Source organism: Ptychodera flava, chromosome 11 (genome assembly GCF_041260155.1).
Source record: "Ptychodera flava strain L36383 chromosome 11, AS_Pfla_20210202, whole genome shotgun sequence".
Classification (NCBI taxonomy): Eukaryota; Metazoa; Hemichordata; class Enteropneusta; family Ptychoderidae; genus Ptychodera; species Ptychodera flava.
The window spans coordinates 12,503,579-12,647,757 of record NC_091938.1 but is presented as its reverse complement, the minus strand read 5'-3'; the positions used below and the strand labels follow the sequence as shown (position 1 = coordinate 12,647,757).

Below are 144,179 nucleotides of genomic sequence, written 5' to 3'. Positions count from 1 at the left end.
ATTTCTCAAAGGTCGCTGAGGAAAGATTGCATTGAAGATTACCTCGTACAGGTCATGTTTTACTAGTTAAGTAACAAATTACGACAAAGGGAACGAGCGCAGACATTTTATTGTTCGGTTTACGAGCTATCCTAACCCGTTTACGGCCCGACTTCCTTGCGCGACAGGCGAGAGACCGTCCTGTGAAAATTCATTCAATTTTACTCGTTTAAGTGATTTTAAATTAATACGTCATTTTACGAACATTTATTATTATTGGCCTCATAAAAGTGTGAGTGATATATAAGTTGGGGTATCAAGGGCAAAAAGAGAGAAGATGATACGAGTCTTGAAAATGGTGGAAAAGTATGTTCAACTCACGCCAATGATGTTCTGTGAGACCCAATCACAGCAATGAAAACTTCTTGGCAACGAGAAATACTGCTAGCGACCCCAACCTCTGTACATTTCCTAGATGAAGCGGCTTGATTGGAATTGCCTCGGGGTCAACAACGAGACATCAGTCAAATCGAAAATTCTACCGAGTAGTCGCGTTTTCACTCCCCTCCGCGGCACCTCACCTCACTTAGTTTCACTTTCCTCCGAACGAAGAGTTCCGCCCGCCTGTTGATAAAACATCATCTGAGCCTTTCTGGTGTCTTTGTGAAATGCAAGCGCATCTGTTCTTATTAAAGTAGGGAAAGGTGGAAGGGTGACGTGAATTGAAACTCGTTCTGCGAAAGCCACGGTTTTTCTTATCGAGTTTCGCCGGGCTTTGAAACTCTCCTCGCAGGCCCGTCTCAATTCACACCTTTAAATACTTGAAATATGAGCTGAAAAATAGGAAGTGAAGAATAGGGAGAGATTTATTTCTCTAACGTGCCTGTGACGAGTTCACAAGGACTGTTCTGGATTGCTTAAGCATTCGCAAATTTGGGTCTGGAAAATCTTTCCCACGACTGCACCCCAGGGGCAAAAACACTTTTACAATTAAAGTGAATGCCTTGTTCATGTATCAATCATTGTAAAGATTATTTTTAAAATATAACGCCACGGGGGAAATGCGTCGTTTCAGTGTCCATAAAGAGAATGTGACAGTTCTTTTTTGAATGGGAAGCTGACAGTGGAGCATCTATTAACTCTCTCCTTTACAATAAATGTTGAGAACAGCACGAATAAGAAGGAGTGCTTTTGAAACAGAAACTCGCACATGGAGACTCGTTGAATTTTACCTCTGGCCTGCCAATGTTTGTAGATGGTTAGAACAAAGCATCCCATCAAATATTCAAGCTGTTAAGAAATTACATTATCGACAGTAAAATCTTACAGCCCATGGTGACACAGTTTTAGCACAGTGTTATGGTATAGAGGGGACAGTTTATACGTTTATATTTTCATAGTACTTGCTTGAATTGCTTTTGTGAGCTCATTTTGGAGCTTGTCTGAGGAAATGAAGTTCTTGCCGTATTCTTTTTGCGAAACACGACACTTTAATTTTCCCGATGGAGTTAACACGGAGTATGGCGGCCATTTTTGAATTCCATATATCGGTAAATTTTAGGCACTTCTTCCTCCAACACCAAAATATGTGGCCCTTGATTTTTTTCTTGTGCATGAAAGAGAATTTATTGTAGTTTCCTCGAGGAAAAAAATTGCTAACGTTTAAGATTTATGTTTAGAGGTGCGTATATTACCTTATTTTTATTAATTCTACAGCATCATGTAGTTGTAAGATTGAGAGAGTCTGGTTTGTGAAATGCCAGTAGTCTAGTAGACTTTAACGATTTTTTTCCGCCATTTGTTTTTTTATGAATTTTGCAAGTTCTTGTTCTACTTGCAATGAATGATGAAACAACCACTAATTTGAGTTGTCAACGTATCATCTATACGAATAAAAGGCACTGCATTTGTTTACATTTTAGTTCTAACCCGGACCAGAATTCACTTTTCAGTAATAACAATGTAGTCTGCACTTGTACAGGCTGAGCTGACCAGCTGAAAGCCGTGTATGTCAACATGTTCTTGAGTGTAAAACAAGACATCGTCGCTATACACTAAAAACAAAAATAGCATGAATATCTAATCAAAACTTTACAGCTACTGGCCCTTTCACAGGTCCTATAAAACAGACACCCGGTACCTGCCACATACCTAAAAGATAGAAAAATCGTGCCCCAGACGCTACAGGTATCGCCTCTTGATCAAACCGTTGTTTATCGCTACTAGTCACACCTTAGACATTGTAAACTTTCATTTTCCACCTCGTTTCTCAATTCGAACGCTTTGATTTACAGTTGAACTCGAACTTCTCAAGCACTCTATACATGTTATTTGATTAAAACGTGGTACAATCCTTACTTACCGTCCCCAAGGCACTTCAATTAGTACACTCAGCTGTGCAATACGGCGGAAGAATGTACAAAGGGTCATGTCTAAATTAATGGAGTTTTGATTCTAAAACCTAGCAACGTTACCTTGTATGAAAAATTTCCGCTTCGGTATTTTAGTAGCAGCCAGTGAGACGAGACGGTGCTCGGCGTTAGTTTTACACTCCCTTTCAAGAAAATGACAATGTTACTTTGCCATCTTTCGCTGGCCTACTTGTGCAGCTAGCATTAAGGTATCCAATGGAAAACTAATGTGTCAAAGTTTACTAATTTTGATACAGCCTTGCGTTAACTATCAACAACCGTTGCTGTTTGCTTTGTGCTATATTCTGGGTAAACCAAAAAAACACGTTACTTCGCAAGATTGGACCCACAGTCGACTTAGGGACCGTCTCAGATTGTCGCAGAAGTTCAAAAAGCGAAATTCATTCGTTTAGGGGGGGAGGGGGTTTGACCTCCATTCAATTAGTGAACTTCACTTTCGCACTTTTATTTTGTGATCACAAGTTTTCGTGTGTTTATTTGAAATTAAAGAAAAACTGCACACTTGTGCCAACAAATTTGTAACCGTTTCCATCTCGTTTGTGCCCCAAACATAATTTACCAATAGTAACATTGTCTCCTAAACCTTTCACTCATCAAATTCAACAAAGACAAAAGTATCATTTTTTTGAATGTGCTATTTATAAGCGTATGCTCTAACCACTTGATGTCTTTATTCTCACATGTTATGCACCTGGTCATAGTCGTTTTAAAATGATTGAACATGCATGGGCCCCCTTGTCAAAGTTTCTCGCTATTTACCGCCCCTACCAAGTACAAATTGCGTGTTAGCTGAGACAAAGAACAGATGCAAAAAGGGAAAGTAAAATAAAATGAAACTTTTATGCGGTAAAATGCCCTGTTAGTAGTCAATCTGATCGATTACTTTAATTGTAATGTGGCATGGGGAATGCGTCTTTAGTAGCTATAGCAAATGCAACATTGTACTCTCAGGCAGACATGAACATTTCGCACTTTTGAAGTTTCGTTTAGGGGAGGGGGGAGGGGGTTTTGATCAAAACGAATTAATTTCGTTTCTTGAACTTCTGCGACAATCTGAGACGGTCCCTTATGATGAGGCAATACATGAGGTCGCTTCTACTCCCCGGAGAGTTAGCCTTTGCGCACAGCAAATTTTAAAATGTCTCCACGCACTCATATATCGATAATGCAAATTTCCCATAGCAATTTTTTACCCTATAGCTGAGGTAATTTTGCCATAAACGATCGGAGCACCCCAATAATCAAACATGGCGCCAGTTTGTGAGACTGTCGTTCTTTCATTGAAACAGCGCATAACTAACTTGTCATTCATTGCAGTTATGTAGAAGCGCTGGGATATACACCAGTGCAAAAATGATTACTGTATTCACTGTTTGGTGTTTTGCTTGTTGCGAAAAGATGAACCTGACCACTGTTCGCGCTTTTTCATCAGTATTTTGTGTCGTACATAGATTTCGTAACTTCAAACACTCTCCTGACCACCATGGGAGATTCGTTAAGATTGTGCCGCTGCGAAACGACAGCTTCCAAAAAGGTAACAAAGCTTAGTAGCTATTCCGGCATTCTCAATGATTAGCGCCCCCAATCAAAATCTCGCCCCAACTGTTATCACGGCCGGTTGGGTAGAGTAAACGCCCGACGCCATAACTGTGTTGCTAATCTAAGACGATGGGCACATGCAGAAATTATAGTTGAGAAAAGACGTTTTGACTTTGTATACAGAAACGATAGACAGAGAAACGTCGATAAAGCTTCTGGTAACGACTGCAATACATCCTCATCTGCTAGCTAGCTAATTCTGCAATGGAAATAAGAAAATATGCAAATTCTGTTCCAGAAAGCCAAACCACTATCAACTTACGAGTTTATGCTTGACACTCTCCCTACGTTATATCAGTACTTGTTTGAGTCCAAGGCGAGGGCAGGACGACTGTATTAAAGACTGCATGCATTGACAGGCGCCATTGTAGGAAGCGGGGACCTTTGAATGGGAATTGCAAAAAAAAAAATAGGGTACTTATTGGAAACTTGAATATATTACGAAAGTGAAAGGAGGACTTGAATACAAATGCTGCTCATAATGGAACAATATCGAAAAAAGTCCAACAAAAGAAAGTTAAATAAAAACGTACGCAGTTGTGTATTTATTGGACACATTATACTAAAATCGGTACTTTCTCACACCCATAAACGTCAGCACAAATCCCACGAAAATTCTTTCAACCACTTGTTGCGTCAGGAGAACGTTGCTTGTGTAAGAGTTGTACGAGCACACCGTATAGTGATCTAAATTACAGTGACCATCTCGTCTAATTTTAGAATGTTTCAGAGCTTATACTTACAGTCTGCACACAATAATAAGCGGTTTTCTCCAGCAGAGGACATGAAACAAAGGTGCGAGTTATGTTGCCAGACTGATTAGTCTCCTTGTAGTCCTGACAGATCACGTAGGACCCTATTCTCTACGTGCAAACAGTAACTTCAAGTGGAACAGTATTTGCCGGCTACTTTCCAGGGCTGTTTCACCTTCTGTACATCATTTGTTCAAACTATCTTGTCTGGAATGGCAGCTAGTGTATAAGTTTCTGGAACCCATTAGTCCTACAGTCAGACCAAAGTACATGTGATCTTTTATTTCTAGTCTCCTGTATTTTCCATTCCTTCAGCCCTTTTTGCAAAACCTGGTTTTCAGTTTGGCCAGTATTTCTACAGCCATGTTTGTCATCATTATGCAAACAGGCTGTCTGTCGCAGTTTTCAAGGCACAAGAATGCATGAAATTGCTCTAAAATGTGTTAAATTTCAAAACGACAAGCAGCAAGCTGGTCGGCTGTTTTGTCCCTCTTTCCACCTACAAATATTATTTTAGAGAACTGTGCATTGAGATACCGTGCTAAATGTAATATTTGTATACAGTCATGATAAATGGCCACCATTTTTTGATCAGTTTTACCTGTTAGGTATACGAGTCTCAGGTCTGATGTTGTACGTGTGAAACGTGCAGTCCCAAACGCCCCTGCAGACTAAAGGTATAATTTAGGAAGATGAGGCTTAAATATGAGTCGGAAGGAGGTACTTGATTTTTGTTGAAGTTGTCGGATAGAGAAAACTTTCTAGATCCCCTACCAGAGGTGGTTGTGAACGGAGCCTTAGTGGATATTTCGGACCGTAGAAAATATGTCTGTCGCCTTAATATTTTGTTATGAAGATTAGATATTTTATGAAGGTTAGAGTAGCAGATATGTAGTGTGTACTTCCAAGGCACATACACTGAATGCACAGTATCTCATTCTAGTTTTCTACTTTTTTGACCCGGCCCCTACATATGATGCCATGCCAACAGAGAACGGACACATGCCTGAGCGACCCATGTGGACACAATGGATTGTGTGAAGAAGACTGCCACGCGGATGGATTCATATGCAAATGTTCATCTGGATACGTCGGTCAGCAATGTCAGAACTCAGGTAGAGTGACATTTAACAGGGGAGACTTTGCTATTATTATTTAGAGAAAGGGTGTAGCGGATAAAGTGAGAATCGGGCAGAAGACTAGACAGAAAGATTCGGCCGTATGCGGGCGCACCTGCGCTCCGCGACGCCGAGCAGCAGAAGACGACCGGACAAACAGACAGATTGACAGTCAGACAAACAAATGATAATACCGTCATCAATTTAGTGTCAAAGTTGACGTCATGACATCCAAAAGACATATAGACGGGCAGGTAGAGACAGCCGTGTTATATTCTAGTAAACAGAGAGAGATAGTAGAAGGTTCAGAGATATCATGTCGTTCAGTTGCAATGGTTGTAGATGCGTGTGAAAACACAAAATTCGTGCACTAAAGCTTATATTTTAGTGATTAAATTTGGATTATACTTTTTCCTCACTTTTTATCAAGCGTTGGCGTTTTATGGCTGTGATAGCAAAGCTACGAACGCCGTTGTTGCAGTAGAGAGTACGCTGCCCCTTTCAGGTGCGCCGTGTAGTTCGCCACAGGACCCATTCGGAATGACTGCCGGCGTTAAAATCTTCTATGAAACAGCGGTAAGTTCCGTTAGGATGCAATTAACTCAAAGCAGTCACTTGATGGCGCTCTAAGTCAGGGAAGTTGAATAACTGAAATAATTGAGATCGGTCAAATTTATCTGATGATATATGTATCACCAATGATGATATGATAACATGTCAATGTGTGTGGAGACTTTCGACTTTTATTATTGCTTGCAGACCAGATAGAGCTCGCGATTATGTGATGTGCAAAAGTAACACAAAATACTGCAAAAAAGGCTTTGTCTGGATAATGAAAAATATTTCAGGGGAAGATGGCGATTTTTTCTGTTCGCATGCCCTTCTTACAATTGTAAGGGACATTTTGTCAGATCAGGGAAAGTTGTGAACAAGCATAGAAAAAAGTGCTTGCGCAGATCACTACTCGTCATTTTTCACGACAACTTGCAGTTAAAATAAGTAAAAATATAAATCTACTCTTGATTTTTTAGAGAGGTAAGCTTTTCACAAGTTCGCGTCAGTGACATAGAGGGCGTTACAATGCTGTCAATAATCCTCATAGCTCAGCTGCTTGAGTCTTTTTAAGCGGATGAAATTAATGAGTGATGTCATTCGATGATGCGCGGTTCTAATGTCATATTAGCACGATTGGAATTGATTTGGGATAATTGGATAGATAGGTTTTAACTGCAAATGTAATCTCATCTGCTTTTCTTTTTTCACAGTACACTTTTTCGTATGGGTAGTTTGTAATATCGCAACATTAAGCTACATGGCACCCAACACTTTTGATAAATTTGAAAAAATAATATATTCAATTCTCTCAAATTAGTTCCAATCGTGTTTATTGCAGATACAGATCTGACCTGAATGAACTCTCCTCATCACCATGTTAAGACACCCTTTACTTTAGCCCGATCCCTGGTCCGGCCTCTGGGCTTTGATTTTCAGACGCCCGATCGAGCGTGCGCGCAACAGTCTATGTACACGCCAAAACACAATTGTGTATTTTTAATTGCTTTGCTGGCATGCCTTTTAAAGTATAGTGTTACCTGTTCCAACTTTGCCACAGTTACCATGGAAAGAGAAAATCTAATCAATCAAAGATTTTAAGCGGATGACCGCTTTTTAAAAACAGCGCCCTCACATGGGCATTTTGAATACGAAGGAATGCCCCTTTGACCATATATGGGCATATTTAGATTACAGGTGACTGTATACCTTTAAACATCGACCCTGTTTTCATGAAAATCGAAAGTTTGTTTTTTCTACGTAGAGTTAAATTGCGAAAGCGGCCATTTTTTAGTTCCGTAATGTGTTTCCCTAGTACCTAAATATGCATGGTGACCCCTGCTCTTTATTCTTGAGTTTGTAAAAAAATGATTTCAAGTTGCCTTTTAGCTGCGACAAGTTTGAGCCATCTTACAGAAAACAAGAAAAGTTTTGAAAATCAATCGATGTTTGGAATCATGCGTTGCATGAAAATAGCTTAGCTCGTTGATTATGAAAATAAAAACAGAAGTTGTACTCTTTTTTGAACTCAATACATGCTATGTTGTTCAAGGTATGTGGCGCTTGCCTCGAACTAACCGGTCCAGCTGGCACAACCGTGGTAACAGTATTATCTGACTGTCCCGAATGTACAACAGAAGACCTGATGATCACGGTCGAAGTCCATGAAAAAATTGGCGGCGCAGCAGTGGCTCCATACACGGTGACGTCAAAACCGGTGCCGTGCTCAAACAATCTATATATTAAGTTTAAGGTGAGGAAATCGGTAGGGTCTGGTCGGGAAGAGGGTTAGTGGGGTAGAGTAACAGTGGTATTAGGCTTGGAATGTTCGAGGCTTTCAATTCCATAGTCTGATTAAAAACATATCTTGATACAATTGTTGCATTTGTTTTCTTGCCTGGAATTATTAAGTTCAAAGTGAAAAAAGTAAACCTATTACAGCCAAACCCGGAACTATTTTTTCTGACTAAAGAGCAAACCCGACGAGCTTTGAGGATATGTGTGACACTATGCTATGCAAACTACTACAAAGCTTCACAGGCGTGTGCGGGGCCACTGGGGGCGGAGGTACGGAGCGCCCGCACACGACTGTGCTTTATTTATTTATTTATTTATTTATTTATTTATTTATTTATTTATTTATTTATTTATTTACTGGCTGGGAACAACGGGCTTTCGCCCAATTACAGTTCCAGCAAAAGAAAAAGAAACTAACAAAGAGCACAACAATGAAACAAAGACAGTAACAACACAGTTAAAAAAACAATCATTGGTAAAAAATACAGATCTAAAAAGAATAAACATTATTAAATAAAAATCTGCGAAATTGCCCATAGTTACAATTAAAAATATCAAAAGTCTCATTGTTTAAAATACTATTCAAATTTTTCATAGCTCTCTGTAAAAATGCTGAGGAATGAGCAATGACTCTTGATACATTAGGTTTAAAATGTTGTTTTGAGGCAGAGTGCGAGAGCCACAGTGAGCGCAGAGTGCGAGAAGGCACATGCAGACAGATACGCTCTAGAATTTCGGAGCTGTTATAAAAAGAGAACATACATTTGTAAAAGAAGGTGGCATCCATAAAACTCCTACGCTCTTGTAGAGATGGGATTTTGAAGAAGGTACAGAGTTGGTTGTAGTATCCAGATGAGTAGGTTATGCAGTTTTACCGCACAAGTATTTGAGAAATTTACACTGAACTCTTTCGAGACGGTGAATGAGATACAGCTGGTGTGGAGACCATACTTGACTGGCATACTCAAGCTGGCTCCGGACAAGTGTTATATACAGGGTTTTGAGGGTGTTGACATTGCTAAAATTACGTGAGTTACGTTTTATAAAACCTAGCAGCTTGAAAGCTTTTACAGTAATTGTATTAATGTGCGCAGAGTAGTTTAGATTTTGGGTGAGAAGAACACCAAGGTCTTTAACTGATGTTACTCTGCATAAATTGTCACCATTAATACTATAATCATACATAATGTGAGTTTTCTTGTTCGTAAAGGAAATAACCATACATTTTTTAAAATTCAGTTTTAGTTTCCATGTCGTGCACCATCTCTCAATGTGGTTAAGGTCTTGTGGAGAGAACTGCAGTCCGAGTTGTTAGAAATTTGCCTATACAATTTTGAGTCGTCTGCATACAATGACATGAAACTTGAAACTGAAGAACTTTACAGTCTCAATGAGCACAAACTAAAAAACCCTGTATTTTCAAAAAAATGAGTCTTGTGACCGCGCGGTGTCGTTCTGATGTTTAGCTTTACACAGGCGTCGTTGTTATGTAAGATAGATTGGCTGGGGCAGGTTGGGGCAAAGCGCGAGCCGCACGACAGAAACCCAAGCCCCACGGCCAGCTAAGGCTACAGTTATTGCAGCAAGGTGACCCCTATTTTCATTCTTGCTTTTGAAAGAGAATGGTTGAAAGTTTGCTTGGGGGAAATTTGAGACAAAATTTAAGTCTTTCATTTTCGTGGCGCGAACTACCTAATATGAATTCTGTTTTGTGAAGAATTTGGATGAGTTGTATGTTGTACACGCATGAATTCTTTATTTAGATATCTCGTCACAGATTGTAGATTCGCCCGGTATGCACTAATTTACATGAAAAATCAGTACACAATTGGCTTAATAAATTGATTTGAATGGTTCAATATTTTACAGGTCATGGGGCCTTGCTATCGTGATTTCTACGGACTGTTGGCATATCACAACCGTTATCCCATCGACTACGTCGAAATTTTGGTAGACCAGAGCTGGTACATCCTTAACCGCAAAACGGGCACACAATACAGCAATTACTTTACGCTGGCGGAGGGCGCTCCTAGCGTCGAATTTCCTGTTGACTTTCGGTTACACTCCGTGACAAACCGTACAATTTACTACACGATAGACAGTTGTGACGACACCGTAGTGTATCTGTCAGATGTTCAGTTTCCATCATGTTGATGCATTGGAGCATGCGTACATTGTCTTGCTTGCCTGTCTTCTGCATGAACTTGTCCTTTCCTCAGCTCCCTAGATTTGGGTCGCGTGATGTTCGCTCGATTTAACTTCATTCTCGATGAATTCGCGCCAAATTTCACCAAACTAGAACTCACCTTGGATGATTTAAAGCGCCAGTAGCTGCATAAAATTTGATGATTTTTCCACTATTTTTGTCTGTAATGTCAACTGTAGTTTCTTGTTCTTCTCCTCCAAGCATATTGAGATACTCAGTATTCAATTTGACAAGTCAACCGTTACATGAGTAGACTGCATTGTTATTGTTGACAGGTGAATTCTGGTCCGGACTAGAATGCAATCATAAACAACGATAGTGTTTCGCGTTTACTGTCGAGACTTCTATATTGTTTCACTCATATGACCGCTGTGATGACAGGCTAAATAGCAGTTGCTTCAACATGTTTTGGAGAGTAGAACAAAAAACTTTGTTTGACAATATACACAAAAAAGTTAAAAAAATCATAAAAAAGTTCCTGCTACTAGCCCTAAGTAGCGGTACCATCTTTTGTCGAACAATTTCCGGTGTCTTTCTCTGGCGTGTACGTCGGTTAATAACCTCCCTCGAGACGAAACATGGCACAGCACGTATGATGACTGGTTTGGTGGAGATATGAACGAACTTCTGCCGACAAGTGCAGCGACTAAGTACGGTTAAGTTAACTGCAACACATCGATGACGTCAGAGCTGTGCGAATGACAAAACACCGCGCAAAAAAAGCAAACCATGAGTCTGAAGTTTACTTATATAGGCCTATACGAGATATTGTATCAACACACCGATGACGTCAGCGCTGTGTGAATAACCAAACACAGCGCCTGCGCAAAAGTAGACTATAAGTCTAAATTTACTTTTATGGGTCTAAACAAGGTTTTGTGTGAATTGATTGCAAACGAGTTCATAGACCGATGTATCAGTTTTCGCACATAGTGTAGCAATATCAAAATGTAAACAGACGTTTTTGCACAGAAATCGCCATTACAGAGATACACGGTCACAATTTGCCAAAAGCTTACTAAGTTTAATGTAGAATGCGTCACGGGGACAGATATTTCGAGACTTCAACTTTTACAACACATTTTTGGTCTACCACTTACCTTATCACGTGAAGTAAATTAAGTTTTCGCCAGCTTATTTTTGTGAAAATCGAAATTTGTAATTTTTCCCCCATAGATTTAATACAGGGATGGCGGCCATTTTGAATTTCAAGTATGGGTAAATATTTGGTATTTTTGTTTCTCTGGTACCAAATTTTGCACGGTGACCAATGATTTTTTAATCCTGATTTCGAAAGGGGATTATTATCCTCAATGAAAATCTTGGCAAAAGTTTAAGTATGACAATTTCGAGACACGTACTGGATTACCTACTGAGATATAGAGTACACCGACATTTGAAAGAAGTTGAACACACGACACTTTATGCGTAGAACTGTATATGAATGCTTTCAAGTATGTCGACCATCAATAAACCACAGTAAGCCTCAGAAATTTTGGATATCGTTTCTGCATATTTGAAGAAACTGAACGTTTATCATAGTAGAGCATGATGGATAGAGCAATAGGATGTGTAAACGTTCAGGAAAATCGCTCTGTTGGGCCGGAAACACAACATTGGCCGTGAACGAATATAAGCGACAACAGCCGCGATCTCAGTTAAATGAGAAAAAAATTTTTTTTTTGCTGATTAGAAAATAAGTTGTTCATTCAGCTATTGTAAATAATACTTCGCGCAAAGCAGTTGTCAACGCCTAGAAATTAAAGTTTGCTTTGAAGTTCAATGAACTAAAGCGTGTGTGACACAATATTGGAGTGAAAGTCAAGTCAGCGTTATCGAAGCACAAGTATGATGCATCTTGTAGGCTTACACACAGAACAGCTGTGTTTCATAGCCCCGCAGTATAGATTTCTTGCCTAGAAAGACAATAAACTTTCTCGGTGTACAGTGCTTGTTTTACAGGGGCAGCGGTTTTAGCTTGTCTTCGAATCAAGTTTTTAGGTCATTTGAAGTTAGTAGCAAGTTCATGTTGTAGATTTACTCGCTGAAATAAGTAATTTTGTTCGGTGTTTTGATGCGGAAAACGGAACCTAGACACGATACAAAATGACGATTGCAAAGGGCAAAAGAAAAATTTTACAGTTCACGAACGTTATCCGATAATCAAAATTTGTGGGACAGTTACTATTTTAAATTTTTGATCTGTTTGAAATCACTCATACTTCACATTTTAAAAGGAATAGATCAAAACGATTCATATTTCCTCCAATGTTTCATATCTGAACTTTCCCCTGCTTTTACGAAGTAGGCCTATTTAAGATTCAGGCGACCTCTTTGAAAGTGTTGACATTTATTTCGTTTAAATTTCTAGAAAATGGATAGGCACAAAAATAATCCGACGGTGTGATTGACGGATACGTTGAACAGTGCAGCGGCAAAAGGTTGCCAAAAAGCAATTACATTTCCGAGTCTGGGAGTGTGTGAAAAGTGAAATGTCACCGCCGACTCGAGGAAAATTGAACCGTAGGGCAGGAATAATGCTTTACTGCGGAAACGCGACAGTGACAAAAAGCTTTGCACGGTAACGAGTTTAACACTCGCCCCTTTAAAGTACGACCACAGTTGCACGTTGACGTAATTCCAGTGGAAAGGCCTATCCCTTAATGACAGGGGTGCGTGTGAAAATGAACGTTCCGCGCAACCATCGTTCACGTTTCGGACAACTGCGGCCAGAGCTTGTCCGATGAAATCAGCAAGCAAAAATTAAGACTGACGCACAGTTGAATTCCAGCGATACTTCAATCGATCAAAAGATCGGCTAAGTGCAGCGAGAGTCAAGGGACAAAGGTATAGGCACCGCTAAATGCGTAGAAGTAGCGGCTGGACTGCCGCTGATTTTCTTCCTGCGCCCTCTATCGCCACGGTATTCCCCTCATTTGTTTTTTCACTGTCATACCTTTACTCCAATTGTGAGTATGACAATCGTAGACAATTTTTTTCTCTCGCTAAAGTAAATACTTGCATTAAATCATGTTAGATAACACTGAAGTTCTCTGTTATTATTTTTGCACATTATTATCGTTACACACTGACCCAAATCTTTTCAATTTTTAATATCTTTCCAGGACAATGATCGCTGACTATCGCGGCACTCGATTCCCTTTCAGCGTCGTCACAGGTACCAGGACACTCGCGTACATGCATTATCACACTCGCAAAAAACGAAAGAACGGTCATCGTTTGTTCGTCCTTGCCCTAATTACAACGTTTTAATTTGGTTAAGTTGTAAAGTTGTACTCAGCGTTGTGAATCAAAGGAAAAACTAAATGAAATGACATTTACATGATCCATTTATTTCAACATGGTGTGAAGATGCGATTAGAGTTAAACACCTATGATATATCCGATTTCCCCTTATTTTTTGTTCTCATAATACTTTCTTCAATTGTTAAACGGCGCTAAGCCAAGTAGCGAGACTGTTCGCTTCATCGCCGAAATACGTCATTCTCTTAAGCTCGTTTTCATATAGCACTTTGCCAGTGAGAAATTGTTTCGTTGATCAAAATCAAATAAACGAGAATGTCGTCTGTTACATTAAGCGAGCTTCTTTAAGATTTTACGCCTTTTCCTACCGACTGAAGTAAGGTGACTGACACTACGTTGCCAGCCTAGGTCGCGGAAGATTGATGGCAAACCACGAACCGAATGATAGAAACAGTCATTGGAGAACACGAAGACAAATTACTGCATTGCTGCGAAGATGAAATACCCGGCCAAGAGAAAATATTGACATCCGGCAATCTTTCAGTTGTCCCCTCGGCGTGCCAGTTTGCCAATGGGTGGAAGTTTACTGATGTCAAAGGTCAAGGTGCTATGGGTCAGAGCCAAACATAAATACGGTTTATAAAACCTGACATTTTGCGAAGTGAGTGCGCGGTTTTTTTTGCGAGCCATCGCTTGCACCGCTAAACGGGGTATTCTTTATTGCTCCAACAGGAAATTGTATGGACACTTTGAAGTGCTCTCATTGAGAAATGGGTCTTTATCAGCTTCTGAATTACTGACGCGTGAGACATCTTTTGGTATAACTGTTAACTTTACTATGCACGGGTCAAAAGTCAATCAAATTAAGTAATTTTGATTTGAAACACACAACAGTTCCCTGGCTGTGTGTGCCTCTCTCTCTCTTTTCATTGCGTGCATACTACATCCGTATTCTTCACTCCGAAATAGTTTGCCTTTCTGAAATTTTCGGTTTATTTTTTCCCGCTTCTTTTACTCACGTTGTCCACCAGCATATTTGTATCCTTCACATAAAACCCACCGCTTTTCTCCCTTTACAGACACTACGCTATTCAGGGACCAATGTGTCCGATCTAGGCATGTAATGTAGAAACTAATATGCGGGGAAATGTGAAGAAATGGTGACCTGGTTTTTGGCATAATCTTGTGAAACGTAATAACCACAGCTGTCGCGACAGTTCTACTGATTTGACCAAAACCCCAGCGACGGGCGTTGTCCTCTACAAGCTTATTCTGTGTCGCACCAGACCTCTTTTGAAACACGCTGGTGGAGTCAGATATCATTTTATTTTTCACCCGTAAATAAGCGACACGGTTTCAAAATATACTGCAAAGTGTCACTGGTGACGGGAAACAGCCTTCACTTATTTTGAGGACACATCGCGTGCAAAGTTGAAAACATTCTCCATCCCCGAGCACATCTTGTCCGTCACGCTTGAGCTAAGAAGCATATAGGGACATACATAAATTGGCTTTGACTATCAATATTTAGAATTGACGTCACAATATACCATTTATTATGACTTTTAATCATAGACTCCTGTCATACAAGTCAAATGATTGCACTGGGATCGAGCGTATTTCAACTATGTACAACTGTTTACATTCGACTGAACGAGAAAACGGTGGGTCGTGTTGCTCCATTAGGAATTAAAATGTTGATGAATTTTCCTTTATTTTTTGTTGTGTTTGTAGAATACAGTCTCTCCAAGAAATTATGCCAAAATGCTTAGTGTCCACTGTTTAAGTGCAGCCTCTGTGTGTGTAGCGTCCGCTGTCGAGGTTGAAAACCGAATTTTGGTCCGGACTCGAATCCACTTAATATCAACAATGCCATTGCATGCTGCACGCAATGCGTAGTGTCTGAATTTCAACATAATCCAGGGAGATTGATACGAGTGTAAACTTGTTTCGTAGAACAAATATGATAATATTGTCAAAAGTTGCAGCTTTTGTCTTCGCCACTACATAAATGCTCGGCTGTGAACCTTCAATAGTTTTAATTCGTAGTTCTGAGAATTATCAATATCGGGGATTACACCCCCTGTGTCCATGAAAATATGCAGGGTAATTCTTGTTTGCCCTGAACGATTTGCAAGTCGTCTGGCCTCGCTGTGATCTTTGTCAGGGAGTCAAAAGTCGAAAACCTTATCTTGCTGACTTCATTTCGAACATTTGTATACTGTATTCCGTAATGCCAACGGTTAGGTGTGTCATGTGTTTCTACTTAGCCAGACGATGGCACAGCTTTGCGCGGTAAATGCTGTTGCAAACTCCACATGTGCCGAGTACAGCCTTTCGTCAGTGCTGCATGCGACTCCCAGACATGTGTCCTCTTTTCTGACGGATACCGTGGCTCGCGGGGGAGTGCAAAATCCTTAAGTGACCCCAGCAACAGTGCGAAGGGTGTCCACATCATCACTTAAAAACTATCCACTGTTGATTGACCAATCAGAGTGCTCAATTCAGGGTGTTTTATTTACACGTAAAGCCCTGGTCACCAAATTCCAGAAACGAATGACAGCGCCGTAGTAAAGTACTGTCCAATCAAAAGTGAACATGTCATATTCTGTAGACATCTGGTACGTTTTAATATTCAAATTTGGTAATACAGCGGAAACCAGCTGCAACACAAAATCTGCTGTGCCCTAGGGCATTTATATAATGTGCCCTAGGCATTTATAGGATGTTCCATTACATTGGAAGGCTATTTCACAAATAAAAGTTTTAATTCATATCCTAAACATGTTACATTGACAAAGGGGACGGTTGACGTAAATACATTGAAAACGAAAATATATCAGTTAGGGGCGATAGTTTTTAAGTCGGATAAAACCCTCATACTCGGGCTCTTCTGGTATATAAAGTCCAACCCTACGATAAAATGTCTCGGCCTGCGGCCTCGACATTTTATCGTTGGGTTGGACTTTATATACCAGAAGAGCCCTCGTACTCGGGCTTTATCCTATACATCATATGCTACTGCAGGCATTTTATGATAGTAAAACATAACGCTAGTATTGCTGTATAAATTGGCAGGTTACACAACAGCTTGAAACAGAGAGAATTGCATAACCAAATAGTCGATTGTAAGAAATTGTAACTATTTGTTTGCCTTTGTAACATACAAAAAGTAAGATTTAGAGGGGAAAGCAGGAGCTGTACATAAGTACTTTAAAACATTCCTCCCCAGCCCATTAGTTTTCCTCTTCACACAAGGAAACCTCACCATTTCCCCTTTTTCCATTAACCAACTCCCCACTGCCCTCTTCTCACTACCAAAGCCCCCACTGCCCACTATCTACAACAAGTTTTTTGCCCTCCCCATTGTTAAAACCTCGCCATTCACCGAATCACGTTCTGCGTCCGTCCGTCCATGGGTCTTTACACTAGTCCCATACTGAGTGCAAGTATGATCTTTCCCGGCCTCTGACAAAAAAGTCCTCGCCCGCTTGTACGGGCAAAATACTGCCGCCCGCCTGCAAAGAAATCGATTACGAACAGTTGTTTTGTTTTGCACGAACCAGCTTGTTGGTTTCCTTTGTACTATTAACTTGAACTTCAGATGCCAAAAGAAAACAGCATTCATTCCTTAAACTGACTTATCAATGAATGCATAGAACTTTAAACAAAAATACACTTTGTGTCAGACACTTGGAATTGTCATCTTAACCATCGTCGTCATTGAAATCACCACGGCATCTACATACTGCATATGAAAGAAGATTATATGCACAGAAATGACAATGGCCACCATGGCCATTGTCCACGAATGATGTTTGTTGTTATGGTAACGATGATGATGATGATGATGATGATGATGATGATGATGATGATGATGATGATGATGATGATGATGGTGGTGGTGGTGGTGGTGGAGGAGGTGATGATGATGATGATGAAAGATTCTATTTATGACGGACGACTATCTCCCAAACTACGACTCTTTAGACACATGTCAAAGACGAAGTGTTTTCAGTACGCCACCGCTTCACCATCATTTTACTAGTATGTCGGAAAATTAAATCACCTTTACCATGTCTCGCAGTGATCAACCATAGTTGACAGATGGTATTTCTATGACAACCAGAACACAGACATGGATGACGGCGAGTGCCAAGTGTGGGGAGTAAAGTAAACAGCATCGTAAAGTTCGTTACTTTTGTCAACTAGCGGAAATGTTCAATGGGCCTTTTAAATACTGGACACGTTTCAGCTAATTTCCTTTACCTGTAAGTTATGACAGGGAAGTTGTTTTCATTGCCTCTTCGCATCGCATAACCAGAGTACCCAAAATATTTCGGCACCGGGTCTTTAAAAAAAGAATCTATAGAGCCGACGTTTTTTTATGTCGCCATCAGTCCATCAAAATGTCAAATTTTCACCATATCAGAATAAGTGACGAATGGCTCAGCTGAAGATTATTGTGAAAATGATATTGAAATGAGGGTCGGTGACGGACTCCACAGATGGAAATTCAATGATGTCCAGTTTCCGGCAAGTTTTCGACTTGACCTCTGACCTCGTGTTGCCTTTCACTGACGTCAGAGCATTCGGTCGCCCCGAAGACGGCGGCGAAACTATTTTATATTGGTGATGATGTCCGGCGGCAAAATATTCAGTCGGTGCCGATGTGCAAAACTGCATATTGCTCATTCCACATGGAAAATAATGTACTTGACATACTTTAAACCAATCACTAAACATTTCCGCAGAATGCTGGCAACTAAAGTGTCTTTCGAAGAAAACTCACTCCCGTTGGTTTAAGCGAATCCCTGGCCTGGCCATGCCAAACAACAGGGAACTGACATCCAAAGGGTCTCTTGTAAATACAATGATATTTTTACCAAAGCAGCGCGGCAGGGGTTGAAGGTTTGTTTATCGTCTAAAAACCTCTCAAAACTAGTTTTTTGACATTCTTCCAACGAAAGCACAGGAAAAATAGCATATGATCGCGCACAGAGGCAGAGCAATGCAAGACATTTCGTTAATTTCACAAAACCTTGACCTGAAACAAATTTTCTTTATCTTACCCAGGTAATTCAAATATATAGCTCAAATTTGTATTACTAAATTGTTATCTATATCTATTTGATTGTGTCGAATCTGCCCGTTAACCCCGCCCCTCTCCGTCTCCGTTTCTATCTATCTATCTATCTATCTATCTATCTATCTATCTATCTATCTATCTATCTATCTATCTATCTATCTATCTATCTATCTATCTATCTATCTATCTATCTATCTATCTATCTGCCTTCTTCTTCCCTCAATCTGTTCCTCGTATCACCCTCTATGATGCCTCTCATTTTCTCCCACTATTCATCTTTCTATATTTGCCACAACCGCCCCTCCCAATTACCACCATCTCTGTCTCTGAATAATGTCTTCCGACTGTCTCTGTCCGTCTTTGCTCTATCTGTCTCCGTATCTCTCTCTCTCTCTCTCTCTCTCTCTCTCTCGTCTCTCTCTCTCTCTCTCTCTCTCTCTCTCTCTCTCTCTCCATTCAATCTGTTTGTCTGTCTCTCCTATCCGTGTGTGTCCTCTCTCTGTTCATAATTTATTGACCAGAAAAGCAAACGATAATCTATCAGAGAACACTCTATATTCTCATCACCATCTTTCACGCAGTCACAACGTGCACGGAGAATGTTGGCATAAATTCAAGGCAGACAGTCTCCCCGATGATGGAGACTGCAACATATTTCAAATTTTGACATTTTCTTGGACTGTCTCCTCCATGAACGATGTTTGTTTTCATTTGACTCTTCTTAGCATGATGATGAACAGGGACACGCTATGTGACCTTTGACCTGATCCCCAGTCAACGGTTCTCCCTACGGATTTGTGAAATGCATTAAAAGTCATGCAGTTCCTCGATTTTTTTTCCGTGAGGAGGGATTTGCGTCCCTCGACGTTCAGAAGTCATGCCAAAATTGACGAATGCTGCACATAAAGAATGCACAATGTACGTACTCGCTGTTCAAGGAAGCATTTTCTGTCTCTAATCAATCAGTCAATCAATCAATCAATCAATCAATCAATCAATCAATCAATCAATCAATCAATCAATCAATCAATCAAAAAGAGGTAACTTCTGACAGTGTAATTTTTAACAGGGATCTTTTTCAGTCATGTAAAACAAATAATATGTTCCTCAATTGTTCCTAAAGTAAGCTGACTACAAAATATCGGTCTTGTGAACGCGTACATGGTGTACAAAATGGAATGCTGTTGTTGTCGTTGATAAATGAAAGTAGGTCCGGACCAGAATTTGTTTTCAACACTAACATTGGACATAAAGCACATACAGTGTTATACAAGCCAGTTACATCCAAGACATTGCGACGAGATTTTGGAGAGTAGAACAAGGAACCGTTTTGCAAACACAAAACAAGTGGTAAAAAGGGAGCCTTCAATAATCAGTAACAGGGGGTGGGCCGGGGAATTTGGGGGAGGGTCACTTTTTGAAAACAGTTCAAGGGGGACGGTCACATCTTATAAACCTAACTTGGGGGAGGGTCACTTTTGACAGAAGCTGATTTTATGGCCAAAACTTTGATTGTCCGTGTGATATTTCCTGAATAGGAAATCACCAACAAAATACGTACACATTATCCACAAGTTTCACAAGCAAAGATATCCTACATTAAACACCTTGAACAGTTAAAACTGATAAAGACAAGAGACAAAAACATATGCAACAGGTGGAAAAGTGTATATCAATTATCAAATGTACATAAATGCAAAGATATTGTCAGTTTTATATTGGAAAAAATTGTGCATAGTTCTCTCATAGACCACCATGTACAGTAAATCAACTTTTCAGTGAAATTCCAAAATCAAATTTCTTGCACAACCATGGACTTGTAACCACTCTAGTTTAATCAAAAACATTAATATAAATAATCAAGCGCACATACATGCACAGATTTACCTAGTTTTGTATTGGAAAAAAATTATTCATAGTTTCATCATAGACCCCCATGCATAGTGAATCAACATTTCGGTGAAATTCCAAAATCAAATTTTTTGCACACCATGGACTTGTAACCACTCTTGTCTAATCAAGAACAATAATGTAAATAATCCAGCATACATAAATGCACAGATTTATCTAATTTTGTACTGGAAAAAATTATTCCTATTTTCATCATAGACCGCCATGCATAGTGAATCGACATTTCGGTGAAATTCCAAAATCAAATTTCTTGCACAACCATGGACTTGTAACCACTCTAGTCTAATCAAGAACAATAATGTAAATAATCCAGCATACATAAATGCACAGATTTACCTATTGTTACTGTCGCCCTCTATAATTTTTTTTCTTGTGACCATGTGACATAGTTGGACCCTTTTGTTTTTCTTTTGCTTGGTGACCCATTGTCAGCTAAATTTAGTGGTCCCTATAAAGTGGATGTAAGGGAGTCGGGTGTGCCATGCTAACATACTTAAAAGGTATTATAAAAGGAGAGTGGGCCCTCCTTTCAAAAGGCAAGTTGTGCCACCGTTGTGGTTGACCAAGGTGAAAATGAAGAGAATGAAGAAAATGTAGAAATTCAATCTACAAAATTGTCGAACTCTGAGATTTTAGCTGATTTAAATGTGAAATTAGGTCATTTGTCAGTTGACAAAAATAAAGATGTCACCAAACTTATTAATGATTATCCGGGACTTTTTACTGATGAGCCCGGATGTACAGCTTTAACATTCCACGACGTTGATATCGGTGGTGCCAAACCCATAAAACAAAGTCCATACAGGGTAAATCCAACCAAATTAGCACAAATACGAGAAGAGGTCCAGTATCTGTTAGAACACAAGTTTATTGAACCAAGTGAAAGTTGCTGGAGCTCCGGCCTTATTATCTTGTACCAAAAGCAGGCAGATCTGTTAGATTCTGTGTAAATGTATGTAAAGTTAACTCTGTAACATGTACAGATTCTTATCCCAATCCACATATTGAAGATTGTGTAAATAAAATTGGGAAATCCATATATGTAACAACAATCGACCTACAGAAGGGCCATTGGCAAGTCCCTTTAACTGATTGCGCCAAAGAGATTTCAGCTTTTGTTACACCTGATGGGTTGTATCAATTTCGTGTTATGCCTTTCAGAATGAAAAACACACCTGCTACTTTCCAGCGTTTAATGAATAAGTTAATATTTGGTTTACATTTTTGCGTTGTGTATCTTGATGATCTTTTGATATACAGTATGACTTGGAAAGATCACCTTAGTCATCTATCTAAAATATTTCAGAAGCTTGATAGAGCCGGACTAGTAGTTAATCTAGAAAAAAGTGAGTTTGCAAAAGCCAAAGTTACATATCTTGGACAGATCATAGGTCAGGGTGAAGTGGCACCGCAAAAGTGCAAAGTACGGGTCATTGTGCAATTTCTCGTACCAACTTCTAAGGGAGAAGTCATGAGATTTTTGGGGATGTCTGGCTTTTACCGAAAATTTTGTGCTAACTTTAGTAGCATTGGTGCCCCACTTACAGACCTTTTGAAAAACAATGTAAATTTGTGTATTCTGCAGCATGTCAAGAAGCTTTGATAAAATCAAGCACTTTCAATCAATGAGCCAGTCCTGGTAGCACCCGACTTCAACAAACAATTCAAATTGGCCATTGATGCTAGTGATGTTGCTGTTGGTGCTGTATGTTACAAGAGGATGAATATAGTTTAGATCATCCTGTGGGCTATTCATTAAGAAAACTCAACAAACATCAGAAAATTTACTCCACCATTGAAAAGGAAGCATTGAGTCTAGTGTTGGCACTACAACACTTTGAAATCTATGTTACTAATGGAGTTGATGATATTATTGTGTACACCGACCATAATCCACTTGTCTTCTTAGACAAATTCAAAACGAGAAGTCAACGTTTATTTCGATGGAGTTTATTACTACAGCCATATCCCTTAAAATTGTGCATATATCTGGCAAAGAGAATGTTATTGCCGATACTCTGTGAAGGATTTAAAAGCAGAGTTTTGCAATATACTTGTGTCATTTTCAATCATTTTTACAGCTATGTATGAGAATGAACTTATAGTTGTAATTCTTCTTGAAAAACAAAACAAAACAAACATCACTATGGCGACATTTCTTTTTTTTGAGGGAGAAGTGTTACGACAGAAACGCCCTCTATATTTTTTTTTCTTTGTGACCATGTGACAGAGTTGGATCCTTCTGTTTTCTTTAGCTTATTTACGTGACCTGGTGATAATAAATAATGTATTTTTGTCGTATGTTTGCGTGACCATGTGTTATGAATTATTTATTTCTTTCACCGTATATAAACCTTCACTCGTGCCACGTGTGCAGGGTCGTCGGATATCCACGTCTACGGAGCGGAGCCCGGTTTGACTGGCTGTTGTCCGAGTCTACCTGCTGGTGCTGAAAACTATGACTGCGGTCTGGAAGTAACTTTGTGTGGCTGTAGACGCCTAAAGAAGTTCTAGTAACGTACCTGTGAGTACATTCCTATGATTGAAAACGTCTTAGTGGTAAGAGTTTCTTGTTACGACTTCCACGTGGATTATTGTCTGAACTTGTGCGTCAAGCTGCTGAATATTGTCTGAACTTGTGTGTCCAGCTCTGTGGCTGTTTCCCATGGACTGACGCGTCGCGGAACGGAGTGGGCACTGAGATACAGCGTGATTAAAGTGAGGAGAGAGCTCTCGTCGTTGGGTCTGTGAACATTTTGTTAATTTTCTAAAGTTTAAACAAGTTTTTTTATTCGTACCTGGTCACGCTCATAGTACAAATAATTTCAATATTGTAAATAGTTGTTTTGCTGTCACTACGTGACGCTCTGTGATTAAATAAGGATAAGACATTTTTTAACCATAATTTTGTGTATAGTTTCCTTTATTTGACCATCTTTTGTTGCGGCCAGCGGGTCTGTTTGGAGTCGTTTCACTTGTTAAAAAAGAGCATTAGACGACCACTTTCATTTTTTGCCTTGTTGACTACTCGTGGTCGTAACACTATTTTTGAATTGGAAAAAAACTATTCATAGTTTCATCATAGACACCATGGATAGTGAACCAACTTTTTAGATGAAATTCAGAAATCAATTTCTTGTACACAAATGCACATTTTACTTCCCAATTCAAGCAAAGTACATTTAAATATATTATCAAACATATATAATATACAGATATAGCATGTTTTGTGGGGGAAAATTGTGAATAATTTGCCTGATAGACTCCATGTATTATGATTTGATATTTTTGGATAAAGCACTAAATCAGCCACATCTTGCCTTTGCACAAAATATGGTGACCCTCCCTCAAATGTATGAAATACCATATCTCTTCAAAAATTCTTGCGTGATAAATTGCGACTGTCCCTCCAAAAACACCAGCCCTCTCCTCTGTAATTTGTCCCTAACATAACAATTGAACCAAGTGTTATGTAAATTAGCTGATACTGTTTTAGTTATTCCTGGGGAGAATACCGCAGTGGTTGGGGGGGGGGGGAAAGGGAAGGGTCAAGTTTTAGAATGTCGGACAAGGGGGAGGGTCACATTTTAGACAGGAGGATAGGGGGAGGGTCACATTTTACGGTACAGGTGTGCGCGAAATTCCCCGGCCCACCCCCGCTGTAATTACTGAAGGCTCCCTAAGACGGACTTGGGAAATTCCAATATTAGTTGAAATACGATGAAATGTTTCAAGTAAGCACTCGAATTGTACAAATTGAACGCATCATCTGGTTGTCAGTCGGTCATTACTCTTACACAAATGACCAACTGACGGTTTAATCTTGAAATTTGGGAAGGCCTGTGTATTAGTAGAGCTCCATTATCAATGTACACGGCCATGACACTTGAACGCAGCTGTCATGGTTCGGAATGAGGTGTCGGGAAGGGTACATCACAAACGAAGAGACGCGACGGCTAAACATAAACAAATTCTACATGAAATTTAACTCGTACGAGTTAATGCGCACACCGTGTCAATTGCTATCTCTCGAATATTTGCGCTGACTGACAGACGATAAATGTTGTTACACATTTCACTTTTCTCGGAGAGGTCGTCTGCCAACCATCGTTATCAAATATTTCAAATAATACTAATATAACTTGATCCTTTCCAAGGTATCATGTCTTTAGAGATGCAATGACAACTTTTGAGTCCAAAACTGTTTCCGACGCGACCGCGAAGATTACTAAAGAGGGATCCTGCCCTAATCGGTACTCTTGACGATGTATTGTATTGGAAAATGTTTCCGCCAATCAGAAACACTCTATCTGACAGAAATTGACATCTGAAATTGGCAACACTGCTGATGAATACAGGAGAATGCACATAAACAGACGGGAATCTGTCGTTTCGTTAACATTCTTCATCGCCAAATGACATGCGCGCGCACGAGGAAAGACACCCCGTGCCTATAGGGGGTATTTACAGCCCTATTTGCCGAGTCGAGACCACAATCTATCTTTTCTACCCAACTAATACATGCATGCTGTCCATTTTCAGATGTTAATGGCCATCGCCCAAAATAGAAAAAGAGAGACATCGAGTCGTTTAGTTGTCTGTCACCTGAATTCAGATTGATGACAAAACCTTTCCTGCCGTTTTATTTGACACGCCGGTTCATCCGGACATGACAAAGCGACATGGAGCGAGAAAGAGCAGCAATTAAAAGCCACTGCATTAAACCATTATATCGAATTCGGAGCGGCTGTCTGAAAGTCGACCAAGAAAAAAAAGAAGATCGCGTACGTTCTATCACACTATTCACAACGGGACTGGGAACTGTTGTGTCGGCTGCCCTTTGTCGCCTCTTCAATCTCCGGTTTCTATTCACGTTGGACGGTGTAATACTGCCCTGTCAATGTAATTTTCAAAACAAAACACCGTCCTCCTCCGCCATCAAGTGTCTTGAACCAAATCAACGCCGGTATGGTATCTAACATTCTTGATCTGCGCTCATGAGCCGTGAGTCGTTTCAAATGGCCGGTTTTTTGTGTACCGTAGACTTCGCAGTTTGCAAGTTTGAAAACACAAGGTCATGTCGCCGGGAGATGTGATGCCAAAGATACAAGTGACATTAACGATAAGCCGAAGCTCTGTATTTCCCTTAACTCTAAACTACCATATTATTTTTCTGCGCTCTGGTAACTTGGTACCAAAACCTGTGACAGCGTTAAATGGGTAACCTGACACGAGGCTACTAATGATGAGAAAAGCCAGTAACATTAACCTGAGTGGAGGAAAGCAAAGTACACAGAACTTACAAACAACAAGCACTGATCGCCAGTAAACTGTCCGACAGAACAGTTTACTTGGCATTGAAAGTTCGGCCCAGATATATGACAATCCGATACTACATTTATCCAATGAGGTTTACATAAAATGACCTTTGTTTGAATACAAAGAACAGAAGTAAATACCAAACATGACAATGAACGTAGAGGTCAAAATACATAAGAAAATGTGTTCCCAAGACGTTACTGCGTACGCTATGTAATAGCATTTGCTTTGATTTTGGTTCACATCGAGTTCCTTTCGTGTGAGTATCTTACCTTCTCTTCATGGAAGTACACGTTTAAATCTGATGATGCTCTCCATGAGAAAGAGACCAACATTGGTCGTAGGGTGGCAAACACCTCGAAGTTATATGTTCTAGCTCCGTTTATAAGCCTGTAGCCTTCTGATAAAAATATTCTCGTGATTGTCTTAACCACGGTCCCTCACCGTGTCTCAACAATCCAGTTTCACAGGTACTATTCGCTGCTCAACAAATTGATTATACATTCAGTCTCGACACATTATTTCGGTTAAATGGTACTTGCAGTCCTAAAAATTGCACTCTAAAATCTTTAAATCATTTGAAAAGCCGAATGCGTGCTTTGGAAGTTAAAATGGCAGGTTTGTTATCAGCTTTATCTCTGAACAAATTGATTAATTAAACACAGCCTTGGGGACAGATATTCGGAGTCTCTCTCTCAAACTTTTCTGATATACCACTTGTGGGGGTTCATTTTGAAGCTGTCGGTGTAAGAAAACTTTCCGTCGGCTTAGTTTTTACGAATTCGAAAATTTTATTTTTCTGCATAGAGTTAACACAGGGATGGCGGCCATTTTGAATTTGAAATATCGGTAAATCTTGGGTTATTTATTTTTCTTGTACCAAAATTTGCACTCTGACGCCCCGAATTTTATTGAAAGAGAATTGTTGAAAGATTCCTGGAGAAAGTTTGAAAGTTTGAGCAAAAGTTTAAGTCTTTCACTTTCGAGGCGCATACTACCTTAAATCTCATATACAGTCAATATCATCAAGAAATGATGCGAAATCCAGGGTCTGAGGATTGTCTATTTCGGGCATGTTAATCCATTGAACACAGTGACGATATCGTGACTTCATTTAGTCATACAAAATTCAGCTTTATCGTTCCTCAATGAAAGCAGGAACCCCCCTACCATATAGAGTAATTATGAGTGTCATCGTAAAAGAATTTTAAGCTGTTCCCTATCGCAGGATGCGGAACCCGTGAGGTGTGGTTCCCAGCGAGGCGAAAATCGCCTCCCCGTTGGCGCAATAACTCATAAAGTGGAGATCAGTTCTACTATTTGTGGTCTTTTTTCAGCCTCATTGCAATACATACTGGCCAGATAAAGGCTATAGTTATGCCCTCCGTAATGCGTCTCGAGATTAGGCCAAATATTTCCCTAATCTGCTCCGGCCAGATCTCTTAAAATCAATAAAAAGAAAACCTCGCCATGCCGAAAATATGGAAACAATCTCCGGCAAAATGTAAGCAGGCATCCGGTAACGCTGTCTGGCGTGTGTGTCCGTAATTATACGTTGTGATCAGATTATATTCCCTGTTTAGGCAATCCGCGGTGTATGGATAATCATGGAAAAACATTACGCGGTATTGGAATGGACGTTGCTCGGGTTCCATTCTGTCGTTCGGTATTTGATATTAGAAATTAACTTCCAGGGGGGATGTCTTGAGTAGGGTAGGTATCATAAACAAATGAGATAGACTTGTATATTATCTGGAAGGAATAATAAAAAATGGCGAGTTTGATTATAAGTTTGACATGATGTATGAAATCATTTCCCCCAGACTTTATCGCCGGAGCTAGTTTTTTTGTGTAAGAAAGTGCATTGACTTGTTTGGTTCGGGGGACGACCTCAGATGACAGGCAACGCGAAGTCGAGAGCGACAGGCACAGCGCCGGTTTTGCGGTTGCTTCAGACAATCCGTCAACATGAGTAAATTTCTGCTTCACGCTCTTCGAGTATGGATGAAAATGAATAAGTGACAAGGATTGTATTCACATCAACGCGCAATCTTTGATGCATATAGTATAGATTGGAAACTTACCGGTGTAAATCTGTTTGCTCTGAGAGCATACATGTACGTATTCTTTGTTTTAAAGTAATTTACTTTTATTTATTTTTTAAGGTAGTATGCACCTCGAAAATGAAAGACTTAAACTTTTGCTCTAACTTTCCTCAAGGAATCTTTCAATCATTCTCTTTCAAAATCAAGAATAAAAATAGGGGGTCACCATGCAAATTTTGGTACTAGAGAAACAAATTACCCAAGATTTACCGATATTAGAAATTCAAAATGGCCGCCATCCCTGTGTTAACTCTATGGAGAAAAATAAAAATTTTCGAATTTCGAAAAACTAAGCCATAGAAAAGTTTTCTTTCACCGAGAGCTTTAAAATGAACCCCCACATGTGGTATATCAGAAGAGAATTGTAAAAGTTTGAGAGTCCGAATGTCTGTCCCCGAGGTGCGTTCTACCTTAAGATTTATCAAAAGTAAACCGCAAAAGGGGGTGTAGGGCCTACATAGGATTTGGTGACCGAAACAGGTGCAAATCACCTACAATTCAGTCCCTAAACGTAGAATGAGCCCCCGGGGAAAATATTCGGACTCAAAAATTCGTCCGATACAGTGTTCTACTACTTGTACGGGCTCATTTTGAAGTTCTTGTAGTAAGTACAGTTTTCATCGTCTTAGTTTTTGTGAAAATCGAAAACTTTATTTTTCCCATAGAGTTAATACAGGGATGGCTATTTTGAATTTTATGTGTCAGTAACGGTTAGGTAATTTGTTTATGCGTTGCAAATAATAATAATAATAATAATAATAATTTATTTATAAAGCGTCAATATCCACAACAAAGTGATCAAGGACGCTGTGAGAAAATTTACATATCACAAAAAGCAATTAAAACAGTAAAAAAAAAAAACTACAATAAAACCATCTAAAACCAAAGTCTAAAAAGCAAGTTTAAAAAGGAAAGTTTTAACATTAGTTTTAAAAATTGACAGGCTAGGAGAACGCCGAATATCTAATGGAAGACTGTTCCAGAGTATGGGAGCTGCCACACTAAACGAACGATCTCCATACTTCTTTGTGCGCGATCGAACCGGACGAAGTCTGAACTGGTCAGCTGACCTCAAGTTACGACATGGAACATACAGTGATATCATATTTGAAAGATAACTGGGAGCAAGCCCGTGAATACACTTAAAAGTCAGGACTAACATCTTAAATACAATGCGCTGTGTCACCGGTAACCAATGCAACTGGTACAGAACAGGGGTGATATGAAGAGAGATTTTTGATCGAGTTACAATTCTTGCAGCCATGTTTTGAACACGTTGAATCTGAATGATTAAATTATTCGGAAGTCCATACAACAGAGAGTTACAGAAATCAATACGAGATGTGATAAAAGCATGGACAAGTGTTCTGTGGCAGACCTTGATAAATATTTACGAATACGAGCAATGCGTCGTAGATGAAAGGTTGCCGTACGGCAGATCTCTGAAACATGAGTCTCAGTGTGAGATGAGAATCAAGGATGACGCCTAGGCTTTTGGCCTGATAGCAAACAGGAATTTTAGCATCTCCAACACAAATTTCTGTGATATTTCTATCAGATGGACAATCCGAGGAGAAAATTACAAATTCTGTTTTATCATCGTTTAAAGTGAGAAAATTTGTAGACATCCAAAGTCTGACATCTGAAATGCAATTTTCAAGATTTGAAATCATTCTAATGGCATTATCCCTGGTGAAAGACATATACAATGTTGAATCATCAGCATAAAAACTATAAAGACATCCATGACTAGCGACTAATTTACCGAGCGGAGAGGTATAAACATTGAAAAGAATTGGACCTAACACTGATCCCTGAGGTACCCCGGTATCAAGTGGATGAAATGATGATTGAGTGGAATTTATAAGAACACACTGACTTCGATTTGAAAGATATGACTCAAACCACTTAAGTGCATAACCAGAAAGACCAAATTGGTCTCTTAAACGATCTAATAGAATAGTGTGGTTGACAGTATCAAATGCAGCAGAAAGGTCAGTAAGACCAAGAATACATCACACTTATCATCGAGGGCAAGCAAATATCATTTGTTACATTTAAAAGAGCTGTTTCAGTACTATGTCCTGGCTTGTAGGCAGATTGCATTGGTTCATCTAATGAATGGCTGACAATATAGGTATTTAATCTGTCAGCAACAATACGTTCAAGAATCTTCGATAAAAACGACAAATTTGAAACAGGCCGAAAATTTTTGAGAATTTCCTGATTTAGAGATGGTTTTTTGAGTAGTGGTTTAACAACGGCTAACTTAAATACATCAGGTACAGAACCAGACTGCAAAGAGTCGTTGAAAATCTGAGTAAGATGTGGTAAAAGAGCATTTACAATAACAGGGTTCTTAACATTCTTTGTTGGAATTGGGTCTAAGCAACATTATGTTGATGGTGAAGAACCGATAATGCTAGATATTTCATCAGCAGTTGTGGGTTTAAAAACATCGAGTTTAGACTCAACACTCGCTACAGTGGTAGGCTTTGAAAGTTTATAATCATACCATCTTGCTTTTACAGACTGTTCTGGCAAGCTATTTGTGATTTTTCTTTTTGAAATGTCGAGCAAAATATCAAGTAGTTGCTTAAAAACCAGCAACAAATTTTGTCGTATCAGTGACGTGTTTATTTGCAAAGTATATTGGACGTCGCCATACTGTTCGCATATCGGTAGGTATGCAGTTTGATGATGCAGCCAAGATGGCGTATCATTACCATGTATTTCTGATGGGTGACGACAAATTCTGGCGATTTTCTCTAACAGTTTTATCAGTGAGCCTGACAAAAGGTATAATTTGCCGACCATTCTTTCAACATGCTCAGTTTGACTGCCCTTTATAAATGCAACCTTGACAAAGACATGGACTGTAATCCATTTTTGTCAGACAACGGCCATGATATATGATAAAGTGAATATTTCAAGACAGATATGTATACTGGTCCGACAATAATACCGTCACATCGTAGATTTTAAAGATAAAAAAACGACGCAGAAGTATATCACGGAAAATTAACAATCAATCTCCACTAGAAATTTGAGGAATATTGTCGGCTGCGTGAAAGTCTTTCCGCGGCGCTGTGCCCCTGAGATGTCGAGGAATGATTAAGATTAATTTAAGATGTCTGGGTGTCAGTTTAAAGCCTACGTATTAGGAGAAGCGGTTGCTTTCAATAAACCCGATGAAAGATGCCATTCTAAGGGCGGGTAGTGTCGAAAGTCGACGCGGGGCAATTATCAGAATATTTCCCGCAGATGGAAGAAACATCTTCGGGAGCAACGGCTTTGCGCACATGCAACAGTGGCTCTCCGGCGTGTATATTTAAAGTATTCCGGCTATGTTGATGGTGGTGGCGGGGGCCATCAAGTCGCTTGGTGTGCATTGCACTTGACCAGTAAAATTCAAGGTCAGTTTGAAATACCAGTTACATGACGTTAGTGTTGGTTGCGAAACCGTCAAGAGAAACAGGGCACATTTGTTTCCGAAAATTCATCTGTTTTTTTCCGTCCCCTTCACAGTTGAATTCGTCTTCTGCGCATCTTTGTACACGTGTGCCCTTTCGCGATATCACCATCGACGCAAAGAAAACATTATCAACATCGGTTCCTGTCGTCTTTTTGTGCCAAAAAAAGCCGTCAAACTCCATTAAGAGGATCTATTTCTTCCTCGTCACGGCGCAGAATTGACAATTGTTTGCATAATCTTCACGACAGGACTCTGGGCTTTATCACTCAACGTTCAGGAAATTTTAACACGCGCCCTGACATTGACAAAATAATTCCACATAATCTGACAGTATCAATTTCAAAGACAATGTGAGTGTATGTCATCACGCATTTGAAGTCGTGGAGGTTTTTTTTGGAAACCAAGGTTAAACTTGTCTCGAAGTTTCTCACAATCTCGGCGTCTATCGTGAACGCAAAAGTGATGTGGACTGTATATGGAATTGCCAAATTGCTACACTGTGACGTCACAACTTGGCCAATGACTACGCTACTGCTTGCAGAGAGTCAGCCATTTGTTCCGAATTAATCATACGACTTAAACAATTGATTTACTAGATTTGAAACCTGGATAAATAGTATTGTGTATAGGATACTCGACTGAACTCATATCAATAATAATACTGCGATCCATTTCGTATAAAACTGACTAGTTTTACTTCATAATCGGTGACCATCCTCATATGTTTTACTCCACTATTTTTTCCAAGAAATGTTGTAATTATCGATATTGATTTCTATCAATAGAATTTGTGCGAATAATGTTTATACGTGTGTTGTTGATTTTGATGTCTAATGTTTCAATTTGGAGGATTGTGTTTTGAAGTCGCCCTTGTTTATTTGGTGCCATGTAAACAACATCAATACAGAGACATTTCGGATGTTTACAATTCACAGTACGACAACATTTTTCTCTTTTCGTGCTGATTACACGATCTTCTCTTTGTATTGCCTGAGAAGGTACACCGAGACGTTGAACTGTGTTCTCTTCGGAGTTTTCCGTCGTCTGTAATGCGCAAGCGCGGAAGAAAAACGAGTTCGGTGATTGCCCTCGTCACACTTGATTTTATAAGGTAGTACACGTCTCGAAATTGAAAGAACAAGGTTTTGCTTAAACTTGTCGTGAGGGAATTTTAAGCCATTCTCTGTCGAAAATCAGAATAGAAATGAAGGGTTGTAATGCAAAATTTGGTTCTAGAGAAACAAGTTACCAAATATTAACCGACAATTTAAATTCAAAATGGCCGCCACCGTTGTGTTAAATCCACGAGGGAAAATTAAATATGTGATTTTCTCAACTGTATGAGTGTTAAAACTAAAGTTGCTCCGTGAGATTCAAAATGAGCCCTTGCAATTTGTGGTAGACCAAAAAAAGTTGTAAAAGTTTGTGAGTCCGAATGACTGTCGTCGAGGCGCATTCGACCTTTAAATGTTGGATGTGCTTTCAGACTTCTTTTTATGTTGACCTAGTTGGATTACAGGTTGTGCTATTGACTCGAAATGTAAGACTGTCCGAGTTCCCGCTTACCTCTACAAAAAAATCACCAATCATTGATAAACAAGATGGGACACCTGTCATTGCCTCGATCTCAGACGATGACATAAGTGATTTCATAAGTCTCTTGACCCTGGAACAAACTGCCCGAGCCTGGTCTCCGACAGGACCCTTGCGTAACAAGTTTCCCGGTAACGCAGTCATCTTCTAATTTGATCAGCAAATGTTTTGTAACGCTCCAACGATCAAATTTGAGCTGCAGCTCGTAGTTTCTGGAAGACCGCCATGGACCAATTTCATAGAACAAATAAGTACACATCTTATGTATCGCTGAGCATTGCGATGCCTCGGTTACCATGGTAACCGCTTTTGCGCTCAGGCTTTTTCGTCTAAGCTAGATTTTTCACGCGCGTATTAAAGTTTCTGCGATTGGCTTGCGGCCAGATCGCGTTGCACATATTTCCTCATCGCGTCTTCGAACACTTCGAGACTCATATTTCGTCTTGTTTCCTTCCGCAGTTTTTGTCGTTCTTGTATAACGTGCTTTGTAATCGTTGTTTTGCTTTTTTTTCCATTGAATTTTGCCCCCCGTTATTCATCGGGTTCTATAGTGCGTAGTACCGGTCAGCCTGATGGATATCTGGGAGCACTCATTGTCTGTGTTCGACAGGACAATGCAATTCACAGTCCGTTGGGCAAAAAATCTACGAACAAGTTCGAATTGCATCTTAAAGTACGCTTTCAAATAGATTGTCTATCACAAGTAGGATTTCTTCCACTCCGGTACCTTTCTGTATTTTCCTTAGAACTGATATTGAAAGGCAGGGGGCTGATAAAAGAAAGCAGTGTTTCTTAAACAAGGCGCTTTTTTCTTTCCATACAATTTAGTTGGTCTCTATAGCGAACATGAATATTAAAGAGGTGGGGTTTCATGTCGCACGCCTGACTTCTTCACTATGTTTGAAACAGGACAACGAAAGAATACAATCGATGATACAATCAGTTGGCCCTCCAAATGTAAATGAGGCGCTATTTCACTGATGGTCTAAAAAAAGAGACGGATGACGTCTTTCGGGTCTGTGTAGAAAGGGTCACTGACGAACTGTGAACGGTCTGTATTTCTTGTACAGAAAAGCTCTGAAACTTTTCTCAGTGCAACGATGTAAGATTGTAGTGTTTTCGTTCATGTGTACTTGTGTGTGTGCGTGTGCGTCAGCACAAACCCTTGAGGAGAACTCTTAGGGTCTATGGTGTGAGTGAATGAAGACGTTTTCGTTAAAACTTTACATAGGTTTGAACTTTTCCGTTAGGTTAGGACCAAGCCATCCGCTGAAACACGGAAAAAGGCACGTTCAGTCGTGCACAAGCCCAGACGACTCAGACTCCACGCCCTGAGGCAGACTAACAGCGGAGCTTCTCTCACAAGCTTGTTATGGTTGTCCATGCGGAGGCTTTGTAACATTAAACTTAGAGTTTTCCGTCCTCCGAGCGTTTAAGAAAACCACTGCGAAAAACTACCAAAATATTTGTTCACGCCCTGGAGTGTATTTGCCAGGCTTTCTGTGGTGTAGCCAAACTCACGTGCACTAGTTGGAAGGTTGCACAGGTCATTGCAATTGTTTGCCCAGCTCTCGCCACCGTGTTTGGTCGATGAGCCGAACTTGGTATAATAATCCGGATTCGGACAACCCTCCCCTAACCTCTCGAATGAGGCAGGTACACTCAGCGGGTGTGAAGATCACAGGATATTCCTGAACCATTATGAAACCACGATAATCGAAAGTCTAATGGCTAGAGATTTAAGAGAGATGATATCAATTGCGAACAAATACGTAAAAACAGTTGTATTTTCGCTTTTTTGTCAGTCAATCCCTGGACACCTGCAAAGCATGATAGAATACCTGACGCATCTATGGACACGACTGTCGCCAACAAAAAGTTCTTCCCTGGGGACGATGTTGACACATCAAAACAGGAATGTGTTCTCTTTTCGTTGTTTATTTACTTCTGTTTTTTCATTTTGACTTGTTAATATTGGCTATTTTGTACGCTTCGTGGTTCACGTCTACCGTTTATGTGTGCGATATTATATCCAAAATAGATCGGAAGATTGGACCTTCTATACACGCCCACAAAAAGTGGTACGTTTAGCTAAACCACAGTCTCTTTGGGGGAGAGACTGTGGTTTGGCATAAATGTGAGGTTCCAATGTTGTGGCACGCGGTTCTGTACGTCGACTTTGTTCTGAAGTCAAGTCAAGTTTCTCGACTGTACGCTGACCAAATAAATTGCAATTTCTTCAGTGTCCCCAATCAGTTTAGGCTAGCCTGGCTCCACCTTTCCACCCCCCCCCCCCCCCCCCGTATCCTGAAGTTTGTGTGGATGTTGAAACATCGCTGTTGTCAACTGTCAGTCTTCGCAATGTGAAGTATAGACTTTTCAGAAAACATTTCTTTGGGTGAATTTCTTCTCCACAAATGCTGATATACCCCCAATTAGTTATGTAGATATTCCCAAGAGGGTTGCATATCGAACCGATTACGCAAACTAACCGTGGTAGCTCTGAATTCTAATCTCCCCCGCGATAAACCCTCTCCAACGTGAATGAATGTCAGGACTGTCACGTGGTTTCCCTATCAACGTATCAAAACACAGGGCACGTATCGGGCAAAGTTTATCTTGGCCTTGTCTGCTGCAGGCTTTCTCAGTCCACGGTTTGGAATCGTATCGCGCCAGTCATACACAGCCGTGTCAGCTATACGTCAAGTTCTGACCCCGCTTTCTCGAGTAACTTAAACTTCTCGTTCTGGTCTGGAATCTCAGTCAGTCGATATCGTCCTATACCCAAGCACTCGTCGGGGCACTTTTTCTACACGGCTAATCTCTGCCGAGACGATCGAAGAGTCAGTGTATCTGCAGCTACACGAGCAATCGTGTTGCAGCTATCGCACAACAAGGTCTTAAGTCTCACTATAAGCGTCTGGCAAGATTACACCATCTCCCGCAAGCTTGTTCAGCCAAGCCGATTGGGACTCTGTTATACCTAACCAGCTACTCGCGTTCCTTCTCGCTGATTGGTTCTACTGGCGAGATTTTCATCAGCATTTTATAATTTCTATTTCATCCTGTCCGTTTAAAGACGTGACAACTGCATGAAAAAACAATTCTTTGACAGCGATTGCGTTCTGTACTGCGATGTCCGATAGACTATGAGATCCTCCCTAGCGCTTGGAACCGTCTTGTCTCGGAGTATGCTGTTCACAGGAAGAACATACGGACCGTTTCTATCTATGAGCCTTGGCGCTCTGCTACTTCTTAGCTTTTGTTTGACGACCTACGGGCAAATAGGTAAGGATATTTCCAGCCTTCAGTCCTTCACGTTTTACCTTTAATCCCTGTCTGCTGGCGTGCTCTTATGCTGAACGCGGTTGAATGGAGCTTTATATGCTCACCAACCTACATTCGGGACATGTTTTTAATTTTGCAGTGAACTATGATAACATTTCATTAGAAGACACGGAGGGGGTTCAGATATGCTCTGTCGGGAGTTGGCGCGATAATTATTTACTGTTTAGATACAGATAACCATACGGCTTTACACAGTGTGGAATCAAGCCGGCTAATAGTAACAACCCGTGCGTGCTGAAGCCTGCTTTTGCCGCCATACAGAAGTTAAGCAAACCGCTATAGACCGTTTGCAAATCGTAATTGTTGCTAATTCCCTTATTTATGTTGCAGATACGCATTCACGGGGCTTAGGGTTTGTGTGAATGGGTTTTGCTCCGACCAAATGAATGCTAGGTTCCGTTCGTTTGTCCGTTAATCGGTCTCAAATCCCCTTTCTAGTATTATATTTAGAGTCGCCCGCGTACAGTATTACACCGTCTGTCGCCTCCCGCCACTCTTGCTTGAAATGAGATTTGCACTACATGCGCCTGATTTGCGGCCAGACGACAGCAGACGCACAGACATGTTGTCGGTTTTGCTCACCCGTTATACTTTCCACAGAGCAGTGCGTCTCTGATGGAAGCCGATAGCGGACCTTTCCACATAATGCCCACGTTACTAATCCCATTGAAATCTCGCAGGGCAAGTTTATACTAAGTTTGACAAGCCTGTTCAGTTTGTTTTAGCAAGGCGTGTAACATGCGAACTCGCGTCTGTATATATACACACATGCATCATTCGGTGTGATGTCTGGAGCTCGATATTTCAAGTCGCTGTCCCGACCTTCCCCAAATTGGCCGATAAAGCTCAAATTTCGGCGTTCAAGCAAACAAACCGTGGCAAAAGTTTCTCACAGGAATCACACATATACATCCATTCCGCTGACGTATACTTTACACGAATAATCGTCATTAGATGGATTTCGGCTGGTGACGACTAATGTAATTGACCACGGCGGTTCAAACGTTCGTTTTCTATAATAAAGCAAAAAAAAATCGTCGGGGTCGCTCTCTGGTGTTTATTTTATACTATTAATTACGTCCATTTTATTATTGTAGGGGAAAGTTGGGAGAAGTACATGGACGTTGTTGTTTCACTTTTGTTCCCACTGGTCATCGCATGTTGGCGATTATTCCTGGCCGAGAGACAACAACACTGTCGTCTGGGATGACACTCGGCCATAAATCTCCTATTCCCGTAGCAGGTGAAAGGGGAAGGAGAGGCCGTACGCGCGCCATGAAGCTTCCCGATCAGGGATCCCGAATCGAAATCCGGTCGCAAGGCATCCACGGTGTGGGAAGGGGAGAGACTGAGCAATATGGCACCCCCATGCACCTCACTTGCCATTCTCATGTTCTTGAAAGACTTTCTGGCTCGGTTCCATCACTGAAATCTCAAGCCTAGAAGCGCTGTACTCCAACGGCCGCAAAACCTGTTGAGCTCTAATGATTGGCGCAACTCAAAGTTGAGAGACTCTCTTCTCACACGCCAAGTTCCAAACGATTAAACATTCCTCATTGAATTAATTCTCCGCTTCAGCAGGTATACTAAGTCGAGCGGGATTATTTTACGCAAAATTGGATTTCGCTAAATCAAATCATCAACAGCCGAGTTTAATAGAAATCCGAGATCATGACATTATTCGCCTTTGATTTTCAACCCGTTGGAAGAAAATTTGAATATTGTGTTCTTGAATAGGCAATCGAAATGTCCATATTAGATTCGCCTCGTCGAGCACATTAAAGAAAGTAATGTGTTAATGGCGTTCTCCCTGCTTTTTCTCACCACTCTACAACTCACACGCGAGAGATTCGATTTGTTGTGTAATTTTTGAGTGATAAGGGTCAAGCCTATGGACCCTGAGGGTGAGGGAAAACGCGATTCGACAACTGCATGAATATTTAGGCGCAGCGTTGCAGACGAGGGGGTGTTCTCGTGCAATCATTCGTCATTCATGGCCATAGGACGACACCTGCATTTACTCAACTGATGTAACAGTGACTTCCAGATTAAACCGTCGGCAATCCGGATAGCAAAACAGTTAAAACATTTTGATGGTTTCGGACTGTTATTAATCAGGAAAATGAATACAATGAGTCATGAATCTTTCACGAGATCCTCACCGGAAACCCACCCGAGTTGGTCCCGAAGCCAATTCTCTGTGTCCTACAACACTAACATCCGCTACTACAAAACATGTTTGTTGAAGGTTATCCTTTAAACACAACAGAAAAAAACCAACAGCATATTATCTATTTAAGTCATTAATTAGGCCACTTCCTGATAACAGCGGCTGTTCCTGTACATCTTACGTTGTGAATCGACGTCCGACAGTAAATCTACATAATTGCATTATGCCGGGAAAATTATTCGTTCTCAAATTAGATTGCGAAAAATGAATTACACTATGCATCCTGCGATACAACAGACCTCTGACACCCTTTAAAAGAAACGGTAACTTGTATGTTTGATATTTCACAGCTTTTTTGCAAACTTGCAATTCTCAATTCCTTGCACGGTTCACTAAAGCCGGAGAAAAAGCGCCATACTTAAAGTCCAGGCAAACAGAATTTGGTCTCCCCTCATAACCCTGCGGGTTACAGATCAGCATATAAATCAAAATGGCTAGATGTACAACAATGTAAAACATCGAGTACGCAAACGATAAATCCTGTGAAAGTCGTAAATTTGGAACAAAATATCTGTAATCACCTCTGGTATGATGTTTTCCCGTACGTAGACATGATCATGTCCCAATGACTGCTACGAGAGAACGTCTGCCACCAGCCTTCATGTGTTTTGTCGTACGAATATGAACAATATCATTTGGCGTTTTAAATTGCGTGCATTTTGGTCGCTGCGAGACTTGAAAACTTTACCTTTTCACGATCACATTTTGGTGGCTACCTCCCTACAGTGTCCTATCAGCGAGGTTGGGCTTCTTCAGCTGGGAGGCGGCGATGAGAAGTGTTAAACACCTTTATGCCCTTATGCATATGTATACCTACTTGTGTTTTTATGAACTTTACAAGTGTCTACGATAAGCACAGGTCATTGAAAAATGCCCTTGTTGCAAAGTAATATGTATACCTATTTTGGCATTTTCTGCGAGAAAGCTATTCTTTTCGCACTGACATAACCAACTGCGGGGTGGTACTGGCTGTGGGTGAATTGCTTTGAATTCATCTTGTGTAACGAAGTCGCAGTGGAGCGTAGCGAAGATCCCTGAAAGGCGTGGCGATCTTGAGCTTAATTAATGAACATTGACTATGATTATTTGGAGACAGTCCTTCACAGACATACACGTCACACATACACATCCATTCATTAATCCATCAATCCTTCCATCCATCCATCCATCCATCCATCCATCCATCCATCCATCCATACATACATACATACATACATACATACATACATACATACGTACATACATACGTACATACATACGTACATACATACGTACATACATACGTACATACATACATACATACATACATGTACATGTGAGCATACATGCATACTGACACACAAATACATACATATATATACATACTATATATATATATTTATATATATTTATATATATAAATATATATGTATGTATATATATATATATATATGTGTGTGTGTGTGTGTGTGTGTGTGTGTGTACATATAGGCCCTATATATATATATTATATATAACGAAATAGTACAAAATACGAAAATACGTCAAATGATTTTATGTGATAAACATCACACGAACACACACACACATATACGTATTATTTATTTATTTAGTTGTTTATTTATTTATTTATTTATTTATTTATTTATTTATTTATTTATTTATTTATTTATTTATTTATTTATTAAATGCTCTTGTGAAAATTCCACTGCTTGCTGTTTCTGAGAATGTAATACGCTTGTCGTTTTGATGCTAAATAATACGGTATTACTGAATGAGTTTCTTCTCAGTCGTTCCTCAGTTTCTAATGAGTAAGTCAAGCAGAAATAGCTCTCTTGCATGGAGGTTAGGGTGCAGATACCAACAGGCAAATCAATATGACCGTCATTAGTTCAGGAATGCCCAGTCCCACCGAAGTCGCGCGGCAGAAGGTTTTGAGAGACCGTATATCGGAATGCTGAAATGTTGCCCTTTGACCTCCAGACTTTATGCTCCCAAAGTAGTGTGCGTCAGAGATTCAATATACAGAAAAAGCGAATTGTGCATGTAAAATATGCAAATCAAAAAAGAGGGGTCGTAATTCCCTCAGCGGGGATTGTCGGGCGTGAACTCTCCCACACATAATGTAGGTCTAAGTGATTTATTTCCGAACAAGAATTTGAAATGATTTTCCCACCGCAAATCGATGTGAACAGGACAGCGGTGACTTGGCTTTCAGCGCACGGACCGCCTTGGAGAGAAGCCATGCTATAAATTCACGCCGGTAAAGAGCAGTGACTATCTATCGCTATAAGCGCGACGCATTTAATAACTTTGATTTAATGCCGGCAGAGATGTGTGTTCCAAGAATTATTATAGTGGGGGATTCACTGCGGATGAGCGGCATGTCATGAAACACGCCAGCACAGATCCCCTTTCAAGCCACGTCTCAGGTCTTCGTTATTTTATTACTTACGCGTATTAAGTGTCCCCAAGCTTGGACGTAATTACCCCATGAACGTAATAAAGAAACACGGCATGTTTCCTAGTTCAGCTAGGCACCTCTGAATTCAATTAACCGCCGACAAGCTTTCTCATCTTCCAGCTAGTTTCGAACTGCGAAGTGATTATTTCACGGCATTGTGCGTTCCTCTGGGGAGAAAGCTTCGGACTTGCCTACAGATGTAGTGAATTGTGATTTCACCATCTTTTGTTTTTTGGTTTTTTGTCTTTTTTATTTGTTTGGGTTTTTTGAAAATTGAAATTTTATTTTTACCAACGGTGTAAAGACAGAGAATGGCGTTCTTTTCGGTTTTTCAAATAATACTAAATATGACGGAAAGTGCCATACTGAAATACAAACTTTTCATGGCGATTTACGACAAAAATGTCAAGTTTACGCCATGTAAAATCTTTCATTTCTTGGCGCCCAGTGCCCAAACAGAAGACATCATCACTTACCCGACGATATTTTTAAAGATTAAAACAACCTGGCCACAAGGAATGTGCCCGCGTGTACTTTTACTCGACTTGACTGTTTACCGAAGAATATGTGTACACGGTGTCAGAGACACTGGCGAAATAAGTAAGTTGTTTATTTAACCGTGTGTGTAAGTCCCTTTCAAAGTGCTGTTCAAATATATAAACAGTCGAGAAGCATACCAAAACTGAGAGTGTTCATATAGCAACTGTACCGTTCTACTTCTCGGTATTTCACGCACACTGGGATAACTTTTTTCCGAAGATGACGATATTTTGACGTCACAATCCTACTTGTACATGTGCAAGACCGCACAAAACAGGAGCTACTTCGCTCGTGTAAGTTACGATGTGACAATAACATATTGGGAGGCGATATTTAACTTTTTCAATATTTTTACTGTTGTAAAGAACAGTTTAACGCGAGCAAGGGTTTGTTATGAGTTCAAACGGAATAGAAATATTCAAAAGGCTTGAGTATTTCAATACTTTTGTGGTTATTTTAGTAACTTCACCGAATTTAGGCTGTTTACCGTGGCAGCGGTCTCGGTCGGTCGAAGCAGTGCCAACTTTCGACTCTGCGGGAGACAAGGTTCCATCGTCTGCTCATGGATGGAACGTTCTCCTTGCACTACCCGCACCAAAAAAGCTCCACTCGGACAGCCTTGGCACCGTAACATGCTTGCTTTTATGGAGTATAGCACGTAACGGTCGGTCACGAAGAGCTAGTGGTCGTTTTTGCGTCAAATAGTCTCAAAACCGTTGTTTGAACCTTTGAAATTCTGATGGTCAAGCCCGTTTAGTGAGAAAGTCTGGGGTTTAGGATGAGTGCTCGTTCTGCTGCTGATGTATATCAATCGGCGCATGAGCCTTCATTGATGCTCCTCAGTTCAGCACCTACTTTGTTATGAGAAGTTGAAAGTGTGATAGAACCCTCGATTTCCTGCATTGTTATGTAAATGATACTTACCTGAACACAATGGCACTCTCTGTTGTAGCTCGGCATCGTGCATCTTAACCCTTCAGTGCTGTGTGCAAGCCTTCCCTTTCCTGTGATGTAATCTTCTACAAATAAAGTTTCATTTATTTGCTAGAACCCCTCCCCCTCCCAACCTATACTTCATCGCCTCCTTCAGTAAAAGCTTCCCCGTTGCATAAGTGGTCAAATATTACCATCGTCGCATATGCGGATTACGTATGAACACAAGAGTAAGGTCAAGTCAATAGCCTGACGGTTTTCTACAAAACCCAAGAAGGAAATAAACCTAGAGGCCTGCTTGGAACACCAGCCGATGCCGGCTAATATGATGTTGTACCTGCCCTTGATGCTCTCCCTTGTGGATAAGTTTCCCGTAGAGAAATCAGTGTCCTTTTTGTGTGAACTTCAACGTTTGAACCGTTAATTCAGTCTATACAAAGTGACTCCGAGTCCCAGTGTACACACATTTGCGATTATATTTGCTCAGGGCAGAATGACCCGACAAAAGTACCAACTGGCGGCACTTTTATGTGCACTGATTTTTTCTGTTTACCTGCGGATTGCCGACGCGGGTAAACATAACGGCGACGCGTTAAAAATTCGTTGCATTTCGGAAAGTGTAGAGCCCCAGACATCGATTGACTGCCGTTCACTATAGCGTGTTCCCTGCTCTGCCGTACGACTCTAAAATATTTTGCGAATTTTTTACCGTTATATGCGTCGATTTCGCATTGCGCAAATCGCTACAGGACCCCTCTTCTTTGTTGTTTTGACTCGCTAAATCGTTCACACCCCGTATGACCTAAGCTTCTCTCTCAATCCCCCAGTCCGCAGCAGTTATACACACAAGATAACCAAGTTATTTGTGTCTGTGAAGAAAATGACATCCGCTGCTAAACGCATTGTTAGCGCGTTATTCCCGTAAGAGGATCGACTACCGATAAATCCGTAGGTATACAAAGAACACAGGAAATCGAACTAACGAACTGGAAACCAAACGATTGCGACTTTGCCATAGACTATTTTAAGTTTACAACTAAGCAAATAATTTGTTGCACAGCGTTAAACTACTGAGTGATTATACCCGCTTCAGAAAATTCTACCCGAGGTGTTTAATCGCTGTTTGTCGACGCCTTCAACTTTGACAACTTGCCCGGATTGACGTAGTATTGCACAAAACGTATCCGTGTATGCAGGTGAATTTATGAGTCGTGACCACACCTTCCAATGTCATTGCTCTGTCCCTAATCACAGTCCCACAGTGGATAGAGGGACTGTGCCCTAATATAGCTCAGTTGGTTCATCCGTAACAGTCAGGTAGGTATAAAAAGCCACACCAGTGCGCAAAGTTTGCGTTTAGGTTGAAGGAAGTCATCTTGTGCAGTTATGGCTGTCGATAAAGGGACACTTGCAGTGTTCTGTGACCTCGAGGTCAATTAACCCCTCGGAGAAATTCGCACGCTATTCGGCATCAAGCTATTTCCCAGGGTTCTGTGTTTTTGCACCCATTGAGTGTACACAAAGTTACTGCAGTGTATCTTCCCAGGCCATCAGTGATCGCCGACGGCTATACGATCTTCCAACGCCACAAATTTCCGATTTATTCACGCCAAAACTGAGAATGTACACTTACGTAAACCCTTTAAACAGTTGCAAAGTCGAGCCTCCAAATCCCTGTGTCGGCGCCTTTGAAGTGGTTAGCGAATCCTAGTTTATTTTGGCAGCCCTCTAAGAAGCGATGAATGCGTATACGTCTTATTAGAAAGTCGGATGCATTTTATCGCAAAAGTGATCGCACCATTTGAAAGCCACGAATATCATCTACGAATTGGGCTTCTGTAGAGGGTTTCCACCTGGCGGCGCGCTCGTTTGTACTGGTTTAATCACGGAAAGTAGCGAAACATTGTCCGTGGTTTAATTAGCGGTCAGCCAAACAACGCCGTTGTATTTTCCACCAAAGATTCTTCATTAGTTCAAAAAAGGGGACCATTAAGTCGAGATTAGCATTACAAAGTGCTATTACAGGGATATTTGAATTTCCGGCACCGCACTAATGAGATCGTGGGAATTTCGAGGGACCGAAGCTTCTGTGGCATTGTACGGCGTGTCTTGCCGACTTATTGCTTAATTAAGTTGCCCCTTGGGAATTAAGCGTGCTTGACATTTGCAAACGTTTGCGTCGGAGGGAGAGAAACATTTTAACAAAATGTACACTCTTAAGGGGACGATAGCTAAACCTGTTTACAATATTTTCATTATTCACAAAGTATGATGATGACCTAAGTATGAGCCTCGCCTTGCCTACACAACACAATGCGTGCTTGCGAACTTCAGTCCTGAGACTGAAATTCGGTTTTCAACGGTGAACTATAACAATGTACTTCATGCGCATACATATTCTGTTTCATGGTTAGCTAACTGGGCATTCAGACGTGAATTATTGAGTAGAGTAAGAAACTCTATCTTTACAGAAAGAATAGAAAGAATAGAGCAAATTGTTCATACCTTACAAACAGCCAATGTGTCAGTGACAGTGTTAGGATACTGTTGCGAGAAAATGGCTTTAGACAAAAATATTGAAGGTGGCAAAATATTACACAGTCAGTCACGTTTTTGATTGCCTGGCCAGATTTTATACACGTTTTTCAGAAAGGCATCGTGTATATATTTACTGTTCATGCTGACTCTGTAAATGTAAGGGGCGATCATTAGTGCTTCGGAGGGAGGAAAAATGGAGAAAACAAACCGCGAAGCTATGGAAATTTACCAAAAAAAATTCGCCTTTAGCTCGAGCGAAAAAAGATGTTGATTTTTAGGAGGCTCGTGAAAAAACGGGCTAAAACGTCATTTTTTTCCATTAAAAGAAAATAATTGCATGTCCGTTTTCTGACCACCCCTCCCGGGATCCAATGGCCCACCCCTTGCGTAACATCTAACACCGTTATTTGAACGGACTTGCCGGCTCGGAGAACATTACATCTTGTTATTCCGAGTGGGCTTAGTTTCTGCATTTAATTCGATACCCTTAGATTGTTTTCGCAGAACACATTTCCGCGAAGCAAATATGCTGATATGCCAAACCGTGAAAGACAAGTCTGTGAGTTCAATCGCATGAGACGCGCACTGCAAACACAAGCCGATCCTAAGAAAACTTCTCAGAAAGAACACTAATTGCAGTGAAAACACAACGGAAAAGGCGTCGGACAGGTGACAAATCCCCCTGGCAATTCAGGCGTGGAATTTTACATCGTGCGCGACCACGGCGATATTCGTAGAGCGGGCGACCATCCGATTGCTTGCGGTGCGTGAACAGGATCCCCACCGAGAAGGGAAGGCGACTGGGTATGCTCATAAGCTCCGTAGTTTGTTATTGTGACGGTCAGAGGGGATCAAAACAGCAAATCCATTATGATTATATTATTCAAAACAAAGAGAGAAACTCGACTAATGATCCATAAAACCTAGCCACGCGTTCATCATAAGTATAATACCAACTAAACCAACCGTGGTCGATGATGATTTTACCGCCTTCCTAAGCTGTAATAAACTATTACAGAGTTTGAGATAGTCCAAGATTTAGTTAACGGGCATCTTTCTTGTTATATTGGTCCAATAATATCAGTAAACGAACGTCTTTCTTGTTATAACGGTCCCAGACGTTATATCGATCCCAGATACTAGTAGACGGACGTATTTCTTGTTATATTGGTCCAATAATATCAGTAAACGGACATCTTTCTTGTTACATTGGTCCAATATTAGTAAACGGGCGTCTTTCTTGTCATATTTGCCTCCGTAAAAGGACGTCTTCCTTGTTGTATTGGTCCCAGATATTACTTAACGGATGTCTTGCTTGTTGTATTGGTCCTATGCACTAGTGAAAGGGCGTTTTTCTTGTGATATGAAAAAGACACGTACGCCATTTTTGTTAAATCTGTTTTATTTAAGCAGACAGTTATGATGTTAGGGACATCTGGAAACATAGCGAAATAATGCTAGGGGGTCGGAATACACTTATCCAGCCCTGTCTACGACAGTGAGAAAGAACTGCGGTACCGGTAGTTATCAACTCGTCATCACATCTGGCATCGACAATACTTTAGTTCAAGGTTGATTTTAATGTGTCTGTTTTTTTCCGTCATCAAGAACGACTCTGTCATGTTTGAGACGCAGTCAACACAACAGGTCCTTTCGCTGTTTTGCTCTCGCCTCTCCCCAATTTACAAACTAGAATACATACATACACACATACATACACACATACACACATACATACATACACACACATACACACATACATACATACACACACATACACACATACATACATACATACATACATACATACATACATACATACATACATACATACATACATACATACATACATACATACATACATACATACATACATACATACATACATACATACATACATACATACATACATACATACATACATACATACATACTACATACATACATACATACATACATACATACGGCTGATTTTTGCGGCATGCATTTTTCGAAAGACATTCGAAATCGGTGAGTTAGAGGCGACGATTCTAGACATCAATCCCCGGGATAGCATGCATACTCCAATCGAACACAGGTGTACCTTAGACCAATAGACAGTTCAAACTGCGAATAACAAACTCTAAACTTTTCAGATAAATGTCTTCTAAATGTCGTTAACTTTAGCCAAATTCTCATGTAACAAGTCATCGTTGATGACACAGTCCCGCTTGTAATGGGTACTTTGATTACAGGTCCTCAGAGAGGATAGAGTCCTCTTCATTAGGTCTGTGATAAAAATACTTTTGAATAAATTCGCTTGATACATGTCTGAGTTGTAGTTCAGGACATGTTAAAATCGTAATAAAATGGCCACACGGTGGCCATATTGGATCGTATCACAAAACAAATCAATGTGCATATGTATGACATAGGTCAATGTCCTTGTAGCAAATTTCATTAAAATTGGTTGAGATATGCCTGAGTTATGGCTTGTACATGAAAAAATCATAACAAAATGGCCGCACAGCAGCCATATTGGATCGTATCACAAAACAAATTAATGTGCATATGTATGACATTGGTCAATTTCCTTGTACCAACTTTGAATAAATTCGCTTGATACATGTCTGAGTTATGGTTCTGGACATGAAAAAACGTAATAAAATGGCCACACGGCGGCCATATTGGATCGTATCACAAAACAAATCAATGTGCATGTGCATGACATAGGTCAATGTCCTTGTACCAACTTTGTATAAAATCGGTTGAGATATGCCTGAGTTATGGCTCTGTACATGAAAAAATCGTAACAAAATGGCCGCACAGCGGCCATTTTGATTGTATCACAAAAAAATTGACGTGCATATCTATGACATTGGTCAATGTCCTTGTACCAACTTTGAATAAAATGAGTTGAAACATGCCTGAGTTATGGCTCTGTACATGAAAAAATCGTAACAAAATGGCCGCACGGCGGCCATTTTGGATTGTATCACAAAAAAATTGACGTGCATATCTATGACATTGGTCAATGTCCTTGTACCAACTTTGAATAAAATGAGTTGAAACATGCCTGAGTTATGGCTCTGTACATGAAAAAATCGTAATAAAATGGCTGCCTGGCAGCCATATTGGATCGTATCACAAAACAAATCGACGTGCATCTGTATGACATATGAAGTAATCCTTGTACCAAGATTGAATGAAATCGCTCAAGGCATCTCTGAGATATCTGCGTGAACGGACGGACGGACGGACGCGCACGCACGGACGCACGCACACACGCACGCACGGACATGACCAAACCTATAAGTCCCCCCGGACGGTGTCCGTGGGGACTAAAAATTATTATCTGCAAATAGGTCAAAAGTGCTTATCTGGGGTCAAATTTTGTGCCAGAGTTTAAAAAATAAAACAGAGGTCACAGGTTCACCTTTTATCAACATTTCCTTGGTCAAAAGTCTACATGAGGCGACAAAGGGGTCAAACCGCTGTGGATATGTCTGCGACCTTTCTGTGGCGCTGCAGTGCCAGGCCTGGGGAACAATCCAAGTCTCCTAGGCCATCATCGTACACAAATTGATATACGTCTAGACTGGAACATAGCCATAACTGTACAGAAATTATCGCAATTCATCTTTCAGATGGCTTGGACGCTTTACAATTTACTTGCTATTGCTTTTATTAAACTTAATAGGTTTAATTGAATCTGCAACAATTATCAATGACTTCTGGTATGTCCGAGAAGAGGTAGCCGTCAGTAAAATAGACATATGCAAATCAGGCATTGTTTATCTATTGTACACTGACACTCACAGATCCGAATAAAAAGTACCGTAATTATGCTCCTTGAGGACAGATATTTTGACTCCCAAACTTTTAAGATATTTTTCGGTATACAACTTGTTGGAGCTCATTTCGAAGCTTATGAAGTAGGTAAAGTTCTTACCAGCTTATTTTTGTAAAAATTGTATTTTTGCCCATAGAATGACACAGAGATGGCGGCCATTTTTGATTTTAAGAATCGTTTAATACATTTTTAATGTCTTTACTCTGGTACCTAAATTTGATCCCCTGAATTTCGTTCTTGATAACTAAAGGGAATGGTTTAACTTTTCGTTACTGAAATTTTGAGCAGTAGTTTAAGTCTTTCGACATAGAGGCGCGTATCGCCTTAATACGCAAACCAAAATTTACATAGAGCGTATGTGAGTACTGCTGTAAATGGTGTTTTCATGGCGCTGCCAATCTCGGCACAGTTTGAAGTTACCTATAATTGTAAGTTGAAAACTCAAGTGAACTGTCAGCAAAAGTCATTGGAAAACATCTCAGCCGTCTAAACGGATACCTATTTTACACTTTTATTCGATGTAAAACTTTGAAAAGGCCGTTACTAAAGCTTAAGATACTCCACGTCATGGAAATACTCAGGCCCGGTCTTGGTTGCATACTTTGCAATCGGGAAATTTTAGCTCCGAAAAGAATATGTCAAATTTAAATGTTTTGATGTTTGATTCAACGTGAGAGGTAGATATTTACGTTTTCGACGAGGTATCTTTAAAAATTGAATGTATTGTCAGTCTTCAAATGGTCGTAATGTTAATCAAGAAAAAAAAACACTATAGAGTTATCGTTATCGGGTGTTCTGGGCACTGCAAGACAGCTAGCAAGCTGTCGTTTACCGTAACGCTGCCGTTACAAGGTAAGCGATTTTACGACGATAAAGTGTTGCGACAATACGTTTTCGTGGGCCGTGCTTTCCTTCAAGGGAAATGCAGGAAGATACAGTGGTGCACAAAGTTCTCCATTAAATGTTCAGAAAATCGCCACCGTAAAACACCTGCACATTCTTCATGTACGAGGAAAGCAGCTTCAGAGAACTTGAATAGTTCGACCGCCTTCAGATCCTATTTGTCTGAGGCTCCATGATGCTGCCAAGAGCACTGTGGTGAAAGGGACTTTAACCAGGCTGGGCTACTGCCTTCTCTCAAAACAGTGGCTTTTGTTCAAAGGTCGTCACATTACATTTTTTTTACTTTTTACTCTAACACATACTGACAACCTATTCGAATTAGGCACCGCTTTCTTCGGTAAACTAACGATGTTCTGACTGTGCCTGAATCTCGGCAGTGTTCTCCTTACTGCGATCACGACGAAAATAATACTTCCCTACATACATAAAGCTCGCTTGCATAAATCATAGAAGGAGCCAGTTTGTTGCGACAGTTGAAATAAAATTATCCACTTCAAGACTTGCTTATTTGTTTACACTCTTGCGTGCGTACTCATTTGCCGCCAACTGCCGATAAAAGCAGTTATTGTGATAAAAGAACTGATGTGCAACTGTTTGCTTTGGTGTGCCTCCGGTTAATTGTCTTTTGCAATGAATTGAATAATTTTGCTGTGCAAAAATATCAACTCTCCCTTGAATGTCCAATATACAAATGACCTTAAAAGGCCAGTAATGTTAACTTTTGATAATGTTTTCATAATTTTTATATTGCATATCAATCGTACATTCTTATTTTACTCCCTAGAGAATCTTGAAACAACCACTACTTAGCATGTCAACTTAGCGTTTATATGTGTGAAGTGCATTGTTATTGTCTATATTTGAGTTCTAGTCCGGACCAGAAGTCAGTTTTGAACAATAACAACGCAGTTTACACACGGACGGGCTGAGGTAACGAGCTGAACACTGTTGTATATCAACATGTTATGTGGAGTAGAAAAAGGAATTATGGTTCACATTCAAAAAATGGCGAAAAAAATTATCAAAAGTTAGCATTACTGGCCCTACAATCACCGGGTCATTACCAAAATTGGCGACGCTATACCGTAATATTATTTCCACGATTAGCCAATCACCGATCGGATACGTCATCGGTCATGGCGGTTGGCAACAAATGACCGGCAGTCAAGTTTCATGCGCGCATAGAAGAGATTCGGATGGCAAGAATTTTAGCATGGAAGGTTAACGTTGTCGCAAACAAAATACAATGAATATGTGATAAGAGTTTATGTCGTTCATGAGAGGCACCGATTCTTATAAAAAAAACTCAGAAATAGGGATGGGAGGGCAAATTCAGGATGGCCGCCACTCCACTTTTACGTGTATCGCGACAAAGAAAGTGAACATCCCGATTTCCGTTTGGTTTGCCAAAACCCTTACCATGATCAGTTCACGGGGGCTAGAGATGGAAATCAGAGAACTGTCGGTGTCCAGAAAAACTACACCCTAGTATAGTTTCGTCCTGCTGCTGAACCTGTAAAATGTAAAATTAAACAATTCGCAACTTTCTGCAAGATTTGTAAATGGTATTGTAATACCAGAGTTGTATGTTCATGACTCCGTACTTGTACAGTACAAAGTTTCGTGCGGTATCTTTTATACTAGTATTGTCTCAATTTAAAATGATCCTTTTGTGAGTTGTTAATGTCGTCATTTTATGTACCCTCTAACGGCATCATATATAATCCTTCCCTCTTTTACGGTTCTGAGTTTCCTTCAAGCGAGCCGACAAGCTGGGTTGATCCACTGCATACGGAATGTAACTGTTTCGGTAGTGAGTGAAATGTGACCTCTTTATTTGACTTGATCTTGAGTAAATCTGTCGTTCGCGTGCGTCATTTCGTGGTTTCTATAGAAGTGACCTATTTTTCCAAGTGGTTGGGACAGAATATCTTGCAACTCCTGGATTTGTCTTTCTTTGCCACTTGTTTTGCATAAACAAACTGTGCTGGGGTCTGTCTGCAAAATTTCCTTTCACTAAAATTGGAGGTCATGTATTGAGATTTTCTAAATATTGTTGGAACTTGTGGTAAAATCTGCCACGTAGCCGAGCATCGCCTCGTCCAATCATAGGTAATCAAACTACTAACGCCTGTCAACTGTTCCCGCTCACTTGAAGCTGATAAATTCGTATTTAGGCTTAGGCGATGATATGTTCTAGTAGGGTTTTTATCGTCATAATCAACTGAAATTGGTTACAATGGCGTCACCACAATGCTCTGTTCTGACATCTGGATGTCCGACACCAATTTGACGCTCAAATGGCGAATGTTTAACACGAATGATGTGAGATAGGAACCGTTATCGAATTTGGCACGATAACCTAGAAATCGCCGATGCACCTTAATAAAAAAGCCGCCATTAATTATCCCGGGTGTGTTGATATCTCTCGACTGAGAATTCTTATGCGTGCGTAACCTCTGACCCTAGTTAAATTCAACAGCAGCATGTAGTGAGCGACCCGCAGCAAGTTTAGTAGTAAAGTGCTAATACTATACTACGCCCATTTTACGCTTTATTTCATTTCCACCAACTTAGAAGCAAGTTATAGTTTTTACCCAATAGCTGTATATGAAAGTTTCCACAAATGCTGCCCACGTTTAAGGTAGGACGCCCCTCGGGGACAAATATTCCCATTCTCAAACTTTCACAATTCTTTTCTGATATACCACTTGCGGGGATTAATTTTAAAGCTCTTGGTGTAAGAAAACTTTTAACCGGCTCAGTTTCTCGAAATTCGAAAATTGTATTTTTCTCCATAGAGTTAACATAGGGATGGCGGCCATTTTGAATTTAAAATAACGGTTTATTTAAAAATCTTGAGTTATTTGTTTCTCCAGTACCAACATTTGCACTGTGACCCCCGATTTTTATCCTTAATTTTGAAAGTGAATGGTTGAAAGATTCCTTAAGGAAAGTTTTGGCAAAAAGTTTAAGTCTCTCACTTTCAAGGCGCATACTACCTTAAATACACCCAAATTTTTATTTTACACCACTGGGAAGTCGTTATATGTTTGTAAAACCAATTTAATCAATGAAAGTTTTGGATGGGTCTATTTCGTCGTTTATTACTGGTACACCACACTATGTTTTGATGTCAGGTTTTTTCTTCATTCGCATATTCATGTTATTGGGGAAATAGGTGTCATGTTGCGCGACAGTTTGTCAAATGATGCTTTGTTTTGAGCGGTGAAAGTAGGTTTGGACAACTGTGGTTCTGTTGGTGTTACTTCAGAGCGCAGACACTGCACTGCACTTTTGCTCTGGCAGTTCGACGCACTTTCTCGCTACTGTTTTATGTGAGTAACCCTGTCTGTTTTAAATCAGTCTCATTTTCTGCGATGTTTTTACTTTCAAACGCCTCCGATGGAAGTTACCAGACAAATTTCTGGCAGTTAAGGGCGTTCGATAGTCGGCAAGTCAATAGGTGTTTTTTGAGTTTTCTCACAAGATACGCACTGTATCTGCAAAGCAATCCACTGCTTGACTCTTGTAACATATACAAATTTAACCAGGGCACAAATGGGAAACAAACGTATCGTTGAAAATTATAACGGTTTCATTTGCTCTATCCCTAACCTTAACTTTTGACAAGATCGCCATCTTTTCAAATTATTTCGGTTACCATTTTTGTTTCACGTTAAAAGTTATTCATGTTTCTCTGCTTACTGAAACATGACGAATTATTAATCATTAGAACTATCCTCACACTTTGCGGGTACAAGCACTTCTCGCCAGCCAGAGCTTCTTTCTGCTCCATGACCCTACGCAAAAATCTAGTATCTGTCGTTGCCGTAAAGAGGCCGGCGGTTTACGACGATGATACAACCAGTGATCAGAACAGCATGAATAGTCACTCACAAGGAACAAAAAATTACGGAAATGGTCCGAAAAGAAAGCGATCTTCGGCTCTTACAACCTAGGTTAAAAGTGATTCCTGCCAAACCATGTCCGCTTCCAATATTATCTTCTCCGTCTTCTATGTGCACGTGGGTTGTTAGGTTTTTGGCATGTTCAACTCGAAATTGACCGTCTGTAACTGGACTCAATTTCTAACAACCTGCTACTTCTCTGTTGTCCTGTAAAACTTGAACAGTCAAAGTGCATTGCCCTTGCATCAGTGCGCTTGTACGAAGCAGCTCTTACAACAAACGGATTTTTAGACCGACGTCATGTCTTTTGTCGTTTGAATAGTTCAACTTTATGGAAAAAAACACGTTTCCGAACAGTTTCTGTATATACTAGCAAGTTCATGCAGTCCTCTGATCCGATTTGTTGGTTTATTTTGCATCATGACATTTGTGTTCCCGTTACCGCAAAACCGATATATCCTCGCTGTCTTATACGTCTTAAGAATATTTCATAATCATAAATATTTGAGAATGAAAAAATATCAGCTCAGGAAAAGCTACAAATAGCGGTGACCTCTAACATGAATGGTGCATGGTGTTCTTGTATCAATGACGTCGTACCATCTCATTTCCACAAATGAAATATGGAAAGAAAAAAAAAACATTGCGAAAGATTTAGGCTTTTAACTCTTGATATGAACAACAAACAACATAAGTGGAAATTTCGGGGCATACGAAGTGAATGAGTTTTAGCGGCGGCAAATGGCCAGTAAACGGCAAGAATCCAACATGAAAATTCAGTAATTCTTGATAGGATTCGAACTCACAACGTACGTAGACACCTATCGCTTTGAATAAAAGCGAAGACATATCACTTGGCGGAAAAAAACGAGACGACATTCACATAGGGTTTGAAAAGATCAAAATATATCCCCGGGATGCGTCACTTGACAAGTTGCCAGGCAAAACATAACACTCCAACTAAATATAGTTCCAAACAAACGACAAATTTCAATCTTCTCTGAGAATCTGGTTTTAGAACGCATGTAAATCAAACAGTTCACTGCAACCCAGCCGTGCAGTCGTAACCTTTTGTCCTCACATACAAGACCAATCTCCCGGGAATCTATTAGCATGTAACAGTTTTATGTTAAGTATCATACCAGCAGTTGTGAAATGTACACTCGGATTGAACACAGAAGTGTAACATTTTACACTTGTTGAATCATAGACCCTATGGTTGAATATACAATCTATTGTGATATTGTATCTACGTTACGTCAGGGCCCGGACTAAACTAACAAGAGAGGGGTGCTTTTCAAAGACTGGGTGCATGAAAGATAATGATCCTCCCCTGATTGCTTGCACAAAAAATGCCGACCCTCTCTTCTCCTTGATGGAAATCAAGTGAACCTCCCCATGTCAAATAACTTGCATTTTATTAGGGAGCCTCGTACAGTCTTACCACATTCGAAACAGAAATGCAGTTTGTTATATATTATATATATATATATATATATATATATATATAATATATATATATATATATATATATATATATATATATATATATATATATATATATATATATAACACATATACTATGTATTTATTTTTCTGTAACACAAAGGGCCGGTGGCCTAGAGTGAGAACAATAAAATCTTATTAAAACATATATGAGTCATTCCACAGTAAAGTGCAACCACTTTGTGACAATAAGGTCAAAAATTAATTTATTAATCTGAATCTAAAAGTTGAGTGGGTGGACAGTACTACAGGTGTGTCATCTAAAATATTTTTTTTAAGATAAATAATTTCTTTGTTTAAGAAGGAGGGCAAATTGTCGCGGCAACAGTAACGCGTGTAACATGGACATACATGACATTGTATAGTATTTGATCACATGTATCCCATTATCATCCCTGTGCCAAGTTTGAAAGAAACCCATTAGTCTACAAGAACTAGAAACACACTTCAGAAGATGTTTTAATCTTAAATATTATCAGAAGAGGAGGGTATCTGATGCACGTTATGGCAACTGGCAACGTATGTAACATATACAGACACTGGATTGGCTTTATACACAAATTGTGTGTGTTCCATTCTGAATAAATGTACTTGATTGATTTTTATATGTATATGTCATGACGAAGTTAAATACTCAGAATTATGATGTGAATTGTTATAAATTGGCTCTGTGGATAACCATATAGACAACAGAGGGAAGACCCCTGTATTGTCTATGGGATAACGTATGTAACATTGGACAGACATCATCAGTTCTGTCCAATTCGTTCATAAACGATATGGGCATCTAAGGTGCATCAATAGTTGTAAAGAAAGCTTTCAGTAACTTTCTGATACAGATAGAATTGTCACACTAAAAAACAAATTAACATTATTCTATCCAGTATTTAATTAAACTACAATTACTTCCACGCGTGTAACACTGGTAACGCGTGTAACAAAGAGGACAGACATCCTGCCATTCAGGTGCTCTCAGTAATGGTGGCCATTGGTTTATATTCAATTGCGCCATAAAACATGAACTTTAGGGCACCCTCAAATGACAAAATTTCAGCAATGTATACCAAAAGAATTTTTTTTAAATCTTGATTTTGGAAATGAGTTAACACGTGTAACATGTGGACACACGCCTTCCAGAAATATTTTTAACTGCAAGAGAACCCAAGCTTCAATAAAGACAGAATAAAAAATGTTACATAGTGGAAGATTTCATTGTTAGTCAAATGTATGAGTGGTTTGTTGCAGCTTACAGCCTTCACTATATTTATTGTTCTCATATTATCAATTCGCATAGAGTTGGACAGACATTGTTACACGCGTTAGCAATATTTTTGGGCATAATATTTGGCCCTTTCCCTAGTGCTTTTTTTCTAAGAATAAATTTAGTTCGTAATTGCTTATAATACATTACTACTTTGCATTTGAAATCAATTCAAATGGTATAAATATTGTAAATATCCCTTCCTAATGTTACAGGGGTACAAAATGTCACAAAATGGTGAGCAAATAGAGGCCATATTTACAAAGATAAAAATCTATAATTTTTGTTGAGCTGGACATACAGCTTTAATATTATTTTTTATATATGTTCATATGTAGTACTTACTAAAAATAATATCATTCTGTGTGAATGCTGTTATCATTGAAAAAGCTAGAGCTCCAAAATTGGGAATGTCAAATGTTGCGCTTTACTGTGGAAAGACTCATATATATATATATATATATATATATATATATATATATATATATATATATATATATATATATATATATATATATATATATATATATATATATATATATATATATATATATATATATATATATAAACAATGCTCTCAGTTGGTTTCACAATGTCGCCACCAAAACAAATACTATCTACCTAACTTTAACACCACCTACAAATAGAATGGTACGTCCCAAACATATAAATGAGAGTGTAAAGCTAAGAATCCTTTCACTTCTGTCTGAAGATTGTAGGATGCATGAACTTAAGTTACAGATATTATTACTTTATACTTGAAGTAATTTGTGTTATTTTATAGATAGATAGATAGATAGATAGATAGATAGATAGATAGATAGATAGATAGATAGATAGATAGATAGATAGATAGATAGATAGATAGATAGATAGACACACATAATGTGTTGACAAGCCAACTGATGGACACCTTAGTACTGTATAGTGGAGAAAAAGAGCTGCTAGTTTGCAATAACAAAATGCTGAAAATCATCAAAACATACAGCTTCTGCTAATTAAACCAAGAAAACTGAGTAAAGTACCAAAATGTGATATTTTAGACCTCATGATCATGTAATAAACTCTTCGTCGGTTCGACTTGCAATGTGCTTTCCACTGCATGTACTATCAACGCGCTTCAACATTGAGAGACTATGTGATAAGCTCATCGAATTGTGAAAACCTCGTTCAACTATCTCGACCAATGACACACGACGACCAACAGTGTCATTTGTCCTACGAGGAGATCAAAATTAGCTTGGCTCCACGCGTTAATTTGACGCCAATAAGTGAGATAACCGGACAAATAAACTGAACGACGAAGAGTATTTGCACTTGTCAGCGGTGTATTTGTTTTTTCTCGAACTAAGAGGATCTTTCGTGCCAATGTCAATACAACGTTCCCCAGACATGGTTTCTGATACGCCTGGATAGCATTGCAGACTGTGAGAACGCAGATCCCAAGGATTCCAGCGTGAGAAAACCAAGAACAACATCTTTTTGTACCGTGGTGGAAGACGGACCATTAACTGTCTGTGTACCGTCATATTCAATCAACGCTCGGATGATGAGACAGGAAACTACCGTAGTGCAACTATACGTCGGAGATGTATCCGACAAATTTTCTTGTACATTACATCATATCCCGTGATAACAAGTTGTGCCTAGCAGACTTTGTCTATCTATTTAGACAGGCTTTAACTCAGATGTTCCCAAAGCTTTCAGTCAGATATCCTCAAATCGCAAACACTCTTCCAAACTTTTTACTAGAACACTATTTGTAGGCGTAAAAAACGTGCACTTTCTGATTAGGGAAATGGAATTCCCCGGATGTATGCTCATCAAGGACTCGAAGTGCATTGTGAACGCCTCACTCAATTGAAACTTATGAAAGTCTTTCCCATTATTCGTGTCCTTGTTGTAAAATGCCGTATTTTGTTCTGCTCCAAAAATCATGTTGAAATGCCCAGTGTTTTGAAGTGTTAAACACACCGTGCATTCACATTAATGCCATGTTCATCGCTATCCTTGATAAATGAAAGTCCGGACTATAATTCATTTGTTCATAGAAGCGTCGAATATTGCGCACAGCGCGTTTTCTTTGATCAATGTTTCATGCTATTTTCCCTATCTCTTTTAACTTCTGATGTGTTTGATTATCGAAGGGAGTCTTTCCCCATTGAAGTTCTCTCTCGCAAAATGTCCACCTCAAAGTTGCGGCGATTGTACTCGAAGTTGGTTCAGTTGGCCACAGTCCCTCCCTCCCTTCACACACGTGAGTGAAAGGAATGTGAATTATTGGCATCGTGTCTCGTTGACTGTGATCTCTTCTCAGGGTGAAGGCCGTCACTTAGTGCTACTCGACGACACAGCGTCAGCTTACAAAGCAAATAGATGATAAAAACCCGTCATCGGGGCCATTTATCGCGGACACTACTAAGTGTCATGACCAGTCCAATTCAACGTGGGAAAGCTTCGTTCTTGTTTTGTAATCTTTGGTGCCCGGCGTTTCGCAGCTACATCACTCGTCACCTAATTGATAATGTAGTGAAACGTACATACAAGGCCCCTGCGTCTGATTATGCTGAGTTTGAGGTCAAAGGCCACTGACACTCAACCGTGTTTCCATGGGCACTGAACAGTTGGGTAGATGTTAGTATCTTTCCGATATTTTACGTCAATCACTCCAGATTGGCCAACTTTACCCAATTTCAGCGTAAACGTGCCCCACAAAAGACCAAAAAACTGTGTCGCGTAACTTCGATTCGATAGTTTGGGTAGCACGCGGACAACAAAGACAAATTTATGGCATTCCAGCTAGGAGATGACATTACTTAGCCAGTTTGTAGAGTTAATGTGTCAAGCTCTTCGAAGCATGGAAATTCTTGCAAATGATCATCCGGTGTCGCTAATATCCGAAGAATTCACCCAGTACATCGATACATTTACATATTTTCCCCCCAAAGCCTGCAACAAGGTGATGAAATTGTTTACAGCTAGTTGTCAGCGAGAGTGTTTATTATCAACATAAATTGAAGCGCCATATTTACGTTCGAATTTTTTTCCTCGATTGAAATTTCTCCGAAGGCGCCGTCTCCGTTTTCTCTGGCAACATCATGTGGCGGACATGTGAGCTCGCAGCGGTCGCCTCGTTGCTGGTTGACCGGATGGGAGCGAAAACACATTTCCAAAGGGTCGGGGATCGGGGTGATCGCACTTTGTCACCAGCTCAGGTTATAATTTCACGAACCAGCGAACAGTGAGTAATACTAAACACGGTTTTGACAATTCCCCTACTGTTTCTACGTACGACCGCTATTAGAAGTGAGTTGTTAAAAATTCACGAAGAGATAATAGTTTTGATCAGATCAAAAAACACAAAATTTACGCTTTACCCCGTGGTTTTCCTAACGTTAGCAAAAAAGTATGATTTCGAAAATCGTATTTTCACACACTTACAAATTTGTAATGCTCTAGCCTCGTTACAGTCTAAATTTGTTACATTTACACGCGAACTTTATCCTGCTTTATACTGATTAGCCATTTATAAAAACTTAACACCCGTATAGACAAGGCAATGCTGCCCACAGGGTTAGGGCTTGTTTGTGTCGTCCATTTCATGTCAAAATGAATTTTGGTACGGACTTGTAAATGTCTTCTCTTGTCTGGCTTGCGTTGGGCGAACCTTCTATCCACAAGGCCTGGTGGGATCTATCGAAATGATCTATACACCCTGATATACTTGTAGAACACCCATTTCCCTGACTACCCTCCGCAATCGCGTCCTACTGTTGGATGTCAATCCATGGTGAAACTTTTTCAAAAGCTGTCATACCCGTGGCGCAATGAGACTGCTCAGTCGAGAACATATCATAATGTGTCATAGCTATCAAAAGTGGGTTCTTTTCGTCGACTGAAAAATGCCAAGTGAAAATTTTTCTCTCGGTATGTCTTTTTAAATGCTCAACTTTTACCGAAAATATTCACTTACGTACCATTCTTTCTACCGAATAAAAATTAAACCAAAGCAATGGTTGGAATTCGCGACATTACTCGATGGTCGGTCGAAGAAAATGGTGTTACTTGTTGACCATGTTTGGTTTCTCTTTGTATCGACAGCGAAACAAACACAACCCTCTAACATCTTACACCCCCAACAAATATCTAATTATCTTTGTTTGGTTTGAGTGAATAGTGTTTTCTCTCGCGTTTAACTTCGTTACAAGATAGCCCGGGGCGCTAGGCAGCTTTAGATGGCAGACGTTGGTATCAGTAGTGCGGGTCAGAGCCGCAGCCCGAGAGTGTTTAACGTTCGGCCTAACAACAGTTACCGAATCCGTCAGAGGTCGGTAACGTGCCACCCAAGTTCAAGGTACGCTATTTTCAACAATCCAACAAAGGGTGCAAGGTATTTTCTTAATCTTGCCCCTTAAAGGACAATCTTCATCGTCATAAATATTGTCACCTTCTTTTGATTATAATGCTTGCTCTCTCTCCATTGCCATGCGATCGACAAACTGGCAGACGACATTGTAGATACAACTGGCGCCTTTTTGTATTATAATAAAAATAACACTCAATATTATCGCTTAATATTTTATCGATGTAATATTTACGGGCAAGTTGTAAGTAAGGTTCAGCTGAATAAATTTTAAGTAAAATTTCGTGAACAATTCCCGCCAAAATTGTAGTCTGCACATTGGAAGTTGTACACTTTTAAACATGTCTTCACTCTTCACATCACACTTAAAAGTTCCCATGCAATGTTCTCCTTTCAGTGACTTGAAAATACTAGAATTACCCATTTGACTTAGTTTTCGTTTTCAAATGTTACACGCCTTGACGACATGAAGTAGGGCAAGGTTGTGCCGGTCACGGTCAGAGAAAATGTTCGTCATTCTGACATGCGCAGTTACGAAGAAAACTGTCGGATGCCGACGAGCCCTTCCTCGGAAAGCATGTCATATTCAGTAAGTTAGACCAGAAACAGTCACGTTCATCATTGCGGATAACGAACTCCAAGATCGGTTTTTCACCCGGTGAAAGAAATGACGACAGTGACTAATGGTTGCCAATAATGGATGGTGATAGATCTCGCTCTAGTGTTTTTACATCTGCAGATTTCGAAGTACAGCCCAATTGCTCTAAATTTCTAGTCGGATTTTGGATGGCGTCACGTTATGTCTTGTCATATACCTTCGTAATCGCCCCTATCTTTTCACACGCATCACCTGCGATTTCGTACAATCCTTTTTCAGTCTGCTTCTAAGCTTAAAGACAGACCGAACATTCTTTGGTCGGCAAATTGACTGGCACCTGTCGTGGCCAGAAATCTGATGGTCCGAATTTATGAGGCTTTTGTACGCTTAAATGCGTCCAAGGACGAGGACAATGGTTTAAAATGCCAAACATTTGTCGGGGTCGCTCTTTATTTCTGACCAAACAACACGGAGATAATCCTGTTTGTTTTTCGTGTGTTCCGGCTGACATTAATTTGTCTCCTCTTGTCTGTCCGTGGTCTTGAAACGTGCGAAACTATACGTTCCTTTCCTTTGCGGAGTTTCGCACAGTTCAGTCCGGCTATCAGGCTTGGGAGAAGTCACCATTGCTTTGCGTTGCGTCGACGTGAAAAGTTTTGAGCATGCTAAGTTTTTGTAATCTTGTTATGTAATTATCGCGGTAGTATGTGCCTGTAAGACTAAAATTTTTGCTCAAGCTTTCCTCAGCGAAACCTTCAATCATTCTCTAACAGCAGCAATAATAAAAATCAGGGGTCACCGTGCAAAGTTTGGTACTAGAGAAACAAATTACCCAAGATTTATCGATATTTCAAATTCAAAATGGCCGCCATCCCTGTTCTAATCCTATGGGGAAAATTTCGAAAAACTAGGACGGGTCGATTTTTTTCCTGCTGTAAGGGCTTTACAATGAGTCCCAACAAGTGGTAGATCAGAAAAGAATTGTAAAAATTTGAGAGTCCGCTTATCCACCCCCAAGCGCATTCTTCCATTGTGCAATACATGTAATTGCTCAATACGTAATAATAAGGCTAAACAAATAGACTCAGAATGCCACATACATACCGCGTAAACTCCCATTATCAATCGGCAATCCTGATTTCGGACTTTGCCTGACTTAAACGTGCTATGTTAAATCAACCGGAACTATTAGATCGTACAACCAACATTTTCCGTTTGCAAGATGTCCCTACAAGGAATCGAAAATAGGTTTGGCAATAAAACATAACTGCACCATTTGATTTTTATTGCATGCGTTTTGCACATTGCAGCCGGACGCATGAAATAAATGAGCCGGCACACGCACGTCAACACATAAAAATAACGGGTTGGCTTTTCATAACTTTCAGGTGTGGTCAGGGGTAGAGTTTATGCCATGTTTTATTTAAGAAGAAAGGAAGTTTTTAGACATTTTATTAGATTTTTGATAGATTAATATTTTATGAATATTATTCTGATAAGATCGACATTTATTTTTTCCAATGTGGTGTGGCCATTTCAATATATTTGGTCACTACTATGTTTTACGCTGACCCACCGCTTCATGTTCAAATGAGAGCAGCGCCTTCAAGTACCATGATATGCGCGAGTGTTGATAACTTAATTTTTGGAGGCGCAGAGCTTTGCCTACTAACGACTGAAATGGCAGCAAACAGTGATCTCCGGGCGAGAGTTAAAGCATATCTCACGCTACAAGGGTCGATCAGGAAAGAAGTCCAGTAATTTCGATTATGTAATTTAACGAGAGTGATGAAAACACCGCTTGGATGGAACTCAGGGATTGTCAAGGATTCCATAATCAAAGGAAACGACATTCTTAGTCGAAGATATCGGCAGTTGTCATTCCGGGAGGAGATTTTTGCTTCTGTTTTTCAAATTCCTTCATTAAGACGGTGGGGATCAATATAGCTAGGTGCAATGTGCTATTAATGTCTAGTGTTTTGGAAAGGAAAGAACTTTCTTTCAAGCCGAAGATATTTGTAAACTAGAAAGTGCCGCTGTTTAAAGCTAGTCATCCAGTAAGAATCGTATTTTTTGCGATCAGTATAATAAGTTAGTCTTTAGGTAGAATGCATTCCGAAGACAGATATTTTGACTCTAAATTTTTACAACGTTCTTTCAGTCTAATGCTTGTACGGATTTATTTTAAAGCTCTTGGAGTAAGCTTAAATATAGTTTTGCCATCTTATCTTTGTGAAAATCGAAAATTTTCTTTTTCCCGTAGAGTTAACAAGGTTTGGCGGCCATTTTGAATTTCAAATAACTGTAAAATGTTTGGTAATTTGTTTCCCTGGTACTAACATTTGCACGGTGACTCCTGATTAAGCTTATTTTTCTTACTTTTGAAAAATAATGGTTAAAATTTCATCCAGGAAAGTTTGGACCTCAGAGTCTTCCATTTGGAGGTGAATATTATCCATTTGTATTTTTTTCAAATCATGTGACGATATCAACGCAGGCCTGAATGGTCACATTCCAGTCTGAGCTGATTTAGTCCCCACGGACACCGTCCGGGGGGACTTATAGGTTTGGTCATGTCCGTGCGTCCGTCCGTGCGTCCGTCCGTGCGTGTGTCCGTCCGTCCGTGCGTCCGTCCGTTCACGCAGATATCTCAGAGACACCTGGAGCGATTTCGTTCAAACTTGGTACAAGGATAGTACCCTACCTCATACAGATGCACGTCGATTTGTTTCACAATGCGATCAAATTTGGCCGTGTTAGAGGACTTTTTAATTTTCACCTCCATAGACTCCCATGTATAAGGCAGTCAGTCCATAGACTCCCATGTATAAGGCGGTCCATAGACTCCCATGTATAAGGCGGTCCATAGACTCCCATGTATAAGGAAGTCCATAGACTCCCATGTATAAGGCAGTCCATAGACTCCCATGTATAAGGCAGTCCATAGACTCCCATGTATAAGGCGGTCTATAGACTCCCATGTATAAGGCGGTCTATAGACTCCCATGTATAAGGCAGTCCATAGACTCCCATGTATAAGGAAGTCCATAGACTCCCATGTATAAGGCAGTCCATAGACTCCCATGTATAAGGCGGTCCATAGACTCCCATGTATAAGGCAGTCCATAGACTCCCATGTATAAGGCAGTCCATAGACTCCCATGTATAAGGCAGTCCATAGACTCCCATGTATAAGGCAGTCCATAGACTCCCATGTATAAGGCAGTCTATAGACTCCCATGTATAAGGCAGTCCATAGACTCCCATGTATAAGGAAGTCCATATAGACTCCCATGTATAAGGCAGTCCATAGACTCCCATGTATAAGGCAGTCCATAGACTCCCATGTATAAGGCCAAGAAAAATAAAAATTTAGTTTCTCATAGTATTCATATTGCAAAAAGGATGCAGTGACACAGTTTTTAGTCCCCACAGATAAAGTCCAGGGGCTCATAGATTGGGTCATGTCAGTCCGTGAGTCCATCCATGTGAGTCCATCCGTTCACGCAGATATCTTAGACACTTTGACAAATGTCACGTGACCTTGGTGACCTTTGACCTCAAATATACATATTTGTCCATAACTCAGTAATCACTAATGCTACACCCTTCATATTTGGTATGATGGGACAGCTTATGACGCCACATATTGTTCCTCATTAATTATGTGCATATCTAATTTTGAGCGAGCCAATAGAGCCAGAGGTCTGATTTTTGGTTTGTAGGGATAACTTAGCAATACAATTTTTTGACAAAATGTCACGTGACCTCAATGACCCTTGACCTCAAATATACATATTTGTGCATAACTCAGTAACCACAAGTGCTACACTCTTCATATTTGGTATGAAGGGACACCTTATGACGCCACATATTGTACCTCATTAATTATGCGCATATCTAATTTTGAGCGAGCCGATAGAGCTAGAGGTCTGATTTTTGGTATATATGGATAACTTAGCAATACAATTTTTTTGACAAAATGTCACGTGACCTTGGTGACCTTTGACCTCAAATATACATATTTGTCCATAACTCAGTAACCGCAAGTGCTAGACCCTTCATATTTGGTATGATGGGACAGCTTATGACGCCACATATTGTACCTCATTAATTATGCGCATATCTAACTTTGAGCGAGCCAATAGAGCTAGAGGTCTGATTTTTGGTATGTAGGGATAACTTAGCAATACAATTTTTTTGACAACATGTCATGTGACCTTGGTGACCTCAAATATACATATTTGTCCATAACTCAGGAACCATTAATGCTACACCCTTCATATTTGGTATGATGGGACACCTTATGACGCCACATATTGTACCTCATTAATTATGTGCATATCTAATTTTGAGCAAGCCAATAGAGGTAAATGTACGATTTTTAGTATATAGGGATAGACTATAGGATAGAAATTTTTTGACAAAATGTCATGTGACCTCTATAACCTTTTACCTACAATACACGATAATGTCAATAAATAAGTAACCACAAGTGCTATGTCCTTTATATTGAGTAGGATGGAAGAACTTATGACAACACATGCTTAACCTCGTTAATTATGCCCATATATAATTGTGGCCAAGCCAATAGAGCTGGAGGTCTGAATTTTGGCATATATGGATTAATTAGCAATACAATGTTTTTTTTTTTTCAAAATGTCACGTGACCTTGATGACCTTTGACCTTCAATATGCATATATATGCATATCTCAGTAACCACAAGTTCTTTACGCTTGATTTTGATAGGATAATAGACCTTAAGATGTCACATCTTGTACCTCATTTATTATGCACATATGTATTTCTTGGCTGGCCAATACAACTAGAGGTCTGATCTTTTTCCTGATTTAGAACCATAACTTATACATGCCTCTTGTTTCAAATGGGAACAATGACATAGACCTATGTGTCCATAGATCTGAACATATACACTCCAGTGATACTTCTTAATGACCTCATTTCCCTGCCCCATCAAGACTAATACTCCTATTACAAGTGGGGACTATGTCATTGACAATGACTTGTCCTAGAAGAAAAACGATGCGTCATTCCTGTGTGTCAAGATTCAGCCTGATTCTTAATCTTTGTAGAAATGTTTGTGACGTCACAATTTCAAGTTGGTGACAGTACAGAGGTAATGAGCGCATTTTCCTGTATCAGTGACATGCCGACATTCTTTGCATGGCATGGTTTCTCGTACAAGTTGATACATTGACATTCAATGTGGCTCAATGCGTCATTCGCCGAACTCTTTTCGTCTGCTGTAAACGCTCTTCCTGGCGTTCCTGTGGCCAACTTTACAACTTGACACTTTTTTACAGCGCTCTTCCAAGGCGGTCATGAACCGTATACATCAAATCTCATATTGCGACAGGCGTAATTGCTGTCCGGTGTCGACAAGCATAATAAAGCTGCATTCGCAGAGATCCAGTTTCCTTGGATGATATCGTCTATTTTAAGCTCTTTCCTCTGGCATGTGCGAAATATAGACCCGGCTATATGGAAGGAGGTACCAGGCCCGATATTCATATTCGACCACACAGAGTTTTTCAATATTCCGCCTTCGTCCTTATACCTGACCGCAAAGACATTCCTGACAGTAAACGGGATGCGGTCTTTCGGTCAAGGCGACTGTTACAAACCTTCTGAAATACATGTGACGTTGAAATATTTACAACAAGACTTTCAGAAAAATCACCTTCATAAAAGATATCTTCCATTCTCACATAATTCGACAACATGGTTAAACATTAAAGAGCCAGTACCTGCAACTTTTGATATGACTTTTTTCATGTTTTGTTTTGTCTGTCAATTGCATATTCTTGTTCTACTCCCAAATGCCTGAAACACCTAGGCTATTTATTTTGTCACCATAGTGCCTTTACGTGTAGAATGCACTATTATTGTTTACATTAAAAATTTCTGTCGGACCAGAAATCACTTGTCAACAATAACATTACTGTGTTCACAAACACCGGCGGATTTGACACCCTGAATACCGCGTATCTTAGTCGAAATTTAAAACTAGAAATGGTTAAAACAAACAAACATACGGGTACTTGTCTTTCAATTGGGCATGTCTGACCGAAGCAAAGATTCCGAGTCCTTCCTATCCAGAACATTTTCATTCAGTAGATATCTGTAACGTGAACACTCGAGGAATTTCGGTTGTTTTCTGGGTCATCTTTACACGCTTACGGAATGTCGTCAGGCGTTGATCTGAGCCGGGTATTTTGAATGACATCGACGCGTTTAAATACATTATTTCCGGGGTCATGCCCACGTTTGACCTCTTTCTTGTGTAATTTCACGAAGAACATTTCGCGAATCGTCGGAATTAGCATGCCCATAACCTAAATATAACCGCATAGCAGCAATACCCGTCGACATTTTTTGCATAGAAAATTGCTCACCGAGAGCAGTCCTGTACTATTTTTTCTGAGCATACAAGTCCAAACGCTGACGAAACAACCCGAACGATGATCCGAAATGTGTTATCGGCTGAGTTTCATGAAGGGCCAGATCACCTCCATTAAATATGTGTCATCGTTCTAGTTGGGGAATCTCGAATGTAATTCAAACATCAACATCGGCGAGAAACATCGACCCTCCGCCGGGATGGAATTTCGTGTGTGGTACCATGAATCCCTGCGCAACTATGCACCACTCGTTTGAAGAGTTGCCGACGTCACTGTTGGCCTTGGTCAGGCTGCGACTTCACACAGACAGGGGAGACAAGGGCGCATCGAGGTACAAATAGCTAGTCAAAATAAAGCTCTGTAAATCAATCGTTCACGTAAAACATTCCGGCTCAAAATAATATCTTCTGCATAACTTTTCCGTTTCCATTTCAATAACGTGTAACATAGGTACACGTGGTGCTCATGTCTGGTGGGGATCAGGGGAGGTCGGCCTCGATGCCTAGATTTTCGTAAATATTGTTGAGAACTGGGATTTTTTAAATTAAAAGAATGCGCCACCTTGTGTTATGGAAATAAAGAAATAAAGAAAAACGAGCTTGTTTTAAGGGCACCATCCTTCAAAAGCCTGGAGAGTACATTCACCACATACAACACTGGTGTGACTTCACGCCTATCGCTCACAAGTTGTTGGCGCGAAAATCGCAAAATATCACACAAAATGTATTAATGCTCAGTGTTTTTGGCCCATTTGAAAACGTAGCTCTCACGGTCGGCATGTGTCATGGCTTGTGTCCGTCTGCGTGTGAATTGTGTCCTTGTGTGTCACCGGTTGAATTTCGTTCCAGTCATAACTGCTTTTGTCAGTTAAAGTCAATGTTATTTGGTATCTCTCAATACAGATCTAAATTTATTACGTTTTTGGCGCTACGCCTTGCAGTATTACAAGTAATTTGCATAAAGAGTGATTTTGGCTCTCACTCTGTATCTCAAGCATTACGCAGCAAAATTATATTTGACTTTTGAATTATTATAACAACCTCTAAACTTTACCATGGAATGAATCTGTTTTATGTGCATGCGTGTTGATTAATACCGTAGCTTTGATGTTTCACAAGTGTTTTGTAATGAAGCCATTTGAAAACTGGCTGCACCCAATTTAATCAATCAATATAAAGTCCGATTGATAGGTCATACTTATATAGACTCTTTTACATGTGTCATGAATTTTTGTAATTAGGAATGGGATGTTGATTTTCCTTCAGCAATATCGTCACTATAATGAGGTTAGGTTATGCTGAACATTTAATGTGTACGTCATAAGGATAATACGGTCATTTGCATATTTATTTAATATTTTCATTCGGCCATATTTCACGATAGATTCCTCTGAATTTTACAAGAATTCAAAATAACGATACAATCGTAACGTTTAGGTTTAGCTGAGTTGAGAGTTGTGACTTCTTTTGAACTTTGATAAATGTATATATTATTTAGGCACTAAACCAACCTAGCGACGGGTATACCACGAGATTTTGACAAGCTCACGATATATATGCACCATCGATAGCGAGTGCACATATGAAGTAAACTGATCGAAACCGTGTGGTATACCAGTTGCATGCTGAGGTGGTATATAGCCACTATATCATAAAAGTATATTAAAATTCTGGCGTGAAACGTCAAAAAACAGATTTTCACTGAGAGTTCGCGGGTGTTTCGACTGTGCTATATCGCAAATATAGCACGGTTATTTTCACGTCTCGACCAATCAGATGGCTGCATTTGCGCAACCAATCATGCACTTGTATGATATGATACTACAAGTGAACTGTATAGAATTGTCACTTTGAAAGCCTTGGTGGCGCCGTATTGTGCCCTTTTCCCTTTCGCAGGATATGATTCAATTTCTCTCTCACTGACTCTAATTACACCTTCTTTATTGCTATAAGCTGTGTCCTGATGATGCACCCATCACTCTATTGTCGTACAAAACATGCATATGTAAGGTCGAATTGCCATATGAAGTGCATCTTTATCAATGCACACAGGAACACCGCCGGTGTTGAGGATAGACTGTGACCTGCAGAACTGATAGGGTGTTTGTTATTAATAGTTTCCCGGAACAATATAAAACTCTCGTGCAACGGTCGGTGGATGAAAAGCAGGGTCAGTCTGCGATTGGTTACCTGCTTTACATGTAAAATATGCAACAAGCAGATGCACGCCTCTCAACTCTAGAATCATGACATGTGTGCAGATATTAAACCATCGGGGCTAAATGAATCATTTTAGTCATTGACTTGTACATTTTACTCACACAGGATTCTTAATGTAGTGTGCGCTTCGAAAGTGAAAGTTTTGCTCAAATTTTCCTCATGGAAACGTTCAACATTCTCAATTCAAGAATAAATATCGAGGGAGGGGTCATCTTGCAAATTTTGGGACTAGAGTTTTACCTTTTTGCTTGAAATTATAGTGTCAGTCACGTGACTTGGTCAAAATCTCAAGCTTTGCGCACTCTCCTTTTACAGACTAAGCAATGTATTGTTAGTAACTTTCAAGTCATTCGATCAGAACCTCCTAAAATCCCTTGCTACTCTGAAATGGTAAAAGTCACTGACCAATGGCTTCAACAGTGTTAATATAAATTTATTTAATGACTTGTATTAATGTATTGATATGTTACAGATCCGTGTTCTGAAAACGCACATCGCGTTCTGGACAACGCCTTCCGCAGCACAACGTTTCGGGCGAAAGACACGTCCACGCCGTACTTTTGCGACAGAGATTTAAATCGCGGATGGTATCGCTTTAAACTCTTCGGCAAAAATGCCGAAATGCCGACGGAGTGTCAAGAGGTAAGCGTTAAAGTGAAAATCGTGTTTGGTTTATTCGTCCGGGTTTATTTTCTCCAAGATGACAGACATACTTTGTACCTAGGGGCAAGGATCGATGTCCGGTCATCTTGAATCAGTACACCCTGAATAACATGCCCTCATCACTCAATTAATAAGAACACGCACATACGTAAAGCGTCTGTCTTTCCTCTGTTTGGAATATATTTCGACGGATTATTGCAAAATTTGTTGTTCTGCTCATAAGCACGGTTACTGTAGAATAGCCGTGTCATAAGTTTGTGAAACACGATAATGTTGCAATTTGAAGGCGATACTCATATAATATCGCGTACTTTCCTCCATAGACCCTCGAGAAAAACTCGAGGGTCTATGGTTCCTCTTAACTTTTAGTCGTACTTAAGGTAGTATGTGCCTCGAAAGTGAAGTACTTAACAAATTTTCCTCGAAGAATCTTTCAACCATTCTCTTTCAAAATAAGAATAACAGTCGGGGGCCACCATGCAAATTTGGGTACTAGAGAAACAGCTTACCTAAGATTTACCGAGATTTGAAATTCAAAATGGCCGCCATCCCTATGTTAACACTATGGAGAAAAATAACATTTTTCCATTCGCAAAAAACGAAGATAGTTCAAGTTTTTCTTCCTCCAAGGGCTTCAAAATGAGCCCCCACAACTGGCAGATCAGAAAAGAATTGGAAAAGTTTGATAGTCCAAATATCTTATCCCGAAGTGCATTCTACCTTAATACACAAAATACTATACTATAAATAATTTTATTCCAACACTCACAAAACTGTAAAGAGGGGCACAGTGGCAGATCAAACCAGTCTTGCAATGTTGAAATTATCCCGACTATTTACTTAAGGGCTTACACTTTTGATCGTTCACTCAAGTTAGAAAGAACAGTGTAACATTTGGGTCAAGGCGGCCCAAAATGATCATTTCTTTTAAGGTGTTTCAGACAAATATTGATAAAAGCCGGTAACCTTATATCCATCACACAGTTTGTGGCTGGCCCTACTTCCCGCCCTGAGTGAACGCACGAACACTTTAGAAAGGTTTCCCAAGTCAACGCACTGTAAACTAACTCCGGAAAAATACAAACTAGTTCCAAACAAACGGGATAGTCAGTAGCTTTGCCTACACGTAACTAATGCAGCTAAACATGATGAAGCATACCAGAAGTGCATGTAAAGAGATGACGTCAGGTTTGCGAACTTTGACCATCTTGTTTCGTTGTTTCCGAAAGAAACTGACACGAAATTTCCATGTCACGTCAATTAGCATCGCCGTAACAACATTTCGGCCCTGAAAGTGTAAATGTATGTTGTAATTTACGATGGGTCACGTGCAAATTGGTTTGCGAGTCAATTTCACGTCATTTCTCTCCTATTTCTAAATTGATAATTTATAAAACAAACTTCGAGTCGTTTTCGTCTCGATCTTTTATGCAGAATCGTCACCAATGCAGCGAATGTTCTAAGATCGTTATTCTTGGTTTCATATTTTGTTGTTGTTTTGTTTTGATTTGGTTTACAGAGCAAGAACTGCGGTGCTCTCTTGCCTTTCTGGCTAAATTTGAACAACCAAGAGTCGCCGGCTGTCGGAGAAACGAAACGGTTCCAAGGATGCGGCGCGTTCCGAGGAAGACACCAGCCTAAAACACCAGAAAGCTGTTGCATGGTTCCAGTTGAGCTGCAAGTCAAGAACTGTGGGGACTTCAAAGTGTATTTCCTACAGCCGTTGCTGAGTTGCTCCATGTCATACTGCGCAGAAGGTACCATTTTGTTTTCTAACTTTTGTTGTTTTTCCGCCCTCAAGGAATTAAGTCGGTATCTCTGATCTTATGCAACGATGTCACCACTAGGGAGACATTTGTTACAATTTCGTTCTTTGCCATTTATCCGCACATAGTTTATTCAATTCACTTCAAAATTTGTAAAATAGTAATGAACTGTGCATGTGACCAAATATGGCTGCCAGGCGGCCATTTTGTACTATTTTCATCATGTTTCAGACAATGATTCATGTATCAACCAATTTCGTTCAAAGTTGGTACACGGACAATATGCAATGACATACATATTCACGTCAATTTGTTTAGCAACAATATCCAATATGGTTACTTTGCGGTCACTTCTGTAAATTTTTGAATTTTGGAGTTAATGCTCAAACATACTTCCGTCAAATCATTTCAAACTTGTCATAAGAAACATAAGCTTTGTCGTACATACACTGACATGAAATTGATGTTGGATATGACCCAATATAGCATGAAAAATTCATCACAAAGATAGCCTTAATGATTTCATTAAGTTGACACAACGAAAAACAACATGATTTGCATATGCCTGTCAATTTTTTTCTTCATCCTATATGGCAGCCATTGTGTTACAATGTTTTCCGCCGTTTTCTGCAGTGCTGAGACGCGCTTCTCCTGGTTTGCTCCAACCTTTGCACAAGGACATTAAACTATAACACACATAGACACATTGATTTCAGAGACAATGTAATCAAACATGGTTGCAAGATCCCCATTTTCTTACAAAGGCTTTGCTAATGCTGTTAGCATCCCACCGAAGCAATTACCTTGGAATGTGTCAAGAAAGACATTTTGTGCGTATTTGGTGCAGGGACAATATACTATGACATTCACTCTTGGTATTCACGTCGTTTTGTTTTGCAATGAGATTCAATGTGGCTGTTCCATGATCATTTTGTCACACTCTTTCAAGTCTTGAGCACTGTGCCCCAGCTCAACAAGTTTCTTTCAAAATATGCATGTGGCAATATACTAGGGTAGTTTCAGGCAGGTAAATGACCAAGTGGTACATCGTCCTGCCCAAAAGGAAGCATATTCCGTTATTATCTTAACATATACACAGGCTCCAAAGTTAAGGCCCGTCACGCATCATGAGAATAGGCCAGTTACTCCACCATAACTCAATATGAAATCATTCCCATCTATCAAACTGCTTCAACTAGTTCTAATCAGTTTCTTTCTGTTTAGCTGTAGGTATAGATTTTCTTTCACGGCGATCAGGGCCAATGTGCCTAAGGGAATAAGAGTTATATGTGTGCGTTGTATTGTCACTACCGAGTGACGTCTTAGATACTGTCTGATCGATCCGTTCACTGATACCATCAAAAGACAATCACTTTCTGAAAACCCTTCAACATTGATGTTTCAGGACCCTTCAACACCATATTTTCATCTTTTTTATTGCCATAACAGGATTTCACCAAAAGTTGACAAGAAAAGACGACTGACCTGAATCGTCTTTTTAACATTATGATTTTAAAGGATCAGGTTTATGTATAGTTAACACAAAATGAACATCTTACGGTACTACGCGCCTCGCAATTAAAAGAAAAAAATGTGCTCAAACTTTCCTCCAGGAAACTTCAAAATCAAGAATGGAGGGGGCGACCTTGCAAAATTTGAAACTACATAAGCAAATTATCCGATATTTACAAGCACTCGAAATTCAAAATGGCCGCCAAAAATAAAATTTCATTTTTCAGAAAAATAGCCGGGAAAAGCTTCAGTTACTCCGGAGGCTTTAAAATGATTCCCCAAATGTGATTGACTCAAACGGTTTTGTAAAAGTTTAACGATCCAAACATGTCCCAAGGCGCCTGTTACCTTCAAGGAAAGATCAACTCTATACCCTGAACTTTTCGTACATAAGCAACAGATATCGCTCTATGCTAGAAATGTTCCACCATTGTAAAAAGCCTGCAGACAGGTCATTCACCATTATCGACGCTCAATTTTCATCATTCTTCTCCACATGACGATTTGTCACTGGAGAAAAGAAAAAATGTCGCTGAAAGGGCTAGTTCGGTCACCTTTTGCCCGGCTTGGTTTCCCTTCCAGCGAACCTTGACTCTAAATTACGTCTGACAAAACCCGGGGTGGCGTGCTTCGCGACGTCTCAATATACGGACGATCCCGACCCCTGGGACTAGTTAGACATGTAATTCTCTCCGCCGCCTACAGCTTGACAATCGTAGAAAGAAAATCGTCTGCCACCTATGTCGAAATGTGCCATCCGAAACCGCGGCTAATCCAATCACAGAAGAATTATTGCAAAGCAGATGACAAACTGATTTTGCGATAACCGCCATACGTGCACGCAAAACAGATTCTTCAACTGGCGGTGGCAGCCCTTTTTCTCGGTAATTTGTTTTCGGAATTGCAAGATCTCACTCGATAGTTTAACATACACCGAGGATGAACGTATCACCATAAATATATCTTCTTGTCAGTCCAGCTGTAATATATCTGCCATGTTTGTACGGGAAGTTCACAGAAGTCTTGTTAAGTATTTGTTTTGTTCCTTAAAACGCCGATTTTACCATTTTTGATTGGTTTGTTTATTTTACATCTCCGCCAGAGACCTTGGCCCCTCTCGCACGTTTGAGAACCCTTCCTTTAAAACCGCGCGCCTCAGTCTTTAGGAGTGAAAAGCTGGATGAATTTCCCATGCAGCATTTGAAAAATAGAATGCAGACTTTGCCCCAAATCCGCGCAAAGGTTTAACATCGCATAAACCTGCACACCGGAATATCATGTGACACGTACGTTGGTGTTTTCTGGTTCCACCAAAACAAGAAAAATCGTTCACATCTAGCCAACTTAAAGAGTTATTCTCAGGTCTTTTAGTTGAAACTATATTTTTAATGTTTTAGATATAGACATACTCCTACAGTGTATAAATCGTCTATTTTGCCAAAGACAGTGTTATCCTGTTAAAATACCGGTATTCCTTTAGATTTCTTTAAGAGCCCTGTCCGGGGAAAGAGTTGGTGAAACTATGTGACATGATTCCAATACGTTTATGGACGTGTTTGTCAAGTTCAACGGCCCCAGTTTATTGCCAGTCATAACATTTGCGGTTCATCTCAGACCCTAAAAAAATGTTTGTTTGCTTCCGCACGACAAGGTTTCCCCCTGTGATTCGGTTCCGGGTCAACAAGAACATGCATCGGTCAAAGACTTCGACCAAGTAAATGTCGGCCCGACCTTCAAAACGTTTTAAGGTAGTATTCGCTTCGAAACTAAAAGACTTAAACATTTGCTCAAACTTTCCCCCGGCAACGTGAAACCAGTCTCCTCTGAAATCAAGACTAAATATTGGGGGTTACCGTGCAACTTTATTAATAGAGGTACAAATTACCTAAAATTTACCGATAATTGAAGTTCAAAATGGTCGCCATCCCTGTGTTTGCCGAGAAAAATAAAGTTTTCGATGTTCGAAAGACTAAGACGATGAAACTTCTTCCTACCCACAGGGCTTTAAAATCAGCTCCCATAAGTGGTGGACCATAAAAGTAATGGAAACAATTTGAGCGTCCGAATATATGTCCCGAGACACGCTCTGTAACGCGTATCATGAAGCACCGATCGCTGGTACATACGCTGCTTATTCGGATGAATAACAAATAAATCGCCGTATAAATGGCCAATATTCTCGCTAGAGTCATTCCAATTAGCTCATTCTCACCGCATTGTTCTCAGAGATCGACGTGGTTTAGTCAACATATGGTGAGAATTACCCACCCCTAAAATTAACAATATCGTCCTCGGTATAAGTACAAACATGTGTGCCGAACTTTTTACTGTCTTCCTCCCATTTTATCATACTTCTATTTGGGGGGCACCACAAATTTAATTGTGACAATGGTAACTATTACTCGTATATTGTCACTTTGCACCAACATCATTCTAGATATCAGCTTATTGTCTAAAATACTGATCCTACCGGTGCCACTCGGAAACTGAAGATTAGGCGATTAGAGAAACAAAATCGTAATACAGTCAGTATTTTCATTCAATACAAATGATATGTTTCGTAGGTCGAAAATGGAACTTATAACACCATTGTCAACGCTTTCAACAATGCTCGTGCCGTGTCTCACTCGTGTCTGATAAAACCTTGGTTGAAGCTCACACCTGATAAATTCACTTTAACCGAATGCGGTCCCTGGTAATTTTCGTCTGTAGCTCATTTCACTACCCAGAGTTGAGCTTCATTGAAACGATTTTTGCATGCCATTTGTTTCAATGGTTAGTGTCCAAAGCACTGTTGACATTATTTTCACTTGTTAATGATGGCAATATTTGATTTTTGATAACAAACTTTAGAAGAGTAGTACATGTATATGATAGGGTCATTAGAATTACAAAACGTTGCGTATGAGATGACGACTGAACTGGAAAACTGATTGACAACTGTGGCAAGTCTTCTTACAAAAGAAACGATACCGATGACGACGGCGGCTATGATCATAATGTTGACAGTGGTGACGGTGGCCTTGATGATGATGATGATGATGATGATGATGATGATGATGATGATGATGATGATGATGATGATGATGATGATGATGATGATGATGGTGGTGGTGATGGTGGTGGTGGTGGTGGTGGTGGTGGTGGTGGTGGTGGTGATATTTGCGATGGAGATTTTGTTTGTTGCAGTAGTTGTTTGTCAGCCAGACTTCAGCCTCGTCCTCAATTACCCTCCCCCCCCCCACTACCACCACTGCCATGCTGCGATTGAAAAACGCCCCATTATCGGGAATCAACGTCTCGTGATTCTTAGAAATCTGAAGTATGTTTTGTCTTCCTCGTACATGTTAACACTTTCACGACCTCCCCTTTGCTTCCTTAAAACACAAAACTTCGAACATGTCGACTTAGAGAACATTACTTTGATCAGTTGACCCACGGTCTCAATTTGTTTTAACGTTTAATCGTGTTAATTAATCGTGTCCATGTTCTGTTCTTTTTTCGCAGAGGTTAAGACACCGTGCAAGCCAAACGAATTCTCGGTGGATGGATTTCAACCATGCCGCGGTAAGTAATGAGCGGGAATTTAAAAAAAAGTTTAATACTTCAAATTTCCCAAGCGGAAACATTCTGACGTAATGCTTATAAGCATGGAAACACGAACAGACTCCCAGCGGGCCATGAATATGTGGATCGCCAGAAAAACAGAGATGCAGTGAGTGCACCCTTCGACTCTCATTCCACACTCGTTTTATCCCAACAAAACCTGACGCTCTTCTTAAAGTATATATAATCTGTTGAGCGCGATATACGGAGCAGATTCGTGTCAGATTAATTTATCACCCTAATCCAAACTAATGGCGGATTCGTCTTGCAGCGTCTTGCCTTGTAGACAAAAATTTGATATTTGTGTATGTGTGATCCCATAGGTGTTTATTTCTTATTAACTTTTTCCAAGCCCCAGAGACCGAAGTTCGATGGCCCACGAGTGATGTATAGATCAACAGGGGCAGTATTTTGCCTCCTTTAGGACAGTACAAAACAATTTATTACCGCTATAATGTCACATTGTTGTAGAACAAGCAGAAAAAAGTGTCGCTTTGACATAATTGATCGTACCCCCCAGGACGGTAACAGTCATATCGCGAGAGTTGTAGACTTTATTTTATGTCGATTTATTCGGACTGCGACTCAAAAATCATGTCAGTTGGGATGGCTGGAAAACATCGAGGTCATTACAGATTATAACGCCCTCATCATGGTATCTGACACCACTTTATTTTCTTCATTTTTGTGACGGCAGTCCAGTACAGAGAAAGTTTTCTTGTAAGCCATAAGCTTACAAGGAACAAAAGTTGCCTCCATCCTCCATGAAATACAGAAAACAAACACTGTTTATAGCGTTTTACATGCTCTTCCTGCCTTTTCGCTCAAACGGCCCAAAGTCAAAGCATTCTTACCATCCCCATTTCAAGTTAAGTCCAACGCAAAATGCTTCAATAACGCTATCGACTGACTATGAGCGCTTTTATAAAATGATTTAGACGCTGATGAATTTTTACATTCAGTTAGACGTTTATGTAGTCGGGGAATGCAGTGAGGCGGTAGATGAGTGAAAATATATAAAAATTGATCGGTATTCACTCTGAATTACATGCGTCGTCAAAATCCTTCTAGATCAGTTCGACAACAGCTGGATGCGCTTCTTCGTTCAGACGAAAACAATCCGAGTGGTTGGTATGCGATATTCGCCCACATCCTTCCGGGCATACCACCTCCGCTGCCTTGTAGTAGTACAAAAGTACATGTATGTTTGCAATCACGCGTAAATCGCGGGCAAAACGTGTTGTTTTGATATCATGTGACACGACATCGGAGAAATCACTGCTCAGACATTTTTCACCCATCGGATACATGTATAACAAGCTCTGTATCTTCCCCTGAACCGGAGAACGCGTTTCCAAGGGAGCCAACAGCCATTCAAAATATAAATATACAGTCGGAGTCCTTCTCAAAAATATGTTCTTGTGCCACACACGGAGAATAATGCCACAAGAAAGGAAATACGAAACATTTTAATTACTAGTTTTAAGTAATATTTTCGGTAACTAAAGTTCCACGCATAGCTGCAATTTTCCGATACATGTATATATCTGTGCGTTTACATACATACATTCATACATACATACATACATACATACATACATACATACATACATACATACATACATACATACATACATACATACATACCATCTACTTACAGCGTACATACATACATGTGATAGTGTGCACACATGTGTATGTACACGCACATACACAGAGTAATAGTCAATTCGAAATAGAATATACAACGCAAAATTTAACGCCGTTCTCTTAAATCGCGATCTGTCGCCGCTGGCAGAGAAATTTTCTTCTCCTTAACTGACATGTAATGGTTTACATCATCCTGCCATATAATTGGTACTCGGCCTGTCGGACGATTGATGCAATGAATAACTTACGATATAAATGTGACTTGTGTGAGTCAGTTCGCAATATGCTGATCGTGAATATTGATATTTCCTTTATATTTTGTCTCTAGTTGGCGCTCCCAATCCAGTAAACGACGTTGCCATAACACCGACAGTTGTGAACAATAAAGTTTACATGGAGGCCACGTTCACGCCACCGGCCACAAACCTGAGTTTAGACATGGGATATATTTCCACTTGGCTGAAGGTAAGAAATGCAAAGAAATGAAAGGCGGGAGATTTCACGTACAATTCAAATTGCAAGCCAACATTGGTGGTCACAATAATGTATACTTTTATAAACATTTCCGTTATTTGGCTAGAAATTCATGACAGGGCTCTCTGTGTACAAATCTAATCAAGGCATATATTGATAATTGCATCCGTCATTTCCCATCGCATGGAGATAATGATCGTTTTCGTCACGCCGTCATCAGATTCAATGTACGTTTTTGTCCATTGTGTGGCTGGCCTTCTATCGTTGTTGCTCATGCGAACAAAAGTCCACTTTGCACAGAGTTACATGCACATTGCTTCAAAGCGTATATTGGATCGATAGCAGGGCCCACATGACAGCGATGGGTGTATGCTGAAGGGTGACATTCTAATGCGCATGCCCACCTGCAAACCAAAATTTGATTCAGCAAAATGTCCACCTGGTCCAGCAGTCCAAACACTTACATTAATCCATTCATTCGAATTTAACAATACGCCTTTGAGATTATCATCCAAGTGTAACAGAAAGATCATACACACATCTTCGACAACTTACCTAAATTACTGTTGTTAAAAAATGTTCCATAAAGGATGAGAGCGTTTTGATGATATCGGAAAAAAACTTGTACTTGCTCTATATACTAACATATACTCAACCACCGTCCCTGGTGGGTGGAGGGACTGTGACTCAACTAATCTTCAAAGCGCGATGATTAGTATTCATTTATGCAAATCGTATTGATAGGTATCGTTTGGTTATGCAAATCAGAAAACTTCTCGTTTTCAAAGCGAGAATGTTCACGTACCTGGGATTGCGCTGTGAAGTCTGATGCGTCGCTGGTACATTATTCCCTGTATCCAACCTCTATCAATATCAAGAATGTTTCAAATGTGTGCCTTTACTCAACACATGTACACTTGCCAGCCACTGTCCAGCTGTCGGATGGAGTCACGTTTTGTCCGGTCAATCAACCAAATCTGTAATATTAATGTACTGTAATTCTGTAATTCTGTTTTGATTACTAGCTTGGTGACCATGGCAGCAGAACAGAGCTCGTCGCCATGGATACAACAGAGCCGCGCTCATGGATAGAAATTAAAGATAACTCACTGATTGGAGAGTCGGTAAGGTCGTCCTTGGTGTCACTTTTCCCACATCATTCTATGTCAATCTTTGCTCACTTTTTTTGTAATGGCGGATCTAGGTTGAGGAAACAAAACATAGTAACGTTTATTATTTGTAAGTTTTTTTTTCTGTCGCTCAACATTCGAGTACTGCAATTGACGATTTTTTTTCTTCGCTGTGTTCTTTTCAGTCGTATTAATTCGCCTTTTTATATTTTTTGAGGCAATCCGTATTATGCATACTGTAGCATATTATCCCCTTTGTCATGAAAGGCAGAATTTTCGTCCTACATCTGGGTGTAACCTGACAACTTTGCCGATACAACATGGTGGCGCGTTTGTCTACTTTCATCAAAATTGAGATAACCAGAACGTTTGTATGTTTTATGTACAGCCAGGGCAGTGAGAAATACTACTTCGACCGGCAGGCATTCCTAGCGCTAAATACCTACGCCCATGAAACAAATACAAAGCTAAGAAGAGAGAATTCTTGCAATTGATCATTTTAGTTGTTACTTCTATGCGTTGGTACCTACTCAGAACACTCAATCTGACGAGGCGCAATCGTCTGGTGGCAGCACTGGGAGTCAGGGCGTGAATCAAAACTCCATCGGTTTTAACTTTTGATATACTTACAGTATTTTCGTTCTCTCTGTGAAACAACAATCTCTTGTACTACTTAAATATCATGTTGAAATTGCTCTGTTCAGCGTTTCAACGACAACCATGTATTTGTAATGTTATCGTTGACAACTGAAGTTAAGTCAGGACTAGAATTCATTAGTCAACTGTGGGATTACATATTGTGCAAAAATCTCTGCTTCGTTGACAGTTCTGATACGTTGCATTTGGACGTGTTTTAGATAGAAGGACAAAAACGTACTGGTTTGTTGAACAAAACTAATGAAAATATTTAAAAACAACTTACAGTCATTGTCTCTTTAAGGTAGAAAGCATTTCAGGGACAGATATTCGAACTCTTAATATTTTACACTTCCTTTCTGATCTACCACTTGTGGGAGCTCATTTTACAACTCTTGCAGAGAGAAACGTTTTCAACGTCTTAGTTTTCTAAATCGAAAATTTTATTTTCCCCCATAGATATACACAGGGGGGCAACCATTTTTAATTTCACATATCGGTAAATGGGAGCTAATTTTTTCTCTAGTACCAAATTATGCAAAGTGACCCCTGGTTTTTATTCTTGATTTGGTAAAAGACTAGTTGAAAATTTTGCTTGAGGAAAATTTGAGCAAAAATTTAAGGTCTTTCACTTTCGAGGCTCGAACTATCTTAAAAGCCCGACCTGTCCAAACAAGTCGAACTTGATGAGAATTTACATAATCGCGTGATTCTATCGTTCATTTCAGGTCATATGTGAAGTGCAAGCTTACTTCATCGAGAGCAGACACTTCAAGAGCGACCCCGTGGCGTCGGAGCCATTCTTCGCCGGGATAAATGTTCGTATGGCCTCAAAATGGGGGAAGTTTATCATCGGGAATGTCAAATATCAATTTTATGTGAAACTCGACAAAACTTTACGCAATGAGCAAAATTCCGAGTTCTTTCTATATATCTTTGCTTATATATCTTGTCAAAGAAAACGTTGTTATTTGAGGTGTAGTAACATGAGATCAAATTTCTACCCTATCTAAACTATTTACAATAGTCCACTTCGCTCTCTGTGAAGAGCTTAACAGTTCAACTAAATGTTTACAGTGCTTCGTTCGCTCTCACTTCTTCCAGACAAATTTGAAAAATCATAACAAGTTTACATTTCAAATTCTTGACCTAAGAAGATCATGCTATGACTGTCAGGGTCAACAGCAGAAATTCAAACAATTAACGATTTTAGACATGAGATTTGGCAGTTCGATCTTGCTGTTAGAAACTGGTCAAAAGCTACGATTTTCGTGTGAATTCGACAATTTATTGTTCTGTCTGTGTTATTTACATGATGTCATGTGTTTGAATGATACAGGTGGTACCGTCATCTCTCAATCTGGCCGAAGATGGCTCTTTTCACATGGTAACGCTACAGACGTCCCTGCCAATAGTTTGCAGGGAGTCGGAGCCTTGCGGCGTCACTGTGAATTTGAAAACGGTAGATGTTGGTGAGTAGGACACTTTGATTAGGTGATTTTAGTGTGGAAGATTTCTGGAAAGATGTCGTCATGAATATGAGGGCGATCCTGAACGTCTAGTACACATAGGCTAATTTATACGGTAACTCCACGAACCATCTATTGTGTCTACGTGAACTCCATGGGACCGACTTGCAGCGATTTTGAAGCTGTTATCCAATTGGTTGGCAGAATCTTACCGTTATAATTGAATGACAAATAAACACCCTAAGTTGCTGTGAATAGTGACAATCGACCAATCACATATAACCTAGCAAACACCCTGCAAGTCAGCCGACTCCATGTCCCGAAAAATCGTCAGCCTTTGTAACTTTTGACAGCGATTTTTCGATCTGTATAGGTAACTATTAATGTTCAGGTGGCCCACACGGCAGAGTGGTATTGTTGTAAAGCATATTTACAAGGTTCCAGAATTTACTCTACAACATATTAATCCATACACATTGTACGCTCGCATCAAGTTTATATATCATTGAAAAGGCGCATTTACAATGCCATGAGAACATTAAAGTAAATTCATCTTTGCAGTCATAGAATACTAAAAAGATGGTATATGTTGCAACCAGTGTACTTTCAGCATTGTTCATAAACTCGCAACTAAAGTTGTCGAGTATTTCATTGATTTGCTTTCAACTTGTTCAAAGCTTTGCAAGTCGCAGCGAGCTCAGAACCTGATGATAGGGGTGTCTCTAGGGAAGGTAGATGAAGTAACGTGTTTGTGCCTCTCCTCTTTATTTAGACGGTAAACGCCTCGGAGACGACATCGTTCTGTCTCGGTGCTCGGTTCGATTCACGCCGCAGCCGTGCAACAGACTTCACTGCGGCATTGAGACAGTCCTGGTGACGGCCGTGACCGATTTCACCGAAGATGGAGACCGAAACGTTGCCATAGTGACGGAGAAGATACGGACCAGTGACCCAATTTGGAATGGCTATGACCCATCAGACATTGATGTAAGTCAACACTCCCAGGACCTTCAGAACTTTCTTTCTGTTTGCAGTGAAAAATCACTCTTCTCTCCCTAGAGTCTTATCGGCAGAATTAACTTCTTATGTGTTTGCAAGGTGTATCCTTCTGCAAGGAAGGAAAACGCTCTTTTGTCTGCCCAGGAAGAAGCGCCCGTCCCGAATAGGAAAAGAAAGTCTACTGTAAAGGAAAACTTAATTTAAGGTAGAATGCGCCTTGGGGACAAATATTCAGACTCTCAAACTTTTACAATTCTTTTCTGATCTACCACTTGTAGGGGTTCATTTTAAAGCTCTCGGTGTAAAAAAACTTTTTACCGGGTTAGTTTTTCGAAATTCGAAAATTTTATTTTTCTGTGGAGTTAATACAGGGGTGGCAACCATTTTGAATTTCAAATATCGGTAAATCTTTGGTTATTTGTTTCTCAAGTACCGAAATTTGCATGGTGATCCCCGATTTTTATTCTTGATTTTGAAAGAGAATGGTTGGAAGATACCTTGAGGAAAGTTTGAGCAAAAGTTTAAGTCTCTCAATTTCGAGGCGCATACTACCTTAAATCTTTTCACTGTTGCTTGTCTTCATCATTTATTCGCAGGTGACGGTAGAAGACAGGCCCACGGCGCAATGTTACTCCTTCACCGATCCGCACTTCATCACTTTCGACGGCAGGTAAACAAAGTTCGCTGACCCCCACGCTCCCAATGACGTAAATGGTAATAACACGGCTTCCCGTGATAGACTTAGCGAATCACGTTTTTTTCACTTTAATCCACACACCAGCAATAAATCATCGAGCGACTTTTGATATTGTGGAGCATTCATTTGACCCCCATGGCAGTGGCCAGCAGACGTCAGACCCTTGGCACATTTCAATCAAATGAATTGCTCTTACTATACAAAGTCCAATGGGCCTTCTAATATGGCCATTAGTCAACGTCCGCAGGAGCGCATTGTCTCTAATCACTCGATTACCTATTGACTGACTGATTGATTGCTAGTGACTCCGGTGATTCAATGTGGAGGTCCGTCGCTTTAGTTCGGCCACTTGACACACTACCTTGGCAAAGTGATGAATTGATAGCTGCCTTGCAAAGGAAAAACCTCAAACTTTCTCTCATACTTTGTTCCACAAAACCTTGATCCATCCGGAGCAAAGTAATAATGGTCGCCGACTACTTGCTTCCGATTCAGACTACCAATCGTTCCCTCTTGGGAAAAGAGAACTCGTAAACGTGAAGGTTCACAAAAGACCTCGATAGCGAAGAAACTAGACTAGTTGTAAAGAGAGGATTCAATGAAGAGGGCCTCAAATCAAGCTTAAAAGTTGAAAATATTAAAGAGCCTCGTTCGTCATCTGCGCATGTCCCCGTTTTTCTGTTTGTAAACCATTGTTTTACCCGCATGCCATCTACTCGAAGCCAGTGTGACGTCAAGTTTAATTTCGACCACGGCAAGCTCCAAGTCACCCAGCTTACATTTTATGAAATTGTCAGGCAATTGCAGCCATAGAGCCGTAAAAACTTTGCGTCCAAAAGCAAACACAAGACGCATGTTTACTGATCACCCGCTTTGACTCAGTCGATTTTTCGCAAACATTAAACGTTTGAATAGTTAATCTTCATTGAAAATATATGACAATACACTTATCGAGACAATATCAAACTTTGTGAACAAAATATTGCGATCAACACCACACTATGCAATCATTATATCTCGCGCGTGCGCAAATGACGACCAACGCCCTTGAAGACATAGATTTTGTACTACAGATTGTAACGGTCTATCATTAACCACATCCTAACTAGTGTTCTTTGCCAGTGCAATTTGAACCGTAGATTTTTTCCAAGGAAGATATTCTCAATATTGTTATCATTTCTGTTTTTCAGAAAGTATGATTACTATAAAACAGGAACTTTCTTACTTTATAAGAGTACGATCAGAGACTTTGAGGTATGTTATTTTTCGTTCTTTCGCTATGTTTTCTCTGTAGTACAATGACATAATTATTTGCATTTCTTGGTGTGCATCGTTACCAAGTATCGTAGTCAATGCGGCCCTCAAACTTCTACTTACCTTACTCAGGTCCACAACAAGCTTTGGCCGTGTGGAGGCACGTCGAATCCGATTTCTTGCAACTGTGGCTTCGTCGCCAGAGAGAATAACGACATCATATCCGTCGACATGTGCGAGGGGAATTTCCTGGAAACATCGGCCAATATCAACACTCGAGGACTGTTTCCTTTGTCACCGGGCGTCAGGATCAAAGAGAGTAGAGACGGCAAGAAGATAACGGTAGGAAAGAGGAATACATCGTGCAGGGACATTGATTTTTATCCAGCTATCATTTTTGCCCGGGGAGCCTTCAGTAATTACGAGAAGAAGCGGGGCAGTGCCCGCCATGACGATCCTCAAAAACATGACCATCCTTCTGTCCGCCTTTTCTAAAATGTGTCATTTTCCGTTTTTATTAACCTTTGAGTGCAGTAATTTTTCCCACCCGAATTTCAGTGCAACATTTTACCATTTTTTTTTTGAATTTTTCAGTAATATTTTTATTAATTTTGGATCAAATGGACATCACATTTCATTGGCTACAGTTTTTCACAAAAGTTTTGGCAAAAATCGGAACATTTTGTAAAGGTGACAAAAATTGACTCTGGCGCTCAAAGGGCTCAGCTGTCAAAGTTTACCCTCGCCTCTAAAACAGATACAAATGATGCCCTGTGTTGACACTTGTTCTAAATACTTGAAAGAGCCGAATTAGTATATTCAACCTCTCCCCTCTCGAGTACAGTTCTACCAAATACTCGAAGAGTTTTGAAGTATGGACCGCGCGACATGCGCTCTATGAACATAGCGATATTTTAATGAACCCTCGTCATCTTTTGATTTGCATACGTTAACAACACTAAATCAATAAAATTTATGTGAATGAATACTGTTGTGTGAGGCGCTTCACGTAGTTGATGGTCAGAATTTGTAACTCAAAACAAACGCGAAAGATTGCCAAATTTCGAATTTATTCAAAATCAAAATTGAATTTTAGTGTCACTGACATTGCTTTGCAGGAGGGGTTAAAAACTGCCCAACGCTTCCCAAAAGTTAGGCACCGCTGGGATTCGAACCCAGGATCTCCTGTTTACTAGACAGGCGCTTTAACCAACTAAGCCACGGCGCCGGATAATTATCCCACAAAAGTGGAGCAATAAAACTTCTTGTTAACAATTTACCCTTCATGTGTTTACACATTTTCAGATCGACTTTCCATCCGGAGCGTTCGTCCGTGCGGACGTGGCGGACTGGGGAATGAGTATCACCATTCAAGCGCCCTCAGTCGACTTCAACCATACGATAGGGCTCTGCGGACTGTTCGACGGAGATCCAAGCAACGATTTCCACGACAGGGACATGAACATCCTCAGTATTCCGCTGAAGCAAGGACAACACAACGAATTTGTTGAACAATGGAGGTACGAGTATTTTGGCCGAAGTTGTCTCTCGCAGTACAGTGCGTAAACAACTTTGCGAAATAGATAATGATCATGTAAACTTTCAATTTTCGTCTAGTTTCTTCGATTCATACTACGTTAACTTTTACGTTGAGCGAAAGTAATTTATTGAAAACTTAAAGCCCCAATAGCTGCGAATTTTTTGCTTTATTTTCATTATTTTAATTTAAAACCAAAGTTAGTTTGTGTAAATGTGCTAACTGAAGGACATGTATAGAAGTATCACTGCTCGCTGATTCGGACCATACCTACGCGTTTTAATAGGTTAAACAATAAACGGGTGGCGCACTCACAAAATGGCGCCCCAACGGAAAAGTACAAAAAATGCAGTATTTCCTGCACATACGCATCGTCATCATAAAAGAAACAAGCATGATTCCATTGACTTGAATGCACGGCACATGATGGCCAACATTTTGTTATTGTAATCTTTAGTCTATCACATGAATAGTTTTTGAAAAATGATGGTAGGAAATCTAAAATGGTGTTAATACGTTTGAATTTCGTTGCCACTTTCGACATTTATGAAAATATTATACACTTTTCAGTCTTTAATGGTCTTATTCAAAGAAAACTCTTGGAAAACGGGAATATTTTGAGTTCGGTATATTACACATTCGCAGCTGTTAGGGCTTTAAGTACGGAGCCTTTTTAATAAAAGACATTGAAATTTTGGTTAACGCGGTTGGAGTGTCTAATTAAATCGCACGGATGCATCGATGTCCTGTTTATTTACTACGATGTCGATGTGATCTAAATTTTCATACCATGGTATATCATTACAGAGAAAATATTAGGCATTTTTAACGTTACTTTTTTTCTTGTCATGTTCAGATTAGACGACGGTGGACTGTTCAATACATCGCCCGATTTGAAGATCTACCGCCCAACTGTGCAGTTTTGCAAGTGCGGGGAGCAGGCAAGGGTGGCGCCCTACAACAATACGGTGAGATCAATCGACGAATCTCTCATCGACCGAGAGTGCGGCCAGTTAAGCAATATCAGAAGAACCGAAGTCATTCCATCCATCGACATGACGTCAAAGTATGCAAATAATATTTTCAGCTTCAGGAAAAAAAAGAGCAACAGGGAGCTGAGGTTTCGGGAGAGACCAGAGATCGTCGAGAGAAACGAGTATTACCTGCCGGAGCACCCAGAATTGTTACCGCCGGCCGTGTTCGATATTGATAGCACCAGTTATGATATTCCATACCGCTCAGATTACGTATATCGCGTGACTGATACGATAGAACGAGATTTCGCGCCTGTCGAAGTCAAGTGGCCCACCCCGACAGGGATAACGGAACAGCAGGCCAAAATACTTTGCGAAGAGTTCCTGTACAACACAACGACGGCGGGCGTGTGCAGCGGTATCCTCAAACAAACGCTGGGCGACGCCATCGAGATGTGCATGACGGACGTGCAGGTGACCGACGATCTGTTCTGGGTTGAACAGTCGGAGTCCCTCGTTGAAAACCAGTGCGAATCCGCCATCGTGCGAGACGCGTCTCTATGGCAACAAGACGAGGCGGGAAATACTGCTGTCCGGAACATCATGGACAGTTTGATTTGTCCCAACGACTGCAGTGGTCGAGGTTTATGCACACCGGTCGGCTGCGACTGCGATAAAGGCTATCATCCGCCGGACTGTTCAAAGAAATGTGGGTAACAAAGCTTATTCCTTTTGGGAAATTTGCTATAGGCCTACATCAAAGGGACAAACTATCAATATTTGCGCATTTTCGATAATTTTATCCGGTAGCCTGCTTCTGAAATTGTTTATCAACACAAACTTTAAAGACCTCAGTAACTGAACAACTCGAGTAAAATCAGAAATCAGAAATCTCATTACACAAGTAAAATCACATTTTGTGTTTTCACAGTAGTAGAGAAGAAATCAAACGTTGCAGCTAGCACCTCTCTCTGAGTTTTAAAGGCAAAATCATGTCGAAAGGGATACCTTTTTAATCATAGACATTGATACCAATGAACCTGTGGACAGTTTGAATAAATTTGAATGTGGATTATGTGAATAGCTTAGATTTTCCTCTAACATTGTCCCTTCAGCCGTTTACGCACTTTCACACCATCTCAGTAACTTAACATATTGAATTCTCATATAGCGTTACGTTTTCTCCCGCCTGTCTTTAGCACAGGCGCCAAAGATTGTGAATTTAGAGAACAATGGTCTGTGTGACACACGTTTCCAGAACTGCAGCAAGATCCGTGTCTTCGGAAGGCGATTCAAGAATAGGCCCAACTTTGCGTGCATTGTAACGCCGGTTTCGGTGAGTAGTCTGTCAGAGGTAGAGCGGCTGCAGCAAACGGCACGACGCGACGCGTCACCTGAGTGGCTGCGAAGTTTTCACGCATGCGTAGAACTTGCAATGATTTGCCCAATTTCAAAAATACGCACATTCAACTTCGAACGTCAAAATGTGTCGATATCCAGCTTTTTGTTGTCCTATCGTCTTTTCATCCTTTGTGTGGAAAATAAATCTAATCTGGTCTGCGGGGTATATAAAAAAAATTCTTTGCTCAGTCTAAAAGGTACATAGTGCTTATTTGCTGGTGCTCATAATATGGTCGCAAAGTGAAAGGGTTCGCTCACGTTATAATTGCTCTTAAGAGACCTTGGTTTACTACTGAAACTTTTGATAATTCCAACAGTTTTTCTTCTTTCAACGTTGAAATGCGAAGTATTTCTCTTACAAACACAGTGCATTACTTGCTACATGCAATGTTATTGTTGATACGTAAAGTCCAGCACGAACTGAAATTGAACTGTCAGCAATGACATTGGAAATTATGCAAGAACAGCCGAGTTTCGGGATTAAAACGAGCAACTATTCTCAAACAGAAGAAACATAAAGGAAAATAGGTCAAGTGCTACAGTAAAAGGGGCTCTCAGAAGAATAAATTCTTTGGCCTTGGTTTCGTGGAAAACTCTTGAAAAGTTTCCGAGGAGAGGGCGTTCCATGCATAATTTAGTGCCGATCCAAAATTATCATTCTCATTAAAACATGATATTTCACTTTCAGCCTTTGCGACAGTATTTTGGGGAGGGGGATTTGCTTTGTCGAATTACTGTTAGTGTTTTAGCTACAACTTACAAGAAGACTGGTACAAGTTAAGTTAGCTCCCCCCTCAACTGTATATGGTTAGGCAACACTTTTCTGTCACGTGGAATTCATACCGACATTTATCACTTCAATCTGCTGCCTACAAATTTCAATGTCATTCATTATACCTTCACGTTTGACAAGGCACTTCGTTTCCCACCAGTTTTCATCTCTAAAAGGTAATTTTCAAATGTGTATTGTTTTATTTTAGCTGACGAATGAGCTAGAGCTTACCACAGCGCCGCCATCGGTGAGACCAGCAGTGTTTATCAACAAGCGAACAGTTCTCTGCGAGTTACCGCCAATTCCAGTTTCACCGTCCAGCTTGGGCAAAGACCCGGAAGACGGACTCTTCCGGTGGGAAGTTCAGGTAGAAGCAGTTTGACACCATAGCGTTAACATCTAATACATGCGTAGGTTTAATCTGTTGCAATGCATAGTTGTAAGAAGTACCGTACTACTCAAAATAGATTTATGCAAATGTCCAGGATTGGTTCCTCGAAGAAGTTCAACCGGGCATCGAAGAAATCACTTCCAGTATTAGATCCTTGACAATGCATTTGTGAATTATATACTGAAAGAACGCCCTCTGGATCTAGAGCTAACATAACTGTTGTTGACAAATGAATCCACGTCCGAACAGAATCCACCGATCAAAAATAATGCACAGCACACTCAAGTTTTCAGGGACGCCGGCTCTACTGGTTTCACTAAACTGAGATAGCGTAATCAGCATGCTGAAAGAAACACTGCATAACTTATCAAGTTGCACATGCTCTCCATACGTACACAATATTATCAGTATTGGTTTATTTCAGGTCTCCTTCGACGGTTTTAAACCCAGCAACAAGGCGGTGTTAACAGTTTATGATTCGCTGTGTCAAGAGTGCGATTGGACTGGAACATGCAAATTTAAGGTAATCATACACAGGCTAACATTTTATCGACGCGTTTGTCTTCGCGATGTCAAGCAAAGATCGACCAATTTAGGATGTCAATGGTAGGTTTAGGGAAAATCAATAGTAGGCATGCGTTATCGAGGGAGAGAAATACTGTCAATTTGTTTCCTTACATGAATGACATTTGCAGAATATTGGAGCCTCCCTTCATTTGGACAAAAGGTGCCTTGGATGGGCTACAAATTACTCCATAATATTATGCTCGAACTAGGCATACGCATGGTGAGCATTGCGCGTGCGCACATATACAGATCCACTACGTCAAATGTTATGATATGTGGTGATGTACTATCTTTAAACATGAAATAAATAACTTAAGTAGCAACTACGATCCAAGAATTCCTTATTTTATTCAAAATTGTTAGCCATAGCGTTTTGCTGGACTAGTACTGTCCCGAATCCGCCAGCCATAGATATGTATTGTGCAAACATCATTTGACAACAATACTTTTACAAAGGGGCATATAGACTAATACATTTCTTGACGTGTTACACGTATTGTTCTGTGTGTACCTATGTAATTCACTCCTTGCAAACCTTCGTTTTCCATTATTGATATTTTGAGCGGTTGAAACAGTTCGCTTTTTGTTTAATCTCCTAAGGAATATGCCTCTCGTTTACTCGTTTCTCCTTAAGGGTCAGTTTTCGTACATTTTTATTATAAGTTAATCATTTCTGTGTGGAAGATATCCTTCGAGAAGTTCGCAGGAATGTACAGCTGGTATTTTTCAGTCGTTTTTCGGTACTTTTTTAGCTCCGCTGTCAGCGACGCGGAGCTTATCAAATAGGCTGATTCTCCGTCGTCGTCCGTCGTCGTCGTCCGTCGTCGTCGTCCGTCGTCTGTCAACAATTGCCTTCTTCTCTGAAACCGCAAGTCCGATTGCTTTGAAATTTGATATGCAGTTCACTTGGGGTGACCTCACTTAAGTTTGTTCAAATCATGGTGAAATTTGCATATTTGTATTTTTGGGGCATTTTTTGTGTTTTGGTAAAAAAATCTTCTTCTCTCAAACCGCTTGTCTGATTGCTTTGAAATTTGATATGCAGTTTACTTAGGGTGACTTCAGTCAGATTTGTTCAAATCATGGTGAAATTTACATATTTGTATTTTTAAGGCAATTTTTGTCATTTTTGGTAAAAAAAATGTTTAAAAATCTTCTTTTTTAAAACTACCGGTCAGATAGCTTGATATTTGGTACATATGTCCCTAGGGATGATCTATTTCAGATTTGTTCAAATTGTGCAGAAATATGTAAATTTGCATTTTTAAGGCAATTTTTGCCATTTTTGGTCAAAAAATGTATTTCTCAAAAAGTACTGGTCTGATTGTTTTGAAATTTGTATACAGGTTTCTATAAATGAACTAAGTAATATATATTGAATTTCTGATGAAATCTGTAATTTTGTGTTTTTGGGGCAATTTTTGCCATTTTTGGTCAAAAAACGTGTATTTCCAAAACTACTCATCTGATAGCTTTGAAACTTGGTATACAGGTTCCTACAGATGAACTAAATGATATTTTTTGAAATTATGATGAAATCTGCAATTTTGTATTTTCGGGGCAATTTTTTCCAGTTTTGGTCAAAAAATGTGTTTATCAAAAGTACTTGTCTGATAGCTTTGAAATTTGGTATACAGGTTTCTATAGATGAACTAAGTAATATATATTGAATTTCTGAAGAAATCTGTAATTTTGTATTTTTGGGGCAATTTTTGCCATTTTTGGTCAAAAAATGTGTATTTCCAAAACTACTCATCTGATAGCTTTGAAATTTGGTATACAGGTTTCTACAGATGAGCTAAGTAATATATATTGAATTTCTGATGAAATCTGTAATTTTGTATTTTGGGGCAATTTTTACCATTTTTTGTCAAAAAATGTGTATTTCCAAAACTTCTCATCTGATAGCTTTGAAATTTGGTATACAGGTTTCTATAGATGAACTAAATGATATTTATTGAAATAATGGTGAAATCTGTAATTTTGAATTTTTGGGGTAATTTTTCCCATTTTTGGTCAAAAAATGTGTTTCTCAAAAAGTACTGGTGTAACAGCTTTGAAATTTGGTATACAGGTTTCTATAGTTGAACTAAATTTGATCTTTTGTAATTGTGATGAAATCTGCAATTTTTATTTTTGGGGGCAATCGTTGCCATTTTTGGTCAGAAAATTTTATTCTCACAAATCTACTCATCAGACAGCTTTGGTTGACATGTTCTTAGGGATGATCCAATGTGATATATTCAAAGTATGATCAAATCTTCAATGTGTATTTTTGCAGCTTATTTTAGCCACTTTTCTCTGGCCACTGCATTGAGCTATCAAAGATTTTCCACCTTCTTCTTCAACATGTGTCAAAAATAGTTATTCTCTACATAAACACAGCGGAGCTATATCGGCCGCTAGGTCGCTTTTTTATACGTACCGATCAGCTATTGGTGTGCAGTTCTATTTACTAGACAAAGATGAACTGCCGTGTTTGAATATTCAACTCGCGCTCAGTTGTTTCTCTGTTCGTCGCGTTTCAGGACGGCACGTGTTTGATTGAAGGCAGCTGCTACCAAAGCGGGGCTAGATCGCCGACTAACCCTTCCTGCCGGCAATGCATTCCAGAGGCCGACCGCTTGTCCTGGTCTATCGCCAAAGGTTGGTAAGTTTTGAGTTCAGTAAACACCGCGCACATCTCAAAGCTGGTCACAAAGGCGGGAAATAAGTGATTATTTTTCCGAGGGAATAAAGCGCGCAAACATTTTGAAGTGTATTTCTTGTTTTGAAACGATGAACCGCATTGAAAGCGTGCCGCGCGGGAAAGGTCGCGTTGAAAACAAGTTTTCGTATGTTGGGCATGACCTACCACAACCGCAAAAATGTCGACAAACCCGCGAGATAGGCAGATCACAAGCACAATTTCTCTCTTGGGACCCATTAGAGCTTCGGTAGAGCGTCACTGCACGGCTCATTATTGCTCCAAAATTCAGAAAAAACTCTCTTCTTGTTGTGTACAGGATGATATATGGCTGTCGTTATTTAAAAAATCCATCAGCTGCAAGCTTTGATGATTTCTTAGCATGTTTGTAAAATACAGTTTGTTGCTGCACTCCAAAAATTGTCTTGAAATGCTGAGTGTTCAGAGTGTCAACATGTACAAGCCCTTGTTTGCGTAATGCCCAACCGTCTGAATTTTAGTCCAGACCAGAATTCCTTCGTCAACAATGACGTTGTCTATTCTATATAATAATTGGGTTTTTACAAACTGTAGGTAGAAGAGGACTAAAATGTACCTGTATTTATAGGAAAGAAGAAATGAAAATATCATCAAAAGTCACAGCTATCGTCCCCTTGAAAAAATATTCTGAAATTTTGATCCTCAACACTCTTGCGAGATTTACCAGTGCTACTATCTTTCCCAAAGGGTTAACCATTAGATTTTAGCAGGGGTGGTCATGTATAGAAAATGATTTGCGGACAAGACTTATTGAAAAAATGTCGCTTTTGACAAAAATATTCACACCGTTTAGCTGAAAAGGGCGTGGATGTCTTTTTGGAAGGTATGGAGGTTCTACAATCTCAAAATTCTACGAACTTGAAAAACGAATGCATTTTTCCTTCTGATCACCCCTTCGTATATCTAATGGTTCGCCCTTGTTAAATATTTTGTTGAATCTGTCCGAAGACGACACTTTTGTTCTTCGTTCCAATCGTTTCAAGTCACCAATATTTATTCGGATCGTGACCTTGAAACCATTATTAATCATACCATGATTAGCAGCCGAGTCATGACAAGGTCAGAGAGATAATGAGAGAACGCACCTTTCACTTCGATTACACTTGCAGACAACTTGGCGCCCCTCTTTGGAAACCCCGGCTCTGCCAAAGATATGTGGACGTTCGTCGGCCAGGAATTCAGCTATCAAGTGCCCGCCTTGGACCCAGACGGAGCGTCCGTCACCTTTACACTGATAAACGACGAGGTCGGTATGGATTTGACTCCATCGGGACTTCTGACGTGGACAGCCGACACCCCGGGTGAGCGGAACGTCGCAGTGAAGATAACCGACGAATGTGGCCAATATATCAACGTCAATCTGGAGGTAAATAAATATTTTTCAGTAATACCCAGAGATTTATAATTGCCGCTGTGAGTGTACGATCAGGTTGTACACAATAATATAGAAACTTGACAGTGTGTAAAGAGTCTGCTACAACAGAAATTACTCAGCTTGTCTTTTTGACTGACATACGCTACAGCGTCCACGAAAACACTCTTTCCACAGCTCCAGATAGTTTACCTAAACATGCACTGATATTATTTCGTTTTAATGCATCCTTCTGTCGTGGTTCTTGTAAAGTCTTACTGCAATTTCCCGATACTTGGGGAAAATATCTAGATTTAGGAGTTTAATAAACCGGTTTGATCATAGACCCTCGAGGGTCTAAGTTTTGATGGAACACTAGTGTAAGTTTTGAGCGAGCGACAGGGAGGGGCGCGTACGCGGTCTGTTGCAGTAAATATCACCCTAAAGGTTACATCTGATTGGTAGATTGTCATTATTTACAGCAACTTAGGGAGTCTGGAACTGTGACGTTTGTGATTGTGAAGCTGATTGGCTGTTTGGAAATTATTCTATAACGTCAATGAGTTTCAGCTAAACAATTCGTTAAAAGGAAAATTTCATCAATTTCAAGTAAATTTGTCAAAAGATTTTCTACCAGAAAAAAGACGAGATGCATGCATTAGCTTCTGTCGTAAACTATCTATGTAATACTGCAACTTGATGTAAAATGCCCGCTTCTTCTGGTTGCTGCATCTGTCGCGCCATCAACGATGTCTGCGTTCATATTTTATTCAGTAATATCCGTAACTTTTGATTGTGTTCATTATTTTTGATCCAGAAAACAAGAACATTTTCTTGTTGATCCCCATGGAATTCATTGAATCACACATTTTATTTAGTAGTTTTGCCAACATAAAGCATCGTGAGATGTTGATGAACAAGTTTAGTCTGGATTTCATGAAACATTCAGTTGTAAACGATATTATTGACATTATCTATAGTCATACAGACGGTGTATTTTTGCATGACATTTAGCGTAGAACAAGAAAAAACGGAAACTGCAAAAGTACATCTAATGGAACTTCAACGAAGGAACGTTACCTTCTAACTGAAATTTCATCGTCCATTTTTGTTTGTTTGGTCGCTTGTTTACTCCACGCTGTGTTTCCTCGGGTTGCAGATTTCTGCTCAGTCGTGTGACTGTGAAAATGGCGGCACTTGTACGACCATCAGCGATTCGTCTGAAGGTAGCGGGGGTTACTTTTGCACGTGTGCGGAAGGTTACGATGGTGATAAGTGTGAGGATCTGACGGTCGATAACTGCGCATCTTATCCTTGTGCCCATGGTTCCTGCGTGAATTTTCTAGGTGGTTTCGAATGCGTTTGCCCAGCTGGATATTCAGGTAGGCTAAAACCATTATTTTCACCTTTTAAGTGAGGAAATGTCTACGTTTTATCTTCAATATCTAATATTCTTACCTCATAAGCTGTACATATTTAATAATGCAAATAGAAACACCTTTTTGGCGCCAAATCACTTCAGTGACGATAAGCTTGTGCCACTAGAAACTTTAGGTAGCTCGCGTCTCGAAATTGAAAGTCTTAAACTTTTGCTAAAACTTTCTTCAGGGGAACTTCCAACTATCCTCTTGCAAAATCAAGAATAAATATCAGGGGTTACTGTACGTATTTTGGTACTATGGAAACAAATTACCCGCTGTTTATATTGTAGATGGCCAGTGCCATCCGTGGGGGAAAATTAAATTTCAATTTTAACAAAAGCAAGCCGGGAAAAACTTTACTTTCTCCATGCTCTTCAAAATGAGCCCTACAAACGGCAGACCAAAAAAGCATTGTTGAAGTTTGAGAGTCCGAATATCTGTGCCCCGAGGTGCATCCAACCTTAAATGATATGTCCCTCGTTTGTAAATTGGTATTTGTTGGATCTAACAAACTTTTGCGTTACATACCCTTGCAATTTTCAAAACAGCATCACTTCTCCATTTTGCCAACTGTTGCAAATCGGCGACTTCCATTTTAAAGTACTTTGTGCTGCTTACACCCACAGGAACACTTTGCGAGAAGCGAGAGCTAACATCGTGTGACCCGAACCCTTGCTATCCAGGAGTAGATTGTTTGGACGACGATGGCGTCATTTCCTGTGGTCCGTGTCCGATGGGCAAAACCGGAGACGGCGTGGATTGTGCGGGTCAGAATCTCATATCGTCTCACAAAAATTGTCTTTTTGTGTTCCTTTTTTTCCTTTTGTTTTTAACGGAGTTTTATTATAGTGGTACCACATTTCCAAAGTATGGCGTCTTTTGTCTGGTATATTACAGATATGTGCGATAGACCATGTCCGAAGCACTTCTACTGTGCCGATCCAGGAGTTTGCAAATGTATAGAAGGATATGCAGGCTTCGGATGTCACATTGGTAAGATATTTTTAGCACATATATTGCAGTCTGGTGTTAAGCTGCGTACATATTCATGTTTTTGTGTGTAATAAACAAAATTAATATGTGTTCAAATAGGTTTACGATTTCGTTTTCATTCACCAGTTTCTTTCCAAAAGTTCAATAGGATATTCATGGTGTGTACTTATCCAGCGTTGGACTCATTGTTATGAACGCCTTGTCATTTTGTATGTGCGGTTTATTGTTTCAGCCCTCTGCCGCCCAGATTGTGAGAATAATGGCCGTTGTGTCAAGCCGAATGTTTGTCAGTGTGCAAACGGATATTCTGGTGAACGCTGCGAAACAGGTAGGCATCCTGTGTTACCGTCTAATTTGAAAAAAATAAAACCTTTCGTATATGTCAGAAATACCTGTCGATAAAATCGTAAATTTACAAATGTTTTTCCTTTGCTACAGCGCACTGCACGCCGCCATGTCAAAATGGCGCGAAATGTGTCGCCAGAAATGTGTGCTCGTGCAAGTATGGTTATCTTGGTCCACGATGCGAAACCAGTAAGTTGTTCATCTCTTTTGTAGTAGTTTGTTAACCCCTCCATCGGTAAAAATCCCTCTCAGCATAAAAGAAAGGATTCAGTAGTAAATATTAAAGTGAAAAATATACCCAAAGGGATACAATCGTCGGAACTGCGCTCAAAGGTCGTATGGGAGCCACATGACCACTGTAAACACTGTGTCCAAGGTACGATAGTGATTGACGAAAGTTAAAACATGTCTGGCATAATCTGCATCGTATAATTTAAATGTTGCAGCTATGAAGTGCATCTAGATATCGTGCACGAAATACATTGTTTATAAACAAGAAACTCGCACAAGCGCAGTTCCAATGACTGTTTCCCTTTAACGTTATATTTTAGTACACCTTAAGTAAGATTTGACACAATTTAGTAGGCTATTACACTGTCTTGAATTTCGCTGCCATTCGAATGTCTTATGCAAATTAGTAGCCTAATTCATATCATGTGAAATTGATGATTTTGCGTTTTGGAATCTTCTGCAACAAAACTTTTTGCCCTTGTTTGTGTATGTGAGCAACACATTTATCTTACTCTGCTGACCGATGAACTTCGAACTTTCATTTTTTTAGTGACCTGTAACAAACATTGCGAAAACGGCGGCATCTGTTCGTCTCCAGATGTCTGCGATTGTAGACCCGGTTGGAATGGACCGACATGTGGTACCGGTAAGATGCTCTGAAAGCTTTAGACGCATAGGATAAATGTGACGTGCAAACACTGCAGCCCCATAAACGTGAAATTATCAGCCGCTAAAGCAATTAAATTGAGGACATTTTCATTAATTATGTTTATATATGAAACAAATACAGTTTCCATTCTTCTCCCAGCAGTGTGTTTAGATACAAAAGTATTAGCCCTGCTAATATTCATCATGTACGATATACAATGAATACTTGTAATAGTCCGGAGTAAAATGTAATCTTCATCAAAAACATTGGACACTACACATGGGATGTATACAGAAGTTGACCAGTTATAACAGGATTTAGAACAAGATAATGTGTTTTACAGGCAGAACAAGAATGCCGGAAAATATATCAAAAGTGACAGATCCTGGGTTAAATGAGCGTGGCTTCCCTTTTCGTTCACAGTGCAATACATGTACGTGGTTTAGTAGTAAAACAACAGCGCCATAACAACCCCACTGTATTTGACAGTATATCTGACCTTTACACTCACAGAGTATAAGGTGAAATGAATGACTCAAGCACCTAAGTTGTATGTGCTCTTTTGTTTCATATTCATTTTCAGCGATATGTTCACCCTTTTGTCAAAATGGCGGTATCTGTATCCGGCCGGGTGAATGCCTTTGCCCTCGAGGGTTCTACGGTCTGAGATGTGAAATGGGTAAGATGTTATTATGACTCTTAAAAATTTCCTGGTGATTGAAAAGAGATTAAATTTCTACAAAACAGTCGTCCATCTGATATCATAAAAATATCACAACTTCCGGTAATGACTCCTTAGCTTCCGAAATGTTAGAATATAAATCTTCCAAGGGAAGTAAAGTAGAAAATAATGAATGCAAAAGGCACAGCGGCATGAACATGAAATCGGTAAAAGTCTAGTGTAATAATAACAAAACATATTAAGTATGAAGTAATACATACATACATACATACATACATACATACATACATACATACATACATACATACATACATATACACATATACATATTGTCATTTAACGATTGCAAATGACCAACAAACGACTGTCTATCCATTGTCAGCTACCTGTACACCACCATGTGAGAATGGTGGTTCTTGTTCGAGGATGAACATGTGTACGTGTCCAGAAGGTTATTATGGACTTCGCTGCGAACAAGGTGGGTTTCTAATGATTTCAGTTGCAGCGTAGTTGAAATTGTGAAATTTGTTCACCCATGCCAGTCACCGCCTACGAAAAATGTCACTCGTACTTGAGTTTTTGTTTTCAATATTTTTTGTGCAAGCACAAGCTTGTTTTCACAGACATGTAATTAGTCGAGTAGCTTGCAATCGTCTTCTGAAATCCAGTAATATACTTTGAGACGCACTCTGCGGTATTTCCATTTCAGATGACGTCAAATTCGAATTCGATCACCTTATGATTTTTAAAATTCATTTCGAAGTTACTTCTGAAGAATGTTGAAAAAGGAAACCACGCCCCTCAAGACACTGCTTTTCAATCTCTACTGTCTGTACAAACGTCTGTGCGTACATGAGAGTGAGAAACGATATTACTTGACTGTTGCTGTTTCGGTGGAATCAACTTACAGAAGAATATCCTCGAGCGAGAACACATCATTTCCTCTGTGAACAGGATCAATGACAGCTTTATGATTTTTCAACAGTTCGCTGTGAACCACGATGTCAGAATGGAGGCAAATGTGTGAGACCGAACGAATGCTCTTGTGTTTCCGGCTACAGAGGATCATCGTGTCATAAAGGTTGGTTAACATTTCAAGAGATTGCAAACTTACAAAAAAAAATGCTCGATGACATGTTTGTCTACATGAAAATGAATTTCATGGTTTTTTTTGTAGAACAAAAACCGAACTTTACCACAATAACTAATTAGAATTTATTATGCACTTTCGGCCCCCGTCTCTCTCTCTCTCTCTCTCTCTCTCTCTCTCTCTCTCTCTCTCTCTCTCTCTCTCTCTCTCATAAATATAAGTTACCACCACAGTGAAAATTCAAGTGTTTAAGAATGTTACTCATTGTAGCGTCTGTGAACAATGAAAATTGCCCAGACTGATGCTCACGTACAACGTTTTCAAAAAAGCGGGTTGATTGGTTGCAATAGTGCATGGGATAAGCAGACGTGCTACAAAATCCGATTGAGATAAAATGTTTGAGATAAAAATGTTTTAAACAGATGTTTACATTCTCATTATTTTGCTCCAGCCATATGCGTGTCAGGGTGTCGGAACGGCGGGGTGTGTGTCCAACCAAACGTCTGCGAATGCCCTTCGGGGTATACGGGATTGAATTGTCAAACACGTAAGTTTCAGGCGACTGTTTCCCCGGTCACGCACGGCATAATAAGGAGACGTTAGTCCCGCCACTGAAGACGAGACTTGGAGATTCTCTGATTCGGTGTCATGGCAACAGCTGTGTCTTCATCGTCTTCTTCATCACCATCTCATCGCCATCCATATCAGCGTCATCACCATCATTCATCAATAAATCGATATAGTGATCGATATTTGTTCACCCAACATAAACATTAATCGCGTGGAATGTTATGATCATATCATAAGATATTTTGAATTGTCATTTTACCTCATCATCATCATTATCATCATCATCGTCATCATCATGTCCCTACCGACAGCTATCAGGAATACCATGGAATGCATTATTGAAGAATGTGTAATGTTTCTAATGCATTAAAGAATTGCATGTTGTTTTTTATGTCGGGGTCAACGCTCTTAACACAGTGGCGGAAGGCTTTGTGAATTCAAGTTTTTATCGATAATACACAAATATGGGCAAATATATAAAACGTTTAGCAGTTCGATTCTACCATGTGAACTCGCTTGTTGCATGCAGTATAAATGTTATTTAGAATCGAAAAAATTGTCAATATGTTTTAAAAATTCGTGTTTTTTCCCATTGGAGAGAAGTCGTGTCTCTTGAGCTGTGTTGTAATTTCATTATACATTTTTATGAATAAATAAATTTGCATGTTGTAAAATTTTAAAATGTTCTTATCTAAATACTTGAACGATTTCTCTGAGATGAACCGCATGAGGGCGTACTTTCGGTTTGTTGCCCTGTTTTTGCGTTTTGGGGCATGTTACGTCAGAAATTATTGCAATACACCCAGCTGGTGGTTTGGACGTTTGGAGGTTTACTTGAAATCGCAAATATCAGTGACTTCCAGCCTGTCCGAGTCTGACAGTCGTCATAAAAAAAAACTTCTTCAAAGCAGACCATGCATACAATGTGCGCAAATTTTATACTTACGCTCACAGCTAAGAATAAAAATGTGAGATCAGGTGCAAGTTCAAAAAGTAACGCAAACCCTTTGAATCTCCCGCCGCCGAGTAACTTATCGACTTTTGAACTCCATACAGTCAAAATGGCCGACATTGGTATCAGAAGCCCATCCATCCTTTTATTGGTATTTATGCTCTTACTGTGCCATAGACGAAAGAGTATTAGATTTCCAGCTAGACTTAAATGGCGCAGATAGTTGTGTATTTGTAGTACACCTGGATAAAAAAATTGAAATTTGGCATGAACTTTCGAATACACTCTCTTTCATCAGAAGCATCAATTGTAGATGAGGCAGGTTGTATTCGAGAGTTGTTCTATAAGAAAACAGGACGAAATTAATCTGACGCCGCAATCAACTAAGGCTATCATGTAGTGTATTTAAGGCATATGACGGCGACGATTTCAAACTCGCCATTGTTAAACACCGTCAATCATACCACGGATTATAACGGTTTATGTCGGCCCGGGGCAAAAGAAAGCTGTTCACACATGATTTGCGTCCAGTTTTAAATTTTATATCGACTGAAACCCCTCCCCTCAGGCTGGACATAAATTGGGCCGCATCGGGCCAATGCAGCATATTAATATTTGTTTTCTAGCGACTTTAAAACCAGGACAGACTAACAGAGACCACGCAAATTTTGTAGTGTGAACACAGCAACTTTGGGTGTGAGAGCCATGCTGCAGGTATGATTTCAAGGCGCCTGCCAGTCTCCGTCCAGCCAGAAGTCACCGATAATTATTGCAATATTGAAATTAATTTTCGGCAGTTTCAAGTAAATTTAAACGTCCCAACTGTTTAAAAAAGGCGAATTTGGATAATTTCTGTAGTAAATGTTCTTTCTATGTGTCTATACAGCGATCTGTTCACAACGGTGCATGTACGGTGGCAGATGTGTTGGACCCAACGTATGCCAATGTCGACGTGGTTACTCCGGTGCGTCTTGCAGAAGGAGATCGGTAAGTTTGTAAGAATGACGTGCATTCAAAATCGTAAGTTCAGCTGCTACATACGGATTCAGAGAAGAGCCACAAAATTTAGACAAGGGACGTAATGGGCTTATAGACTAAGTTTATTTTGATGTGTTAATTACCATATACATTTTACAATTTGCTTTACACAGGATGGTTTCACACTTTTCTTGTACAGTTAAACATTTACATATATTAGACGCGCTCATATTATGGCAGAGTAAAGTTAAAGGGATAACAGTCCTATGAACTGTGCTCAAAAGGTCGTATGGGACCCATGTAAACTTTGTATCCAAGATAAGACGCTGCTTGATGAAAGTTAAAACATGTCTGTCATAATCTGCATCGTATAATTTAAACATTGCAGCTATGATGATGAGGTGCATCTAGATATCTTGTACGAAATACATTGTTTGTAAACAAGAAACTCGCACAGGCGCAGTTCCGACGACCGTTTCCCTTTAAATCGGTATACCTGAAATTTAAATACTTCTGAACAGTAAAATTGGCGTATTAGCGACGTTGCTTCACAAATGTAAGTAGCACTGTGCAATTTTGACGGCGCACTTTTTTTGCATGGCTCCGATTTTATTGGCTATGAATACGAGTGACGGAAATTCTATGACCTTGGGGAGTGGCCTTCAAAATAGAAGTATACACTTGTGCATGTAGCGATTTCTGAATTGTTACTTACAAAGATAGAAATTGATGTGTGCGTTTTTGACGATGGTTTATTTATCGATATTCTCATTTATCTGCTTGTTTATATTTTCCAGGCGTATGCAAGATGACGAGACGGTGCACTTTGAACACTGCCCATAAAATGAAAGATCTGCTTCAGAGTCGCAAGCCAGGAGTAGTGGCTCTCCAGAAATTAATAAAACACCCAATATTAAGACACTATTAATATGCAGCTGAATGTGTTAACGTACAAATTAGTGATACTCCTCCAGGAGGTAGGGTCAAGTTCAAAAGCACAGACTAATCGAATCTCGCCCACAAGAGTTCCAATGCAAGGCGGATCAAGCATGCGCATACAGTTGCCGGGCGTCACAAACGAACGTACCTACCAGTCATAAGACGAGCTGTTCAGCTGTTACTGCTTTGAAAAAAAAATCAGAGAAAATAGACTTGAAGTTATGGAATAATATCCCGTACATGAATAATTGATACATACTCTTGTGGTGTCTTAGAAAACCCGTTCGATATTTCGGAGACTGCATTACAATGCACTTGGTATTATGGGCTCAAACTTCCTGTATCACCACTGTCCGTATCAGGATGAATTACCAAGGCGCTTTATTTCTTTTCCATTCCTATAATATAACAAAATTTTATACCACAAGAAGATTTTGAAGAAAGTGAAAGCTGGAATCCAAGAACTGTCAAATATATGCGGGATATTGAATAACCAATAATTAAAACACTTCTGTGTAGTAATTGTTGAATATTCTGGAGGATTTACAAAGGACCAATTAAATCGGTGTCATTAACATAACATGGAACGTACTGTGAGCAATCCAAATTCCTCGTATCGGGGCCATTGTACGATGACGTACCTCACTCTCTCTTTCTACCTCATCACTTAAGTTGACCCAGACACAAAGAATTTGACCCAACCTCCTGAGTTAGGAAACCCACCCCCTATAACCCCTGTATATATTTCTCAGTCATATATCACCTATGATGAGCTATTGTTTTGTAAGTGAGAACGGACGCTAGAGGCCTAAGGACTCCCAAGGTAGCCAAGTTGAAATCTACTACATCATGTTAATTTCTGTCGATGAAGACGACTTCTTGACTGTTTATATCGTATCTACGCCATAGATCATGCAACCATTACGGGTAGCGAAATGTACATTTAGAGTTTAACATGTGATGTTTTAACAGTTTTTTTTATTTAATTTTTTTTCCTGAAAAAAAAACCTATACGAAGTTATAGCAATAGGTAATAAACACAATATTTTGTCTTTTGTCAATGATTTTGTCTGTTACATTTCGTGTAGATTTCCCGGGTTTTTTCTCTGAAACTTTCTGAAAAGGGGCTTTTGCGTAAATCCATTTAATATTGTCGAGGACGATCGGCAATGTTTTAGTCCGTGGGTTACATATGCAACAGAAGTCTGTTATCTTGATATGAGTGACGTAACTCAAGTTACTTCTTTGTCATAAGTTAATAACTAATATCTGTGGTATTTGCCAGTATTTTCTTGTCTAGACTCTTCAAAATATTAGTGACGAGAGGAAACACACTTCATTTTTTTCAGAAGTTGACAAAAAGGTGACTGACCTCCTGAAGTGCAGATGAAAATGTCAATAATTTATTTCAAATGATTCATGATCGATATGAATCGATATCTATCAATTGATATGATCAGTTCGTAAAATCTCGATCGCGAGACTTTTGAATTCCATCTTTTTCAATAAAATTTTATAAGCTTCTATGATCTTCTTCATATTTATTGCTGAACTTTTCAACTTCGAGCCTTTCGCACACGAGCAGTCCAGAACCACTGGAGAGCGCCCTCAACATGTTAAGAAGGACCTTGAACGTTTTAAAGTAGTGTCAGCGCTTGGGGGACCATGGCTTTGACATGGCGCCAAAAGAAACAATCACTTGCTCCTTCCCGTTGGAATTGATTTTGGGCACGATACTTCAATGAGGTGCACTGAAACTGCTATCGACGAGAGCATTGGTCATCTCTCATCTCTTTCAGAGACTGTAGCCTGGGTTGATTGCAAGATTTTGCCATTTTAAAATCCCTTTTAAACCGTGTTTTGTACACCGAGATGGAGCGGGTATGAATCATTAGATTTTTGGAGAAGGGGCTTCATCAAAAAGGGGAGAAAATGCGCAAACTCAGCCCATTCTGAAAGAAATATATCGATATTGAGACACGAAAACTTTGCGTGTCTTCACTCCAACATTACCCCCTCTGTCCTCGTGAGATGTAATGGAGCAACCCGTAACCAAATTGTCAACGTGTCGTAAAATGAGAGCGTGCTCAGATGCGAGATAGTCGGCTCCTCACAACATTAACATAGTACATACCTGTTAGGTCTCTCCAAACACCGAAGACTTCCGTTGGTTCAGCGTCCAGAGTAACGTGTACGTTGCTACTCAAAATGTACACGAACATGCGACAACCTTATATATAATTTATGAGTCGCGAAATTTGGGTTACACTGAGAACAAAAGTATTAATACCGAACAGAATGTTTCAAAACGTAATCCATCCTTCAAGGTTTCCCAAATATCCCTGATTTACTCTAGGAATTCCTCAGTATGACCAAGAATATTTCAATACTGTGACACAAGACAGACAATTTGAATAGATGCGTTCATCATCATTTATAGTCATTGTGATCTTGCCATTAGATCAGTATTTTTCATCCAATCCCTGTACAATAACGATTATTTTGAAATAAATGAAAACATTGTGACTTTTATGTACATATATTATTATTTCGTCATAATAAACATCTTCCACATGTTTGCTTACACCTCATAAAGTGTCGACATTCGTTATTTTGGCCTCAAAAAGTTTCAAGCATAAAAACAAAAGTATGTGAGAAGAAGGATCTATGAGGGCGACTGCACTGAATAGCGTGGTGTGCCTGGCCAATGAGCTACAACGATAGGGCGTTGTTTACACAGGAAGGCAATTATTTGTGTTTGTCTGACTCGCATTCGCTTTCAAGCGAAACATTAAAAACTAAAATTATCCTTTACCAAACCACATGGAAATTATCTTTTGACCCCCCCCCCCTACGGTTGTGGTGATTGGTCGCATTTTTCACAAGTCACCGGGAACACACTCAGATGGAAGAAACATTTTAATTTGCATGACGTCATTTAAACAACGGGCTGGTTGAACTTTCCCTCAATGCCACGGGATATACCCATGAGTGAAGATGTTTAATGTTTGCCGTCGACGCTCACCAGAAACATAGTTTTGCGACAACACCAGCATGCTTTTGTGAAATTTCACATCGGGTTTGTGTATATTCCGACTAAACATTCGGTAATCAGTCGAGAAAAAGGATAATAAATTTATCATTTTTACAACAATACTATGGCATACTCTACTTTTTCCATACTGATATCACGCTCGGACCTTTTTGTATGGAAAACGGGACAGATAGTTGCAGTCATATTGTTTCGAGAGGTCAGAATTACCACAAAATTTCGCAGCAATTTTGTGTCACATTTTTGTTGCATGCAGGGGACAAAAATGACCTGAGAAACAAACAAAGAATTAATAAAGAAACCGAAAATATTTATGTAGAAGATCTTATAATGTTTGCCTATAACTGTCTATGATTCATACCGGACTACTACTTTCAACACGTATAATATGCTCCGATACCGCCAATAATAGGAAAAAACAAAAGTCGAATTGGTTCACACATAAGACAGAGACTCGTTGCGTCTTTTCAATCTTCGTTTATTAGGTTTTCAGCAAGGTCTATTAAACATCAAAGGATTGAATATTTCCATGGGGGTTGTCAGGGCAACAGGAAGGTTTTTCTAAGCAATAAATAAAACAAATCACAATAAATCTAAATGCGTTAAAAAGTAGAACTTGGTGCCGATAATGTCCTCGTATTTCATAAGCTTCGATATTGTTTGAAGTGAACAACTTTTCTTTGACAAGTAATTCAGAAGAATCGAAATGCGCTTTGAAAATATTTTTTTTAAAGTGTTGCAACCGCTCAGTTAATATTATTTCTGGTATCACATGGTTTAGGTAATTCTCTTGTGGTGAGGTTCATCAACGACATAAAACATTTCACACGCTGACGTTTGTCAAAAACAGCTCAAAATTTCCAGTTTAAATGTTCGAAGTAAGGCTAATCGGCCTGCGTACTACTAGGATGATTAAATCAAAGATTGGACAGCACCTTTGAATTCGATTTCAGTGGCTCGCATAGAGGTGCCGTCGTATGACCTGTGACGTCACATTTCCCAAATGCTTCATCCAATAGTCTCGTTTGTTACTTTCGTCAATAAAACGAGAAGTTTTGTTTCGACGTAATCCCGCCAAGCTCTCATATTACACTGCCTGGTATACAGTCCTACTTGGTTTCGCTCAGCGAGAAGAGGCCAGGAAACAAGAACTTGTCGGCAAAAATGGCGCAAAGGTAGGCGAGGTTCATTGAATTCCAGCACTTTGATGGCTTTGTCACTTATGTCTTCGTTTCTTGATTTGACACGCTCTCCCGCCGTATCGAGGTGAGCACTTGCATCGGTTGGGGGCGCTGCATCTGCCGCCGTTGAGGCATGGACGGGAACATTTCGCTGGAGAAAAGCAGATGGATTGATGAAAATTGAGAACTGAATTGTGTGCTCTCAACCAGGTCTTGTTCCGGGCGGCCTATCAAAGATTAGAAATCTTAAAAAATAAGTTTTTCTCTCTTCTTAGATTTAACTGCAATTTTCCATCGAATCGAGACGAAGTGACAAATTGTCCTTTTCTTTACCCTGCCAAAAACACTGCAAAATTGAGCATATGGTGCCAACAAACGGGCAAGTTGCCACACGGGTGAAGTTGACAGAGTGCAAACTAGGAGACTTAAGAAGAGCTTGTCTTTTGTTGATGAAATGATATACTCTCTCTCTCTCTCTCTCTCTCTCTCTCTCTCTCTCTCTCTCTCTCTCTCTCTCTCTCTCTCTCTCTCTCTCTCTCTCTCTCTCTCTCTCTCTGGTTGTTTTGTTTGATCACTGATCTTATATTTTATCAACAAAGACTTGTTTTTATTTTGTAGTGAGGTGCAATTCTTCAAATATTTTGGGGAAAGAAATACATCGTATAAACGGCATCAAATAATTCTTTCAGTGGTGTCCAGTTTTACTCCCGTCACGCGTCACTCCACTCGCTCTGAGTTCAAAATGCTACGCACCTTTATGGCAAGCGCCTCCGCTCCATTGATTGGTACACAGACAGACACTCGGTGATATACACACTCCTCCGTTCCTACATCCCTGGGGACAAAACGCTGGAACAAAATCAGATATGTATGATGTATCAAGGCATAATGACTTCACAAAATTATGCATAATTCAATTGTCGAAGCGTCAACGCCGGTGTTTCTACAATACGTGACCCACATCGGCACTTTTAAACGCCACGCCCAATGGTCACCTACAGCTCTTGCAGTAGTACAGTAGCTCGAGGTTTTGTCATGGGGTCGAGGGTTGGTTTGCCGTCCAACCCACGACCCCAGGCAAAATCCTCGAGCTACTTACTGTACTGCAGCAACTGCAGCATAGACTACACACAAAGCGATTTACCACAACCCACGTTCAGTAAGTGCCCTCATCGATGTCAGCTTTCTTTTTGCGTTGTAGGTACGTCAACCCATTCCCTTTGAAGACGAACGAAAAGGTTTGGTTACCTCTCAAACTTTAGTATTAAAATCATGTAATATTTATAACATTAGACAACATTACATATATTGCCATTCATTCTACACGTGCACATCCTCTGACTCTGTGGAGAGAGAACAACTTGTTTTGGTGTCTACAAAAAAAAAACTGAGATGCTGACAGCAACGTTTTCCTTTTGGAGTTACGTTTCTACGCTTTTATATTTCTTGAAACTGGTATTTTGTAGTCGTCTGTGAGTTTTGTCTCATTTTTGGTTCAGAGGCTCGTTAAGGTCACCGAGTTCCACGCCGAATGTCCGCTTAAAGCTGTGACGTCACTTACTGCACAAGAATGTCCCCTCATCGCTCGGGTCAATAAACACGAGCTGGGAAAAGTTTTCTTTTCCAAATTCTCACATTTTATGCTGCATGGACCAGGAAGGCAGATCAATGACTGGCTGCCCCTAGGGTATTCGCGAGCGCAGTGCTAAAACGGTACGGAATGTCGACGATAGCCCACTCTGTGACCCGGGACGTCATAACAACCGGTCGCATGCGCAGAGGGGATTCTGGGGATGGGACCGCTGTTTACGTACTACAAGGTCCCGTGGAAGGGGAAAACATCAACATTTAATGGTACGGGCATGAATGACAGATGTCAAAACAAACATTGCTATGGCGTGCGGCGTCATGGGTCACCGCTACTAACATCAAAATTGGTGAATTTTGACTTTGTAAGGCGTGGGTATAATAAAGGCTACTAAGATCTACCTGCTTTACAATCGATAACTTTCCCGTTGAAAATAAAAGCCCAGACAAAATTCACTCACGACAAATTTCAATAACGTGCGTCTTTTCTTCGGTATGTCATCGTTATTGTTAACGATCGGTGCGCTGACACTATGTGACACAATTTGGAGAGAGATAGAGAGAGAGAGAGAGAGAGAGAGAGAGAGAGAGAGAGAGAGAGAGAGAGAGAGAGAGAGAGAGAGAGAGAGAGAGAGAGAGAGAGAGAGAGAGAGAGACAGAGACAGAGACAGAGAGAGACAGAGACAGACAGACAGACAGACAGACAGACAGACACAGAGAGACAGACAGACAGAGACAGACAGACAGAGACAGACAGACAGACAGGCAGACAGACAGATAGACAGACAGACAGACACAGAGAGACAGAGAGACAGAGACAGAGAGACAGACAGACAGACAGACAGACAGACAGACAGACAGACAGACAGACAGACTCAAAAAGCACGAAAACATTCATGCCAGCATAATACTCACCATTCTGGCATCGTGGACCATGGAAACCACTCGGGCATATACACTTAAATCGGCCATGAACACTGACACATCTCCCTCCATTCATACAGGATAGCGTACAGACGGCTGTAAAGAAATCGATAAAAGTGGCAAACCTGTTTGCTATCTATGCAAAAGCTGTGCTTATTGAGAGCATAAATATGTTGGACTTTCACACATCTATCATTTTATTTCCTCAAACGAGAAGGTTGATCTATCACAATAATGGTTAACTGTCAAAATGTCTATGAATGAGTTATGTAAATTGTATACTGTGCATGTGTTTTAAAGTCAACGTTATATAGAAGGGTCATCATTGATAATACTTCTCATCGGTTAATCAGATATTTTAAATCGAACCATATCAGAAAAAATATTTTACTGTCATTTCTCCTTCTGTAGTTACTGAATCAATACATCTGTCTGATTTGCTGTTTTTTCTGACCCCACGGTCTATCCTGCTATCCACCCATCTACCTGTTTATTTCCAAATCTGATTCGTGTATCTCATTTCTGTGAAAGAAACGGCCTGTGAAACACTGGTAGCCTCATCCTACCGAAAGAGAGACGCTCTTTTATCAAAGCGGCGAGACAAAACTGACTTACACCGTGAGGAGTTTGCGGTGTGTTGTGGCCCTACCGCTGCTGAACTGCATAACCTATGGTAGTACTCGGTGGAATTCAAAACTTAACATCCGTGTACAGTTCGCATTCCCAGAAACATACCACCGCACTTCTGGTGGCACGCAACAAACACTCGCCATTTCTCTTTGCTAATTTATCACTAAGAGATTCACGCCTGACTGTATGTGGTTTTCTTTCCTGAACAAATGCCCAACACGTTCGAGTAAATATTTACACTTTCCGTCCTCTCATTTGTCAAAATACAGCAATTTTCTGGTGCGCCACCATGCCATCTGCCAGGGGCATAGAGCACCCCATTCTTTCGAGATTTCCCGACAGCTGTTGCGAGATGTGCCTCCTGTAATGACACCGGTTCGCAATCATGTACTATTAATTGATTTCAAGTGGCTTTTCAAGTCCGTGAAAGATTTTTTTGTTTGGACTACACTCGGAAGGAATATATCTTTCCGAGAGATGCTCAAGACATTTGTCTGCAACGTGTACGGAGAGCTTCTCAGCGTAAAGACATCGATCAAGGCGTTGTAACATTGCCCAGCGGAATTTACAAGATTCTGTAGTTCTCTAGAATTGGGAGATCGGAGCGTTACCAGAGCATTTCAAACAAATATTAAACAGTCCAACCAACAGCCAATCGACTCTTTTGATGTCAAACATTTGTGAGGAAAAACGTAAGTGCTAGACTACACTCACATCAAACATAACCGTGGTGAATAACACAAAATGTTGTCGCAGATAGAGATGCTTGCACGTCCGGTGACAAACAAGGGATTTCTACAACTCGCAAACTTTGCTGTGCTCTGCGGGAAGTTACGCTTAAGCTCCACCAGTGAAACTCCCTTGCCTTGCTGAAGAGGGGAGTTAAATCCTTGTCTGTCATTTCCCCATAAACTTTCTCCCTAACTACGTTATTATCGTGTCAAACTTTCGCAGCGGGATTGCTTTCTTCACAGAGAAGGTCTTCTGATGATTGAGAAACAATGATTTGGGTGTTGTTTTCTTCCAGTAGAGCGCGCTTAATCGCTTAAGTTAATTATTTAGAACGTAAATAATTATTTCAATGTTCACGGTTATCAGTGAGCTGTTTGGAAGCCCAAGCATCAACAGAGCGTCAAATTTTTCAGGAATGTTTGTGGTTTTTCGGTTTGAAATTAACGTTTGTTATCATCATATGAAGTGTTTTTTCGACTTTGTTATTGTTAATATTGGTTGCAGATAGTGACTTTTGTTTCCACAAGTGTGATGCAGATTGAGTAACTGACAATTATGGGTTTGGGATCTATATCCTAACCCTTTTCAGACTCACGGCACAATAACGGCGATCTTTAAGATTTTATGCCCTCGTCAGATGAAGCCTGGGTTAACATAGACTTGCAAAGCTTCTGTAAAACGGTAAATTAGGAGGGTGACAGAATTACATGTGCACGCAGTCAGTATTTTATATCGGTATTTACTTTGGCAGTATTTATAAAAACGTTACCTTCTGCCCATGTGACCACTCGTTAGCCCTTTGACTTTTCCAGCGCACAAATCTTTGGTTCTGCCCGGAATATAACTTTTTTTTCAAAACTCGGACGGTTACATCAAATGTTTTCTCATTTGAAATGTATTGGGATGATGTTCTCTTAGAGGATACGCCTTTGCTTTTTTCTTTCTGGAGAATACATTTAAAAGTTCACCATAAACATTCTTAGACCTCGAATGGTCTTTGCGTGACTGCGCGAAGTTGTTGCCAAGCCATCTGTGGCTATTCTTAGCTGGAACTAGGCTTTCCGCCAATATTCATCAACAAGAAAGAGACATACCAGCCGATTCACCCTTTCGTACAGGCGGACAAGATTTGGCTTATGTTCAAGCAAAAGCACTTAGGTTTTCCTGAGAGTTGGGAGTTAAGATTGAGTCACCGATTCCATTGACATCGGTTTATAACAGATTCCAACCTAAAGAAGTCAACAGATGCATTGCGTTGACAGTATTGAATCCCATCTGCGTGTCTGAAACTGACATCTTTCACTCTATTACTTTTTTGTCCCACTTTTGTCTACTTTTAAGAAAGGGAGATATTTGCCCCTAAGATAGGTGTTTTTCTGCATGAATATCTGGCTTATTTTAGGGAGCTAATCGTGTTGTAAATTGTCATGGTCGGCATGTTTTACAAGATTTTTCAACAATAACCAATTGAAACGCAGGATCCTCACTTAACACCCCATGGCATGTTCCCGAGTACTTTTATACATATGCTGGTGGTGTATTTCGCAAGGAGAGCCAACTACCTGTCGAAACTAGAAGGAAAATATTCCCAATCGACCAGCGTCTTTTCGTTGCAAATACAAAACTTTTTAAGGTAGATCGCGCCTCGGGGACAGATATTTGGACTTTCTAACTTTTACAATTCTTTCCTAATATATCACTTGTGGGGTTCATTCTAAAGCTCTTGATGTAAGAAAACTTTTTACTGGCTTTGTTTTCCGAAATTCGAAAATTTAATTTTTATCTATAGGGTTAACACAGGGATGGCGGCCATTCTGAATTTTGAATATCGGTAAATCTTGGGTCATTTGTTTCTCTAGTACCAAAATTTGCCCTGTGACCCCCGATTTTTATTCTTTATTCTTGATTTTGAAAGTGAGTGTTTGAGAGAATCGTTTAGGAAAGTCTGAGCAAAAGTTTAAGTCTTTCATTTTCGAGGCGCATACCACCTTAATGCGTCTAGAGAGAAAAATAACGCTCAGATAATATGCCTTGGTTACTTGTTGTGAGAGATAATACAATAAAAGCAGACATTCCAATGCTGACGTATACAGCATTCTGAAATTTGCCATTCTCTTTCATCCCAAGAAGATTCACAGAAGACGGATAAGCATCGGAATCGCTGAATAAGAATTGGCAAATCAGATTTATCCATAATCCTTAACCAAGACAAACTGGATATTTGCGAAATGGATCAGCTTAGTGGCCAGGAGATGTTTCCCACGTTTACATTCCGATAGTGGTGATGACGTAAGTGGATACTCACCCAACTGGCAGTATTTTCCCGCGTACGACTTTGGACAAACGCACAGATTCGGCCGTTTGCATTTTCCTCCGTTTAGGCATGGCGGTGAACATGAAGCTAAAAGAAACATAACAAAAGCACGACAAGTCTGTAAAAGCACGTCAAATGTGAAAAAATGGACACACACACTGACGTCGACACAAGGCATACCAGACGTACGCGCCAATCGATGCGAGCGTCAGGGATCGAGAAATGGGCCTTTAAACAGATAAATTTCATGATTATATTATCACAAAAAATGAAAGAAGATACCTTACAAGAACAGCCCATGCTGTCTTGAGTCTTGTTAGGCAACTGTTTAAAACAGACAATAGCTGTAACTTATGATTGTATTTTCCTTGCTTTTGTCACATGAAACACATGTACACCGCACTGTTCACAACATGTGATGTTTTTGGGCAAGGTCAAAACTACATTTTCCATAAATGGAACCAAAAAAGTGAAAAAAAAATATAACAAATGTTATACCTATTGAGCTTTGATATTAAACTTGTTGTTTGTATCTTATTGCTGTTTATTTTTAAGTTGTTTGGAGACTAAATAGATAATTGGACACCATAATGAAGAAAATTGAGCGAAATTGTATATCTAATTTAATGGAGATCGAACGAGTCACATGTCACTCAGTTTGATTGACTGATTTACATATCAAATCCATATCTTTCTTGAACAGTCCACCCGTTGGAAAACCATCCCGATAAATTTCCGTATTGTCCATCTAATTTAAATTTTGATGACATTGGTATCCTCTTGCTGAAGCCTGGTGTCAACTCTCATTTATCTATTCTCGTAAAAGTTACCATACCCCAAGGAGAGCTTTCATAGGTTCCCGGATCCTGCAGAGCGGTGACGTATGCAACGTGAGACTTCAAACGAGATTTTCTTTCGAGCTCCAAAATAAAATTCCACGGGCGAAATATATATAAATACTAACATGGGGGTAATCCTAGCAACATACTCGGATCAACTGTGTATTTGTATGCCAGTTGTATCGTCTGTTTTACATCTGGCACTACCGTTGTGGAATTGTATGAAAATGTGTGAGCATGTGTCTTCAATGAAGAAATATTGTAAACTCTTGTTCGTTATGACAGAGTCCAAGAAAGAGATTTAATTTGGAAATTTAACTCATGCTCCCATATGTCGTTCAAGACTTAATCTTATGCCGAAATATTAAAAGGTTAATAGATTTATTTTTGCTGGTCGGTTGGTGGATATTATAGAAAATTGGACACACATCGTAGGGGTGACGCACCCTCAGCCGGATAGAGCACCCATGAGGGGTCGTGAGACTTCGGTTACGAAACGACCCAGCACCTTGTTTAGCAGAGTCTTTAACCCTAGCGAGCTTAAACATTTCAGTTAGGAAGAAATGTTTGGCGTAGTTTATTCCCAGATGCTAAACATGAAGATCTTATGCGTAGCTTGCCAACGACATATTTCATATCATCCGGGACACTCGCAAAATAAACATGTTGAGATTTTGAGATAGTGCATGATCTCTGCTGCGGGCTGGGTTTGCTTTTTAATACGATACATGGCCATCCATCCGTTTTTATGATACCTACTGAATTTATGATGGCTAATCTGCAAACCTGGGCATGAATCTCTCTCTCTCTCTCTCTCTCTCTCTCTCTCTCTCTCTCTCTCTCTCTCTCTCTCTCTCTCTCTCTCTCTCTCTCTCTCTTGCAAACATCTAGTACGAAAAGCAACAAGGTAACAGAACGGCATTCGTAACGTAATACAATAGCACGTTTCAAATACGCATACACTTCTTTGGCGCAAAAGTTGTTCACCCAGCCCAACTATTTACTAATTATAAAATGGCACATTCAGAAGAAAACATGTTAATATGGTAACTTACAGTGTTCGCATCTGTTTCCATAGCGACCGGCAACACAAAAACACTTATTTTCGCCGATGCATATCCCACCGTGTAAATCGCACTGAGGTTCACAGACTGCCTTCGGATCGAAGATCAACGGCGACGGTACTCGCACCTTTCCGACAACTTGAGCGCTCACGGACAGTTTGGATGTAAGAACTAGCAAAAGCACGGAATTGGCTATCCAGACATCTCCATGGAAGCAGAATGTTCTAGATAGTTGCATTTTGACTGTGAAAAAAGGTAAAGTCGATAAACACTGCGGAGGACTATGTGCGCAGCTTCACTGAAGCCGACAGACCCGACCGCCACGCTTTGCGGAGTCAGTATGCGAATACGTCAACTGAACGGCGGTCCATCCCGCCAGGCTTGGGAAGTTTTAGGCGATACCATTATGGACCGTGGGATATTTTTTAGAACTCGGGGCGTACTTGTAACGGCAAAACGAAGTCGAGATCTAGCTGTATTTTGCACTTTGAGTTCCAAACAACAGTGACTAACACTTTCGCATCCCTTTGTTTTGATGTTTGCTTTTCTGATTCAGAGAATACTGAAAAAAGGAAGTTTGAATACAGGAAAGGATTAGGATTCTACGTAAGTATCACGCATGTTCTCGTAAACAGAAAGACAACATCCTGGCGGGAATGTAAAATTAAAAAAAATAATAACAGATGAGTAATACTTGTATGTTATCTTGATACTGTTTATCGAGTGTGACTTTTTTCGTGAAAACAATATGCCACATATCAACAAACGTTAGTCATGCGGCGAGCTTACACAAGCAGCTTTCTATGCAGAAATCACGTCTTACTTAGATACATTTTAGCTACTTGATGACGTCATAGAGCTATCTTAAGCGGTAGCTGCACCCGGCGAGAAGCACATACGACCAAAGACTAAATAAGTTACATTGTGCAGTATTTACAATAGGTTGACTGTCAAAAAGTATTTCCAGGCAGGCGTCAAAGGGTTTATACTAATAGGTATCATAACGGTTGAATTTTTTTTTTACAATTTTTGCTTTGTACAACAGGTTTTATTTTTCTCCCAGAATTCTGTTGAAATACCAGTAAGCTTATAAGCCTCAAAGCGGACTGTGAGCGGCAATATGGAAGTTATCGATGACAAATGAAATCCAATTCTTTCTGAAATTAAGTTTATTACTAAAGCAGTGGACATTACAAGCGCGGCTGTGTTTTTAAAGGAACACAAGGTGTTTCGACGTGTTTTGGCTGCAGAACAAGAAACTGTACAGACAACAACGGAAAATAAACCAGAATTTGGCAGCTGATGGAGCTTTTTTTCATGAAGTCAGCTTTTGAACTACATCCTTACATATCACACCCGTACAAGCGTACCCGTCATGTCGACATGCCACACGGGTATGGACGTGAAACTATTGCCAGAAGCTAGAATAGAAAGACATTAAAAGTAAGAAAAAGTTGCAGCCTTGTGTCCTTTTTATATATCAGGCTAAGTTTACATCATTACGTCATTAGTTTGTGATACGGAGGAGAAAATGACGTCATCATCAAAACATCTTGTTTATGAAAAACTCTATGAACACACTTCCTTTCACATGTACGCACACTTGAAGAAGCTCCCTCTTGTGTTTGCTTCGGCAAAAAATATGCTATTGCGCTCTTTGTAAACAAAATGTGTGAAGTACCATGTCAATCGGTTCATGTATCAAGCGTGAAAAGATAAAACTATTCACCGGTGTTTTCCAATGGGGCGATAACCAAAGTGTGTTTATGGAGTGACGATGTGTTTGGAGACTGTTACGATGTAAAACTGATTCTTTGAGTAGTTACTTCAGGGTACCTCGGTCACCACCGTGGATACATGGAGTTGCCTGTATGCCTTCAGTTTAAAAGGGAAAAAACGGTAAACATCTATTGTATCTATTACCGAATACTTTAGCCTTTTCCCTTGTGCAAATTTTATCCGGTAATGAAAAACTCGCTTTCGTTAACCCTTGGCCGACAAATGTGAATGAAAAGCCTGTACACGCTCCAAGGACTCACAGACTTTTCACTTTGAAACGGACACGGTTAAGTAATTTTCATCCCACAACTGAATTCTATCCGACTGACGAAAACCGGGAGCGTTTTTTTACGACGTAAACGACCGCTGAAACAGTTTTCTTTGAATGGTTTACGGCTTGGTGAGCGTGTAAGGGACCAAATGTCTCCGATAAACGATGATCCCATCACGCACTCCGGGAACGCGCTCTCTTGAACCGTACCACACATCGAGATTAGGAAACCGCGGGTCAGCGGGAGGTCAATTTCTCCCATTTGCGGTGAAATTGGCCCAAAATCGCGATAAGCTGATGGTCCATTTGTTCTGTTATTAGCGTAAAAGGCAATTTGCCGTGCAACATCTAATACAACACACTTACATTATTTGTGCACTCCCTCTGAAAATAATCCACTGGTCACGTGATCGCAGCCGTACAAGAGCCAATCAACACTCGATGTCAACACTTCCAAAAGCTGGACAAGAGAGTTTATTTTAACGTAAAAAACGACCTCCTACTCTACACTGTCAATGGTCTTGGAGTATTTTCAAAGTAAATAAAGAGTTATTTCTTTGGCGTTGGCGAACTGGAATATCGAGAATATTTGTAAAATGGGTTGCGTTCTTTAGGGGACAATCTGCAACTGTTGATTATCGTGGGTTCGCTATTTCTTGTTTACAAAACAAGAAAATGTTCTTGTTTTCTCTAAAGTATGTTGAAGTTCAAGTGCGCTATTTTATGATTTTTAGTGAATTTTAGTCCTGGCTCAAAGTCGACTATCAATAATAACATCATTAGGCATTTCAGATAAACCCGCTAAGTTGATTGGTTGAATTCTCAACATGATATGTGGAGTAGCATAAGCAAATCGTGTCTTTGAAACAGGAGGAATGAAAATAATCGAAAATATATAAAAATTCTGCAGCTAGCGAAGCTTTTAGACAACACCTAATCCGACACAGGACCGAAATACATAGTATGATATTATATCTCAATATCTATATCTATTTTTTTATCTCAGTTGGATCAAGTGTGACCAAGGGTTGAAAACAAATGGTGAGTCAAGATGTCTATATTTCTTATTACATTACTATGGAACCAGAGTAATATTGACCTCTATGTCAAAGTAATCGGAACTGATGTAATCACAATTCGGTTTGATTGCCACCATCACGTTGAATTATGCTGTCATTGAGATGACCTTTGACCTTAACCCCTGCCCCAAGAAAACAAACAAATCCCATACAATATTCCCGTGATAATTGATAACACTGTACGTGGTCATATTAAATAAAAACACACGAGCTATCAATCCCAGTACAAAAATGTACATTTATCCAATTCAAGTATTTTGAATAATAGATGACATAATATGATCAGCATGTCTCGGCTCGAAATTGAAAAACTTGCCAGTGCATCCATGATGGCAACGGGACATCATTTTAATTCCAAGCACACTAAAATGCGAAAATAAAAACAGACGATTCTTTTCTGCGTTGTCCCTGTCAAATGTCTCGGCGATGAAGGAAACGAATTTATGAAGTTTTGACGACAATTAAGAAGGTAATCGGAAGTTCGCAGACCACACGGTTCCCTCTTGGCCAATAAAATGTATGTAAGGATATATCCAATGTCAAAGTTGTTCTTATTGGTAACTGATTTACACTTTATGTTTCTAACCAAGTCAGAGAGTACCATGACCTTACAGTGGAGAACGACAACAGCAATAAACCTGCCGTTAAGTTTTACGGTCTGCTAAATGGGAACAGCCGTCATGACTTCAAAGCGGGTATATCATAAAAAGTTCACCGTCAAATCGGACGAAGACATGCCCCGATACAATGGTCCTCTGTTTGCGATTAACTGAATCCGAATCTCCAACAAAAGGTTGTTGTTGGCGTTAGGCCAGTAAAACAAAGATGAGAAAAACTTACACTGTATTACGGACGTAATGAATACAAACTTTGTCTTTAGCTTTTCCGAACGGCGTAATTTTCTCTTCTGTTACTGAAGGAAGTCATTTATATTTACCATCTTCCTGTCAAATGAATCTTTCTGTACCATTCTCTTCATTTCAACATTTTCCCCGTCAACCCATCGACACCACGGTGATTGTGGAAGCCATGCGTCTTGAGAACAACAAAATATAAGAATAATTCATAAAAAGTCATCGAAGAGTAGGGTCGAGATCAAAGAGGAGGAGTCTCAGTCGTACTGATCTTTGGAGACGGCGGCATGCACCCTTGAGAAAGTTTTTTATTTATTTAATTATTTATTCATTCATTCTTTCGTGTTTTCGGTGATGGATCAAGCCTTATCTAGCTCACATACTTAAAAACTTTTACAACACTTTTCTGGTTTGTTGCATGTGTAGATTCAATTTGTTTTTGTGAAAAATGAAAATTGGTTTTCCCAATAGGGTTTACTCAGTCATAGTGACCATTTGAATGGGGTAGTTCGAAATTTTCAGTTTTGAGGCTTTTACTCATCCAGTTTGTATACTGAACTCGAAATAAAAATATAGTAAAAAACTTAGGTGAAAACACACTTGAACCGAACCTGTTTCTCGTTTTATTCAGAATATTAAAGGCATTAGGAACAATGTTTTTTTTTTCAAAAAGTCTATATATTTTTGTCAATTCGGCACTTTCGGTTAATCTGGGGATGTAGTACTTGCGCAAGATATATGCAGGATACATTATCTTTATTGTAAGGAATGTTTTCGGTTCAGAACAGCGCCACCAAGGGAGAGGTTTAGATTGGAGTACAGCACCGACGAACAAACAAACAAGCGTGTTGTCCGCCGAAGTGTTGACAGAAAACGGTACGTGTTAGAAATGATCACGATTTTGCTAGCTAAGATCTACCTTTTCGTGGAAATATGCGTTTATTGTATATTTTGTAGTCCTTGACTACAGACCTATGTCCTGGATAAACGCAAGATCCCCTTTACGCCCTAATTTTGAAGGTTTCCATCAGCAGACCTAACTTCCAGTCCACTGTGACTGATGACGGTGTGGAATCAAAACAAAGTACATGTAATGTTTTCGTCATGCATGCTGGTTGGTTTGGTTGGTTGGGGAGTGCCCAGTTCCCATCAGAATATAATCAAGGAAGAACTTGTTAGTGAGTCGGTACCGACTATAAATATGTTCCTGGACAGCTATGTACACGCAACAATCCACAGGTGCTTTGATCGTCGCTTCATGGAGCCCCTGTGAAGCAACTAGAAATGTGTTGCATCACAAGGACTTCCCGAAGTGACGATCGAAGCGCTTGTGGAACACTCTGCAGAGCCTACCTATTCAATAACGCTCTCTGTGGTAGCATGTCATAGGGGGTTTGATACAGTGACAGTGATGTTTGGTGACGGAAATATTTCATCTTCAATGAATTTTAAGATTCTTGTGTTTTCAGCATTTCAAAGTCAGTATGACATGTAAAAGCTGTTACTTTTTGAATGCCTTTTGAAGTGTGCATGCTAGATCAGCCTAATCATGACTTGCTCGGTTTACATCATAATGTTGAAAAAATCCTCCCTGTTAACCCTGAATGATTCATTCCCACATATTATTAAGGTGCTGTACCAATGTTGTGTCAATCATACTACAACGGAAATACACACATTTCATGTTCAAAGCCATGCTTCACAACTATATTTCTCTCATTCTGACTTTCTTTGTCATGGGATATTGTAGGATCTGAAAAAATGGCAGACTTATCAATGAAAACAGCAGCAACGGCAGGAACAACTGTCAACCCAAGCATGGCAATTTCCGCAGTCAGGACAAGTGCAAGCAGCAGTGGTAGCAGCAGTCATGTCCTTTCACCAGCAGGTATTGTAATTCTCACACACATCTTATAAAACCACCAATGATTGGGAAATTATGTGAAAAACAAAAATATTCAGATGCTGTGTGTGTCAGATACTAAACTCTGTTGGTCTACTGCTAGGTTAAAGATTACAAGTTAGACCAATATGCTTCTGGCAGAAAACCTTGGAATGAACATATACCATGTACACGATGTGAGCTGTACATGTATTTAACTTGGTACAAGTTATGGCGGAGGGCAAATTAGGGCCCTGTAAAAATCCATCAGATATAGATGTAGTGCAACTTTGAGTATTTTTAAACATGTAAGATGCCTCACATTTTCTTAGAAAATCATGTGTATTTGTAAGTTGTTCAAGTTCCCTATGAGGCTACTAGTGTTTTTGTTAAGGAAAGTACCACCTGCAGTATATATTACCGGGGTTTGTCAGTCATGCAACCAGGGTCCTCTCTGTTATTATCAATGCAATCATATTAGGGAGAACAGAAGTGATGCCAGAGTTCCTAAACCAATTGCCGCATTGGCATGTGTACCAAAACATTAGCAAAAGACATTGGTTTTGCTATTTCACAAGTAAAAATTTGTCTTGTAAACTTGTGATACCTGTATGTTATCATAACATTTCAGGTACAAGTACATCACACAAACCTAAACTGCCACCACCGATAAGACCACCTCCAAGCAGACCTGGTGGTGTCGATGTCACCCCGAGGAGGAGCTCATCGAGGTCAATAAAGAGGAAGAAATTTGACGATGAGTTGGTTGAAAGCAGTCTCATAAAGTCTAACAGAGGCAGGTTACCCGTGCCACCAACGGAAGGAATTGGACAAACTGAAACTCAACAACCGGAAAAGAAAAAGGTTAAAATTTGAAATAATTTGACAGTATAACCTATTCACGTCTAGTTTCATGTGAATGGGTACACACTCATCATAGATAATTATGGGTTTAGGATAAGGTTTAAACACAGATTCACAGAAATATCTGTTAGCTCAGAGACATACCGGTATCAACTGACAAATTTAACAACATGATACTTTTGAACAGTGAACGCTTTGATCTAATTCAGTTGTTTTATGGCAAATAAATTTCCCAAAATCCAAAGATTTGAAAGTGCCTTCTAGAATTGTGGGACTGAATACTGTGGTATTGAGACAAATTCCTTTGGGGTTTTGTTCCAATTGGACACAACATAATCTCATTACTAAGTCAGTAAGTAGTAAGAGTAGACAAGGCAAGTATCTGTGGCAGGATAGGGAAAGTTGAAACACACAAGGGGAAATATGTCATCTTACAAAATCATGCATTTTCTACCAAAATAATGCATTAGATGCAAGCATAAGAGAGTCGTAAATAGTTTTGCTAACATTGTCTGTAAACTCCACTATATTTTTTTCATCGTTTCTATTTTCTTTTGATTTGTACCACACAGCCATCTTCAAAGTCGTCATCATCGTCATCTGCAAAGAGAGCAAAGAAGCAAAAGGTTCATAGTTTAAGTTACTAGATAAACTTTGTCTTTTCAAAGAGACACAAAATATGCCATCATGTGATTGCACTTTTATAGGAAGATATGATCTGATGATAATAACTTATTCTGCTTTTATGTATAAATGATGCCATAATAGTGATATTCATACCATGAGAAAGAACAGCTATTTCAAAATAGTGGTATTTTAATTATATGAATATGAAAAAATCAGAAAATGTCTTTGATGTGTCATATTTCAATGTCATGGTAGGGCTGTGAAACGTACATCTCATTAATTATGTCTTTCTGTATTCACTTGACAGCTACCCCCTGCCATCAAAGATCTTGGAAGATGGAAGCCACAAGATGATCTGGCTTTGATAACAGCTGTACAACAGGTCAGTTGCCGTGAGACTAGAAACACTGTTCCATAAAATACAGGCAGAATTCCTCACAAGAGAAAAGAAACTAACTGCTTAGAATCAAATTCCTTGAGAAAAGTGTCCATTGTGTGTCGATAAATCTAAATGCACATATGGGAATATGGAATAATGAACTAGCAGCACAAAATATGCTCATAGGTAAAATGTAGAAATGGTAAAATCTGCCAGTCGAATAGCTTCCTCTACTGCATGTACAGGTCAAGTTATCTTAACAGCCATGTTTTGTGTATTTATTATCAGAAGTTTTCAATGCAGTTTTATACAAGAATTCATCACATTGTTTCACATTTCGAAATTCTATTTGATGTTTTCAGTGAAGCCTGTATTCAGTAATTTCTACTTTAACATCATACTAAGTGAACTCTTGCACAACTTACAAAAAGATGGACTATAATATAATTAAACTGGAATTGATTTATGAGTGTACCAATTTTTAAGAGGTGATGTGTTATTTTTCCTGCTTGACAGACCAATGATTTGAAGGCGGTTCACACTGGGGTCAAATTTAGCTGTAGATTTACACTGAATGAAATTGAGGAGAGATGGTACGCATTGCTGTATGATCCTGCAATATCCAAGTAAGTCTATACTCTTTCTATTATGTAAAATTACCGTGTTACTAATATAGTGTCATGGAAGGTTTCCATAAATTGTGGTATTGCCACTTGACAATCTTTCTCACATACCCATTGCTTCTCAGGCGTATACTTAACCCTTTCACCACCATGGTATGGCCCAAACCCATTGTTATCAATGGTAAGTGTGGACCTGTTTACAGGGAACTGGAGGTGAACAGGTTAAAGGTAGAATGTGCCTCAGGGACAGATATTTAGATTCTCAAACTTTTACAGTATGTATGTTTATGGTCTACCAATCTTTTGGGCTCATGTTGAAGCACATGCAGTAAATAAAGTTTCACTGGCTTATTTTTGTGAAAATTGAACATTTTGTTTGTCCCTATAGAGTTAACACAGGGAGGCGGCCATTTTGAATTTCAAGTGTCTGTAAATATTGGTACAGTAATTTGTTTTTCTAGAATCAATTTTTGGGTGGTGACCCTGGATTTTTAACTCTCGATTTCAAAAGGGAATTGTGTAATGTTTCCTTCAGGAAAGTTTGGACAGAAGTTAAAGTCTTAATTCCGGGGTACGAATACCTCAAGTGCAAAGGTTTAATAGCATGCATGCAACAGCCCTGGGTGATCTCGTTGGGTAGATTCACTTTGCAGAATCATTACTTCGTTTAAAATCTTAAAACCTGGTCATGTTCATCTCCTGACTTTTGCTTGATTCACAGAATTGGACAACAGGCGATGAAAAATCTCCATCCGGATGTCAAACAGTCAGTGCTGAACAAGGCATTATTCAGTAAAGAAGAAGAAACTCTAATAGGAACAGTTTCATCTGTAAGTCCATCATTTGTGAGGTTTGTCAGTAGGTGTTGCACAGCAGTGTCATACACCTACCTGACTCTCTCTTTCTGTTGTTTGTCTGTGAACAATTCTCCGTTGCAAACTTCAATTTAAAAACATTGCTAAAGGACAAGTACCAGTAGGTTGAGGTACTCAGTGTATTTATATTATAATCAGAATGGAATTATAATTGTGGAATAATGTCTGTAATATTTACCTAAACAAGTCTTTCTATTGTAGTTTTTAAACCATATGCCCCCAACGTACATGATTGAACCTTTGTGTCAGGACTTTGTAGTCAAGAGAGAACTTCATGCTGTTTCAAGTTATTTCATAGGTCTCATAGGTTTTCGCTGGAGGATTTTGATCAGCTGTGTGACAGGGAAGCAGTGTAATATTCACAAAGACAAGGTTACTTAAAGCATCCACTTTCAGTTGACAGAAAAACTCCAAAGATTTCAAAGTCTGTGTTGCAAACCATGCGTTTTCCTCAATAAATATTATAAGTATTACACCCAAAAAAACCTGACCTGGCCAGCATTATCTCTTTAGTGCATTGACGCTAATGCAGAGCGCCCCCACAGTTATAGGTACAACATTTAAGAAGGTGGGTCTAATATCAGCCTGCATACTGGCAGATATTGCATTACACATAATGGGAGTCTAGTTTTGCAATAAACTTGCTGATACATGACTAACATAAATTTTTGTTTTCTTTCTTCTTCAGACCAGTCAACCAAATCAAGACACGTTTCAAGAACTTTTAAACAAACATCCGACAGTATTCCATCCCAGTAGGACAGACAAATCCCTCTTCAGCCATTGGTTGCTCATGAAGCAGTATCACCTGTTACCTGACCAATCAGGTGAGCTCATCTCAGTGGCATCGAATGCTGGCACACCAGAGTGCAGCCACGTGTGCTGCGAAAGTCAGTCAAGTTTGTCCTTTTACCATATGCAACACACAATTCTTGGAATGATGGTGACGCCAGCAGCTGTTCCAGCCTTTTGCTAATGTTCTTTTGAAGGGACAGCAGATGGAAGTGTACAAGATTATGTAACAATTACAATCATTCTACAACATCTGGTGTAAAACAATGGAATGTAATCAAAGTGTGACAAACATGATTCGTTAATCACCTCGAAGAACCAAGATGACACAATGTTTGAAATGTTTATAGTAATGATGATCTTTAAAAAATTATAATTTATGTAAATAAAGCATTCATTACCAAGTTATTTCAAACAATGTAATCTGACTCCACTAATCAGAGAAAGAAGTAACAAGTAACACAGAAAGGGGCTTAATTCTAATTTATTGAAAATTTACAATTTCATTTTCATGTATGTTTTTGTTGTCAAATGCTACTTGAATTCTCTTTTGAACTGCTTTCTGTAAGTTATTTTGTCTAATATGTACAAACTCTTGCATACGTCTTTGTAAATGCTAGTTTCTTGGTGAATTTCTGAACGCTTTTAAGGGACAGAAAGTAACTTTCAAATTTAATTTTCCCCAAACAGTGCAACCAATGCCGAGAGGCGATCATGTTTTGAACTTCTCTGACACAGAAGATATGATTGATGATAGTCAATTACAGTAAGTATCATCTTGAACTTGAGCTCTCTTTTGCAGTCTTGTATTTATTTGATTTGACATACAGAAAGTGTGAAAACATGAATTACTTCTTGAAATGAAAATCTGCATAGAAGTCAGATAGAAGTGAGATGCATACAGAAATTTTAGTTGACTGAATGACATAAAAGACATTTTGACTTCACTAATGTCAGTAAATTATTATGAATATCGTTTTGTCGTAACTTCTGTTGTACAGTATCATCCAAATGTATCTATCAAAAAGTTTTGAAATATCTTTTATTGCAGAGATCCACGAGATGAAGTTATAGAACATGGTGAGTTACGATATGAATGCTTAAGGATATCAAGAACATTTTCATTTGTATTCTGCTGTGATTTTCCGTAATTGAAAATCTATGTTGAGAAGATCCCTTTTTAAACTATCCAAACCAATATTGAGTTACAGTTCTTATGTATCCGTTTCAACTGTTTTAGACCCATTGCTGTGCATCGCCGCATTTCACAGGAAAGTGTATTGAGTTCATAGATTGTACATCACTTTTTACTGTAAAGTAAATTCTTCTTTTGATAATCTTTTTAACAGAATTATCAGTGGCTGACAGAAGACAAAAAAGGGAAATCAGGCATTTGGAAAATGAAATTCCCAAATGGCAGGTTTTAGTTGACAGTGTTACAGGTATGTGAATTTTTTTTTTTTCCAATATCATTTTGTGTTGACCATACCAGGTTGAAGTGAAAACTGTGTAAAACTTTGTTTCTCTCTGTCCCTGTCACAGGCATTAGTCCGCCAGACTTTGACAGCCAGACACTAGCAGTACTCAGAGGCAGGCTTGTCAGATATCTGATGAGATCAAGAGAGGTGAGTTGAGACGCAGTGAAACAAGACAAGTGTAGATTATAGGATTTGAATAGTTTAGATGTAGAGTAACAACAATGACCTTTCAGATTTATATCAACATGTACCTAGGAGAACTCCAGCTTTGGGCACACACAAACAATATTTTGGCCACATATGCCTTATTGTGATAATCAGTTCTTGTCTGAGAGTACCTGTCAGGATGAATTAGTAAAAGACATGCTCTCAAAGATAATGTTAAATTGGCAAGATTGGATAACACTGAGCCCAAACTGAGCAGTTTTACAAATGAACATAATCCTAGGGGGGCCTCTTTCTTCACAAAGCCATGAGAGGGCCCCCTAAGAAGGCCCAATTGTTTTCACATCTTGGAATTAGTCCTGTGTTCTTTAAGTTTGCTGTGGAATTTTACTACAGCCGTAAAATTGGTCCAGTACCTTTCAGTCTCACCCTGTCTTCAATGAGCACCTGTCCTGTCATTGTGTTCAAACTTGATTTGCATATTCAACGGTAGTTTGGAGCTACTAATAAAACCGTAAATTGTGATGTATAAAAAATGTCCTTCATTTCTACCAGACGACAAGCTGTTCCCTCACAAGCCTGTTCTGTCTGAACCTGGTGAAAGAGTTGAATTGATAAAATTAAAGTAGTTTTGACCGTATGCACAAAAAGAAAAAAACATATGTTACTATCAATAATTATGTAGGAGTTATATCCACAAGATATTATGATATCTGTGTGTCATGTGCTAATTCTGATTGTATGAGAACTCAATGCTGGCTGTGGTAAAATGGTAATATACCATTCCTAAGAGAAGCCCCTCAACTTGCAGAAACTGACAATTCCAGTAGCAGAGAGTGTGTTTCCATGATAGGAAAAATCAGCATTAAACCAATTAAATGATTAAATACATGGAGGTAAAAGATATGCGAAAGTTTTGCATTCAAAACTCCCGTATTAGAATATTACCATACCAGCATTGTCGCTTTTTGTCATCTGCTTCACCTCTACAACACTAACTGCGTACATTGTGCTACATATCACCCTTGTTTTCAATACTCAGTCCCTGTTGGCTCGTGTATATGTTGGGCATTGTATCATATCGTGATGCATGTTGCATATATTCTGAACAGCGCCTAATTCACTTGATGTTATGACCTTCTAAGGTCTTGCTTAATGATACACAATTCAGAAGCTTCAGGTCACAGCTTGTTATATCAGCCTAAAGAAAGGGTTGGGTTTTGAATTGATTGAATTAAATAATGCTGATATGTCACATAAAGGATGGATTAATTGAAATGTGAAGAGTGGTGAAGTCATGTTGTGTGTTGTATTGAACGTCTGAATCTCATCAAATTGTTTGATTTTTTAACCCTTTGAGTGGTGTAATTTTTCCCTCCAAAATTTTTGTGCAACATTTTACCAATTTTATGAATTTTTCTGTAATTAGTTCGACAAGTTTGGATCAAATGAACATAACTTTTCATTGGCTATACAGTTTTAGTCAAAAAATTGAGAAACTCTGAAAAAAATTTAAAGGGGACAAAAATTGACTTTGGAACTTCAAGGGTTAACAGGATGATGTTTCAACAGATGTTTGCCTAGAATACCTTATACAGTCAAAATGAAATCAACAAGTCATATTATTAATTGAAAAATAACGAAATCTGTTCGGAAGATCAATATTGCAAAATGTCATCAGTGGATGAATCAATAGAGTGGTCAGTTAAGATTGCAGATTAATGGGCACAGTCAGCATTTTATATTAATCCCAGGTAATCTAGGGAGTTTTGGTGTTTGGGCTAGAGATGTAGTAAATAGCCAGAGGCCCCCTAGGAAACTCTTTTCGCTTCAATTCAAAGGTTTAGGGCCTGTAATCCTCTTCCCAACCACTGATTGTAGCAATTATGGTATGCCATTCGACTTGGTACACACAGCTACGTAGTCTAAATAACACATTCTTGTCAATAGTATCAGCCTGTACTGCCTGATACAAACCTATGGACAATATAATCTCAAGACACCGTGTATCTTTGCTGAGGGGTCTGCCAACCAATAAGAGCTAAAAGTTTAAATCTATTACAGATGTATCAACATGTAAGAGCCAATACAATTGGTTGCTTACCTTAATTGCCTGACAGTCTAGTCATGGTCCATGTGAAATATTCTACTTGCTACTTGCTAGAAACATTGACGTGGTTCAGTGTTCAGAAGAATATGTGACAAGTTTGAAATTTGCTGGCAAAGACACCCCACTGAGTTGTTTCTCTGTCAATTGCATGTAAACTTACCTTTGTTTGGTTCATCCCTAATGTACTCAATTGTATGGTGGTTAAATAATATCATTTATCTGCATTGTATTGTCATCAAGTATAAATAACAGTTTTGATCAAACTTTTTGTAGGCATTCCATGGTAGTTATTCAACAATAAGTTGAGTATGCTGGAATATTAATCATCTGCCAACAGAAATCAAATGTTATTTGTGTTTATAGGAGACTGTGCCTTTGAGGCAGATACTGTACTCGTCCAAGTATAAGCCCCTGCTAGTGTATAAGCCCCCCTACCGATTTCAGGGGATTATGTAGAGATTTTGAGAGCTGCATTGATTTTCTCATCAACTTTCAGATCACCTTAGGAAGGGCGACAAAAGACAACAACATTGACGTTGACCTGTCACTAGAGGGACCGGCGTGGAAAATCTCACGCAGGCAAGGGGTGATAAAACTTCGCAACAACGGTGACTTCTTCATCGCCAACGAGGGAAAGAGGCCGATTTACATCGACGGCAAGCCGGTGTCCAAGGGAGAGAAAGCAAAATTAAACAACAATTCTGTAGTTGAGGTGAGAATGTTCCGTCCGATATACATTGCTGAAACACATCAACTTGTGACATTATTATGTAGTCTGGCAGCCATTGACGTATACATGTAAGGGTTACTGAGATAGCTTTTTGCCAGTGTGTTTGTTTGCATAAATACAAATATGCATTTATACAAACAATGTGTGCTCACATATATGTTGACTTTATGCATATGTGTACAGCCACATGTCAATATAGATATATATGTGTGTGCACAGATGCATATCAATACTCCTGCTGTGAAAATTGTGAAAACTTGTCACTCATTCCATAGGCTGTATTGGTGTAGTTGCAAAGAAAAGGGCAACTGAAACATGTCGTACCTGCTTCATACTCAGACATCCATGTGTACACACACTAGCAGCCAAGAATATGAGCATATTTCCTGAATGATGTATTGCCGCACCCATAGAACACTGGGTCCGTTTTCCTCACGGTAATAATCACTGCTGTCTGAGGAAGTCTTTTATGATGACTAAATTACAAACATACCCCATAGGAGAGTGTTGAATTGCAATGTGGCTCACATGGATCCACTGTTTTCAGGCCTTACTGATGTATTGAACAAATTATGTGTTGCTATATATATGCTAAAGGCTGTTTGTTGTATACACACAATGTTATTTATTTATTTAGTTAGTTAATTCTTATCTCAATATTTTTAGGTCTTTTTCAAGGTAAAGATCATTGGTAATTGAAGTTAGACCACTGGAATTGTTTAGTTTAATATACATCGTCACAGAGATGATTATTCTCAGAGCATTTTCAAAATTTTATATCTTGACATGAAGAGAAGGAAGGGGACATGTTCTATTTGTTCAATAAAGCGTGTATATTTATGGTTACATGACTTTAGAAATTGATTATAAAGACCAGGATCCTAACAGGATCCTTTGATCCTACTCTTTCTATCTACATGGAACAGTAGAACATGGGTTTGTAATACCCTACTGACAAAGTCTTAGCATGTTTGCTTTTGTTTCCACATTTATATAATGTTTTGAGCTCATATTTGGTATGTATATAAATACCAAAAAGAGCTTATATGGTGAGTCAGGTGGCGTCTATATTTCTGTGCGTATGTGTGTATGTATGTATGTATGTATGTGTGGATGTATGTCCGTCACACACAAAAGCTCCCAAACCACTGCACCTACCATCTCAGTATTTGGTGTACAGGTAGACCCAGGGGTTGAGATGTGATGTTGTTTAAATGAAAATATCAGTGTCAAAAATATGCAAATGAGGTAAGAAAAAGGGGAAATCCTGTAAATGTGCAGGAGTGGTGGTATAAACTGAAACAGCCCAATCTGAGTCAGAGCTTCTATGATCCCTAACCTATTTGTATGCAGTGTACCTATAGTATTATGTGTAGGAGTGGTGGCAGTTACTGAAACAGATTATGAGTCATTTCCTGTCATTGTTCATGAACTGTTACATATTAGCAGACATGCTCAAACTAAGAGGGACTGTGTTGAAACATTCCTCTGCTATGCATGTTGCTAAAGTTGACCTCCAGTACCTAAAGTTTCAGACCTTATTTACTTTTGTCATTCTTGTTTTTCTGGTTTAAATATTTCTTGAATTGACCGATTCAAACCAAATATGAGCACACTGTCCTTGACAGTATTTTTTTTGTAATCTTAGATGATCTAAATTAATATCATATTATTTTTTACAGATCACAGGTCTCCGATTCATCTTTCTGATCAACCAAGACCTGATTGGTATCATCAGAACTGAGGCTGCCAAGATGGGAGTGCAGTAGCCCTGTCCACCTACCCCCAACCCCCTACAATTGACTTTGGAACAACCCACTTCTGTGATGCTTGCAGTACTACCATTGTATTGCAGGGGTGGCTGACAACATCTTGAGGGACTACTTTTGTATGCTCTGTATATGCTCATAGCAACACAGATGCTGATCAAGAAAATGCTGCTTACCTCCAGGATGGAAGATGTCACATCCAATGATAAGGCCTTGTGTGAACTGTATGGCAGAGTAATTTTCTGCCATCCCTCTCCATGTCGCCCACAATACATCTCCCTGACAGTTTTTGTCTGTGTTCATTATCCTCTATGTGTTCCGTCTGAACTACAAATTTCACAATATCTGTGCAAAGTGCTGTAATAAACCCTTTCACCCCCAGTTCCCTGTATACAGGTCCAACTTTACCATAGAAAACAATGGATTTGGGACAAACCATGGTGGTGAAAGGGTTAAACCTTTTACTTTCTCAGTAACAGTGTTTGCCATCCAGGAGCAACAACTTTCTGAATTAAGCCTCTCACCCCTATATATTTGTGTTTGTGTCCAAACACAGCACCGCCAAACAGTAGGGTGATACCAATGATATGCGATTCGAAGGGTACACGCAGAGCAAGGCATGTGAAGAGACACAGTATACACATAAACTTGTGTTCTGTAACGTGAACTTGAATGCTCACTTTTGCATGTGTCTGCAGTGAATAAATATGAGAAATAAACCTGTCTTTTTAGTCAGGGGTCATGGCAACAACCCAAGTGAAGATTACATGTTTTGATGTGAATAAAACATGAGATTTTATCATTAAATATGTTTGAAGTTTCAAAGATCAATGAAAGAAACACCAAGGTACATATGGAGAGTTTGATCTGAGTTAATTTTCAAGTGTGAAGTTGCTTTGCAGTTTTCTGTTTAAAGATGGACCTGCCCCCCAAAAAGGAGAATCTACGTGTAACCCGAAATATTAAGTTCCTCACAGTGTTTCCAATGTACCTGACTTGACTAGACGCAGAAATTAACACCCATGTGTTCTGTTTATAATGAGAGACTTAAAGATTTGCTGTAACTTTCCTCAAAGAATATTTCAATCATTCTCTTTCAAAATCAAGAATAAAAAATCGGGGGTCACCGTGCAAATTTTGGAACTAGAGAAACGATTTACTGAAGATTTACCGACATCTGAAATTCAAAATGGCCGCCATGCCTGTTTTAACTCTGTAGAGAAAGAGTGAAATTCTCGATTTGCAAAAAACTAAGCCATTGAAAAGTTTTCTTACACCAAGAGCTTTAAAATGAAGCCCCACAAGTGGTAGATCAAAAAAGAATTGAAAAAGTTTGAGAGTCCAAATATCTGTCCCAGAAGCGCAATCTACCTTAAAGGGAAGTTTAGACAGTATCTAATGTGTTCCAGAACACACAGACCTGAAATCTTCATGCTGAAATCTTCATGTCATGCGTGGGCGCTGCAACTTCTGGCGAATTTGGGTACTATGAATAGCCGTACACACTCTCTTACTCATAAGAACAGTGGAAACACTCTTAATATTTAAAATACTATTTTTACCACCAGATGGAAATATAACATAATAAATTTGCTATTATGAACAAGAAAAAAGATCGAGTGATTGTGTGCAAAAGTGAGTACTCATATTCATAGTACCAACATTCGTCATCATTCGCGTTCCAAGGGTAAATTTCTCGAAAATTGTGATTACCTAACAGCTGTCACCAAAGGGTCAGCAAGTGACACACATCATGTCAGCCATCCACATAGGTAAACGGAGTACTGTGTGCCAATTGATAAAGTACATTGGGCATGAGATTGGTGTTTATTAACCTTTTGGTGGTATAGGTAACAAAGAGTCAATTGGGAATTCAATGTAAGAAACCACGCAAAGATGTTATAATTCTGATCACATTCTGTGAGCTGGATGTTCCCTTTTCATGACAACGCCAGTGCACTCCCCACTATCTCAAATAAATATTTGAATATCTGAACAATTACTAATGTGAGAGCCAGAGATTTGGGACAATGGCTGTAAGTTCAGAAGTTATTTGAGCATGATACTTCATAAAAGCCCGGCATAAAAGACTGCGACATTGTTCAAGATACAATTAATTTTGACAATCTTTTGTGATTTATAAAATGCTTAAATTGCATCATATAAAATAATGGCTGGAAGAGAATTTATCCGTACAGAACAAATGAACCTGGAATAATTTTTTGCACTTGCCAGAAATATATGCTAATTAAGCAAAAACTGTAGACGTTAGCATAATAAATGGTTGCGTTGCATCATAATGTCCCCACATATTTTTGATAACTCATTTTTAGAGCAAGGTCAAATTGCAGGGCTCACTACTTCACTCGTAATCCCTTGAGACAATAGACACATGGTTAAGTCTGTTTGGGGATCAACTTGTTCATTGTAGTCACAGGCTACCCAGACAGTATTAATAAGCTTATTATTGAGTTTTTCTCACTGTTTCTCTATCAGTCCCTCTCCTTTTCTTCATCACAGTCCCTCTATGGATATAGGGACTGCGTCTTCATGCTCTGACTGATCGGAGTAAATAAAATAAACGGTTATATAATCTAACCCAGCCTCTTAATTCTCTATTCATTTTACACCCATTGCAAGGACGTTTATCTCTCATATACACATCTTGTAATTAATTAGTCAACACAACTAATTATGCTAATCCGTGGACTTATCAATGGTTGGTCAACATTGGAAAGATAAAGATGTAAATGAAAATTTACAATTTTAGTAACCTTTCCTTATCTTTCGCGATGTTGACCAACCCGTAAAATCCCTGATAAGTCCACGGATTAGCATAATTAGTCGTGTTGACAAATTAATTACAACATGTGTGTATGAGAGATATACGTCCTTGTAATGAAGTGTAAAATAAATAAAGAGTCACAGAGGCTAGGTTAGGTTATATAACCATTTATTTTATTTACTCCGATCAGTCAGAGAATGAAGAAAAGGAGAGTAAATGATAGAGAAAACAGTGAGAAAAACTCAATAATAAGCTTATTAATACTGTCTGGGTAGCCTGTGCTGTGGTGTGGCACCAAGCTTCTATTATATTAATAAATCGCCACCCTCCCCCTCCCTCCAACCCCCATGCAGACTGAAAGAGGGCAAATGTGTGGATTGTTCCTTCAGATTGCAAACGAAATCGTCCGCAGCGCTCCGACAGGTCATCTTGAACGTCACTCCCAGAGACTTAATAGCTCTAGCGATTCCCTAGGGTATATGGCAGAAAATGGAGGTGTTTAATTTTAATGGTTCTTTCTCCGAAAAGTTGTTAACAGTTTATGTTTGAATGAATGGGAAAGTCAAGGGGCAGGGAGGATGTACCAGACGTATTTTCGTGCTATATAACCAAGGTGTAAAAGTGTAAAAGTAAAAAAAATTTGTATATTTACAGTTGCAGCCCATCTATGCACAGGTAGACAGCTGTTGAATTAGCCGTGCAAGTGTGGTGAAAATGTGCAACTTGACATGATAAACCGCAGCTGGGATTTTTAGTTGATTCCTTCGACATGAAATTCAAATGCATATTACAAGGTAGTTTCCGGGATATTTGCCTAACTTTGCATTAAGTGCTGTCTAGAAAACTTCACAAATATTTGCCTTATCCATGCTGAGAATTTTTGAGTTCCTAGTGAAAAATTTAGAGTTTTTCATTTAATAAGTCGTAGGTGGAATATTTATACAGCTTCATGTTTCTCTCCCATGGGACAATCGAAACACGCCATACGCGAGGACCCCTACCAACCAAAATAATAGTGAAACTGCGAAGTACCTGATGTTTTCTCACTCGTCCATGAATAATTTTTTCCCTGTTGACTCTCTAAAGGTCGTTACACTTCATTTATATAGCCACAGAATTACTATTTTTGTGTGTTGTGCAACGTCAACAAATAAAATATTCATACTGAGTCAGACATGTTAACTACTGTGTACGTATGATATATAGTGCGTTAAGCATAACCTCGTTGTAAGGTATGCCAATAGTCTAGTATTTGCGGTTTGAAGTATAGAAATGCCTTCGTGTCAGGTATAGGGCTGAACCACTTTACATGGGGGAGGTTGAGGGACATTGTCCTTAAAGGTATACAGTCACCTGTAATCTAAATATGCCCATATATGGTCAAAGGGGCGTTCCTAGGTATTCAAAATGCCGATGTGAGGGCGCTGTTTTTAAAAAGTGGCCACCCGCTTAAAATCTGTGATTGGTTAGATTTTCTCTTTCCATGGTAACTGTGGCAAATCGGAACAGGTGACAGTATACCTTTAAGTAAAACTTTTTCCCCGTTATATATCAATATACACACATTGACTGGCCATGAGGGCAACAGCATACGTCTGTTTCCCGAGGGACTGTGAGTCACCCCCAAAAACAGACTGTTTCCCGAGGCCGTAAGCCGAGGGAAACAGTCTGTTTTTGGGGATGACTCACAGGCCCGAGGGGTTAAAGACGTATGCTGTCGCCTGCATGGCCAGTCAATATGTGTTTTATAACACACCTCATCCGTAGCCATGCATAAGAACGTAATATACACAAAACTTGTCGCATGAATGATGTAATATGTTGAAGTGGTTCGGCAAAAAAAAGTTTTTCCCGACAGGGTCGCAATACTTCTGCAAAACGTTCAATGCACCATTGATTATCGTTTTCGTTCATTTCGAGTCCTTGTTGGAAACCAGAGCATTCAGTTCTTCTTCAGAGAGTAGGATAAACCGAGAAATTTCTCGACTGTCGTTTCGCTCGGCTGCAGACGACATCTTAGTTTACATTCCAGTTCGTGCATGTGTCAATGTTTTTTTGACGTCAGCGGGCATCATTTTTCGGAACTGATGCCTGGCAGGCAACAGTTCCGACAAATGATGCCTGATGACGTCGTTTACGTGGATCAGCACAAAAAGAACGCATCCCACGTGACTATTTATTGGCGAATTAGAACACAGACTGCGGATGAGGTGTGTTATAATTTGTTACTGTTGACGTCGACTGAATCTTAGTGCGGATTGGAATCAACTTTGTACTTATATGGCCACTGCTTTTCATTTTATACCTACGGGAGAAGGGTTGGAACGTGTATGTGATTAATGAAACTAAATGATGAAAATATCATCAAAAGTTGTACCTATTGAATCCCTTTAGGGTGATACGCGCCTCGGAACAGAAAGTTCATGGACAATCGAAACAATTCTCTTTCATCCAAGACCAAAAAATAGAGCTCACCATGCAAAGTTTTGGATTAGAGAACGAATTTTGACCGATTTTTACCGATATTTGAAATCAAAATGGCCGCCACACCTGTGTTATCTCTATGCAGTGAAATGCAATTTTCGATTTTCACAAAACCTTCACTCACGCCACAGGTTTTAAAATAAGTCCACAAAGGAAGTAGACCAGAAAAGTATTGTAAATATTTGAGTGCCCGAAAAACTCTCCCCGAGGGCGCCTTCCACTTCAAGGACTTGGCCATATATAATCGTTTTGTGCCATCTCTTACAAAAGCGACATGAACCACTCTGTGAGAAGGTATCACAAGAGGTGCTCGATTTTCTTTGGTTATTAAATTATCCGATCCAACATTACGGAATACTAGGTTTTTGCGATAGCGTCCAGCGAGGTTGATCAGGCAAACAGTGTGCACGTATTCGGATACGGGTCAATTGACAGTGGATACTATGGACTGTTGATCCGAAATCAAGAGTAACAGCGATTCTCGGCTAAAAAATAGAATAGTGTTATCGGTATAGAGGTAACCCGTTCCTCATAAAATGTAGGGAAACAGCCTAACGACTATTTACACTTTTATTTACAGTAACCGTGGATAAGCAAGTTTTGTCACAATCTTATAATTTACTGGTTCGCTGGCTGCCCATTCTTAATCCACCACTCCTACTTGCACCACTATCATACGTGTCTGGTACAGCTAGTCACGGGCGTATCCCCGTGTTTTCTCCGTACGCCTTAGTTCACAATTTGGCGAATAAATCAATCATGCATTTTGAACTTTCAGTTGCTGTCCAAGGGAGCCAGCTTCGTGTAACCAATAAAAAGACATGTTATATCTGCACACGGAGGGACCGTGATTATCGTCTTCAAATTTGCAGGCTGTTTTATCTCCAGTTACTAAAGGGGGATGACTGGCTATGTATCACCCGCTTTCCGTAGTCAGCTCAAAAGGAAAAGTTGGTCAAAAAATCGTTTTCTTGCAACTCACAGCAAAATATCAGCCAAGTTGTGAGTTTGTAGTTCCGGACAGGGATAGAATTTTGAGGCATTTCAACAGAAAAGTCACATTAAATCCTTGCGCCAAATCTAACCTGCGCTACCGTTCACCGCAGAGGAGGACAGTATTGGATCCACGTATACTGTATTCCGCGTCTGAGTGTAGAGTTCAGTTTTATGGCCGTTTCCCTTTTCAATAACTGACATTATGATTTAGTGATCTGCGATAGAGAACGTGACCGGACTTTCTCTTCAGTGGAGCCCCTGGAACCAATACAGCTAAGCATGTTACTACGGTGATGGCCTCTGACCCCGTAGAAGGCAGGTCGTAACACCTGTGGTTTCAGAAACTATGAATCAAAGGGTCGTTCAATGAATGTCCGTAGTTTGTCACTGATACAGTTTCAAAGACTATTTACAATGTATTGTTTGCGTGTGTCCAAAAGTTCATTCGCGCACACAACAAGACCGCACAGTCATAAAACTGTTGTCACGGACTTCAAACCTGCAGAATCGCTGTGAAGTTAGCGTTGATATCGTTATGTCTTCTCTTGAGTCTATGAGTACACATTCAAAGAAAAATACAAAGATATCTTACCGTGACAAACAGGGCGAAATTTAATGTTATACGCGTAATTATATTGTCTTAAACGTTAACGCCTTGATTACTAGTACATAAAAAACATAGATATACATACATACATACATACATACATACATACATACATACATACATACATACACACACACACACACACACACACATACATACATACATACATACATACATACATACATACATACATACATACATACATACATACATACATACATACATACATACATACATATATACACACACACATACATACATACATACATACATACATACATACATACATACATACATACATACATACATACATACATACATACATACATACATACATACATACATACATACATACACAATGCAGCGAAGATAGATAGATAGATAGATAGATAGATAGATAGATAGATAGATAGATAGATGGATGGATGGATGGATGGATGGATGGATGGATGGATGGATGGATGGATGGATAGATAGATAGATAGATAGATAGATAGATAGATAGATAGATAGATAGATAGACATGCACTTCTCAACTATTAGTACAGATTGTTGAGAGTCGCAGAAATGCAACGATACCGGATAGCATATAGGTATAGTTTCTGTCGATTTGAATAATTTATTAGTGGAATAATGCTCATTTTGTTATTTCTATTTTTGTCTATGTCGATGGCAACATTGCATATCAATCTTTCGCCAGGGAACAAGAAATCGTATATCTTTTACCAAACAACACGACAACATTACGATCAATTATTGTAAATTTTGTCGCTGAAAATAAGTGTTTAGTGAAGAAGCGAGAAAGCTCCAGTGTGATGGAGCGCTTATGAAGGTCAGTTCTCGCAAATATTGTCGAAAATTGATAAATTTATGGCGATATCAACCTTTTCGCAGGTGAATCAATTGTCCTTTAGCGAAAGCGTGTTCCTGTCCATTTTTCGCTGCTAAACTTCAATAAATTTCTGTTTGATTGGTGGAGAATTAGATTGTATATTACTAGTATCCGATTACACGATGGAACAGCTGTTTTCAAGGTAGTTATTTGCTCAATTCGTTCTATCGGTTGCCACACGGTGGCATTTCCGCAGTCATATGTTAGCGTGCTAGTTGGGATGGTTCAATGAACGTATGAGTTGTGTAATACTAATGAGATATACGAAAATATCGCAAAGGATGCACGAGGACATTGTCGCAGCGTTTCGTAAAAACGGCGCAGATGTCCCAGGCTGGCGCATCCTCTTCGGTATTTTCGTCTCACATGCGTGACTTGGGGAGACGGGTTTTGACCGTTTTCGTGCAATGCTAACAATTTTCTTCTGATTTTTAATAGCGCAAGTAACACGACTGGAACTATTTTGGGATAATTGGATCTTCATATTTTCAAATTTCTCAAAAATCTTAGGTGCCTATAGCTGAATGTCTCATTTTTACAAATTACTCATAAAACAAGTGTGTAACGTGAAAAAAATTTAAAGCAGATTAGCTTACATTTGCAGATTTTAAAGACATTACTTCACCATCCAATTATCCCAAATTAGTTCCAATCGTGTTAAGTATGGAAGGTTATCTTGGACGCGCTTCTGGATAGCCGGTGAGATACACGCACAGAGCGCGGGGCACGTTTTTAACCCAAAAACGTAAGAGTCAAAACCAGCCCGTAAAAGGCAGAAATCCCGTCCGAAAACACCACAACTATGGACCCACAGCTACTTCCGGCAAAGTTCCATTGCTTCTCGACACCGTTCAAAAGTGAACCTTCAGAAGCTGCACACGATGGTGGGGGACGCATAGAAAGGGTAAATAAATAAATGGGCGTTCTGTATGGCTTTTATTAGCGCACGCAACATTTTATTGTTCTTGATGGTAGATATATAAAATGATTTTGATCATACAATTCCAAAATTAGATGTGGTCATTGTGCAAATTGCTACATATTGACTCGTCAACGTACAAAAAACAGTTTCAGCGTATATGAATTGAATCCTTGTAGAGAAAATGACATCATTGGAAGGTTGCTGAAGTACCCGGATGATGTATTTGAAACAACCACGGAGCTATCAAGGGCGCTCGGAGTTGCCGATGTGGTATACGCAGAAAAGATGCCACGTTACTTTACACTGTACACCTTATGCGCCTGTGGGTACATACTATAAAGATACAATGTGCGATTGTACTGTCACGAAGCAGCCAGCTACCCATTCACTGTGCCGAATAAAACATAGCATTTTCCGTCATTTTGAAAATTCCGGACAAATAAGCGTACTGAAACAAAGGGATGAATACAACATTATTTGTGGAGCCGCGTGAAGTAATATTTACAGACTGAAAAAAGCGCGTGTCTTTCCATGGAAACTAGAACCCTCACAGCATGCAACACTTATTTTGTCATACTTGACTGCGCTTATTCGTTTACCTCGTTGCAAATTCCGTCACGGTTCTCGGCACGAGCCGAGAACAACTACATCAACTACTGCTGTTCGGCTCATCACTGTTGCTAACGACAACCATACCAATGACACTTCGTTACTGTAAAACTGACAGTAAAACCTTCACATGTGCGTGACATAATTATTTTAAAGTTTTCGAAGCATATGATAGAGGGTCTTTCCATATGGATGCGTACATTGAATTAATTTTTGAAAGATCGCGTAAAAAATGTAATATTCTAAATACTTCATGTTGTTTGCATAAAAAAAGTTTAATTCTCCTCTTTATAAGACACAATAAGATAATACATACATACATACATACATACATACATACATACATACATACATACATACATACATACATACATACATACATACATACATACATACATACATACATACAGAGTCTGACATACATACAGACATACATTTCTGAATTGTGTTACTCTGATCAGCTATAGGAAACGGTGGCTAATTATTAGGGGGACAAAGTCGACTTCTTGAATGCAATGTAAAAGAACAACTGTCATACTCGCCTGATAATAAATCCTAAGAGGAGTATATTGTGAACTTCTATCAAGCTTTATTTTCGTGTCCAGATACCCAAGGACAGATCAGTTATGAGGGGGGGGGGGAGTTTATCATAAGGGGAAGCTAAATGTGAGTATGATAAAGATACACTTTCAGGAGTGGTCAAAACTATTCATGTTTTCAAAATGCTATTTTTTTTAGTTTTGGCGAATTGTCTTCTGAGTTAAATTTTGTTTTTATGTTTGAAACACCCCTTCAAAGATGGTTCATCCCTTACACTCAGTTCGACCATATCTTTTGATGCATATAAAATTGCCAAAGGGGAAAGAAACTACTTTAACTGCATTTGATAGTTGTGTATAAAGCCGTCATTTTGTGCGATATCACCGCACAAATTTCGAATTCTCGCGCAGGGCGGGGATGGGGGACTCAGACTCTCAAATCCAGACTCAGAATTTAAAAATACTTTTCTGATCTACAACTTTGGGGGTTCGTTAGTGGGGCGTGTAGGGTAAGTGGAGTTTCTACAGTCTTATTTAATTGGAGATTCGAAATTGTAATCTTCCCCCACGGAGTTACCACGGGAATGGCGGCCATTTTGAATTTCAAAATTGGTAATTTTAGGTAATTTTTTCTCTAATTTTGTTGCACGGTGACCACTTTTATTCTTGATTTCCAAAGGAAATGGTTTTAAATTTCCTTGAGGAAAGTTTGAGCAAAAAAATACGTCTTTCAATTTCGTGGCGCGTTACACCCTTAAGTAATGAATGTTCGATAGTTTAAGGACACGGTTATCGCTGCGACACCTCTATACGAAAGATATTTTTTGAAGTTTTTCCGAAAATGTATTTAGCTTCCCGCCAAATCAACCTCAGCATTCTTGCACAGATGAACCGAAACGGTTATACCGTTACATCGATGACCCAAACTGGGTATATTATTTTTCATCTGCAGCAGCCCTTAATGTTTTCCTAGAGAGATGCACACTTGTTGGTTCTGAACTATCAATCATATTGTGTTTATGTTTGTATCACTACATTGTTTGTCATATTTTATAAATGCCACCAGTGTATTTTTTAAAATC

At 39.6% G+C, this 144,179-nt stretch overlaps 3 protein-coding genes and 1 non-coding gene across 4 annotated transcripts; 2 read left to right on the top strand and 2 right to left on the bottom strand.

Moving 5' to 3' along the window:
- Nucleotides 1–35,812: 35,812 nt before the first annotated feature.
- Nucleotides 35,813–106,187, top strand: LOC139143519 (von Willebrand factor D and EGF domain-containing protein-like). The gene is made up of 31 exons (XM_070713920.1): nt 35,813–36,479; nt 70,712–70,881; nt 72,422–72,659; nt 77,688–77,747; nt 79,765–79,901; nt 80,936–81,034; nt 82,405–82,494; nt 83,016–83,148; nt 83,918–84,132; nt 84,741–84,814; nt 86,032–86,095; nt 86,228–86,437; nt 87,401–87,615; nt 88,489–89,315; nt 89,806–89,942; nt 90,988–91,146; nt 91,595–91,693; nt 94,266–94,383; nt 95,572–95,828; nt 96,973–97,195; nt 97,861–98,001; nt 98,132–98,227; nt 98,460–98,555; nt 98,666–98,761; nt 99,354–99,449; nt 100,036–100,131; nt 100,517–100,612; nt 101,120–101,215; nt 101,676–101,771; nt 103,633–103,733; nt 104,522–106,187. Exons 1-31 carry the CDS (start codon nt 36,341–36,343, stop codon nt 104,534–104,536), a joined length of 4,689 nt encoding a protein of 1,562 aa, XP_070570021.1. The 5' UTR covers nt 35,813–36,340; the 3' UTR covers nt 104,537–106,187.
- On the bottom strand, nt 87,250–87,323 carry Trnat-agu (transfer RNA threonine (anticodon AGU)). Its single transcript has one exon. It is a non-coding gene; the product is annotated as a tRNA-Thr (tRNA).
- A 1,990-nt stretch (nt 106,188–108,177) lies between the features above and the next one.
- Nucleotides 108,178–117,492, bottom strand: LOC139143517 (wnt inhibitory factor 1-like). The gene is made up of 5 exons (XM_070713919.1): nt 116,978–117,492; nt 115,075–115,170; nt 111,399–111,503; nt 109,650–109,745; nt 108,178–109,047 (listed from the first exon to the last, which is right to left on the bottom strand). Exons 1-5 carry the CDS (start codon nt 117,222–117,224, stop codon nt 108,932–108,934), a joined length of 660 nt encoding a protein of 219 aa, XP_070570020.1. The 5' UTR covers nt 117,225–117,492; the 3' UTR covers nt 108,178–108,931.
- A 4,246-nt stretch (nt 117,493–121,738) lies between these two features.
- Nucleotides 121,739–134,070, top strand: LOC139143516 (microspherule protein 1-like). The gene is made up of 14 exons (XM_070713918.1): nt 121,739–121,845; nt 122,720–122,857; nt 123,483–123,715; nt 124,288–124,341; nt 124,650–124,724; nt 125,238–125,347; nt 126,066–126,174; nt 126,908–127,046; nt 127,702–127,777; nt 128,063–128,091; nt 128,361–128,453; nt 128,554–128,636; nt 131,261–131,476; nt 133,177–134,070. The coding sequence occupies exons 2-14, from the start codon at nt 122,731–122,733 to the stop codon at nt 133,261–133,263; spliced, it is 1,431 nt and encodes a 476-aa protein (XP_070570019.1). The 5' UTR covers nt 121,739–121,845; nt 122,720–122,730; the 3' UTR covers nt 133,264–134,070.
- Nucleotides 134,071–144,179: the final 10,109 nt, after the last annotated feature.

What these genes read in the sequence shown, in the direction of transcription:
- LOC139143517 (XM_070713919.1), bottom strand. Translation starts at nt 117,224, where the DNA reads ATGCAACTATCTAGAACATTCTGCTTCCATGGAGATGTCTGGATAGCC. An exon ending in TGGAAACAGATGCGAACACT is followed by an intron (nt 115,171 to 116,977) that starts GTAAGTTACCAT and finishes TGTTTCTTTTAG; the next exon opens with CTTCATGTTCACCGCCATGC. An exon ending in CGGAGGCGCTTGCCATAAAG is followed by an intron (nt 109,048 to 109,649) that starts GTGCGTAGCATT and finishes GCTTTTCTCCAG; the next exon opens with CGAAATGTTCCCGTCCATGC.
- LOC139143519 (XM_070713920.1), top strand. Translation starts at nt 36,341, where the DNA reads ATGAGATCCTCCCTAGCGCTTGGAACCGTCTTGTCTCGGAGTATGCTG. An exon ending in GTACGATCAGAGACTTTGAG is followed by an intron (nt 86,096 to 86,227) that starts GTATGTTATTTT and finishes TACCTTACTCAG; the next exon opens with GTCCACAACAAGCTTTGGCC. An exon ending in TGGTGAACGCTGCGAAACAG is followed by an intron (nt 98,556 to 98,665) that starts GTAGGCATCCTG and finishes CCTTTGCTACAG; the next exon opens with CGCACTGCACGCCGCCATGT.
- LOC139143516 (XM_070713918.1), top strand. Translation starts at nt 122,731, where the DNA reads ATGGCAGACTTATCAATGAAAACAGCAGCAACGGCAGGAACAACTGTC. An exon ending in TAATAGGAACAGTTTCATCT is followed by an intron (nt 126,175 to 126,907) that starts GTAAGTCCATCA and finishes TTTCTTCTTCAG; the next exon opens with ACCAGTCAACCAAATCAAGA. An exon ending in ATTGATGATAGTCAATTACA is followed by an intron (nt 127,778 to 128,062) that starts GTAAGTATCATC and finishes CTTTTATTGCAG; the next exon opens with AGATCCACGAGATGAAGTTA.